The 105,192-nt window shown below is 36.1% G+C and overlaps 1 protein-coding gene and 1 long non-coding RNA gene across 8 annotated transcripts; both read right to left on the bottom strand.

Moving 5' to 3' along the window:
• Positions 1 to 19,966: 19,966 nt before the first annotated feature.
• Positions 19,967 to 22,051, bottom strand: LOC117903997. 2 transcript variants are annotated; one of them, XR_004649557.1, is made up of 2 exons: positions 21,700 to 22,051; positions 19,967 to 21,126 (listed from the first exon to the last, which is right to left on the bottom strand). It is a non-coding gene; the product is annotated as an uncharacterized LOC117903997 (long non-coding RNA). The 2 variants fall into 2 exon arrangements; XR_004649558.1 differs by having other exon boundaries at positions 21,745 to 22,051.
• Positions 22,052 to 34,188: 12,137 nt separating this feature from the next.
• Positions 34,189 to 99,491, bottom strand: LOC117904486 (transcription initiation factor TFIID subunit 2). 6 transcript variants are annotated; one of them, XM_034817106.1, is made up of 25 exons: positions 99,305 to 99,484; positions 98,477 to 98,810; positions 89,631 to 89,776; positions 89,462 to 89,528; positions 80,883 to 81,082; positions 80,602 to 80,755; positions 69,607 to 69,694; positions 69,386 to 69,477; positions 62,939 to 63,064; positions 62,800 to 62,853; positions 62,152 to 62,220; positions 56,435 to 56,532; positions 55,984 to 56,328; positions 55,804 to 55,891; positions 53,847 to 53,972; positions 53,704 to 53,760; positions 53,200 to 53,279; positions 53,063 to 53,105; positions 47,885 to 47,971; positions 44,827 to 44,916; positions 41,903 to 41,961; positions 41,722 to 41,812; positions 41,421 to 41,586; positions 41,100 to 41,283; positions 34,189 to 35,432 (listed from the first exon to the last, which is right to left on the bottom strand). In XM_034817106.1, the coding sequence occupies exons 1-25, from the start codon at positions 99,427 to 99,429 to the stop codon at positions 34,766 to 34,768; spliced, it is 3,636 nt and encodes a 1,211-aa protein (XP_034672997.1). In that variant the 5' UTR covers positions 99,430 to 99,484; the 3' UTR covers positions 34,189 to 34,765. The 6 variants fall into 6 exon arrangements, with proteins under 6 accessions (XP_034672997.1, XP_034672998.1, XP_034672999.1 ...); XM_034817107.1 differs by having other exon boundaries at positions 69,607 to 69,691; positions 99,305 to 99,483; XM_034817110.1 differs by lacking the exon at positions 34,189 to 35,432 and adding an exon at positions 40,874 to 41,026 and having other exon boundaries at positions 99,305 to 99,491.
• Positions 99,492 to 105,192: the final 5,701 nt, after the last annotated feature.

The following is a 105,192-nucleotide window of genomic DNA, read 5'->3' as shown; positions in this document are numbered from 1 at the left end:
TCAACATGTATATTGGAGAGCATGTACACTACTAGAGTATTTTTGTGCGATTCACATCACATAACAATTGCTTTGAGCTATCTTGAAATGTCTAGTTTATTTATATTTTCCATGTGTGAGGTGTTTCCACTCAATTTTGGTAAATTTACAAAGTTCGTGCAAAATGCAATTGTTGGGACTTGAGCACATAAAAAATTAAAGTTGAGAATCAATGTTATCACCCCAGATCTACTATACCCTTAGCTATATAGACTTAGCCTCTTATCCGCTTTTCAAAAAATGAAGTCCCAAGTAGAATCCATACCCTAATCAACATCTATGTAGATATGTAATGACCCGCTCTAGGCTTAATGGGAATCATGGTTTTAAAATGACTCTATATGTTTAAGATAAATACACTACATATATAGTATTATAAACTTTTTCTCCTAATTAATGTGAGATATCATAATCACCTCTCATGTAGGTACAATGCCTTCTTTACGCCCCATGAGACTATGAGATAAAACAATTAGATAGACATTCCTTGTGGGATTGGAAAGACATAATTCCACATTAGGGTCAAAGATTAGTTCTAATACCATTTATAATGATTGTTTCCCTTACTTGTGGACATTGCCCACTCTTGGCTCAATAGGTCTCATGACCCCCACAACTTTACAATGTATCCACCCAATTTGGAAAAATTTGCTATATATACATAGTATTAAGAACTTCTTCTCATATTCGATGTTCTATCAAAATCCACTTGAATATTCCATCACAATCACCTATCTAAGCAAACATATCCTTGTTGTATCCTACAAAATTACAGGGCCACTAAGAACACTTAGAGCACTTACTCAAAATCCCACATCAAGCTCAATGATTGACTATGATGAACCATTTCATCTCATGTAGATATTAATTGTTCTAGGCATAATGAGTTATCGCGATTTTAAAATGCGTTTATATGATTAAAAAAAGTTCACTGCATGTATAAGTGTCATATTCTTTTTCCTATCGTACACAAGATATTATAATCATTCCCTATACAATTACGTACAATATCTTCATCATGTCTCATAGTATTGTAAGGCCAAATGGATAGACACTCAATTGACTTTGATTCTATTTGGAACAATCTAAAATATCATTTGCCCTAGGTCAAATAAACCCTTACAGCTTCAAAACACGTTTACCTAGTTAAGATAATTTCACTACATATATAATGTCAATAACATTTTTTTCCTATCTAATGTAGGATATCACAAAATGTGTTTGTGAAAAACAACATGCATGATAATTGTCTTGAAAAATCAACACCAACAATGAATATTGCTTGACAAATATCCTTTTTACTTTTAGATATTGGATCTATTAAAAGCTCTTAAATTTTGATACTTCAATTTGAATGGTTAGCTTGGGATTATAAAAAAAAACCAAATTTTGAGAAACGGTATATTGTGTAAGAGAAGAAGATGACTGACATAGTCCATTGCTTATGCACCTAAAAGCAATACTTATTAAGGTCTCACTTTGTAGTGAAGATTGATTATGTTGTCACTAACTACTTCCAAACACAAAAGAAATTGAGCCTCAAGAAAGTAAGGTAACAAGACTTCTTAGCCAAGTTCAATTATATACTAGAGTATAAGCCAAAGAGTGCAAATCATGCATGTGGTTAACACTCCTAACTATAAGGTAGAGCTAGCATCCATGACTAGCCAGCCCTAAAAGGAGTTAGTAGATCTTCTGAAAAAAGAGATTCGACATGATTCAATGGCTACGAGTCTTATCACCTTGGCACGTGAGAAAAAAACTAAATGGTTTTTGGTGTAGGATGACCTACTCTACATTAGGGGAAACGACTCCATGTTCCCAAGTAAGGGAACTTAAGGAAGAGTCTTATCAAGGAGAGTCATGATGCTAAGTGGGTTGGGCGCCTTGGATAAAGACACATGAGGGCACTACTAGAGTCAACATGTTACTAACCTCAGATACAAGACATGGTTAAGGCTTATGTGAGGATTTGTTTTTTGTGCCAACAAAACAAGGTAGAACCATAATAGCTTAAAGGCCTATCGGAGCACCCATGGGAGAGTGTCACCATGGACTTCATTATTGGGTTGCCTAAGTCTAAAAATCATGGTTCAATCATTGTAGTAGGTGATATGTTCTCTAAGTATGCCACTTTCATAGCAACCTTTATGAATTGCATCGTAGAAAAGACAATGAGGTTATTCCTAAAGCATGTGGTAAAGTATTAGAGATTGCCTAAACACATCATCAGTGATCGTGACCTGTGTTTCACTAGGAAATTTTGGATAGAGCTCTTCAAATTGATGAGATTGAATTTTCATTTCTCTACTAGCTTTCACTCATAAATGGATGGGCGGATGAAAAGGGTGAATGCTTTGGTAGAGTTACACTTAAGGCACTTTGTGAGTACCAACCAACAAGATTGAGCTAAGTTGATAGATATGGATTAGTTCTCTAACTTACAAAGGAGTAAGACGACTAATATAAAACAATTCGAGTTAGCTACGGGGTAGTAACCATTGACTCCTAGCATTGCGGCGATGGGTTACACAAGAAAAATTATGATGGTTTTCAAGTTTACTAAGGTACGGTGAGACCAAACTAACATACCTTGCTCATACTTGAACAAAGCTGTTAAGAAGATGAAAAGTGAGATGGCAAGAAAAGACAACGCACATAGTACTAAGTGGGAGACTTAATGCTTGTTAAGCTCCTTCTTCAACAGTTCAAATCCCTAAAGTTAGTGTACAAAGGCCTTGTAAGATATGAAAGCCCTTTTCCTATACTAGGATAAGCTGGCAAAGTGTCCTACAAGCTCGAGTTACCTCCAAGGTTAAAGATTCATCTCGTTTTCCATGTGAGCTACTTGAAGCCTTATCATGAAAACAAGGATGATCCATGCTAAGGGTTATAAGAGTGCACCTATAGTCATCGTTACCTCTTATAATATAGAGGCAGATCATATCATCGCAGGCCGAATCATCAAGAGGCTAGGTGTGCCTCCTACTATAATGTAATTAGTCAAATGTAATGGACTATTAGAGAGCGAGGCTAGTTCGAAGCCTGTGGACTCACTGTGGTAATTCTAGTAGCAAATAGAGTGGTTTCAGGTAGAAAGGACGATGAGGACGTTTATGGCATAGGTAAGGGAGAATGTCACAGCTTGCTTAAATGACCCTCCCTTAAGCTTATACAAGAGAGCAAATAGTTTTTGGAACCTCCTAAAGCAATCTATACTTGTCTACTAGTGGAAAAGTGTAGAAGGTTTTAGAAAAGCATAGAGATATCCGCACATCTCTACACAAAGGTGGAAGATGAGAAAAGAGTTTGGAGCTATTTAGAAAGTTCCAAATATCTCTTGTAAATATCTATACAAAGGATTTGTATAGGAGTTTTTAGAGAATTCTGAACATGCAAGGAACCTTTATGAGTTCCAAAGAGTTCCTTGGATGCCTATAAATAGAAGATAACCTTATTTAGCTAAGGCACCAAGAAAATTGAGAGCTTCTTAGTATTATAAAGTTTTCTTGTGGAATGGAAAACATCTTTCCTTAAGTGTTGCCTTCGTTGTGTATCCTATCTACCAAGTTGCATAGCGAGTTAATATCAAGGAGAGGTTGACTTAGTAGCATCAAGTGGTCTGAGTTGTCTAAGTGTTGCACGTGAGCTTAGGAATGACCTAAGTTCATGATAATATGATGTTCAAGTTGCATAAATTCATTAATGGATTAAAGATAACATCTCACTCATGGAACAAACGTTTTGATAAGGAAATTTGACTTTGGTTAAAACAAAAATGAACCTTATGTGTACAGAAAGGTGTAAGGAAGCATGATTGTTTTTATGATCTTATATCTTGATGGCATTCTACTCATTGGTAATGGTATAGGGTTATTGTCATCAATCAAAATCTAGTTGTCTAGTGTTGTCTCAAGCCACCTACATTGACAAACCCTTGGTCAAGTATGTGATGCAAGATTCCAAAAAGGGTTTCCCACCCTTCAAGCATGGAATTCCTTTTTCCCAAGATCAATGTCCTAAGATACTTAAGGATAAAGAGCGCATGCAAACAATACTTTATGCATAAGTAGCCCTATCTATGTGATGTTATGTATTATACCAAATATTTGCTTATAGTAGGTATGGTGAGTAGATATTAGTCAAATCCAGGCCCTAAACATTGAATAGTTATCGAGCATATACTCAAGTATCTTAGGAGATGAGAGATTATATGCTTATGTTCTAGAGTGACAAGAAAGTACCCAAAGGCTACACAAGTTTAGCCTTAACTATTCCCTCACATGTTCTATAGAGAACCTTAACTTCCACCCTTCAAATCCCCACCATATAAATGTCTAGCTTCAAGAAAAAGACATGCGAAAAAAGATCAATAGTTTGTGAGATCACTAAAGACTACCACAACACTTGACAACATTCTTCACGATAAGGATTTGATCTAGGACACATCCATATCTTGGGTAAGCATTTATAATCAATAATACTATATTCTATTTTTGTTTTAAAATCAATTATTTCCATTGCACATACGATCTAGTAACCCTAGGAATAGTAGCATGCGCTTAACAAGATCCAAGGCTTCAGAAAAAAGTACTTTGGGATTAATGATTGTTTCAAGTCATATAAGGATTTTTTCAACTTGTATTTCCTTCCATTATTCTCTACTAAACTAGGTGAAAGGTCCATATAGATCCCTTATTCTAGATTTCCATGCATCTAAGAAGACATTCTTGACATTAAATTATCGTTGTGGCCAATTGTAATTAATTACAAGAAAGTAGATTTATGATGGAGTTCATCTTTTCCACAAGAACAAAATTTTCTTAGTCATCTATACCAAACGTATGTGTGCACCTTTTGGCCACACATCACGCCTTATATTTCTCCACATAACCATTCACCTTGCATTTGACTGAAAAAAACCATTTGCATCTCACTAGTCGTTTTCCTTTTGGTAAATCAACAATATCCCAAGTCTCATTCTTCTTTAGAGCATTCATCTCCTTATCTATAGCTTTCTTCTACTTTGGTGTAAAATAGCATCTTCAAAATTCTTTGAAATTGAATCTAAATTATATTAAAGGTAAATGCCTTATAGGTCCTGATAATCCTATGATAAGAAATAAAATTTGACAAAGGGTGTTTGGTGCAACTTCTAACACCCTTACTAATTACTATAGGAATATCAAGATCAATATCAAAGAGAAGAGTATAAATTGAAGTAGGATTGGAATGATTACTCTTGGATCCAAGGGGTATAGAAACCATACCCTCATCTTAAAGTTGATGATTGGTTTTGCTTTGAAGAATTAGTGTATTCCACCAACCTAGATGGATCCCAAGATTTTTTGGTATACACTTGTATCTTCATTGTCTTTCTATCATTGTGAGTGGTCTCTAAAGAATTCTCCAATTTCTTTCTATTTTATTGAATGCTCCAAATTGGTGTTGGTAATAAGACTAATTGTTTCTATGACTGATCTTCTACTCCCATTTGCTCCCCCCTAAAGGTTAGTCTTTGTATAGTATGGTTGTTAAAAAAAAAAAAAATTACATCTATTGTAACAAATTTTCTTTTTGTTAGTGGATGGTTCATTTTTGGGTTGAAGAATATCCTAAGAAAAATGCACTTAATGGCTTTCGAGTCAAGCTTAGATCTATTTTTGTTAGAGACATAAACAAAGATAATGCTTCCAAGGACTTTCAATGGGAAATAATTGAATACATATTGATAAAGATAACATTCTTCCAATGTTTCAATGGGAGTTTGAAAATTGAGTACCTTTGAAGGCATCCTATCAACAAGGTAGGTTGATGTCAAGATTGTATCTTTTAGGAAATGTTTTGGAACATTTATGGCAAGCATTAAGGCTTAAGCTACCTTAAGAATATGTTTTTTTTTTTTTTTTAATGTTTTTCCACTCCATTTTGTTGGGTAATGTCTACATAACTTGATTAACTAATAACACCCTTTTTCAAGAAAAAAATTTCAAGTATTCCCCATCATTAATCAAATCTAACAATATATATCTTAGTGTTAAATCGTGTTTAGACCATTAAGAAACAAATATCAAGTATGGCAATAGTTTCAAAATTTATTCTTTAGTAAGTAGATCCAAGTAGTCCTACAATAGTCATCAATAAGACAAAGGAACCATCTAGCACTAGAAATAGAAGTTGCCCTTGAGGGCACCCAAGCATTAATATGTATAATCAAGAAAGAAATTTCACTTCTTTTACCACTAATGGGATATGACACCCTTTGATTTTTAGCCAACTCACAAATTTCATATTTGAGTTTGGAAAAATCTAGACTATTACCTAGAATTGGGTATAATTTCCTCATGTAATGGAAATCATGGTGCCCTAATCTTACATGTAATATAACCAATAGTGTTCTAAGGTTCCTTTTTTTTTTTTTTTTTAACTCCCTTGATTTGATAGGGTTGAGGTGTCTCCTTCTTCTTGGTATCTAAGTAGTAAATGACATTTTTCTACTTAGCATTGCCAATCATCTTCCTTGAGATTTGATTATAAAAAACACAGTAGGTAGGATATAAAATTATAGCGTAATTGTTGGTTTTTAATAGTTTATTATTTAACAATAAATTATAGGACAATTTAGGCACATGAAGAATATAAAAAGATTGATATCTAATGATATATAACATTTCCTTTGCTATGAACAATGAGAAATGATTTATTAGCAACCTAAGTTTTTTTACTACTAAAACATAATTCATAAGAAATAAAATAGTTTGAGTCTTTGGTCATGTGATTAGTGGTTTTTGAATCAATGATTCATAAGCTTGAATTTAAAATAATGGTTGAAAGTAGAAAATTACCAAGAATTCCAAATTGAACAAATGAATAGGCAGTAGGATTGAAGGTCCCCTTATTTTTTATGATGATCTTGGATAAAAGATCACAAGCTATTCCTCAGCATTTTGAGGATTTCCTCTTGCCTTGGTAGTAGCATTGGTGGAAGGAAGGGTCTTAGCTTGGAAGACCTTGCTGCCCTTTGAGAATTTGCTAGAGTTGTTTGCAAGATTTTGGGTAGACGATTAGCCATATTTGCTAAATGCAAACAGAGGGGAGTCAAGATAAGAAAAAGAAGACAAAGATGTGTAAGAACAAGATTTTTGTATATGACATAGGAAGAATGAGAGAACTAGCAATGAAGGCTGGTCTAAAAAAATTGAACAAGTTATATTGTAATGAAGGTTGTGTATGATTGAACAATGAATGCTTTGATGCTATATTAGTTTAGAATTCGATTGAAAATTATTACATTATTCACAGTAGAGTATACATAGTTATAAAAAAAATAAAAAAATCTAAGAAAAGAAAAAACATAAACTTCCCAAATACAAATATTTGTCAACCTAATTACAAGGTTGATCACTAAATAAAAGAACTTCCTAAAATCGTCTTAAACAAATCAAAGATATATATAACTAATTAACCCCTTGGAATCAAGGGTGAATAGATGATCTCCAACAATCAATAGTGAGATCAATGGCTGATCATTTCACATACAATCCACACCATCATTTGCACATTCCTTTGACCTAATCTTAAGTCCCTTCAATGCTCTCTTAGGTTCAATATCTAATGATCGATAAGGATTCTACAAATTACCTAAAGTCATGATTGCACTGTAGAGCTTGACAAAGGACAATAAACCACACAATGTAAGCAGTATCTAAGTCTTTTTTTAAAAAAAAAACTTTATTCAGTAATCTTGATTAAGCTACACATGATTTAAAGTTTGGTATACATATATATTCTCCACCACCAGTCATGATCTAGCTACTCAAACTTTGACCGAAACTTTTAGGTGTATTTTCCATAATGTATGGAATGGCAAGTAAGCAACTCACTGTAAGTCATGACAGTTAAACCGATGACCCACTGATTCCATAACAATGGAATTGATGATTAAGGCGAGAGAAAACCAGAAAACGAGTATGTACCTTAAAGTTAGCCTCTTTTGGAGCTGCCAAGCCCGGAACCCATCCAAACTCCCAAGTGTTGTCCTCCTCCCTAAGCCCTATGCATTCCATGCATACCTTTCTTTTACTATCAGTTCGGTACCTGGGTGTTAGAGATTGTCTGAAAATTATAACACGGAAGTACACTGTACTAATTTTTTAATATGAGTGATTAGATTTTAATATCTAATATAAGTCATAGATCAATAAGAAAAGAAGAGATTGGTTGAGGGAAAAGTCAAGTCTCTTTCTCCACCTCATTCCTATTCCTTCACTCCACTTTTTGTCCTAAAAAAAAAAATTCCAAAAGTAATCTACCATAATTATTTTTCTTCCCCATTCTTATTCAAAAATATACCTCAATAATTCATCAAAATCAAAGAAATAGGCTTAAAAATATTAACTAAATAAAACTACTTAAAATAATTAGTTAATATTTAAAACTTAACTAATTTAAAATGTGACATAAAAATTATAATCTAAATACTAATAATATGAAAGGGTGACCGGCAGTAAATATTGATTAATAATGTAACGATAGCTATACAATCCGAATGGGCTACCAGTACCTATGAAGTTCCTAGAGTTCTTGAGAGTTGAGACGGAGGAGGGGCACCCCCAGCGCAGGGCCAGCAGTTTCAGTTGGTAGGAGCTTAAGTAGCAGTTGATCCTGATCCAATTCCCGATGCATGGTTTCTTCATATTGACTTTTTCCATGTTGCTCTCTTCGTAATATAGGTTTGTCTCTTTCCCATCTCTAGTGACAAATTTTCAATAAAGGTCGGATCAAAATATTATGTTAGGAAGAATAATACAAAATATATTAAATATTTAAGAGTTTTAAATAGAATATATTTTGATTATTTTTATTTGTTATGTTGCCTCCTTGGATGTTAAAAGACTACGAACAATCTAATTTTCTGAATTGGAATGACCTTGAGGACGCCTTCATACTGTTTGTAGAAGTAGGCAACTACTTGAGTACGCCCACCATCTGAATAATTTTATGATCTTCAAGTACCTTTATTACTGGTACGTGGCCCCGTCACGTGATATCTCTAAGTGTACGACAAAGGAGAAACATCCACATATGGTTGTGAGTTGCAATAGCAACCTTGATCTCCAGGATCTGAGGTACATTGTTTTCCACTGCAAATTCCCATGAATCTGATCATGCATGTGGAACCCATTAAGATCACGTATCCTACCCAATCAAATTCATTTTTTTTTTTTTTCAATATATTCTCAAAAAAAAAAAGAGAATATATTTTAGAAAATAAAAACAAAAAAAAGGGTTGCGTGATAATAAGAAGCGAGAATTTTCTTCTAAATTTTGTTGATGCCATTTTAGACTTCATTGGTGCAATTTGTCCATTGCCTCTCCAACCTTATCTTTGCTAGATAACTTATTTACTTTCCTCAACATAGGCTAACAGGTAAAAATCAACAAAATCCCCTCAATACAATTCTAGACCAAAAAAAATGAAAGAGAATTTCCGAACCTGGCTTAAGTATATACAACTTTGCAATGAACAATTTGAAAGGAAAAAAATTTAAAAGAAAATAAAATAAACTCACCACCCTTAGACCAATAAGGTTGATCGACACCAGAGAAAAGAAAAGGGTGTGGAGAGAGTTTGATCACATTAACTGATTGTCTATAAACACACTCATTCATGAAAGAGTTGAATATTGACACAGCAGTGTCGAGGACAAAGTCAGTATAGTTACACTAACCTGGAATTCTTCATTGACTCCTTCAACTCCATCTTTGTTTTTTACTTGGAACCTTCTTTTACCCAGAAGAAGACGAAGAAGAACGAATAGAAAAGAAGGTATTTGGAAGAAGAGTCTGGTTAATAAAAAAAAGCTAAAAATGGAAATGAAGTGTAGCTACACTTACTCATGGTGAGTTGAAGGAGTGTCATGATAAAAATAAGAAAGAAATCAACTTGACACGACATAATCTAGAAACGGAAGATACGGTGATGAAGACACAGTGCGTTGGAGAAAGTCACGGAGTAAGAGTAGGAAGTAGGGTTATGTAGAGACATGGATTAGAGAGGTTGAGGTTCATAAATTTGTAGCAATGCGTGTGTCGGCCTATGTATACGGGCTATAAACCATTCCTGACTCAAGTGGTAGTTATGAAGAGGGATGGTGACTGACCAAGCTGTTTGCGTGATAGAGTTGGGTAGTTAGGCAGTAGTGTAGCTATACGGATACAGAGGTTTCCATGTCTGCAGCTGCTGTATACGGATAGCTGTAAATATGAATGGTAAATGCATCAATTCATATATCTCTCTTTCTCCCCCCTAAATGTAACTTTATATAACGAATTTTGAGAAATGTTATGGAAATGTGGTGTTAGTTTTCAAGCAAAAAGATTCTTTAAATAGAGATATATATAATAAGATTTAGAGTGTTGAACACGAATATAAATAAATAATATAAAAATATAAAAAAATAATATTATAATACGGATTAGAGTATAAACAATGAAACCTAAAAATATATATAAGTCAAACATTACTTAATTAATGGTACATTTTTTATAAGTAAGAAAAAAAATTCACTTTTTAATTATAATCCAACCCTTACAACACTATCTGACTAATAATATATTATTGATAAATAATTAAAAATATATATAATATAAGAGCATAATATTGCTATGCCTTTTGAGTAAAAAAAAAAAAAGAAAGATAAAAGGATATTATAGAACATGAGGGACCAAAAAATCACATGTTTTGGCTAGAACAAGGAAGAATATTGTGTCAACTGTCAAGAGAATCCAATCTAGAACACAACAAAATCCATACCTGATATGATAAATTTCTTCTAATTATCATTCATTGTTTCAACTTTCTGCTTTTGAGTATTTCTAAGTTTGCAAGCACAATGCAAGAGCCTCGGATCTGGTCGTGCTAGTGGAAAATGATGAATATGTGAAAGGTGGTGGATAGTGCCAAAGTGTCTAGAAGGCGCCACCCGCGAAAAGCACATTGGTCACTTCAAAAAAGCTTACGAACCGCCAAAGTAGGACCAATTTTCTAGAGACGAGACACGAGATACGCCTTAGGGAAACGCCAAGGAACTTGCTTGGACCAAAATGTCTTCTTTACTAAATTCTCAAACCACTTCCTAAGAAAAGTATATTCCACATGCATGAACAAAAGCTGGAGCACTTCTAAAAGTAAAGGTCCATCAGCAAGTTGGTTGCATTTCCTTTACTACTACTTCTTTGTTGATTTTTATTCTCACTTCAATTAATAAAGGTATGTATAAAATATTAAAATTTGAATGAAACCTTTGCCTTTTCAAATGATAGCATAATGACAAAATTGATCGTCCCTGATTTTCTTTCATTCTTTTACTAATCCATGCACAGTCAAATTCTCATGCTGACTCATGAATTAATACAGAAAACCTAAGCTCACTTCTTCCTCTATGAACCCATGTTGAAATGTCATAGCCATTTCGGGGACATGGTCAGAACCTAATTGAAGGCACGGAGGAAGGGGGGGAGACCCCCACCCCCCTCCCAAATTTAGTGCTTTGTTTGACCATCTTCCACAGCCCCATTGCCAACATAATTCAGTACTAGTACACTGTACAACCCTACTTGTCTCTATGGATATGTCGCTATTGCCAAGATAAACCTAAGAATTAATTACATAAAAGACAGATCCCCGAGTCAAGAATTCCGGCTAGCCAAGCACGCCCTGAATATACATGAGTGTTGCATTCATGGATGTTGTATCTAGTTGATTGACTTGCTTGGGACTTCCAATTGGCTCCAACAAAAACATTCTATTTCAAGGGGTTTTGCTGCAATCGCTTGATGGATCAGTTCATAATATCCTACAATAGTTGGTCCAATCGCTAGGAAATTTTGGTAAGGTTCGATGTGGTCACTAGCATTATCAACATATTGTGGATGGAAGTTTTGAATTTCAAGAAGAAGGATGTTTAGAAGTACATAAGATGTTCAAACATTCTACGGGGCACTCATAGTCGTCTCCTTGTCCTACCACTCCAGCTCTTTGACATTTCAAGTTCATTTGAATGTCCTTTGAACCAAAATATAAATAATTATAATTATGAATTATTATTATTTACTAATCCATCAATATCTATGGTTATAAATTAATTTCTTCTTATTACTTTAATATGCATATTTTCGAAGTTTACAACCACAATCAAAAGCCCCAGACCTGGTCATGCAAGATTAATGACTCAAGAATTAATACAACCAAAGCTCACTTCTGCTCTATAACCCCCCATGTTGAAATGCCATGGCCGTTTCAGGGATATGCTCAGTACTTGTTTGAATTGAAGAACAGATGAAGACGAGAGGGCCCCTACTTTGCTGCCTTGTTTGACCGTCTTCCACTTCCACAACCCCAATCCCCGACATGTAGTCCTTATCTCTTTCACTTCCACAGTACACAGTACACAGTACACCTACTTTTCTCCATGGATGTGCAGTTGGATCAATCCAAGCATTAATTACAGGCCCTGCACCACACCAGAAAAACAAAAATCACAGAAACCCAAAGTCAAGAATTCCGGCTATGGCTAAAAGCATGCGTCCTGCAGGATCTATCATTTTTATATATTCGTATTGTGACCAGTGAATTGACCCACTTCAGACTTTCCTGGAAGCTTAGGAAGTGCATGGAGAAAGCATCCACTTGGAGGTGAGCTATCTGAGACCGCTGGGATCTGGTACATATGCCAATCGATTCATATTTTTCACCTCATTCAAATTAATTGAGGCAAATTTCCTTTTTTCCTTTGTCCATTTTTTTTGTTGATGTTTTTAGATATTAAAAAGTAATTTAAAATTTTTTATTCAAAAAGTCTCTCTAGAAAGTTAAATTTGAAAATTAATGATATAATATAAGATAAAGATAACGGATACTTTTTCAAGGAAGGCATCTCTAAAAACTGGAATTTTGATTTAAATAATATTACTTTAAAAGTTCCTTTATGTAAATAAATATTTAATTCTGAAAATAAGGGAGCGTTTGACCAAAATTAATACCTATTATATAAATTATATTTAAATTATTAATTTAAATTTACATTAGTGCCTATTCTTTAAATTAATACCTATTATTTAATTCTTATTTTTTAATATTAAAATTAACTTAAAATGTATTTTAAATCATCAAATTAATATACTTATCCTTAAATTATAATTAGGTTAAAAGAAATAATAAAAAAGATCGTGAAAATAATTAAAATAAATACAGATAAAAAAATAAAATAAAAAATATAAATTTAAGAATAAATTAATTATTTTTATTTATTATTTAAAATTATTTTTTAATTTAATTCAAATTATTAAGTTATTTTACCAAATATCAAATTAAGTTATTAAGTCAATTTACTCAAACACCGACTAAATCTACACCATATAACTCATTCTATATTAAGATAATATTAATGAAAAATAATAAATATCTTCGTATATTAGAAATAGCTTTTTGCAACAGGGAGATAGTTTGATCAACCATGCTATGATAATCAATTCGAAAAGATTCTTCAAAAGGGCTATTTTTTTCCTACTAATTATATATTTTTCTCATAATACAAGTTCTATTTCCAAATGATCGAACTCATTTTCTCTGTATTTTTTTTTTCTTAAAAAAAGAAGAAGAAATTAAACCTTTTTATTCATGTTTATTCATGCTCTATTAAATCTTTACCCAAATCTTGTTATTTTTACTAACATATTTTTACCCAAATCTCTTCTCGAGTACCTGAAATGGTTCAGTCTACTTTGGTAGTCAAGAGATAAAAGCTTTGCAAAAGAGGAAATAACGTCTCCTCATTCCAAAGTGCTTAACTATTCAACTAGCTTTCCTGTTAATTAATCCAAGTCCATTATATGTGGACAGTTTTGTCGCATTATCAGTGGTAGCCACTCGTTCCTCAGAAAATACCATACAACTAGTGATAATATTGAAAAAAATAAAAATAAAAATTGATCCTCAACTTCAGCTTTAGCTTGATTTGCTGTGCACAGTTCCACTGCTTATGAAAACCCTAATTAACTAATGGACCTCAGATCGTTGAAAATAAGAGGATTGCTTTGTTGTAGGTTAAATGCATATGAACTTCATTGATTAGCAATATTTTTTTTTTTTTTTTGTAGTTCTAAAATGGACTAGAGATTATAAGTAAGAGAAACCTAATAATGAACACAGGTGCAATAGTGTTGGAAGGAGATATTTTAAGGAATTAAAGGGAAGGTCAGAGAAGAGAAAGTTGAGCACACACCAACCTGGAATTCTTCAACTGCTTCATTTCTGTCATTTTCCGTGGACTTTTTCTTCACAACCTCAGCCAGATGAACAAAAAAAAAAAAAAAAACTTGAGACCATTTACAAAGAAGACCCTCCTTGCAGAAGATTAACTGAAATACACAAACCAAATCATGGATAGCATGGTATTCACATGGCCTAGTGCAAAAAGGTAGAAGAACCAGAAGGCAAGAGGAAACAATGTTACATATCAGAAGTGTCAAAAATAGCTAATCAGATTAAATAAATCACCTAAAATGGGGAGGGGGTGAGTGTAAATTCTTCAAATTGATAAATTGTAGTTTTTTCATTCATACTTTCATTCGTTCATGTACAGAGTATATATAGAGGGTAATCACCATTCTAAGAATGAGAAAGAATGATACAAGGAAATAATGATATAAGGAAATAACAACTAATATCCTAATATCTCAACTTTCCTAATATCTCAATATTCCTAATATCTTAATATTCCTAGTATCTCAATATTCCTAATATCTCAATATTCATAATATCTCAACTTTCTTAATATCTAAACATTCCTAATATCTCAACACTAAATGATATAAGGAAATAATGATATAAGGAAAGCATTCCTAATATCTCAACACTCCCCCTCAAGTTGGTGCATAGATGTCACACATGCCCAACTTGTCTAAAAATTTTGAGAACACTTGACTTGAGACAGCTTTGGTAAGGATATCGGCCAATTGATCTTCTGATCGAATCTTAGGCAATTCCACAATCTTATCATCCAACTTTTCCTTAATGAAGAATCTATCCACCTCGACATGCTTTGTACGATCATGTTGTACTGGATTATGAGCAATATCACATGCGGCTTTATTGTCACAAAACAATCGGATTGGTTGCCTAGATAGGTAACCTAAATCTTGTAAGAGGAGTCTTAGCCATAATGCCTCACAAAGTCCAAGAGTCATACCTCTAAATTCCGCTTCTGCACTTGAACGAGCGACGACATTCTGTTTCTTACTTTTCCATGTCACAAGATTACCACCTACAAAGGTAAAGTAACCAGATGTAGATCGCCTATCATCCACTGCACCAGCCCAATCAGCATCAGTATATACTTCTATACTCTGATGATCAACATTTTTTGCGAATAAAATTCCCTTCCTAGGAGCATTCTTCAAATACCTCAAAATACGCATGACTGCATTCATATGTTGTTCTCCAGGATTATGCATGTATTGACTCACTACACTCAATGCATAAGCAAGATCTGGTCTTGTATGAGCTAAGTACATTAATCTCCCCACAAGTCTTTGGTATCTTCCCTTATCGGTTGATACTTGATTAGGCTCAACACACAATTTCAGACCTTCTTCTATTGGTGTATTAATAGGTTGACATCCCGACATTCCAGTCTCCTGTAAAAGATCTAAGGCATACTTTCTTTGAGACAGAAAAATTCCTTCACTTGATCGAGAAACTTCAATCCCAAGAAAGTATTTCAGAGGACCTAGATCTTTCATTTCGAATTCTCTAGATAGATAATTTTGTAGAGCTTTTCTTTCTTCAGGATCATTTCCTGTAACTACCATGTCATCCACATATACGATGAGTGCCGTAATCTTACCATGTTGTTTTTTTAGGAACAAAGTGTGATCTGAATTACTTTGACGATAGCCAAAAACTCTCATTGACTTTGTGAACCTTCCAAACCATGCTCTCGGGGATTGCTTCAACCCATACAATGACTTCTTCAATTTGCACACCTTCTGACATTGTTTTTCTGACACCATGCATCCTGGTGGAAGATCCATATATACTTCTTCAGATAACTCGCCATGCAAAAAGGCATTTTTCACATCAAATTGTTGTAATGGCCAATCTAGGTTTGCAGCTAAAGACAGTAATACTCGAATTGTGTTGATCTTAGCTACAGGTGCAAATGTCTCTGTGTAGTCAATTCCATAAGTTTGAGTGTACCCTTTTGCTACCAGTCTTGCTTTAAATCGTTCAATACTACCATCTGCCTTGTACTTCACAGTATAGATCCAACGACACCCAACTGGCTTCTTTCCTGGTGGACATTCTACGAGTTCCCATGTTTCATTCTTCTGCAATGATTTCATCTCTTCATTCATGGCTGCTTTCCACCTTGGATCAGCTAAGGCTTCCTGCACACTGTTAGGAATAGCTACAGTAGATAATTGATTTACAAATGACTTATTTGATTCAGACAAACGATGGGTAGACACATAGTTGCTCATGGGATATTTGACTTTAGTAGACAATTCAGGTTCATATGTGGGTTTAGGAATACCTCTATTATGACGATGTGGTAACCGTTTCATGAATGGATCAGGCTCCAAATTAAGAACACCCTCAACAGACGACGATTGGTTTGGTATTTCAATGAAGACATCTTCGGACCCAAATTGTTGACCACTCATATCCAACTCACCCACTTCCTGGTTCACTAGTTCAGATTGTCCAGATTCATCTTCCTCAGAAATATGATAATCATAATCGAGAGTCTGAATTTCCTTATGGTACTCCCCCTGAAGTTCAGACTCAGATGAAAAATACATTGAATCTTCATGAAACACCACATCCATTGTAATATACATTTGTCGAGTTGGAGGATGGTAACATCGATATCCCTTTTTGTGCAATGCATATCCAACAAACACACATTGCAATGCATGAGAAGTTAACTTGGTGCGTTGGTGCTTGTGTAGATGCACAAATGCTACGCAACCAAAAACACGAGGAGGTAGATTTGGGATGGTTGGGGCAACAACGGCAGTCGAGGTTTTCTTGGAATCCTTCTTCCGTTGATCACGATTATTATAATTAATAACAAAGTGTTGATAGCCTAAACATGATCTAAAGGTCCATGGTTCAAACCCTCGGTTCCTTATTGTTTTCCTAGTCATACCAAGAGTCGTTGCTTTGAAATTGTGGGATATCCAGACTGGTGGGACCAGTCTTATTGCAGTGAGTGCATTTGAAGGTTGACTTATCAATATTAGGGCTTGTCTTAGGATGGTTGATCGCTGTCGGACCACCATAGCGACAAAATATCCAGGATTTCAGTTCCATGGCTCTGATACCATCTTCAAATTGATAAATTGTAGTTTTTTCATTCATACTTTCATTCGTTCATGTACAGAGTATATATAGAGGGTAATCACCATTCTAAGAATGGGAAAGAATGATACAAGGAAAGAATGATATAAGGAAATAACAACTAATATCCTAATATCTCAACTTTTCTAATATCTCAATATTCCTAATATCTTAATATTCCTAGTATCTCAATATTCCTAATATCTTAATATTCATAATATCTCAACTTTCCTAATATCTAAACATTCCTAATATCTCAACACTAAATGACATAAGGAAATAATGATATAAGGAAAGCATTCCTAATATCTCAAAATAAATAAGTGATAAAGAGAAAGAAATATGTAAACTCTTTTACTATGGTTCAACAATTCGTCTATGTCCACTTTTTTGAATTTCCAGTGAGAGTTTTACCATCAAGACTTTCAATACAAACCTTTAAGCTTTACAATTGGATTCTTAGACTCTAATGGACACTTACAATTCCTTTAAGTATTTCACTTGCTTAAAATCTCATCACTCAAAATTAATAGATATTGAAGATTTTAATGCTTCGATCCTTGGTACAAGTTTGATTCATAATAAAAAGGAAGTTAGGATGGATTTGAAAGGTGTATTGAAAGTTAAAAATCAATATACTCATAAGAAAAGCTTTAAAGGTGAGAAAAGAGAGATTTTTCAATTAAATGTTATTGCTTTTTCTTGTTCATAAATGCAATGAAATTCTTTAATTCATAGATTTTCAACTCAAGAATCAAAAAGCCACAAAAACACTTCCGAGCTTTTATTTGATTGGTTGACTAGCCATTGAATATTAAATGCCCTCTAAGTGACTACTATTGGGCTTCCTAAGCTTAGCTAAAGGTTTGACCTCTCAACCGACCCTTGATTGGTTGAGGCAAATTCTCAACCGATTACATCTCATCTTTTGGAAGAGAGAGAAAAACCTTGGCACTCTTAATTAGCCCTTGACTATCAAGCCCTACCGGTCAAGCCGATTCTTTAAATGGTTTAGTTGGCTTCAGTCTCTCTCAATTGGGTGCACTTAAAAGTGCCTAAAAAAAGACTTCATTTGAGGTTTAAAACTTTTAATATAAGCATTCTTAAAACTTTTTTAGGTTAGTTTAAAAAGAATTTGACTCAAGGTTTTGAATTAAAACAAACATTTATCCGATTTTATGATAAAATACTGTTTTTAAGCTTAAGCGGGGATGAAAATTAGTTAGTTTAGAAAGAATTTGATTATTATCATTGAAAACATGTTGCTTCATAGAACAATGAGGGTTTGAATAGATAGTTTGGTTTTAATATAATTTTTATTAAACCTTAATTATTCAGCTGATTAATTCAATTTAGTGGTACACTGGATATATGTAGAAACTACCAGCTTATAAAATCATAGATCCATTCGATCATAAAACAAATCTACCAATTTTGAAGAGAGAGAGTACACTGATTTACTTGATCAAGAGGCTATTTTCTCCAAAAGGACTTACAACAATCGGTACTTAACTTCTTTTTCATGTCCTCATCACAGCATGAAGAAGCTACCAATTGTCATTAACCTACTATGCCGAGACTAAGGGATTTACATACCACCTTGTCTTTCACCTAAGACGTCTTTTAAAGTTCAATCATGAAAATTTTGGAGAGTTTAAGATCTTAGGACAGAGTAATTAACGACAATATATTCGTTATCAGACTCTCGTATAAAGAATAATTAAAAATATTTATATGAAACCCTAGTTTTTTACGTTGAATCTAATTCCATGCAAACTCTTAAGAAAGCATGAACTCACCGTGTCCCTAATTCCATTATTTGCAACAGCAGTAGCGGAAAGAATAACCTTGTGTATGGATACCAACGTTGGCATAGTTAAGTAAGCAGGCAGAGAGAGAGAGAGAGAGAGAGAGAGCATAAATGGAACTTCCTGGGTAAATCCAAGCCTAGACAAAAGAGCATAATAATAGGGAAATGGCTGCAATTTCATCGACTGTGCTCCAAACTGAAACCTAAGCTTAAATTCTTGACCGGATGCCATATATTTGAGATGGGCTCTAGCCTACAAAGATACATGAAAAAAATCATGAAGTTAAAATGGATACAAGCAACTTCCCTAAAATCTGCAATTTCTTATGCAGAACATAGCATGAGACGAAGGAATGCAGTGAGATTCCACAGCTTTATTTGAAAACTGTTGGGAGGCTGTGGATTTTGCGGAAGTTCTAATTTTTTTTAAGTCTTGGAGGGCTGGCAGAAGTTTCCAGATGATATGGAGTACTCCTATCAAGAACTGAGCCTTGCTTGGAGGTGGACTTCTGAAAGATCTTCTAGAGGGTTACAACATGCTCAACTACTGATAAACTATCTGCTGATCACTCCAAAAGATATTACTATCCTTGACTATCATTGTAATTCATCATATGGGTTCCACACCCTCCTTATATATAATATTTGGCTACTTAATGTGGTATACCACTTTCATTGCTTATGCATCATATGAGGATTCATAGAAAGAGTTCGGAGACAAAGAAAGGGGCTTTTGCCTATTGCAGCTCCATATTAATGAATTCATTATGTTCTGTCCTTTGGTGGTGAACTTAATGTAATTGTCAGGCAACATCGTTAGCGTGCATATTATGTGATCAGTGCAATTACAAGGCAATAATGTTCCTCTCTAGCGGCAATAGCAACAATTCCATTTCTTATTCTGACTAAGCAAATACCCCAGGGCCCTTCAAGTACACTTACATCAGATCGAATTCTCAACAAGCTTTCCATCTCTCTTCATCGGCTATAAAGATGAAGAGATTTTCCTTCAACACAAAAGCCTATTACTGCAACAACAACCCTTCATACCTTGTAACAAAGTAAGCTGAAACTGCAGTTAACATGGTCAATTCAAACAAAAACATTGAGTTTATAGGAGATACCAGTAAGAAAATTCATAGGGCAACCAAGCAGATCCCTAGAATGAAATCTTCCAAGAAGAAATGTCAAAGAAAGATCAATACAGCTCGAGGTATGAGAGACAGGACACTGAGATTGCCACTTGAAATTGGCGATAAGATTTTTAATCTGCTGCCAGACACGGTAGGCTTTGATAAAGCTAATAAAACTGTTGAGTGGTTACTAATAGAGGCAAAAGCTGCAATCGAAGAACTTGATGGAGACCTCCCCCAGAAGAAATAAAAGTACTACCGCAGCATTAGTGCGAAGAGTGTATCTTCTACATGTAATTGTGAAGCATTATCCCAAATCAGTGGGATTAATGGAAAGCAACAAAGAAACGTCTCAAAGGGCAAAAGCTAAAACATGTGTTATCAAAAAGAGAAAGATTAGAAAGTTGCCTAACTGCACTTCAACCTCTTGCAAGCAGGGAGTCGAGGGAAAAGGCAAGACCATGAGCAAGGGAGAGGACAAGAGAAAAGATGTGGAGTAGAAGATGCTGAAGCAATTAATCATAACCTGAACCATTTAGGTTCTAGAAGTTCCTTTGAAACTGGGGAAGAAACCGGTCCTGGAAGCCACAATTTGGCTCCATCCTTGGAGGTCGACCTGTCTTGAGTTCAAGGAACTGAGCTCCAAAGAGCAAAATTATTCAGGAATTCAAGAAGCCAAGGTTGATGATTCTTCCATGACTGTGGGATATTGGGGCCCATCCTCCATTGCCAATTATCTGCACAACATCAGAATTTCACAAGAGGTAAGTTCCCGCAGCAAGTTTCCTAATTTATTTAATGTGCTGTAGCCCGTGGAAACAATAGGCAACAATTATAAGCAGGCACTCTCCAAAGATGTGATATGGATGACACCCAAATTTCTGACCTTGCCAACCTCAATTTGCAGGTTTTCAACTCTATGGAAACCAAGAGGAGCTTACAGCCACCAGATCAAAGTATGCTAACATGGATTATCTCTTAGGCACTTCTTTTATGAGTCAAGTAGTAGAAACATGCTTTGCCTCTTCCATTTCTGTTTGGAAATAAGTAGTAATATACTTGTAGATATTGATTTCCCATTGTGCACATTTAGGAAGGGAAGAACTCCTTCCTGAAGCACCTCATCCTATAAAATAGCCGCTATTCATGTGGACAGGCCCTTGTGAATTGTTTTGTTATTGCTCTCCATGTTCTCAAATTGGTGTTTTTGGAAAATAATCTGAAGTTGTTTTCCTTATTTCTTTATACAGTTAACTAAATTAAAAAAAAAATGGAGAACACAAATAAATAAATACACAGAGATAACAAACCCTCAAACCCTCAATAGATGCATCACACAACAAATCCAACCAAACCTCAAATCCATTTAACCTCAAGCCCTCAAGCCCTCAAGAGATGCCCTTTTCCTTCTCTAATGAGAGAATAAATCAACAGCACTGGTGGTTGTGGAGCATGATGGTGGCGTTGCAATGTAGACTTTAGGCAATGAAGGTGGGTATGGAGGAGGGTATGATTGTGGATGATTTTTAGATATGAAAATTTGAGGGAAAGGGAGGGAGAGAGGACTGGGGAAATGGAGATCGTGTGAAGCTAAAGGGAGAGAGGAGAAGCAGTGGGGGAGACAGAGGTAATGAAAAGAGTAACGGAGAGAGATATCATGATAGAGATCTGATAGGGAAAAAGAAAATGCTCAGAAGAAAAAAAAAATTGGGGGTTAAGTGGTGGGTAGTAAAAAAAGTTAAAAAAAAAAAATTTATAATTAAAATTGGATAGTTTTTTTTAAGATTTTAAATTATGAAAATTATTTTAAAAATTGATATAAAATTTTTAATTAAATATTATTTATATTTACAATAATAAGTTGATCAAAGAAAATGCAAAAAATGTTTTATAAAATTGGTTTTCATTCATTCAATCAAATATGTTTTTTTTGTTTTTAAGAACAAAAAGTTGTTTTTTAGGAATTCAGTTCTCAAATGTAATTTTGTTCTCAAAACATAAAAAATTGTTCTTAAAAAATATTCTCAAAAAATATTTTTTAGAACTACTTTAAAAAACACTTCCCAAATAAACCTTATGTTTTCCTCGTGTAGATCATATGAACACTGCAGTTGTAAGTGATGACTGTTATGGAAACTAAATATGATTTTCCACCGTGCTTTCTATCATTTTCTTTGAGGTTCTCATTAAAACTTGAAAATATAAAAATGTAAGATAATAATTGAAACAAAGTTAAGAGAAGCTAACCTAGTTTGTTGAGGCACATGGTCACATGTTATCTTAAAACTACTATCACCTTCCTATGTGCAGTGTTAATGAACAATAATCACTTCAAGATACAACCTCAATTATTGGCTCACAATAGTGTCTCCTGTATTGGGATGCTTACAAGAAGACTATGAAGAACCTATCCATAATATAGTTATTCAAAAAATATGAAGACTCAAGCGAAGAAGAAGATGATCGATCTTTGTAATATTTTGTTATATTTTTTTCCAAATAAAGGAAAGATATTTTAAAGAATAAATAGATGAACATTGTGTGAATCTCAGTTATCTCCGAACGACCAATTCCATAAAATCACATAAACACCAATAATATCTCATGAAATCCAACCCAACAATTGAGAAGTAAAAATCAATAATTAATGCATTTGGCATTTACAGTAATAAAAAGTACAACACCAAAATGTGCTTTTTTTTTCTTTTCTTTTTTTGTAAAAGGAGGAGGTTTTAAAACTTTATAGTTTATGTATAAAAAATCCTACATTCCCCACAAGATTTAAAACTTCAAAATAATAACAAAATAAGTAAATAAATAAATATAAAATTAGTTGACAACTTTATACTATGCAATAGGTATATGTCTTCTAAACTCGAACCTATATTTAGTGTTAATCGTTTTCATTTAATGATTCATAGTGAACTAGGTATTTGACTCAAATTTTAACATGTCATACACATAGTAATATAGGACTGGGTTCTAAGCGGGTTAATGTTATTAATGGTCATGCACTAGTTTCTTGATTCTCATGAGAGTTACTAGGAAACAACCTTATTTTCATAATCATGACCTTACAACAACTCTCATTTAGGTGAGTCCTCCAAAAGTACAAGTGACTATACCTCATAGAATTTCCTACCTCAAACTCATTCAAGGAAATATCCTTCCTAACATCATATCAAAAACACTATCACCATAGCAATGAGAATGAGACTCTCTTGAAAAGTAATGCTATTATGTCATGGTGTAAACTGTTTCTACCCATTAAACCTTCTTAATGAAATCTCCAATTGCAAAGGTTAGGTAACCCTTGGAGGTGACTCCTTTAAAGGCTTAAGCCCCATCCCCCCAGATAATTCTAGGACAACATTCCTAGAAAGACTATTGGTCAACTAATCAATAACATTCTTTTCAAATCTTACAAAATCCAAGGATATCACATTTTATCCAAAAGGTTTCTTATATTTCACTTGTATGTATCCATTCATCTTCTTTTTTGTATGTGATTGAATCACTGAATCTATCACAACTTTACTATCATAGTGCACAAATATTCTAGGTATGGACTTACTTATTAAAAGAATATCTAATAACAAGTTTTTAATTCATTCAACCTTAATGCACGTTGTATCTAGTAGAATGAACTTAGATTCCACTGTGCTTCTTCACATGATAGTTTGTTTCTTAGATCCCTAAGAAATACTAGTATCTCTTAGAAGGAAAACATATTTTGTAGTGATTTTGACATCTAGATTGTCAATTATCCGATTTACGTCACTATATCCTTCTATTACATTAGGGAATCCTTTGTAACAAAAAAAAATAATATAAAGTTCCTCTAAGATACTTAAAAACTCTTTCTAAAGTAATCTAGTATTCTTTACTAGGATTATGAATATACCTATTTAGTCTCCTAACTGCATATGCTATGTTAGGTCCAATTTTTTGTGTAATATATGATAGAGATCCTATTATTCCAATGCGTATTGGAATCATAGGGTATGGATATTAGTTTACTATTGAAATAGTACAACTTTCTTAACATATTTTTAATGGCACTTGGTTGATCCAAAATTATACCCTCAAATGCTTTTGAAAATCTCATTTGTAATATTTATGTGTCTCTCCTAAATCCTTGATTTCAAATTTTGTAGACAAATAATCTCTCATGTCATTCACTATTTCCATATTACTTCCAAATATTAGAATATGATCCACATAAAGACAAAGCATGATGTGTTCTTTTAGGTCCATTTTATAATACACACATTTATCATGATCATTGATCTTAAACACATAACCTAAGATGATTTTTTCAAACTTTTCATGTCATTGTTTAGGAGCTTGCTCAAGACCATATAATGACTTCACTAGTTTACATACCTTATTGTCACAGGCCTAGAGTTCCAACACGGCGGTACGGCCTGTGCGGCGACCCCATGGGCAAGAATCAAAGAGGCTTAGCCTACACACCATGCATTTCAATGCCACTATGTTGATTGGTTTCGTCATCAGGGGAACGACTCCAGCTCCTAACCAGTTTGTGTAGGAGATGGTCAAACTCCTCTTCATTGTCAAGTCCTTGACTAGCGACAAACTTCTCAAACTTAACTGAGTCGGTCTGCCTAAACTCTGAAGAATCATTCCAACATCACATACATGCCCTTTCCCTGGAGCAATTCTCATTACATTCAGCTCAAACCAGTCAATATACTAGTCTTGATCAGCACCTTCGCTACGATCACGGGCACCAAACAAACAATTTGTGACATTATGCTCTTGTTCTTTTATCTTAAAACCTTCAAATTGTTCCATGTATATTTCTTCCACTAAGTCACCGTTCCAAAAAATGAGGTTTTAACATCCATTTGATGTATTACTAAATTCTTAATCAATGTTAACGCTATCGAAATTCATAGTTGTACTCCTAGAGCCAAGGAATATTTATCAAAGTGGTCAATTCCTTTCTTTTGAGTAAAACTCTTAGTTACTAGCCTAGCTTTATATTTTATCCATTCTTCCATTAAATTTTAGTTTCTTTTTAAATATCCACTTGCACCTAATCTCATGAGGTAAATAAGATAATACCCAAGTGGTTCCTAGCCTCTTCCCAAAAAGGTGCAACTATAGAAGTCATAGCCTCTTAATAAGTTACTGGATCTCCTTCCACTAAGAAAGAATAAAAGTCATCTCCAAAGTTCTTTTCTATTCTCCTCTTTTAGTTCTTCTAGGTTTAACATGAGATTCCACTTCCAAGTTTAAGGAAGTCATTTCGCTAAAAGAATACCTCAAACTTATGGTCTATCATTGACTTGATTAGAAACCTTATAATTCTAAAATGAAATATATCTTCAAACTATGTTGCATCTTTACCTTCAATTATTATCTTATTGGAAATTTCATTAACTTCAGAATTTATAACTAGAAACCTATTTGCATTACTGTAATGAGCATATCTTATGAAGATAGCATCTATAGTTTTATGTCCTATCTTTAGGTTCAAGTATAACTACTTTTGCTAAACACCCCCACATTTTTAGTCTATCTATTCTAGGCATTTTATTTTTTCCACAGTTCAAAAGAAGTCTTTTCATTATCTTTCACAGCAACTCTATTCAATATGTAACATGTTGATGATATTATTTCTCTCCATAAGTTTTCAGGGCACCTGAGCTCAAAAGCATAACATTTACCATATCCATTAAGGTGCAGTTCTTTCTTTCAACCACGCCATTTGATTGAGGTGAGTAAGGCAGTGTGACTCCATGTATTATTCCACATTCCTCACAAAATGCTGTTAAGTTGGTTCCAATATATTCTCCTCCTCTATTGGATCCAAGTATTTTAATCTTCCTTTTTTCCGGTTGATTTTCAACCTCACTCTTATATAACTTAAACTTTTCAAATACTTCATCCTTAGTTTTGAGGCAAACATATAACAATGCTTAGAGTAGTCAGCTATGAAGCTGAGAAAGTATTTATTCCCAGCCCTAGTATATTTTATATATAAAAATCCTAAAATGATTGGCAAAGAAGGTTAAACATATTTGAATGGTAGTTGGATCTCTTAGAAAAATAATTACCAGATTGAATGAATCACATAAGTAAAAAATATTGGTAGATGTATACTCATAACATGAGTGGATTGAAGAATCAAATTTAATAAACGAAGCCCAATTGCTCATTAACCATTAAAAGAGATTCCAATCTGTTGTGACCTTTAGATACAATGGATAAGAAATAGTTTGTATTGTGGTTATCTATCTACATACACAAAGATCGAGTAGAAGCATGGTGGAAGAAAGTAGCCTAGAGGATCAAGAGGGAATACAATAGTACCAGTGGCATTTTCTTAATTGAAATGGTCCGGTTGAAGGGCTTTAGGCAAAGGGAAAAATGTAGCCAAGATGAAAGACGGATACTAGTGGAGATGAGAAACACATTAGATGATTCTCACAGATACTACCCTATGAAGAGCCCATAAATTCTTTCAGAGAAAGACCAATTTAACTACACTGATTATAAGAATGGGTCTGTACGAGGAACATATCTTACAGAAGAGTATGAGAACACACTGAGCAACATGTGATTAATTTGAAGGAATGTGTGTATGCCCTTCGTCCAGACAGGGAAGAAATAAATGAAACAATTGTTAAACCTGGTTCTTTAATACATGTATTCAGCAGGGAAAAGCTTACTTAGTAATTACTGTGACCACTAGATGCATGTATGGTTTGATCTTTTTGATGTTGCTTAGCATTTGCGAAAGTAATCGAGGCACTCAGACTATTATAATTCATAGGGAAAGTAGTTTCTAGCTAGCTTAATCAGAGAGAAAATTAAGGGAAAACAATGAACTTTGTCCACATATATGTCATACTTTTGTGATATAGACTGAAAAGTAGGTACAACTTGGATGAGAAATTGGAGGGATCCATATTGAGTCGAATGTAGATGATAAGATCTAAAATTGATACTCATTGAGATGGAGAGAAAAAAGAGAGGGTTAGCTCAAGTCCATTTTGAAGTCCTCTAAACAGTCCATATCTTTTTGCGTGCATTGCACCTGAGCCACCTTTCTGGTCTTCTCTTTGCATTTTCTCTCTTCACCAGATATAAAGAAAAGACTTTTCCTAGACATGTACCTCAAAGTGGTACAACTTTAAAACCCAGGAGGCAGGGCATGCAGGAGTGGGACTTTTCTTTTCAGAGGGAAAGAGAGAGTGATTAATATGGGGTAATGATTTAAAACAAAAAATAAACAGAGCCCTAGGATACACACTCATTGATTTTGAAAGAGAGGGTGGGGGATTCAGCTAGTCAACAAAAATCAACAGAAAATGAAAGAAAATAATAGACCAATGAAACCCTCATTGATTTTGAGAGGGGGGGGGGGGGGGGGGGGGGGGGGGCGCGGGGGGCGCTTTGTTTGAGAGATTCAGCTAGTCAACAAAAATCAATAGAAAATGAAAGAAAATAATAGACCAATAACATTCCTATCCTACTAACCTTTTGCTCTTCTTTTCCTAATTTTTTGAGGTTGTCCTAGATAAATAACAAGATAATTGCTGGGTGAACTAAAAAAAACATCAAGAATAAGATGAGGAACTGTTAGGCAACAAACTAACAACCAACCAACCTTACAGTAACAAAGGCTCATCCCAACCTCTAGAGAGAATAATTTTTGTAAATGAGGAATGTGAATACATTGCCTTACTCTCTGAGATCTGAAGACAAGGAATCTTTTTACATAGAATTGCTAATGATTGAGGGATCTGAGATACAAAACTTGTATGTAGATTGTAGAAGATTAGGAAGTTGAGATGCATAATCATAGGTAGAATTGCTGAAAATGAAGAGACCTAATCCTAAATTGCTTCATGGTGCATTACTAAGTCAGCTTTTCTTAAAATATCATTTGGCCTCACCAATCATAACTATTATGATGCAATTGACTAAAGTAAATATGCTTCAAGGATACCATATAAAGCTTTCTTAAATGCACTTGACTAAACCAAATATATATTAATGACACAATATTAAAGCTGTTTTGAATGAAATATTATTTGTCCGTGTAGAGAATCAATGAAAACAAGCTTGCATATCTTTGGTTAAAACAAATCTGCCTAGAATCTTATCTCATTTCTGCGGTAAACAGATACTGAAAGATTTTAATGCACAAGTAGGAGATCGATGCTTAATACAATTAGATCGTAGGAGACTTGTCAATAATATTCCTTAGTGTGTGAGAACCAATTTATAGACTTTTGTAACCCCTTAAGTTTTGTTGCATATGCATATCTCCAAAAAGTCTTCCCAATATTTACTTTTGAGTGTATCATCTGGTCATAGCATCTATTCAATTCGGGTTATATATGCCTGATATAATAGGTTCTTATCATTACACCTGTTCAACTAGGGTTGCATTTTTTCATTATAGCACCCATTTAATTCAAGTTGCAACTTCTCATCTTTAACACCTACACAATCAGGTTGTATCCTGTCAGTTGTACCACTGATAGGATCAGCTTCTACTACCTGTTGTGGTAAGAACACATTTATGTGCTTTCCTACCCCTGTCCAAAACCCAACTTTGTTAGGCATCCCCCAAGGTGACACTGAAATCCTACCTCCTTTCATGCACTTCCTCCATGAGGATGATCCATTAGATTCCATTATAACAGCCACAGACAATGGGACATCTAACTAGCCACCAGCTTTGTCAAGCTTTTCTAAGCTAACATGAACCATTTCAGTCATTGTTGGGCAAAAAGGTAAAGGAAGATCGTTTAAGTGATCATGTCATCTGAGGAAGTGGATGGAAAACAGAATAAAAGTTACTATTCCAAAAATGAAAGAGAGAATTGAACTGAAGTAACCAGAAAAGATGGATGACAACCAGTACTTCACGGATGTAATGGTAGGTAGTATGATCTGTTTAAATCTATTGAATATAGTCATCAACAATGACATTAATAGAGAAAAATAAAAAGAGAGAAGAAATCAGAAAGTATGCTTAATAGTAAATAATTGGGCTCATGGTTTCATTTGGAACTATGAGTGATTATGTTAACTCGCTTTTGCTCCTCCTTAAGCCTTTCTCGATATAAGTACGCATTACCAATTCTGTTGTACCAAGTTCATGAAGCTTGGTTTAGCCATACAAGGCCCTTTTTAGCTTCAAAACCTTGTTTTCTAGTCCTTGCACCATGAACCTTTAAGCACCCGTTGCTCCATGTAGATTTCTTCTTCAAGGTAGTGGTTGAGGAATTTTATGTCACATCTACCAGATAGATCTTCCATTTTGTCTAAGCAGCAAGTAGTATTAGCACCCTTATTATGTCTAGACATGAAATAGAAGCTGATGTTTTACTATAGTCTGACTCTAAATTTCGTGAGTATCCTTTCTACTAGCCTTGCTTATAATTTTAGATTGAGACATAAGGTTATGCTATTATCTTATAGACGCATCTAACTGATCCTATGATTTTTTTGTCTTGATGAAGACAGTCTATTACCTCCCACGGCTCATTCTTCTTGATCACTCTTCTTTCATTGCCCATACTTCTTGTTTTGAAGCTTTTTCAAAGCTTTTTGGCTCTAGGATTCTCAAGTTGCATGTCTTGTATATCTCTAACAAGGGCCTAATCCTCCCTGGTGTTGATTCTAGAGAGAAGTCTACAAATTGTAGTAGCACTTGCGTTGTTGCTCAAACTAGTGATCTCGGGTTGATCATTGTCTTCTTCTGTTTGTCGTTAAAGTAATAATGGCATCTTGACATTTTTCTTTCAACTTATTCTATCTCCCAGCTGTATGCAACAGCTTCATCTAACTTTACATCCAGCTGATTTTTAGCATTTTGATTCTTAAGCTATAGACTCAATATCCTTTTCATTTATATATGTAGCTACCACTTTGTTTCTCAATGTAGGTTTCGAATTTCTTGAAAATTAATTTCAAAGACTTGTGATCATTCAACGAAAATAAAGCCATGTTTTTCTAGCATAGTCATCGATAAAGAGAATGAAGTACCTGTTTTGTTCAAATGATGGCTCAGACATCTTCATTGACCACCTCTAGTGGCTCCTTGGCTCTCCATGATTTTCTAAATGAAAAAGGTTATTCATGTCGTTTGCCAAGAAGACATCCTTACAAATGTCATCAATCTCTTTAATCATGAACAAGTCTCTCATAATGCTCTTTTGGTTAAGAAGCTTTAATTGGTACGTAGTAGCTAGTTGAAGTGTCCAAATCTTCTATGCCATAGCCACATTCCTCTACTTGTACCTTCATTTCCACATTGCTCGCATATCTCCATTGAATGGGAAAACATTTATTTTCCTTCATTTTTATTTTTACAATAAGGTTATGTTTGGTCCCGAAGATTCTAAAGAAAGAAAAAAAATGCTAAAAAAAATAATTTTTCTGTGGAACTATGTGTGATTGGGTAATGTACCTGTACTTGGTATGGAGTAGTGTATGTGCGGGTTGAGATGATGGTGAAATAGTGTAGAAGGTTGTAGAAATTTAGATAGTGACGATAGTACGTAGCGTAAGCTAGACTTTGATGGTTAATAGAGTGATAGATTGATGTAGCAAGTGATTAGAATGATGATGAGGAAAGAAATAACTGTTTATGAGGAGAATAAGTAGAAAGGTGGGAAACCTTTCTTGCTAAGTTTTCTTGTTTTTCCCGGAAGCCAATCATCCCTGTGGTAACATTTCTGACCCCTCTAATCTATGATATTCTAGAAATCTGCGGCACTGTCTATCACTAGCAAACAAGTTTTATGTTCAAAGGAGACTACAACTTAACCATAGAAGAGAATACAAATTGATCAGTAATGTACTTGAATATACTTAAGGTGTTAATCACAATCATTGAAAAGGATGATCTTCCTGTCTAGACAAGGCAATACACTTCTGTTGCTCTCACTATGTCTGGTGCTGGAGGGGAAGGAGATTCCAGTACTGGAGGAGCTCTCTTGTAACAATGGGAAGAGGCGAGAGAGCCTCTGATAATTTTGGAATGGAGTCATGAAAACTAGCAAGGGCACATTTACAATTGTAGATGGTAAAGAAAATTGGTAACAGTTAAAAACCTAGCCTCTTCTATGTGGCAATGAAAATATCCAGCAAGATTCAATGACTTGATTCCTCAAATAATTTCAACCAGAAGATTTGAGTAATTCTCTTTCTTTGAACTCCTCTCTATCTTGCACTCCCTTAAATGCATATGAACCTCATCAATCCACCAGAAATCAAGAGAAGTAGAAACTTTACAGTAACTACAGATGCAGTAGATATTTTTGAAGAAAAGGAAGGGGGGAGATAGAGAAAGAGAGAGAAAAAAAAAAGGAGAAAGTTGAGCTCACAGGCTCACAGCAAACATATAGATTATTACAGTTTACAGTCACCTGGGAATTCTGCAACTGGTTCACTTCCAGCGTTTTCCATCGACCTTTCCTTTCCCAAGAAAATATGAGGACAACCCCGGCCAAAAGAGCAAGGAAAAAAACTTGATGATCGGAAGAAGATTCTCAGTACAAAAGAGATACAGGCTGTGATTAACTACAGGGTTTTAGAGGACAATGTAGCTGTCTCTGACAGATACGTATGTATACGTAGTTGGTAAATCATATCATATGTATATTTTGCCCCAAAATAAGCAAGAATCTGTCAGAAAATCCACCCTAATACGTGTAAATTTCTTCCTACCAAGTACATTCAAGAGCACAAGAGCAGGAAAGTATCATAAATTTGCTAAATGCAGTTGATTTTTAAGAAGATATGATAATTTTGGAAAATATTTAAGTTTTTTTTTTATTTAAAAAAAAAAGTACATTATAATAAAATTATGAGATACAAAATATGAATTTTGAGAATATATAATCATAAAAAATTTTTTTAAATTATATGGATGACATGATCGACTGACATCGATCATAATTTGAGCTTAAAAAACTATAAATATTAATATAAAAATAAAATTTTCATTTCATTAATTTTATTATATTAATATAAAAATAGATTTGGAACAAATTTTGAGGTTTACATTATTGTATTTGGATATTTGAAATATATTAAATTTATAAAATGCTTTAAATTTGAATAAAAATAGCTATATTTAAAAAGCTAACTTAAAATGTGTGTAATTAATATTAAAAATATACATAATTTTAAATAATTAAAACTAATTAATTTATATTTATCTAACTTTCTACTAAAATTATTGTAAATTCCTTTCCATCCATTTTTGTTCCTTTATTTGAAAAAAAAATAAAAATAAATTATTAAGTTTATTCAAACATTTTTAAATACAAAAGTAAATTAGTCAAAAAAAATTTAATAATAATTTATATCAAATATTTTATTTGAAAATTTTATTTTATTTTATTCATCCATTAGGATGATTTACTTTATTCCTTAGGAATCATTAAAAGTAAAGGGGTGATTCTCTCTCCTTTGTGTGCTTCCATTTTAATATTATGAGAATAAGAATATAGAATAATCCAGAAATCCAATTCTCATTTCAGCAATGAGATTCTACTCCAAACCCAAAGAATCAAATCAAAATTTCTTCATGATTTAGCATTGCCAAAATGTCCCTCCCATTAATCCTAAACACTTTTAAATAAATATTTAAATATTTAAAACCATTAAAATAAATATTTGTAGCAATTTAAAAAAATAAAAAAATAAAAAAACAAGAATCATGGATTCTTCAAAACATAAAAAATATTTTTAATTTAAAAAAATAATGCCATAATTTAAATTAATAAAAATCCATTTTTAAAAAATGCAAATATTATAAAAATAATTTTGTTTTTATTTTAAATTTTATTTAAATATAAATCTCTATCCATAGTAGTGAAAATGATGTGTATAAGGAAATATGATAAAAGTGTACATTCTTTTTTACAATTAATAAATGATAAGGTAATCAGTTGTATGTTGTTTCTTCGATTTTATTTTGCATTATAAGTAAACACTTCAATGGAATTCCTATTATGATTTTTGCTTCTTACATTTTTTATTATCGAATTCCTATTATGATTTTTTTTTCTTACATTCTTTATTATCAGCTTATCATATTCTCATTATTGTAATTCAATTTTCCATAAAGTTAGTAAATATCTTGTTAATTTTCAAGTATAATGTTGCATTTCAAGTCATTCTCATTTCATTTCAAATTTGAACTATACAACATATAGTATTTAAAGCATGATTGATTCGTTGTTCTTATGATTTGAATTATTATACTGCAATATTAAGAACATAGAGTCAAAACTCTAACCTCCATAAATATTATTTTACGAGCGTTTTTATTTATTTTATTTGTTTATTTACGCACTTACGAATCCATATATTTTTAAATAAATTTGCACAACACAAGTGATATCAAAGTTGGCTTTAACCCCAATTCTTTGGATAATTGTTAAGTACTTGCTTATAATGGTATGCTTGATTTATGATCATTTTTTAATTAATTTGTTAATGGCTTAAAAGTTTTTTCAGATGTAACATAACTTTGATCAAAATGAATAAACAAACTTATGTGAGAAATAAGTCATAAAAATAGCAAGTGCTACCATAATTTTTATTTCACCATTTGAGTCTATTGAAAGAACATCTTAATTGATAAGTTTTTAGAATAATTAAATAATAATAATAATAAATAAATAAACCTTGATTTTAGAATAAATTCTCATAAACTGTTTTTTTTTTTTTTTTTTTTTTTGTGTCAAAAATATTTAAAAGTTGCTTTCTAAATTCACCCACAACAGGCTACAGCATAAGAAAATGGCATTTCCATTGATAACTTCAGTGTCAACACAAGCACTCTCACTGTAGAGCTCTACGTCTACACATTGCCGGAGATGAACAAACAGGAAAACAACTACTCCAAAGGAAAAGGAAGAACTCATTCACTTTGATCGATTTTTAATTTTAATTCGAAATTTTGGAGCAGAACTACCTTCTGATGCCTCCACCTTCGTCGTCACTATTTTCGATACACTGGATTCGCTCGCTTTATATTGTACAGTTGCCAACTTAATTCCAGATTCAACTTTCTTAACCCCAAGCTCGACTGATGATGCCTTTGCATCACCACTCAGCAGCTCTGTCATCTCCTTTTCCTTTCGCTTTGCCTCACCGCTCAGCAGCTCTGACATCTCCTTTTCCTTCTGCTTTGCCTCACCACTCAGTAGTTGAGCCATCTCTTTTTCCTTATGTTTCTTCTCCTTTTTCAACCGCTTCCGTTCCAGATACTCTGGATCTTCCCGCTTCCTTTTTTTCTCTTTCTCCTTCTTCTCTTTTGCTTTCCCATGCGACTGAGGTTTTACTGCTGCCACCGTACCACCTTCAACTTCATGTCTCATGACTGAGAGGGTTTGAAGACTCGCATATTTGTGCATCGACATCTACAATGTTGTCTTGGATGCTGCCTCCTTGGATGTCTTGGATGCCACTGAACAATGGACCCTCGTCTGACTGGGGGAGCACTGAGATTTTGCCTGAATCAGCAGTGCACTGGAGCTCCTTTCCCACTTCATCACCATCACTTGCTAGTTTGGCACTGCCAATGCTAGCAGTCATCCGAGAGCCGCGATCATGACATGAGTTGACTTCCTCAAGATTTTGATTGCTGATGCTCACAGCTTCAGTGAAATTCCTTTGTGGTGCATCGACGGATATGGAACTGCTGCCACCACGATCTGTTTCATTATGGCCACCTTGAGATTTATCAACAGTTGGATTATCAGCCTCCTCTGCTCTACTGGATGCAGCAGATTGTCTAACCCTGATCTTGACTACTGGCATTTTCCGTTCATGGCTGTTGGAAACAGTATCAGCTTCCCTAGAAGCTTCTGGAAGGGCCAAACCATCATGAGAGACATTTGGGGTGTCCACGGGAGGCTCCAGGGACTTAGTCTCCTTAACGATAGTGACAAAACCATTCTTCTGTTCACTACAGATCTCTGCCAGGTCCATTTGCAGGATTTGATCTCTTGGAACTCCATAAAGTGTTGGGAGCCTGAAAATGATATTTCATCAGTTAAGAAATCATTGGAACAAGATTTGTTCTTTGCACAAAAAACACACTAAATCCCTTTGTCAGTTGCAGTAGAGGAGAAAAGAAAAACAGGGATATTACAGCCATTCCAACCCCAAATAGTTGCTAGAATTCAAATTTTCATTTCTATTCCTATTGACCAACCAGAGTGTAACCAGAAATTTTGAGTCTAACACCAACAATCCTCCAATATATAAGCAATGCATGTTAAGCACTTGTATTTTCATACTATATATGGAAGGAGAGTGAGTGATTTTTTTCTTTCTTGGATAAGGAAAAAGGGATATTGAATATACTGAAAACACTCTTCAAAAACAAGACTGAATAACCATTGATACAGAAGCATCAGCATGCAAAACTTTCAGGAACATTGATACAGATAACGGAAAGTTGGTTCTATATAATGCACTATTTCTGTCCAGTACAGTCCATGGACATGAAAATGGAGGAATGCCAAATTTCAAGTTAGTCACAAAATAACCATCATAACAAATCTAAAGGGGGTTAAGATGCAAAAATGACAAGTAAATTCACACTAAGAATTTCAGCTTGCTGTGAGTTGAAGGTGCTAAGTGAAGCAGAACAGCAAAAAGGATCTAAGCTATACTGACTCCAAGCAGTTGGTACTCAGGAGAGTTCTTGATAGGCAAACATAACAGTATAAAGGGTGAGAATAATTAAGAGTTTCACAACTAACCATCTCCTCAAGAACTACCACTCAATTCTGTTATAATTTTAAATAAAATATTACCTAAGTGAGTCTTATGAACTAGATTTGTACAAGCACCGGCAGCTGATGATTCTTTTTTTTTCAATTGGCACCAAAAATATTTTTTTTGATAAATAAATAATTAAATTAAATTAAAGAAAAGAGCCATTAGAAAACAACCCCAAGTATACAAGATAACAAACCTCCCTTCACCACCAAGGCTCAACCACAAGAAAACAGAGAATTTTAACAGATTCAACCAGTACCCAACCGTTCAAAAAATTCAACTAAAGTCAATGGGCACTCATTGACAAACAACTTAGCCTCAGACCACAGAAAACAAACAAACTCCCTTTTCAGCTTTTGAATAGAAAAAATCTCATTACAGAAAGCAATATTGTTCCTGGTCTTCCACACCATCCAAAACAAACACAAAGGGATTGCTTGCCAAACCTCCCTTCACTTCTTACCTATAAAAGAACCATTCCAACCCAACAAAGTATCATTGACTGATGAAGAAAGCACCCAAGACACCCTAAAAAGAACAAAAATCAACTCATATAAAACCCATGTCATTTCACAATGGAGCAACAAATGATCAATAGATTTTTCATGTCGAAGACACAAAAAACATCGATTTGTTAAAGACCAACCTCGTCTTTGCAGTTGATCCAAGATTAAAACTTTACCCCACACTGCCTCCCATGCAAAAAAAACTAACTTTTGGCTAGACCCACTAAATCCGATTAAAAAAATAAAATAAAATAAAAAATGGAAAAGCTCCACCGAAGTTTGGTTCCAAAACATAACAAAGGAACTTAACTGTAAACTTGCCACTTTTTGTCAATGACCATAACAAAAAATCTTCCACATTCTAACAAACTCGTTGCCCCTGCAAACAAGCTAGAAAGCTCGCCACACAATTCACCTCCCAGTCATTAAAAGATCTAGAGAAACAAAGATTTCAGCCCTTACCCCCCTTTCAGCGGAAGAATTCCAAATATCTGTCACCCATGCATCCTTAGAGATCGACAAACCAAAAAGTTAAGGAAACAACACACAAAAAGTTATCCCTGCACCACTTATCCTTCCAAAAAAGTTCCCTCTACCCATTACCCACCACAAAGAGACACCTAGATCACACTAAATCTCAATCCTTCCTTATTACTTTCCACAACCCCATACCCCTCATTGACCTCTTGAGTTGCCCACCCCCCGCTTACTTCCTCATACTTACCACGAATAACCTAGTTCCAAAAGGCCCCTCTCTCAACCACAAAACACCACCTCCACTTGCAAAGAAGTGCCTTATTCACCCTCTAACAGACCACAACAAACACCAGCTTCCATGGAGGTCACAACAGATCTGTTACAAGACCCAGCAGCAACAACCATCTCCCTACCTCAAGTTTCTGCACCAGAACATGATAAATCCTCCACCATTTTCTGCGACTCCAGCGAAGACAGTGAAACACGACCATTGGCGCGTGATCTTTCACCACCACCACCCCTAACCTCCACAGCCTCACCGCCATTGCCTTTGGAAGACGGCACCACCTCAGACACCCATGGCAACACCTCCCACCACAACTGGAGTGCAAAACAAGAATCACCAACAACCATCTGCAAAGAGCCAGGCAGTCCCTACCAACTGATTTCACCAAAACCCTTGCCCACTGCAACTGTGTAAAGCCAGCAGTAGCCTCATCCACAGAGATGAAGCCTCCACATCAATCTCCAATTTTCCGAAGCACCTCCCTGCTCCAAAAATGAAGAGGAAGACCCACCACCCTTACCCATACCACCGCCAAACTGAAAACAGCCCACGTCAGGTCTCTCAATGTTCCCAAAAATAAAAACTTTCCTCTGAAACATCAGACACCTCTGTGCAACACCCGGTCCGCTTCTAACTTGTTCTCAAACTCGAACAGAAGAAAAGCTCCACCTAACTTCGCAATCTGGAGCCCACCCCGCAAATACCATGACTCAATACCCCAAGTCCTCAATGCATCCAAATCAGGGAATGAACCATCACCCTTGCCCCAACGACCAACCAAACACTGCTCCAGCTGCTCCTCTCGATGCCTCAAATCCTGCCCTCCAAGCTGGACCCAAATTGAATCCCCTAACTTACCACTCTTCTCCTTAACAATATCAGCAAAAGTCCTCGAAATTGAATACACTGGCACAGAAGGCCTAGAAGAGAACAAACAGGCAACAGAGGAAGTGATGCCCAGAGAACTGCATCCACTTTCAACGAGGAGGCTCTTTGCCACAAAGGAAAGGGTGCCAGTTGCTATGGAATCTCCTGCTAGCCTTGTCAAAGATTTTTTGTTCAATCAAACTATGTTGGAAAGAAGGGCATAAGATGTACTAGTTGAATCAGCCCTCTGACTGTTCTCCTAACCGGTGTCAAAGTAAGCGCCTTTTTCCTACCCGCTTACTGCTCAAGTAGGAGTTCATTGCAACTTCTCAGCCAAAATGACCCACCCCCCTGCAAACCCTTTACCCTCAGGGAAAACCAGACAAATCCTCTTCCCCACATGATTGAGAACATAACACAAAAGGAACCTACCCACCTCATTAGAATGCTGGTCCAGCTGAAACTTCCTGCCCCCTTCCTCCCAACTTTTACCAAAACTCTGCAAACCAGCGTCCCAACAACAAGCCTCCACTCCTTCCAATAGACAACGAAGACTGAAGCCCCACAACCGAATATATATATAGCTGATGAATTTTTTGATTGGAAAAAGTGATTATATTAATAAAGCACCTTGAAAAGAGGGTAGCCAAGCACATCCGAAGTATTTAGAAAGCACCAGAAGGAAAGGACCAACAGCTGATGATAGAACCTTAATTTACTAAACCTAGTTTTTTCTTTCTTTTTTTTTTTTTTCCTTTTTTCTGGTACTCTCATTCTAAAATATTTTTGAGAAGTGGTATGCCATGTTTGCATAGCACCAGCAATGTCATTCAGACGTCAAACTTATAGCAAAACTTGTGAATATATATTGGGGGCATGCCTAGTTGTGACTGCACATTACCAAACAAATCTAAATCATGCCCATGTAGAAGGCAACCAAAGCTCCCTTTAGATGCGTTACTCTTAGATTGGCATTTACCAAGAGGCATTTCCAATGAGCATCAATTTTATATGCATGTTCATGGACTTAGATTCAGATGTCTCTGCAGATATCAAGTTGAGCTTGTTAATGCTGGATTGGAATTATATTCGTAAATGTTAAGCAGTGAGATTTGTCCTAAGTGGTTTCCACCTCCTATAGTCTCTATAAAGTTCAATTTTGATGGATGTTCCTTAGGTAATCCAGGACAACTTGTGATTGGAGAAAAGTTTTTAAAGATACAGGCAGGAGAGGATATGGCTATTGAGGAAAAAAATTCTTGTTCTTCTAGAACATCAAAGCTTTGAGATTTTCAGATTTATTAGTGAAGGGTGACACCGCTATTCTCATTTCGTGTGTATCCAAGAGGTAAAGAGGTCTAATAAAGTATGATGAGTGGGTCCAGAAAATTATTTGATCTTGTGACTGACTTAAAATCTTCTTCATTGTATTCTCCACATTCCAAATCAAGAAACAGGTCATTTAGTCAAGCAATGGGCTAGACATTTGATATCCTTTCAAGAGACCCTTTACTCCCTTGAGATGTGTAGTTCTCTTTGATTGTACATTATTTTTGTTTCCTTTATAAAATTTATGACCTTTTTTTTTGGAGGAATAGGCATACTTTTCTTTTTTTATCAGGTGTGTTTTTTTTTTTTTTGTAAATCTTGGAAGGATCTCTCATCATTCATTATATTTATGAAGTTCAATGTAATGACATATCTTATTTCTAACTGCCCACCCGGCCACCCACAAAACCCCAAACCCAACCCATTTAAAGAAAAGGTACATTCATTTAAGGTTTGAATATCCTCATGTTCTTATATATATATATACCAACAGAAACTCTATAAACATAAAATCATCTTGCCAAACTTTATGTTGCATGGTAAAATATAAAGCAATTGTTTTCTACAAAACAATTTTTTTTTCTTTTTTTAATTATTATTATTATTATTATTTTGTGCCATGAAAAGCTCATGCCAAAGTGATTTAGATGCTTCTGTGGCATTTCAAGTTGACATGGGCAATAAATTCCATTAAATCATAGCAAACCAAACAGCTCTACCAAATAACTCTTCCCTTCTTAAATATTTGAAACCTAAAAGTTTTGTCACTTGTAAGATTAACTAGACTGTGGATGGGTTAGTTTTCTTTCACCATTGCCAAGCTCAAAAAATATGTTTTCCCATAGTTTTCAAGGTACCCATAGATATCATACCCCTTTAATTTCTATTGAGGTTCAGTAAAGACCAAATTCGCTGAAGTTTAGTTTTGAGATAGAAACATATAAAGACTATCTGTAATTAGATTCAGAAATCTTCTGGTGAATCCACTACAGATTATTTTTATTTTTTAAGAAAAACCATACCAGAATTATAAAAACCATTATGAGTTATATACTAAAGTACTATAAAAAAATATGAATTATATACTAGAACATAGTGAGGTACTTTTGCATATAGAAGTAATGGGTTATATACTAGTTCTATATGAGACACCTTTGACGTATAATTTCCTTTGGTGTATAGGTATAAGTGAGTTCCAAAGCAAATAACAAACAAGTCTTCATAAAGGTGTACATATAAACACATGATGAAGGAATGTTCATGAAAAAACATGCTCATTGAATAGCATAAACTATCACCACAGTAACTGAAAATCGGCCATTGTATAATGAGAGAAGCTCAAGCAAGCAGATGTACCATCACCACATTGATTACCTTACAAAATAGAGCTATTATTTATCGGCTAATCTTTATTTTTCTCTTAATAGAAAACATAAATTGTGCGCACCTTCCAGCAAGGATTCGTAAAATGCAGAACAAGTGGTGCCGAAGGAAGACATTGTTGAATGCTATACGGCTTTCAAGTAGACGAAGCAATGCCACAAGAGTTGAACTCTTTATGTCATTGTCAGATTCAGATCCACCTTTTATCTGACATAACCGCATGGCATGCACTCCGAGCTTTACTTGTCCTGCAAGGATTGTCAAATTGGTGAAATCATACACATGCATATTGTGTGATAAAGACAGCATGAAAAATAAAAGCCCTAAAAAAGAAGGTTCTTCCCCTAAAAGAGAAGGCTCCTCCCCTAAAAAGTAAGTTAAAAACCTCTTATGGATGGTTCTTCCTCTACATATTTAATGAATAAGGATAATGCTGCATCAATGCCCTTGAAATGGAATTCTAGACCTAGGAGTGCTCTGCTTGCTTCAATTCGGACTTGCCATATTGCCTGGAAGTCCCGAAATGGTTTAACAAGTTCAATGACACGATCCTGCCGCAAGTACCAAACACAACTTAAGAATGACAATAAGCCCAAGAACAGTCCATTATTGGACAAGAAATAATAGCAAAAACATTGGAAAATAAATTTTAGAAAAGGGATATGAAAGACCACAAACACACTTACAAGAGGGATAAATCCAGAAAGCTTCAACCCAATCTGTGTCAAGGTTCGGATGCAGCTGATTGTCAATATCCCATTGTAACTTGGCATCAGCCTGACACATGCCATTTCCAGGTACATGCAATCAATTACAAGTATTGTTTAATAAAATTCATCATAACCAGTTCTTAACAAGTGAATGCACCTGTCAAATTGCAAAAGCCGATCGATGCGCTTGAGAAGAGATGATAAAAAGAGAATACTCTGCCACAGGATTAAAGGAAAACCAAAAAAGGTAAGCCTCAAAAATAAGATATAAGAAGATGCAAAAAGATATACCTTGTGTGTACATACCAACTTTCATATGGTTAAAGAACAGAAAAATATAGATACCATGAAGTTTGAACATACTTGGTTATTTTGAAAGCACAACCTTTGGTGTTTAAATAAATAAAACTCCTTGAGTAAACCTAAGACTAGACAAAAACCAAAATTCTAAACCTTTCCAACAATACTTAACTCAAATTTCAGAAAATGGCAACATTTCCTCTTTGACTTATTCTAAAACTGAAACCCAAGCTTAAATTCTTGATCTAATATAATATTAAGATGGGTCCTAATGTACAAATGTGAATTATTTATTTAAAAAAGAAGAAGAAGAAGAAGAAACATCTTGATCAAACAGCAGTTCAATTCAATGCGTTTATCAGACTGTTCCAATATCTTATTTTGAGCAGGCTTAGATCCAGCAAGGCAGTCTACAGCAGAAAATTCTGCACACCACCACCACCTATTGTAATTTTTTCCTGATAGTAGATCACATGCATAAGACCCAGCAGGTCATGATAAAGGAATCGTTATAGTGATATGTAAACCCCAGTCAACAAATGCATGTTGCTTAGGAATTGCACTCTAAAATAGTATATATATTGTATAGTCATAAAAAAGACCTGCATAAGAACCCACCAAACATCATGTGATGCTCAAATGTATTTTGATTTAACTCTAGTTGGTTCCCTCACCATTTTTATACATCACCATATGTGCTCCATGCCCCCTTATTCATATCCAGGTACCAATGATGAGTGGATTCATAAGAGTTCAAGATATCAGGGAATCAAAGGCAAGAAAGAGGAACCATTAAAAGTTACAATAAAATAATAAAAAATAAAAAATCAAGGGTTGAATCTCTTGAGTTGGCTGAGCTTATACTAATGATGTTATGATAACAAGTGATCTTGAGAGTTAGCTGAGCTTATACTAATGCTGTTATGATAACAACTGGTTTTGACTGTTAATCCATCAGTCTATAAAAGAATTTTCTTTTTCTTTTTTTTGATAGGTAAATTTTTGTCCCCATTGAGATGTGAACCTAGAACCTCCCACAAACCCTTCCCATCTTTTTCCCACTTGAGCTAGACCTCAAGGGCAGTCTATAAAAGAATTTTAACACAAACCTGGTCAAAATCAGTGGGTACTATCTGGTTTCCCCAACAAATCCTAGTGAAGTTCAGCTTTCTTCAAATCCTCCTGTTAGGTGGTGGCACACACAACATGGAAAATGCTCACTATCTCATCCTTTGCTTCTCAATACGTTCCTATTCCATATGTTACATGTTCCATTCCTTTTTTTTTCTTTTTCTTTTTTTCTGGTTCAATAGCCACAACATGGAAAGGAAGCTCCCCAATACAGGTCACAATGCAAACCTACATCTTATACAGTTGAACCTGAAGTGTCAGAATGATAACAGCTCGGCAGGAACCCTGTGGAGATCCAAATTTTAAATGTATGTCCTAATATTAATTCCAATTAGATATAAATAATCATCAAACATAAAAACCTAAAGTGTCAGAATGATAACAGCTAAGCAGGAACCCTGTTTGGCTAATTTTGTTCAAAGACCTTATGGTTCAAAATAGAGTTTAATATGAAAGTTGGGAAAATGTTGTTTCTTGCAGAAGTTCTATTTTAACTTATGTAAGAAGTTCTTTCATGTTTAATAAAACTTTTACAACACCAATATGACCCTTTAAAATTCGTGGCTTTGACTTCAGCTTTCAACTAAAGCATGAAATAGGAAACTATTCCAAATGGGCTCTATATATTAAAAATGAAACAATTATTTTAGTTGTTTCATGAATTTTGAAAAATATAATTCAAACACACTTTCAGAAACAAGGTCACTCTATTAGGAGATACAGCATGGTGACACAGGACAACTAGTCCCAAAGAAAATAGCCAAGTCAACTAGTTTTAAAATAATATTTAAATTACCTAGGAAACTTGAGACTTGTAGTACTTGGTTACTTGTGGTAGATAGAGTTTTCATTTCCTAAGAGTTGGAAGTTGTGAAGACATTGAAGGGTTATTGGGATAAATAGGAGGGAAAATGATGGAAAAAAGGGTCTTTTTTCTTTTGTTCTGAATTTTCAGTCAATGGAAATCTCTTCTTGATAGTTTCTCTGGTGGATTCCAGACTTCCTTGGGTTAGACGTGTTCTATCCTCTTTTCTCTCTTGCTTTTTGCTGCGTCACATGGCCAAAGAAATATCCTATAACGAAAATATTGATGATATGTTAATTGTAATGGATCACATGAGTCTGGATGAGGTGCTTGTCTACGCTCAGAATGAGAATAGCAACTATAAATCCAAATTATTCTTCATTCCCTTCTTGAACTTCATTGACAATGAACATGAAAAAGGTTAAGGAGCATCTTTGTATGACTGCCGATAGAAATCCAAATGCTTGTCCATGCTTAGATGGCATCTTTGTAAAATCTCCAACAGTATACCAAAGGTGTCTTTAGAGTATGCCAAACTATCCTTCTTCTGACAGCCTTACCATTGTGGCCTTGTATAACAGGGTGCACTTATGCAACCCAAACACGACAGCCTTTTTTGACAGGCATATAAAAAGGTACACTAATAAAGCACCTAATAAAAATAGGCACAACCCAAACATGACAACCATAGTAAATAAAACATTCAGCCAATAGAATTTAAAACAGGAGGCAGCACAACAGGGAAACAAATGAGCAAGTAATAATTGAGAGAAATCATCACCCAATAAGCAAGACATTGGAGCATGTAGTCATAAAAATCCATGAGACAGATAATATTTTCATACCTGTTGCCCAAATTCAAGTTCCCCAACTGACTGCACTAGTGCAGCAAGCCAGAATACATCAGAGTAAGGATTCCCATTATTATCGTTATACTGTGGGGCAATTCCAAAAAGCAGAAATGAAAACCAAAAAGAAAAAAAAATTCACGTGAGCCACTGATAATGAGAACATAAATGGATAGGAACAAAAGAAAATAAATAAATGAATGGTGGCAGAAAATAAAAATAAACACCCATTCACATGCCAAAAGCAAGAGAGTTACACTTTTTTTTTTTTTTTTTGATTGGATAAGCAAGAGAGTTACACTAGAAATGCATAGTTAGTTATTAACAGGAGGTTGACATCCTCAAATGCTCATATGGATGTCCAAAATAACAAAAAAATCCAACTAGTATATTTCATGGTAACATGGACCTTAGAAACAAATATATAGTAATTGGTACCATGTGAAATAGATGGAAAACAGCAGATTCTCTTGAGTTTTCAGTGCAGAATACCATTTTTTATAAGAAAACTTTATTTTCCCTTTTTTCACGAGGAATAGCACCAGGAATCTCCCCATTTGCAGTCCAATACCTTGCCACCCAAGCCAGGCCACTCTAGGTGTTGTGTTTGCCCAATCACAAAAACCCAGAGCACAGGAACACAGCAGAATAAGAAGCATTTCCGAATTTGTTCCTTTATACTTCCAACAGGAGAGTTTTCAGTTTTTGGATGTGGAGCATCAGATCATTAGTCTTTTGTACTTTGTATTCTTCAATTTAAAATATTCATGATAGGAATTTTAACATCATGATCACACATGTAACAAATCAAGAACAATATGTAACAAGGTTGCTGTGTAAAGAGGAAGCGGAGGAGGAGGAAAGGAGGAAAAGGGAAGGAGGGGGAGTGGAGTTGTGGTTTGGTTCAGGTCAGGATTTTAGAAAGGGAAGGCACCAGTGGGCAAAGATCTCAGTGCATATGCAGTAACATAGGACATGAGCAGAGATCAATGTCTTGGCATAAAATCCTGAAATCTCGCTTTCAAAGGGGTTTTCCTACAGCATCTTTTATGCCAAGACAAATTTTTTTATAAGAAAAAAGAAAAAAAAAATGTCTTGGCATAAAAGATGCTGTAGTAAAACCCCTTTGAAAGCGAGATTTCAGGATTTTTGTTTAGAATTTCTGGAAACAAAGAAGCTGAGGTCACAGAAATGTGCAGATATTAATGACTTGGAAGCATTTGCAGTGCAGCAAGACCCCTCTGAAAGTGAGATATCGAGATTTGTTTAGAATTTCCGGAAATATAGAAGCTAAGGTAACATGGGTTGAGGAGAGAGCAGATAAGAGAAGGTTAAATATGACAAAGACAACTTTTAGTCAAATCATCACCAAGCAAATGATGAATAAGGAGAAAATGGTACTCCATGGCTTCTACAAAATAGGCATTCTCCATCTAGAGATCTAGGTACCAGAAACAAAGGCTCATTAGGGACTTCCAAGACTAGGAGAAAGAAGAAGCACATTTGACGCCATATTAGAGTGGAGGTGAATATAAAAAGAGAAGACATGACAAGGTTGAAGATAACTTGAAAAAAATTTTAGTTGAATCTTCATTATGGTGATGTTGAATAAAGGAGTCTGGGGCTCAATGGCTCCTATTGAAGGAAGTGTTCTATGTCTGGGTGGTGGCCTGGGGAAGGATTTTGACCACTGATCAGTTGAACAGTAAAGATAATCCTCCAGAACTGGTGGCCCATGTTCAGAAGGGATGTGGTAAGTTTCAACCACCTAATACTGCACCATCCTGAGGCTTAGAAGCCATGTTTGATGTTTTGTGCTATTTGAAGATATCGTGAATGGTCCAAGAGGACTTTTCAAGTTGGCATGTAAGTTCTACAAAAAGAACAGGAGGAAACTGCTGAGAATAGTTCCCCCCAATATCTGGCATGCTGTTAATGGAAAGAACAAGAGCATGTTTGTTACACAGAATGGTTATTCCTGATGGAATAGGAATAGGAATAGCTATTTCTAACAATAAATATGTTGGAAAGGAATACCTATTCCTATTCATGTGTTTGGTTATGACACTGGATTAAACTTAGTCTTGATACAGTTTTGTTTCTTTTTTCATTTCTTTGAAATTTATCATCATTAGGAGATTTTTAGAAGAATTCATTTAATAGAAGTCTAGTGAAGCACACCCAACAAAACCTGGTTTATGGTCCATTATAATTTTATATAAATTAAAGATATAAAATTTTAAAAAGATTATCACTACCAACGTTATCAACTTCTTGGTGGGACAATTTAGTTTGTAACTACTATCAAACACATCTTAATTAATCAAATTAATTTAATAAAATAAAGTTAACATTCGGGCTTTAACGGGTCTATAAAACATTATAAAAATAAAAAACTAAAAGGCCAGAATTCTTAGGAATCCCAAAGCTCATAAAACTATGTATAGATGGAATAGCTATTCCTTAAAATTAATGAATAGATATTTCTTAAATTCTAAAAGGGGATAGTTACTCCTTAAAATTGAGGAATAGCTATGCTCTAAAATAGAACAGATACCAAAGAGTGAAATAACTAATCCCATGGAATAGCTATTCTACTTCTTGACCTACATGGCATAAGTGTTTGAAGGGGTAGAACCTCAGACCGAAAGCTGAAGGAGATTGTCTTGTAATTGCTATATGTGTGGATGGTCATATCTAGCATGGACAGGAAAAATTCCTCTTGGGATTTTATTTAGGGTTTGAAGCATCTTAAGGGTCTGTAGTTCCTTCTAGTTTTTCTTTATTCATTTTAGGTTGTTATGTAGGCATGTACTTGGGTTTGTTGCCAATTTGGCAATTTCTTAATGAATTTATTTGCCCATGACAAAAGGCACAACAAGACTTCTCTTTTATTTTCAAGAAGTAAATTAAAAGACTAAATGCTTTGCCAAATTTAGAATTTATTTTATTAAATGGAAAATAAAGGTGAAAAATAAATAAATAATCATGAGTAGAAGAAACATGAGTTTTGGAAATTGTTTAGGCTAGTGGAATCTAAAGTGAAAATGACTACCTTCAGAAGTTGTAAAACAAACTCAACAGCTTCTCTTGGGCTTTTCTTATCTGCGGCTCTAACCATAGCTATTGCATGCGGAATGGCCTGAAAGAAAAACAATAAAACTAAAATGGTTTTAAAAAATGCTATAAGAATAATGAAGTATTTCTTTTAAACTAATCGTGAAAGGAAAAAAGAAAAAAAAAAGTAGGAAGAAACTTAGAAATATATAAGAGAGCAAGTGCATACATTGACATAGTTATTATGCAACTCAAAAATTACTTTTTTAGCTTAACATCAGTTTCCTTTGCTTGCTCACACCAAGTAAAAATCAATTATATTAACAGCCCTCACAAAAAGGTGCACAAAGGCATATGCAGTAGATACAAGGATGCCAAAAGGCCAAAACAAGATAAAGGGATACACAAAAAATGACACCCTCGCCTTACTTAAAGCTTAGTCTCACTCAACAATGTCCATTATGAAGAAAGAGTTGTCTCCTATGTACACTCTAACCAACTCAAAAAAGTTATAAAAGGATTGTTTGATTTCTTGATCCACTTTTTCAGAATTATCAAAGCGCTCTTATTTTTCTCCCCCCATATGGTCCTAAATAAGCACAAATAACCTACGCTTCAAGAGTTCATGCTCTTCTTCCCAACAAAAATCCATGTCAGGTCAAAATGGCATCTCTCAATGAGGAATGCATCACTCAATCTATTCCAAATAAAGCATAAATGACTTTCCACAAGATGACTACTTTTGAGCATATGCAGTAAAGGAATACAGTGAAGGAAGATGTGATCAAATGTTTTTTCTTCTGCTTTCCACAAATAGTTATTTAAGTATTCACTTATTCCTCCCTAGAAATCCTTGCAAATGCAAAGTTAATTCACCACCCTCACTCCCTCTATGAGTATGTGATGATTAAATCATGGAATTCAACATAGTTTTTTTTTTTTTTTCCTTTTTTAATATAGGCAAACATAGCGCTGGATATAGGAAGTATACAAAAAGCTTCTTGCTAAGAATAGAGCAAACAAAGAAGTAACAGAATAGTCCTAGCTGATAACATCAAAAAATTCCAACAAAGAGCAAGACTCCAACCCTGTAGGAGCTTTAGACCACTCTCAATGGCTCGATAAAGAACTCTTTCAATCTCTGATATGGTAGATAATCATCTTTAAACAAACTCCCATTCCTCTCTTTCCACAAGCACCAAAACAAGCAAATCAGAGCCAATCTTCACACCTTTTTCCTTCTTTTTCTCTAAGCTTTTCACCTGCCACTTAGAAGGAGATCTTTAACTTTCCTAGTAAAAGCCCACTGAAACCTAAGGATCATGAATAACAGATCCCATACCAACCTAGTTTTCTCACAATAAATAAAAATGTTATTTGATGACTCTTCTTGGGTGCATTAGAGCCCCACACCTCTTTTTCAAGAAAGGCATTCACTCTTGCAGTGTACAAAAAATTGTAACAAGACTTAATAAAAAATGTCCCTCCTTGACTCCCCTCAAACCATCTTGCCCACTACCATCCCTAGCACTCCCATGGAATGAATGTCAGCCCTTTTCAAGCAAAAAACATGGGTTTGAGCAACCTCTTGCCTATATTTCCTACTAGCAAAGGGGAGGTTGGCCGCAGATCTTAAGCAGGCCGATCACAGATCAAGTTTTTATCCAAGAGGCTAGGAAGAATACGAATCTTGCAAGAGGTGCCATCCCTCCATAAAACAACCCATCATCTCTAGCTCTCAATCTTGAAATGGCCTACAAAAACAGTGGTTCTAATGACCTTTATCGAATCCACTACCCATACATCTGCCACTCTTGCATTCTTGGCCACTGCAATACTATTAAGAGGTAGAAAAGCTTCCTCTAGGGGAGCACTCCCTATCCATGTATCCAATCAAAACCTTGTTCTAAATCCACAATCCATCAAGATAGAACCCTTGTTCTTCAACTCCTGCCATCACCTTCTAATGGCTTTCCATAGACCCAGCCCAAAAGCCCCATTTGCCTCCTGAGCACTCCAACCCCCATCTAACTCCCCAAACATGCCCCTAATGATCCTCCTCCACATTTTATCTATCTCATTCGCAAATCTCCACAATAAATCAGCAACCAATACCCAATTTAAAGTAGAGAGCCTTTCAATTTCCAAATCTGCATCCTTTTTACCCAAACACACGGTTAACCACCTCACAATATGAAGAGCTTTCTCCCCTCTGCTTGATTCCCCTGAAAGTAGTTAGACTAAATCTTCTCCAATCTGCTTATGACCGCCCACAGAATGACCATCAGTGACATGGAAAAACGAAAAACAGAAGGCAAGCTCAAAGGCATACTTTTAATGTGTTAATCTACCTCCCTTGGCAAATATTGACTCTTCCAAGAAGCCAGCCTCTTCTTAAAAGGCTCCTCCACTAGACCCATCCTGAGAAGGATTTAAAGGAAGCGGCCCAAAGGCAGCCCTAGATATGTAGAAGGAAAGTTGCCAACTTAGAACCAAGCAACAAAGTTAATCTTTCCACCCCTTTCACATACCACCACTCAGATAAATTAATTTTCAATTCTGACACTAGCTCAAAGCAAGTCAGAACCCACCTAATATATCTCAGCTGCTCTGCACAAGCCTCACAAAATAGCATGGCATCATCTGTGAAAGAAAATCAGTCACCTCTTCCCCTACCACTAGCCCTGAAGCCACTAATAAGCCCCTCTTAAAACTGCCCTCAAAATGGGTTTAGAAACATAAAAACCCAATGGGTTTCCTTTTTAGCTTTGAAACCTGTGTTCCAAACAAAGGATCCTTCATGTGCACACCAGCCACAGGATCATTCAGTTTTGACCAACACGGAACCTTCACGGCACCTATAGTGGCATAACATGTCCAAATGGATCCAAAAAACCAACCAAAATGATCCCAATATGCATTGGATATTTTTTTGAATACGAGAATGGGTTGTTTAGGCTATGTTTGGAAACTCTTCTTGAAAACAATTTTTTTTTTTTTTTGATAGGAAACGACAAAGGAATATATTAATAGAAAAAAGAAGTACAAGAGAAGGATGAGGAATCCTCCCACCAAAGAAAACTAGTCTACAAGAAACCGAAAACAAGAAAATACACTGTAATAACAAACAACTTCTCAAGGCTAAACCAACCCATCGGAATTACACGCCGCTAACCAATCAAGTTGTAACACAATAAGGAGGGTTCCCTTAAAAACCTTGGAACAAAAAGCCCAAAGAGAAGCAAGGAAAAAAATAGAATCCCAAAGATTGGTAAATTTTCTAACTTAGAAAAAAGCTTGGTAAATTTTTAACAGAAAACAGTTTTTTGAGAATTAATCTTAAAAATAGATAGTTTTTTAAAACAAATCTACAGTCTTTTCAGGTATATTTGTAAAGTATTCTAAGAAACAATTGAAATTTTGGAGAATACTTTGGGAACTTTTATACTGCATATAAATGCACAGTTCCTCCATGAAGAATAAGCCGAGAAAATTGTTTATCTTATTGAAATTCCCAAACCGAATTTTGTTTCTGAAAACAATTGAGAACTACTCTCAAAAAATATTTTTTAAAAAATGTTTTCGAAAATGTTGCCAAACAGGCCATTAATATCCCTTTCTCATCCTCATTCTCATTCAAATTTCACATTATGAACTCATTCTAGGCAAATCAAATGGAAGAGTTGATCTTTAGCAAATATAAATACCCATTTGATCAAGGTACTACCAAGAAACGTCTATCAAAGTTTTAACTTTACCGAACCTACTAGAGGAGGAGACCAACCAGTCACAACTTTCTTCCTCAAACTGTTTGAGAAGCAAGCACTTTTCCAATTCAACATTAAAAGAAACAAAGAAACATCTACAAAAAGGTTTGGTGATTTGAGGCCCAAAGGGAAGAGAAAAATGTAAATCAAATCCCAAATGGCATCCATGGATCTCATATGTCCTTGAAAATCCCTGCATTCCTCTCTAACCTTATAAACCATATCAAGGATAATACAACCACCTGCGAAAGAATCTTCCCTCTTGAAAGGCTTCCAAAGACCTTAAACAATTTACTTAGTGTACTGACATCCAAAGAGAAGTGAGAAAGCAAAAATTTTCCCAAACAATTTTTTTTTGATAAATAAATAATTAAATTAAAGAAAAAGAGCTGCCAAAAGAATGGCCCAAGGTGTACAAGAAAATAAACCTCCCTTCCCCACCAAGGCTCAACCAAAAGAGTACAAAAAGAACCTCAACAATCTCAACAAGTACCCAACCATTCAAAAAAAACCTACTAAAGCTACAAACAACTTAGATTCAGGCCACAAAAAACAAATTCCCTTTTCAGCTTTTGAATAGAAAAAACATCATTACAAAAAGCAATGTTGTTCCTGGCCTTCTACACCATCCAAAACAAACACAAATGGCTTGCTTTTCCAAACCTTTTTTCTCTTTTTGCCTACAAAAGAACCATGCCAATCCAGCAAAGTATCTTTAACTGATGAAGAAAGCACCCAAGACACCCCAAAAAGTACAAAAATCAGCCCCTAAACAATTTAATTGTTGGTTTTCTAATATCCTCAAAGACCCTGCATTTCTTTTTTACCAAATACCACATAAGGCTTCCAAAATAACCCTCCCCACAGAGCCCTCCTTCTGGGGCTTCTACCAAACCCCTGAAAAGAAATGACCATGTTTGGAGCCTGTATTGGGTACTAAACTATTCTCACAAAGTATGCCCAAGAGTTTCTAAATTAATTAGTAGCTAATTATAGGAGTCCAATCATGTAGGTAATAACAGTGCAATTGGATTAAGATTGGGCAAGAGGCACCTAAGCATATTCTAACTGCAGAAAATTCAAGCAGGGCAGGACCTCATGGAGTCAACCCTAATACATCTGTGATCATGTTCATCTCAGGCTTGCCTGAGAACAACTTGGGCAATAACCCATTTATTTTGGGCTTTGCAGGTCTTCGCCAGATATTGTCTACACTAAGTGCAACCTGCATTCAGAAGCATCTACAGTTTAAACTACCAGTAACCCAAATAATGTCTTTGTAACCAAAAATAAAACAAAACAAAGAATTTAAACTCAATCTACAAAACAATCTAAGACATTACAGGAAAAATTGAACATAGAAACTAGATCAATTCTGACTTATTACATATCCTACCTCATTGCATTACCTCAAGAACAAAATACTCAGGAAAGTCATGAAAGTCATTTGGCCTGGCAAGGAAAGAACAGCATAGAACTGAATCTTGTAAATACTACTTTACAATAAACTCACAGAATTCAAATTATTAGAAGCTGGGAAACTCACTTGGGGAGTCCAATGTTTGCATCGAATCTCCGACTTTTATAAAATTTAACCAGATGTAGTAAACCAGCCCAATCAGTTTCCTGCCAAACAATGCCATCATGACCCACACATCAAGATCGAGGACTAGTACAAATCCCAGAAGTAAACAACAGATAAAGCATTTTGAACCAAGCAACCATACAAAGTAAACGAAACTGAAGATGTTTTTGTATTTATTTTTTCCTCCTTTTTGGTGGAAGGTAGCATGACAATGCATTAATTATCATTTTGAATTTCATAAAAGAGATGAACAAACAAATATTATGGATCAAAATACGTACAGATGTGTGTGTATGTGTGTGTGTGTGTGTGTGTGTGAGAGAGAGAGAGAGAGAGCACCCTAACATCTACAAATTACTCTTCCATGTTCCAGTCAATGAGTTCATTAGCGCATAAGGAAAATACTGTAAGTTCAAAAAGTAAAATGTGTGATTAACTTAATGAAAAGGTGAGCGATTATAATACCTCGGATGCTGTATTAGCCAATGCAAATGCTGCCTCAATTCGGACTCTCCAAAAGGCCTTGAAAACATAGAAGAAATTTTAAAATTGCATTTCACTAAACACCAATGCATGGAAAGAAATTGAACCTCTGAAAGTATTAAAACCTTCGAATCGCTGAGGAAATTATTCAGAGCATTAACAACAGAAAATGAAAGCTGAGGCAATGCCTCCAGTGTTGCAATTGCTTGTGCCTGAGCAACAACATCCTTGTCCCTCTCTAATTGATTAATCTGATTAAGAATTCCAATTTTATCAACATCATTAACAAAACTTTCAAATTTGATAGAATGAAGTGAATTATATAAAACAATAGATTCAACAGAATCCAATATAATGGCACAGTGTGAATTAAAAAAAACATATAAAAGGAATTGGTGCAAATCCTACATTTTAGCAAGCATCATATATTATTGCGAGTGCAACAATCAAATATACCCTGAATCCCTAAACATTATAATACATCAATCCATGTTAAAGGTACCTGAAGCATCTATGGTATATGCCAGAATATAGAAATAGAACTGGTTAATATTAATAAAATATAAAACTGGTTAATATTAATAAAATATAAAATAAAGAATCCAAAGGAGTTCCATTTTTAACTGTCTATTTTTGCCATGCTTCATTTATAAATATAATAGAACACATCTCAAAGTTTCAGAGCTTTAAGAAACCTTTTATCTCTTTTGTATTATTTGCTCAAGTTTGAAAAAAGAATACACCTATTTAAATTTTAAAATTCGAATGAGACAAGTAGTTAATGAAATCTGCTATAGTCAATCTAATTTTAATCAGTAGAGGCTGGGCCAAGGCTCATCCAATGGCAGAACACAAAAGTAGTTAATGAACTCTGCTATAGGTAATCTAATTTTAACCTGTAAAGGCTGGGCCAAGGCTCATCCAATGGCCGAACACAAAAGTAGTTAATGAAATCTGCTATAGGTAATCTAATTTTAATCTGTACAGGGTGGGTCAAGGCTCATCCAATGGCAGAACACAACTTACCTCAGACAGCTAGGAGATGAAAGATGACTACCAGTAGAACAAGCAGGTTTTTGTTCTAACATCCTCTGAGACAAAAATCTTTCCTAACAAACACATTCTCAATTTTGAGTATGATATTACATATTCTATTTATATTGATTGAATAGATGATTGAACAGAACCCATATCTTTTTCTACTTTTTTCATTATTTATTTCTGAATCCACACTTTCTTATCTATGTACATTATCTCTATGGGCCAATCAACTTAATCCAACTCAATTTTTTTTCCCTCTTTTTTATTTATATTTTTATAATTCATTAATGAACTAATTGAATTTTTTTATTTTCTGCCATAGTATTTTTTTAATCAAAATTCACATTCATATTGACAGCAAATACATTTTTTATAGGTAAAGATCATTACATAAAAGAAATGCCAAAGAAGGCAGCCCAACCCCAAGTACACCAGAAGTATAATTTCGTTGTAGATAAAAGGATCTATTTATCTTTGTTGCATAGGTTTGCATTTTTTACTTCACCTTCAGATGATGGTTTTCATGCAATTGGATTTACTATGCTACAGGCAGTTTCTTTCATAAGTTCTCAACCCCTTGGTTTCACCATAATAGAATATGTAAGCGGAGAACAGAAATTCTTGATGAAGTTACCAATAGTAGTGAATGCAGGGTCAAAAAAATATTCAGTGTAGTCCATACTATTGAAGTGGAGAGGGATCATTAGCATATAAACTTTGGTAGGTATGACAGTTTAGCCCTTGAGGCCTGCGTCTGGCAAGGGGTTGGGATGGGATGAGTTAGGTTCTCAACTGCAGTTGGAAAAATGTACCATTAAACTTTGCAACCTGCCGCATAAAGTTAGAACTAAACATACATTGTCCAAATTATGACTTTAAGTGCTAGTGCTATCTGTTAAAATAGCAAAACCTGACAATATCATCACAAAAATAAATACAAAGGAGTAATATATAACACAAAAAAAATTATAATGAAATTGAAAAATGAATAACATGCATTTCCATGAAACCACAATAGTTCCCAACTAAATTCATTCTTACCCACATCTGTGCAGGTTGATTAAAATGAATTTCAGCAAGATACTCCAGTTCAGGGTCTACCCTAAGCCATAACAAAGGGGATTCAGTGCTGCAAAAGGAACATATTAACACTCAGAAAAATTGACTGTGTTATCTTTCAACTAGAAAATGTGACAAAAGCCCAAAGAGGTAATGACATACTTGGAGCGCATATCCACAGCAGGTACATCACCATTATCATCGGAGCCATCAGGTTTTGACCCCTTTTTAGGCTTCTGGAAGCGTCTAGCAGCAAGTTTTGAATGGCACTGAATTTCAAGAAGTTGCCAAGTTTCTCCAGCCATTGGCAAAATTGGATGGTCATACATACCATCAAGCTCATGAACCCTGATGCTCATCATTCCTGGCCATCCAATATCAACTTCTCGATTTTCAGAATCAATATTGCCATTAAGAACCATTGTATTTGTATCTGGTGCGGCAGTGCATCCCCGTAATACCGCCAGTTCAACCAAATTTTTTCGCTTGTTATAGGATAAACCCGCCCTTAAAAATTAAGGCCCAAAAAGGACAACATTTGAATAGATTATATCAGTAAATATTCCCCCATGAAGAAAAAGAAAAGACAATTTCTAGGTCACATAAATCAGACCTTAGTACAGGACACCCACAAGATCCTACCCAGCGAGGAAAAAATTCTTTAAGAAATGGGCGCTCAAGATTTCCAACCTTATTGGCAAAATGTCGGAACTGCACATTTATAGGATTAATTAAGGTAAATAAGTGAATAAAATAAACATATTCTTCAAACACAAGAATAAAATCATCATGTATTCAAATTACACCAAAAAAGGAATCCTAGTGATCATGGAATTCATAACAATGATATATTAACATGAACATAGATAATACTATACCAAATGAAATTGTTAGAGCACAATACATTATGAGCCCAAATCCTAACAACTTAAGCCCTTATGTAAATTGGTTCTCTAATATGGTGTCAAAACTCTTATTAACTAGAGGTTCTGAATTCAAGTCCTCCCTTTGTTATTCATCTGTCTAACTATGTGTGATTACAAAAGGAAAATATGATTTTTCTCAAGCCATTACCATCTATAACTCCCACAACGAGTACAAGGCTGCACGTGAGGGGGTTGTAAGAACATAATATATTTCGTGGACCCAAATCCGAACAGTTTTAAGCTCTTAGGTAAATTGGTTGTACAACAGAAATCACTGGCATAAGAGCTAGGAATATGAGTAAATGAAGAACAAAGGAGGCTGGACAATAGCACAGGGTAGGTTCCACAAATATAAGCACCTAACAACAAAAAGGGGCACAACCCATAGACACATGATATATGCAAGAATGCAGAGTTTTCTAATTTGTTTGTTATAGCCCATATATTAGGATGCAGCTAACAACGATTATATGAAATGGACCAAAAGACAGAATTTTCAGCCCTCTTCATGATAGCAAACAAAAAGAAATGACAGGAAGCAGCAATAAGTACTAGCATTTCTTCTCTCTCTTTTTTATTTAGGTGCCTTTTTTCTTTTCTTTATTTTTCCGCTTGTTTGATGGAAAAATAAGACTTTACAGAAGGAAAGCTCGAAAAGACGGTTCCTCAAAATGCAGAAGAAAACAGAAAAGAGATGTACTTAAAAATAAGAAAAATTAAAAAATTAAAACACACATACACACATGCACCTATTTCCTAAAAAATGAGCCCAGGAAAATAAAACATAAACAAAAGAGGAGGGAAGGAGTTTGTAACATACTTCTCTAGGGTTAGTGCTTCTCTCTTAGAAAAAGCATTGGCTTCTGATGTTGCAACTCCTGGACTACAATGCACTGAACGCTTTTCACCTTCCGTTAGAAAGCATCCATAGAGGTGGAAAGCTGGAAGGAAGCTTCAAAAGTTCCCTGCTGAACCTTAGAGTGCTATGATTGGGGTTTGTCCCTATTAAAGGTGTTGCCACAGTTAATCAAAGGAGAAATCCTTTGAAGAGAGCCCAGTTAACCACTCTAATCATTGGCGTTCCACATCCTCACAGGACTATGACAAAGAACCGGAAAATCGAGTGTGGAATTAGATCTTGGGTAGGGATACTTCCTATCCAAGGCCAGGTCTTTCATTGCCCTCGTACCATTCTGTGGGTAATTCTTGAACAGTATACTAGTATTCTTATTCTCTTGACTTGATAAGCGAATAATCAAATGAAAGATTCTAGATCAGGCAGACTGGCCCTGGAAAGAAAGCCTTCACATTCCATCAACAAAGAAGAATATAGTTCCAAGGTCAACAAAGCATAGCATAGAGGCCAACCTTTATTGAAGCATAGGTAATAGAACTTCCTCTCCACCTGAAGAAATATCTGAATCACATCATATTAAGTCGACTGACTCTTGATTGATTAACTATTTAGTAGCTTCGCCTGTGTACCTTCCATATCTAACTAAGCCCAAGGAAGGTGGCATCACTAATGATCCCTCAATACTCCAACCACAGATAGTTGTAGTTGTCAGAAGGAGAAACTTTCAAATCTTAGTTGCTTATATAGAGAACAATATGGTAAGGACGTTGAAGGTCTTTGTGGAAAGGAAGACCTTCTTGGTTAGGTTGGAAGGCGAGCACGGTGGAAATTTTTTGTCTTTGGAAGAAGAAGAAGCTAGGAAGGAGGTAAGAGAGATATATAAAAAGTGGGTTCTTTTAGAAGAAGTGTCATGGAGACAGAAGTCTAGGTAAATTTCGCTGAAAGAGGGGGATAGAAACACAAGGTTTTTTCATCAAATGGCTAATGCTCATAGAAGAAGGAATCAGATGACTAGAGTAAATGGGAATGGGAGGTGGTTCACCGAGGAAAGTGAAATCAGAGAGGAGGTGAGTAGAGCTTTCCAAGGTCTGTTGGCAGATCCAGGTGATTGGAAGCCCAGTATAGATGGTTTGAATTTTGAGAGGCTGGAAGACTTGGATGTGGAGGGGCTGGAGAAGCCTTTCTTGGAGGAGGAGGTTTATGATCCGCTGTCAAGTTTTTATGGAGAAAAAGCGTCAGGCCCTAATGGTTTCTCAATGGCATTTTGGCAGTTTTCTTGGGATTTTGTAAAAGAGGAGGTACTGAACTTCTTCAGATAGTTCCATGAGACACCGAGTTTTGTCAGAAATCTGAATGCAACCTTTCTAGTGTTGATTCCTAAGAAAGGGGGGGCTGAGGACTTGAAGGATTTTAGGTCAATTAGCTTGGTTAGAGGGTTGTGCAAGTGATTAGCTAAGGTGTTGGCTAACAGAATAAAGGGAGTATTAGCTAAGGTGATCTCAACATCTCAAAATGCTTTTGTGGAGGGGCAGCAGATTATGGATGCAGTGTTGATTGCTAATGAAGCAATAAACTCCATTTTGAAAAGCAATAGAGGGCCGATTCTCTGCAAATTAGACATTGAGAAAGCCTATGATCACGTGGACTGGTCATTTCTTTTAGCGGTGTTGGAGAAGATGGGGTTTGAGAAAAGGTGGTGTAGATGGATAAAGTTGTGTTTATCCACTGTTGGTTTTCAGTTATGGTAAATGGAAGCCCTACTGGATTTTTCTAGAGCTCAAGGGGTTTAAGACAAGGAGACCCCCCTTTCGCCTTACTTATTCGTAGTTGTGATGGAGGCTTTTAGTTGTATGCTGAAGAGAGCAGTTTTAGGAGGTTTTTTGTCTCCTTGTTCGATTTAGGGAAGAAGGGGTTTAGGTCTCTCATTTGTTGTTTGCTAATGACACGTTGATTTTTTGTGAGGCAAAGGAGGAGCAGTTGGCGTATTTGTGCTGGTTGTTAATGTGGTTTGAGGCAATCTCAAGGTTAAAAGCGAATATGGAAAAAAATGAACTGATTCCGGTTGGTAGAGTTGAGATGTGGAAGAGTTGGCTGATGAGTTCGGTTATAAGGTGGGAAAATTGCCCTCCACCTATTTAGGAATGTCGTTGGGTGCTCCTTTTAAATCCGTTGCCGCTTGGGATAGAATAAAAGAAAGGTTCCGAAAGAGATTGACTATGTGGAAACGTCAGTACATCTCAAAAAGGGGGAGGGTTACCTTAATTCGAAGTACCTTGTCCAATTTGCCGATCTATTTTATGTCTATTTTCCAGCTGCCTAAGGTGGTTAGAATGAGATTGAAGCAGATTCAAAGGGATTTTCTATGGGGTAGTGGGGCTCTTAAGCAAAAACCGCACTTAGTAAGGTGGCCGATTGTGTGTGTAGACAAAAGAAAAGGCGGGTTGGGGGTCAAGAGTCTTGGGACTTTCAATAGGGCTCTCCTTGGCAAGTGGGCTTGACACTTTGCAAATGAAAGAAAGGCCCTTTGGAATCAAGTGATTAGTAGGAAATACGGGGAGGAAAGAGGAGTGTGGAGATCTTGTGAGGCTAGAGAGGCCTATGGAGTTAGGTTGTGGAAAGCAATAAGTAAGATGGGACAGCTAGTAACCCCTTCTTTTGGCTTTGTGGTGGGTGATGGTAAGAAGGTGAGGTTTTGGAAAGACAAGTGGTGTGGAACCACCCCTTTGTGCGAGGTTTTCCTTTCATTATTTGCTCTAGCAACTTCCAAAGAGGCGTGGGTAAATGAAGTTTGGACAGCCGAGGGGGAAAGGGGGGGAAGACTCCTCATTTCAATAGACCTTTCAATGATTGGGAGTTGGAAGAAGTAGGAAGGTTGCTTTGTTGCTTGGATGGGAAGAAGGTTAGGGTGGATGAGGAGGATAGGGTGAGGTGGATAGACTCAAAGGATGGGATTTTTTCGGTAAAATTTTTGTATAGAGCTTTGCAGCCGGTGTCTCTTACTTTTTTCCCTTCAAAGATTATTTGGAACTCTTGTGTGCAGCCCAAATTAAGCTTCTTTGCGTGGGAGGCTTCGTGGGGAAGAGTTCTAACCTTGGACCATTTGCAAAAGAGGGGTTGTGCATTGGCAAATAGATGCTTTCTGTGCCAAACAAGTGAGGAGTCGATCGACCACCTCCTCCTTCATTGTGAAAAGACAAGGGAAGTGTGGATGTTGTTCCTTTCTTTCTTTGGAGTATCTTGGGTTTTCCCTTTTTCGGTAAAGGAAACCCTTTTAGGATGGAGGGGCTCTTTTGTGGGTAAGAAGAGGAAGGTGGCGTGGCAAGTGGGACCGTTATGCTTGGTTTGGGTCATTTGGAACTAGGAATACAATTGCTTTTGAGGATTGTGTGTTGTCCATTCAAAGGCTGAAGCTTCTTTTGTGTATTTACTTTGGTCGGAAACCAAATTGTGAATAAAAGAAAGTCCTTCAACCTTAATAGATTTTATAGATTGGGTGTGTTTGCAATGAGGGAGAAGGTTTTTTGTTTTTTCCTTGTTGTTTGAGTCCTTTTGTAAGGGGGTGAGTTTCTCTATACTGTATTTTTGTGGATTGCTATTTTAGCGCCTCTTTGCAATACATTTTTCTGCTTATTGATCAAAAAAAAAATTCCCACTGCAAACCATCCCAAGCACACACACAGAGCATCTTATATGTGAGAAGAAAGAAGGAATTGACTAATCATATGTTGTCACTTCTCAGGACATTCCAAAACATCATGAAGCAGTTATACTGCCAGCTTATTCTAAGTCAGTGGGGCTTGGTAATGTGATCTTGCTCTTAGAGAAGGTAATTTCCTGGAATTAGAATAGATCAAACAAGTGGACCCGAACCTTGAGGTACTAACCACACCTGGCACAACCAGTACTAAGTAATCCAGGGCATTCAACCGGGGGGGTAGAGAGAGAGAAGGCAAAGAGGAAAACTCATTTTCATCTCCTTATTTATTTATTTACAAATAAATCTGAATTTTTTATAAATATAATTTGAAGGGTTAATTCTAAGATTTGCTTAAACTCCCATATAATTTCTGGCAACTAAATACTAAACTAGAAATGAAGGTCAACATAACTCCCAATGCCTGATAATAACCAAATATTAGAATATAAACATCATATCATTTTTTACCTTTAATTAGGAACAGAAATTCCATATTCATTCAGAGGGATGCATTTCCTGAGATAAGATTTTTGTTCCCAAGCATAAATGCCAGCAAACCAAATATGCTCTTGGGAACATATTCTCTGAACCTAAACATACCAAAGAGCTATCCGTACACTAAAATGGTTGTTGAAAGGTCGTTCAGTTATTTTATTCATCACAAAATACCCACATGGTACATACAATTAAATATGAAAAGCAACTTCAGAATATATCAATGTAGCAGACAATTTAAAATGAGAATAAAACTAATCGATGATAAAGAAAATAAGACAATTTTTATTAAAAAAAGTTGAAATGACAAAACACACACACACAAATAACATCATACTACAGTAAAGAGTAATCACCTCCTTCGTACTAAGAGTTCTCAAAGAACGAGTTGTATCTTGAGCCCGAAAAACTATAGTCTGCAAAATCTGTTCATCAAACATGATAAAACCATAACAAATGCAAATCAGTATTCCACAGGATGAACAAGTACTAATTAAGGAAACACAACCTGCGATTTGATGTCTGTGGCATACTTCACAACAAAGAGCTCTCAACAAAAATTTTTAATAAAAAAATTCAAAGAATGGAAAAAGGGAATAGAAAAACCTGAAGAACAGAAAGATGTCATCTAAGAAAAAAGATAGGGAAAAAAAAAACCTAAATAACAGGCCACAACTTGCAGGCTGACAGAGAAAACGAAGAGAATAAGCTCATTAAAGACACAAAGTTCCCAACATAGAAATCCAAAGCGGTGGAACCATTTTAGCCAAGAATTTCAAATCAACCAATCTATGAATCTACAGCAAGGAAACAACTCAAACTATACTACTTGATAAAGTGCAAAGCCCCTTAGGTCTTTTGTAAAAGGTTCAAGAAATTAATTAAACAGTACACAACAGAAGAAAACCAGTGCAAACAGAGACCAAACAAAAAATACCTTCATTCCTCACCCATCAGCATAGTGATAAATATAGAAATAATAAATAAATTGCTAAGACCTTTACCTTACGGAAGGACTCGGGGCCCATCTGTTTTTCCAACATTTGAAGGATTGCAACCTTTTAGAGAACACAACAAACAATCAAAAAAGGAATACAATAAGAAACTAACCAAAAACAATTACTAAGTACAGAAAAAACTTACAGACTTCCATGATCTTATTTTTCCATATAAGCCAATGCACTGGGTTCCATATAAATCCTTACAAGAAGCAGAAGAGCTCAAAGCAGTTGCGCCACTATCATCTGCTTTGCAAACAGCACAATTTGCCTGCACTTTGAAGACGTAAAATTGCATGAATTTGCTTTAAATACATGAAAATTCAACTCTTATTATCAGCATTTGCAAGAGAAGACAAAGGATAGTAACTTCTGAATGGATTACAGTGAAAGTAAATAGAACTTAAAAAGCAAGCTCCGAAGTGCAGAACTAAAATACTAGGAAACATCCAGAATTCCAGGTAAAATAAGATGCCACAGGTAAAATAAGAATGTTATAATTTAAAATTGTTAAAATGAGTAAATCAAATTCTACTAGACTTTTCGGCTTATTATGTAAAGTTATAACTCAATTCTACTTTCATAGTGTATTTACCATTCTTTTCTTTTCTTTTCTTTTCTTTTTTATTTTATATAGGCAAATAGATCAACATTGAAAAGCACATCACAGAAAAAGATTGGGCACACACACAAACACGGGGCAGTTCTATTTTCATAGTTATTCAGGTATTTTCAATATTCATGGGTGACAGGCCAAGGAGAGAATTTTGTGGCTATTACCATTTTAAAAAACAAAGATAAAAATAAATAAATAAATAAGATGGCATCATGCACATCAATCCTCACACCATTTGAATCCAAAACTAAAGAACTTGTTTGGCAACATCTGTGAAAACAGTTCTCAAAAAACAATTTTTGTGAACAGTTCTTGATTATTTTCAAGAACAAAATTCTATTTGGGTACTCCAATATGAAAAACTGTTTTCCCAACTTATTCTTCATGAGAGTAGTATGCATTTATGTATAATGCAAAAGTTCCTAAAGTATTCTCAATAGTTTCAAGTGTTACTAAGAATACTCTATAAATAACAGCTGAAAACACCTCAAATTTGTTCTAAAAAACAGTCAATTTTCATAACAAATTCTCAAAAAAAATATTTCTATCAAAAAAATTGTCAAACATGTTTTCCAAGTTAGAACATGGTTTTTTGCTATAAAGAACAAAAAAACTGTTTTTAAGAACAGTTTCCAACAAACCCTAAGGATTCAACCCTCTAAGTATCAATATCACCAATATCAATGCAAATTAATAACAGCATATTCTATTTTTGTCAAATTATTAAAGATGTTAACAAGTATTAGTCTTAGCATCAAACTATTCCAGCAAGGTGTGAATTAAAATGCTCATTCTAAAGTCAGTTTCTTTATTTAGAAAGTTGTGTAGGTGAAGATTCTTATTGTCTGCAATTTATGAGAAGAGGTAGTATCCTTGTGTTGTCTGTGTTGCTTGTGCAAACAAAAGGACAAATTGGCTAACCCATACTCTTACTCATTGTGATTGTGCACATAGCTTATGATCTCCATTGTTTGCCATCTTTGGAGTTGCTTGGGTTTGGCCTTTCTTAGTCAAGAACATGCTCATTACCGGCATAATAAGTTCATGGGCAAGAGGAGGATGGAGAGAATGCCCCTTTGTGCTTATTCTTGCCTCTAAACAGAGCACATCAAAGAAATTTTGGAGTGTCGGGATCAGGTTCTGAAACATTATTTCCTTGAATCCCTATTTCTTTGCTCAAGGAATTCCTAAGGTGTTAGGAAGCTGTCTTTCTTAGACATTGTTTATGAAATGGGGATGGTTTAAAGCCTTCTTAGCAACCATAGTTCCATTTTATTCTTTCCTTTTGTTTCTTAGTGTTCATTGCTTGCTTTTCAACTACCCAAGTTGTCCTAGTTCAACCCAAGTTGCATGCCTACCTCACATGGTTTCAGTCCCCTTGTACTGTTTCTCTTCCTCTGATAATATTCTTTTTCTTATTAAAAAGCATCAAAAAGGATGAGGGAAGGAGGAATAGCCAATGAACCTAATGGCGGAAAGCCTTTTAAAGACTATTCAAGGAAGATGGGAAGACCTAAGTAAACTTTAAGTATGATTAATATTAATTAGAATTGAATTAGGATTACTATTTGTTGGAGTCAAATTAGGATTAGCTAATTAAATCATAATATAATTAGAATTTGAGTCATAATAGGTTATTAGAGTCCTAGTAGACTTTGGATGTTATAATTAGGATTAGATTCATAATAGGTTATTAGAATCCTAAAAGACCTTGGATTGCTTAGAGAAACCTATAAATAGGCTAATTGATGTAAATCAAAGAAATGAATTGATTGATATTAATAATATTATGTTTTTCTTCATTGCAAGTGTTGCAATCCTCAATGGTGAGATTCCATTGATTTTCTTCTAGGTGAGACTCCTAGAAGGTCTTAGTGAGACTCTAAGGTTCTCATTTTTTCTTCATCATTTCTTCTCTCTCTATTTTTATTTTATTTTTTTTCTACCATAAACTTTATTCCTTGTTCCTCTCCTTATACTCTAAAATCAAAACCCTAGCCCACCTACTTTGAGTGTAGGCAACCATCCTAGGGTTGTCCTACATCAGTTCCTTCTCTGATGTTATCACTCCTCTCTTAGCCAAGAAACCCACTTCCATATCAGCAACATTAAACATCTAAGAAACTATGCACTAAGGATTAATAAAAGTCCTTTACATCCTTCAAACTGTAGGCATATCTCCAAGATCCACATGCTCTACTACAAACCCACCTGAAAATGGTGGAAAAATTCTATCTTAACAATGATTTCTATAATGGTAATTTTGGACAAATTGGAGGCATTCATGAAGGCCTTAAAGAAGAGCTATAATTTCCACATCTGAGAAGTCCAACCAATCCGATTTTAAATAGAAAGTCAACTCATTGAAGCTCAAGTTATCTTAAGCAGCTAGAGGGGAATCCACTTAAAGCATATTCAATAGTGAAAGCACAAAGCCTGTTTAGTACCTCTAATCCCAAAAAAAAATTAAAAAAAAAAAAAGCCAAAAAAAAAGCCAAAGAGTATAGAGCCAATCAAAGCCCTAGTCAATGCTAGGATGGCAATTCTATCCCACATATGATTTTTTTTTTTTTTGATATATTTTTTCTTTTTTTAATTTTTTGATAGGCAAAGATCAATTATATCAACATTGCCTAACAAAAGGGTATACAAAGGCATACACTATAAATACAAGGATGCTAAAAGCCAAAATGAATCTCTAGCTTTGCTTAGAGTTTAACCAGTTGACAAAGTCCATCATGGAGAAACAACTATCTCCTGTGTACACTCTAACCCACTCCAAAATGTTATATATAATTATTTGATTGTTTGATCCACTTTTTCAAAATTATCAAATGATCTCATATTTCTCTCCCTCCATATGATTTAAAATAAGCACAAAGAAGCAACTCTCCAAGTTTTCTTCTTCATTCCAAAAAAGGATCCATGTCAATTGAGGAATGTATCACCCAATCTATTCCAAATAAAGCATAAATCAATTGTAATAGGATGACTACATTCTAACGGTGAAGAAGGATGTGATCAACGGTTTGTTCTTCTCCTTTGCAAAGATAGCATTTGTTCAAAATCCTCTAACCCCTCCTTTTGAGTTGATCCAAAGTCAATATCCTTCGTTGAATAGTTTCTCAAGTGACAGTATCCAATAATTCCAATCAATACTGGAAGGGAATGTCTCCATTCTTAAATTTGATAAAGAGGATAAAGAAATTTAACTAAAAAAATGTCATTCCTTGAATTCAACCATATGCTCTTTTTATTAGAGCTATTCTTCCTCTTTTTGATAGGGTATTGTTTCTTCCACATAGATAGTTGCTTCTAAAATTTTTCATCTATCACATCCCAAACCCATGACACACTGAATGGACCTACCTACATTGTAGCACCCTAGGTAGTTCCTCCAAGTTAGCAACTATCCTAACAAGGATCAACTCACCTTTTTTCAGATTCATTTTTTAACTTAAGATTGCCCTAAATTATGTGAACGTTTAGTTCAAATGTTCCATATGCTCCTTAGTAGCATCGTAGAGAATAAGAGTGTCATTAGCAAATAACATATGGGATACTTTCAATCCCTCATCTCCTCTTCCACTAACTAAGAACCCTTCTATGAAACCCCCTTTCTTAACTTTTTTCAGAATGTGAGAGAGGGACTCCATGGCCATGATAAAGCAATATGGGAACAAAGTGTCACTATGTCTCAAGCCTCTTAAACTTAGGAAAAAGCATGTTAGAGTCTCATTAACCAATATGGACAAGTGAGTCATAGAGTTACACCACTTAATCCATCTCATCCATCTAGGACCAATTCTTTTTTTTTCCAAGATCACTAACAAAAAGCCCTAAGTTGGCATGATCATATGCCTTCTAAATGTCTAATTTACATGTGACCCCATTGACAGTGTTTTTCAACCTTAAGTTGATGACTTCATTAGTTATGGGGACCACATCCAAAATTTGTCTCCCCTCCACAAACGCATACTAAAAATCCAAAACCATTTTTTTCACCACCGCCAAATTGATTGGCCGAAATCTTACAAATCTTCTGCACCCCACTTTGTTTAGACAAAGACTATCAAAATGGCCTCTTAGATCATAGAAATTTGCAAAAGAAGAAAGGGAAAAACACAAACAAACAAAACTTATCAACTCACCTCACTTTTCACAAAATCCCAACAAAACTACCAAGGTTATGGAGAAGTTATTCGGCCTAGGGGCTTTATCCCAACATAAATTGAAAAAGGCTAATAAAACCTTCTCCTCAAAACAGTGTCTCCAAGGATCCTAATTCTCTCTACACAAAGTTTCAAAAATTATTCTGCTAATATTCAGTCTTCACTCCCCCAACTTGGAAAGAATCCTATGGAATGCATTTGTCACCCTTAATGTCTACATCCTCAAATAATGTTTCTCTATTTACCCTACTTTTAGCCAAATAATTCCTTTTTCTACGAGCATTGGTCATTTTACAAAAAATCCTCGTGTTTTTATTTCCTTCTTTTAGTCATAATTCTCTTGATTTTTGCCTCTAGGATACCTCTTCCACTGTCGCCTACTTTCTAAACTCCTCCACTACCTCCCTCTTACCCTCATTTTCCTTAGTTACAAGAACTTCTTCCCTTTCCTAGGCATCCTAGAAACCAATCTAATTTAGAGCTGCAATTTTGTCGGTAGTGACATTCCCAAATACCTCTCTATTCCAAATTTTAAGATTATATTTCAAGGCTTTTAGCTTGATTGCTAGGATGAAATTGTACAAACCCCTAACATTGCAACCCTCCCAACAATTTTTAACCAATTCTTTGAACCTTTCCAAACCCTTCCACCAGGGCTCATAAGATCCAACTCTAAAGAATGGATAAAGGGCTCTCTTGTTACAAAAGAGGCCCACATCTGCTACAAATCATCCACTGGGCTAGCTCCATTTAAAATATTAAGGCCACTACTTTTTGGCTTAATGGCTCTCACTACCCAGACCTGCACAAAGCCTACCCTATTATCTTAGGCCTTAATTGGCAAAATAAGGCCTTTTTGGCCTTCTTCACTTTTCTCGACCACCTCCTCATTCTTAAGCCCAATACAACAGCATTTTGTCTTGCCACTCCATACTCAACCTTTTTACTTCTGTCCTATTACACATGAATCGAACCCTCAACCACCCCCATTTCTCATCCCATCCCAACCCATTACTACTTGAGCTAGGCTTCAACGGCACATCATTGACTACTTTCCCCACAAATGTAGAATAGAAAGCTTTCTTAGATCTCCTAGATTAAAACAAGTTTTTCAAGTCCATTTAGCAATAGACTAGCTCGTCTGACTATTTTCCTCACAAAGGACACAAATACAAAATAGAAAGCATTCTTTCTTGGGTCTCCTAGGAAACAAGTTTTTCAATTCCATATAGCAATGGATTAGATGGTTTCAAATGCTCCTCATTCATATCACTATAGTTTTTTTTTTTTTTTTTAATACATACGGACAACTTATTTTTTGTAAGAAGTTTCTTAAGTTGTGTTTGGTTCCTTCTATTGGGCATTCACCAACGTAGCTTTTATTCTTAGATAGTCACTAAGGTATGTTTCATTGGTGACCATTGCCATAAAAAGATTTCAAAAAATATGAACTACACAAGATATGCAAACAGGTACCTATTCAACAAGAATATCCAAACAAACTCAATCTAACCAGGAGCTTGGTTTGAGCAAACCTCAAACCACAGATAGGGTAGGGGTAGGGCTGTCAGCAGCCTATGCAACTCCTAGTGATGGGCTTAGACTGGCCTCTAAACCATCCATCCTGTTTAAGGAGTTGCTCTAAGCAGAGCACCACAAACAGAATAAGCGGGAAAGGTTTGTTTAAGCTACATCCAAAATTGCACTTGGTGATGTGATTAAATTCACTAATGTTATATAAGTCAATCAAAAGACAACTTATATAAGGTAAACCAAATGTGAAAGCCCCCATAAGAAAGCAAACCTTGTATCTCCGGTAGCGTGCCTCATTATTTCCCAGAAATCGCTTAACAAATGAATCAGTCAGAAAACCAGCAAGACCATCCAACAACCACTCTGCCAATAAGCAATAAGCAATAAGCAACCATATGAGAAGCCACTGTCTCTTCAATACAGATGAAACTAATGATCAACAATAATTCAAAACCTAATCAAGCAATACCATGAATATTTCTACATGCTTACCATCATTTGGTGCCTCAGGACTGATAAATACTCCAAACCATTGCCTTGCAAGGGCATAAGCAAGTTTAATCCTCGTATCTATAGTCTGCTAAAACATAAATAAACCCATCAGCGTTATTACCAGAAAAGCAAGGAGAAAATGATAATAAATTTCTAAGACAGCTGATATTAGGAATAAAACATCAATTGATAAGAAGGCATGCATTATCATGCACTTCATGCATGATCCAGATTGATAGATGAGTACATCATATGGCATAATGCTTATTAAAAAAATATAGAACAATAACAGCTACTCTGAATTTCACAGGCTAAGCATATAAAACATTTTGCACCACATAAACACATTTCAGGGAGACCCAAAAGGAAAAACAAAATTTCAAATGTATTCAGACAGATGATGGAGGCCTGCACACTCAATTTTACTTCCACGGCCTATATGTAGAATCTAATCCAAAAAAATGGGGGTTGTGCTGTTTAGAGTTGAGAATATGCAGCTTAATACCTAGAATTTGACTCTGAGAATAAGAGATCATGCTCCTGCATCAGGACTTAAGGGTCCAGTGGAAGGATTTTCGTATATGGGTTAGGAATGTCATAGATTAGGAAACTCAAGGTCATTAAGGGAAACTTAGAGATTGAAAATAGAAGGCTTTCCATAAGTTTTAGCTACCCTCTGGCTGATTTGGCTTGAAAGGAATACCAGGATCTTGAAAGCTAGGAGGCCACAAGTTGACGTCTTGTAGGTAATATCTATTTACTTCTCTTTGGGTGGCTATCACCAAGGAGTTACCTGGTTACTCTCATTAGTATTACTTTGTTGGATGGAAGATCAATTTGTCTCTTGGGAGAGTCATTGACATCATAATTCATGAGTGAGTGAGCTCCCCTATACATTGCCTTGAACTCAATTTTGATTAGTGCTTTTGGTTAACCAAGGCAGATGGGTACTAGGAGGTCTCTTCAGATAACCATCAAAACCTGCTAGGTTGGGTCTGGAATAAAGGTGGACATTTCAACCTTACAAAAAGACATGATAGATGCAACCACGTTTATTGTCGTTAATTGTTTGATGGAAAAGGATTCAATGAACACCATGTCCTCAGTGTCACAAGAAAGGATAGCTCCATCAAGATATAATGTGATTGCATTGTATTGTGGCTCTTTCTATCTTTGCATTAACTATTGGACGGCTAGTCATGAAGTTGATAACTGGACAAAAAGGGAGCCTACTCAATCAAGCTTTTTTTGGAGACCTTCTGCCCTCTAGAGTTTCTTTCTACTCACCTTTGCTTACGTTTGCAAAATTTAGAGAGGCCTTTTATGTTGGGAGCCTATTCTTATCTTTCATTTATTCCTTTTAAAGGAAAAAAAAATAGTAATCACCGTGAAAATAAAGCCTTGGTGCACAATCCTGAGGGTGAACCAAATCCACAAGGAAGAACAAGAAACTTGAGTTTGAGGCTATTTTGGAACAAGAGGAATTGACCCTACGGTGAACATCTAAAGTAAAATGGATTAAGAAAGAGAATATAATTGTAGACTTCTACATAGGATTGCCAATCAGAAACAAAAGAAAAATATTCTTACATCTCTCCTCATTGAAAAAGGAGAGATTAAATTTTTGTTTAACATATCATAAATAAACAATTCTTTTCTTTGAATTGTAATGGGATATAAAGAACAAACTACTCTTCATAAAATCAAAACCTAACCAAGAACTAGAAAAACTAGACAAGGTAGACTCAGAGAAGAAATGTGATCATGCGGATTAGGACTTCCTTGACAATATCATAGAGAAAAGGGCATACGTACAGGTGGTGTATGCCAATGAGAGCATGCATTTTGTCGATCAAAGCAAACAATAACTATACAATTGGGTGTGGGTTGTTACAAAATGATATCAAAGTCGATCCCCGACCCCGGTGTAGGGGATTGTTTGACCCCATAGGGGGTGTTTGTTTGTTTGACCTCGCAATCCCGCGAGACACAACGAAAACATTGTGTCTACATGAGGGGGTGTTTTTTATGTCCCACATCAGATAGGGGAAAAAGTTTCTAGCACTACATATGTGTGGACTCCTCTTAACCATATAGATGCATTTTAAAGTCATGAGAGCCCCTTTGGGCTCAAAGTGAACAATATCTATTGTGGAGAAAGTTCCTAATGCTACATATATATGGACTCTTTTTAACCATGTAGACGCATTTTAAAACCATGAGAGCCCCTTTGGGCTTAAAAAGAACAATATCTACATGGTTGGGTGTGGGTCATTAATCTATACAATTTTTATTTTTTTTATTTTATTTTTTTATTTTTTTATAACCAATGAACCTTTCATAGCCAAACCCTTAGGACTCTCCATGGGGACCCAAACCTCGGGGTGTTGACCACCTCCCAACAACCAACACCAGGTAAATTCAGGATATCATCGGTGGTAAGATTCAAACCCAGGACCATATGCCACTTACTAGGACCAGACTCCCCAATATTCGCCCTGACCAACTAGGCTACCCTAATGAGTCTACACGATTTTGATTAATATGAAAGCTAGATCATGGACTGGGACTTCTAAGGGTCTTAGGAAATGGGTTGACCTTCTCTCTTTTCTCTTTATGATAGTGGTACATGTCCTAAGTAGGATTACTAATAGAGCTAAAATTTAATTCTGTGATAGGATTTAAACTCTTAAAAGAGAGGATTTATATTTTGCACCTTTGATTTGCAAAAGCTAATATTTTTCTCTCCTTGAAGATGAAAATTTTCTAACTAAACATATATCGGAAGATTTGGGATGATTTCTAACCTTAAACTGTTAACTCCATCTTGTACCCTTTCATGATCAAGTACTACACCCTCATAACTTCAATCTTCACAAAATACGCCAACTCAAAAAGGATTAGATATTTTTTTTTAATCAGAAACAAATGCATTCTTAAAATGGATTAAAAGTACAAGTGAAGGATGTAAAATCTTCCCAAATTTATAAAATCCAATCAAAATTAGAGGTAGAGAAACCTTCTCCAATATACATCTAAAGGGTACCGCAAGAAACAAAACAAAGAAAAGGCTTAGATATCCTTAGACCCTGCCTATCTTATCACAAAATGCCATATTGCTCACTATTGCCAGCTTTCAACCTGGGTTTCAGGGTTCACCAATTTTCAATGAAAGATAATTTAAGAAAGCTCTTTTCACTTGCTTCTTCCTGCCTCAAATCCTCCTACCCAGCCTCTCCCTCTCTTCTTCATCCCTGCAAAGATCTTGACTGACTGTTTTAATTTCTTTTACCTGTTGGAAAATCTCCAACTGCAAGAGCCCAGGATTCTCCTTTTTTTTATCAGAAACAATATACATATTGAAATAATTTTTTTTGATAAATATCATGAATATATTAAAGGGCAAAGGCCACCAAGCATACAGGACGTATACAATCTGCCTCAAAACGAGAGCACAAAAAAACAAGCACCCTTACCCTCCCTAAGTGGCCGCTAGCCACTCCAAAAAACCTAAGAGTGAAGAGGACTCCTCTCCAATATACACCCTAGCCCAACTCCACAAGGTACAAACAAAAGAATTTTTGAGTTTCTATATATTTAACACCCCTCCCTTGAAAGCTAACCTATTTCTTTCTTTCCATACCGTCCAAAAAATACACAACGGTATAGAATTCCAAATTTTTTTCCTCTTTTTCCCCACAAAGGGGCCCTTCCAAGTGAATAACGCCTCCTTCACCAACTCTGGGAACACCCACTGAACCCCACTAGGGCAAAAATAATTTCCCATAAGGCCCTTACCACTATACAATGCAAAAGAATGTGATTTACACTCTCCTCTTCACAACCACACAAAAAACATCGGTTAGGAAATTGTCATCCCCGTTTTTGAAGCCTATCCAAGGTAAGAATCTTCCCCCACGCGGCTTCCCAAGCAAAAACGCCACTTTGGTTGGGACCTTATCCACCCAAACGCCTCTATACGGAAAGTCGCAAGCATTGATAACAACCAGCTTGTTGTAGGCATCCTTCACCCCGTACCTCCCATGCCCCCCCCCCCCCCCCCCCCCCCCCTTTCCAAAGCACCACGTCCTCTTCTGAAGATAGTTTGAAGTCCCTGAGCATAATAAGCAATCCTCTAATCAAGTCCAGCTCCCAATCATTAAAGTCTCTATGGAATCTAAGATTCCAACCTCCTGAACCACTGCTATGATCCACATCTCATTAACCGTTGCATTCCTGTTGACGCCATCTCATGCAGTAGGGGAAAGAATGGGACAGCCTCTCATTCCCACACCACTGATCAGACCAGAATTTCACTCTAGTCCCTTTCCATACCTTAAACTTTGTATTTTCCCAACACCACTTGGCTTCCTTCATAATCTCCTTCCAAACCCCCACTCCATAAGTACCCCGGGCTTCTTTGGTTCTCCACCCAAGCTCTTCCTGACCATATTTCACCCCAATCATTAACCTCCAAAGATTATCCTTTTCAACTGCAAATCTCCAAACCCATTTGCCCAACAAAGCTTTGTTCAGGGAGTCAATCTTCCGAATGCCAAGGCCACCCTTCTCCCTTCTAGTGCACACCACCTCCCACTTAATTAAATGGACCTTCCTCTCCAAGCTGCCCCCTCCCAAAGAAAGTCCCTTTGTAGTTTTTCAAGCCTCTTTACAACACTTTTCGGCATACGAAAAAGGGACATATTGTAGATAGGAAGGCTGGCCATAGTGCATTTGATTAAGGTGATACGCCCTCCTTTTGAAATATACTGTTTTTTCCACTGAGCTAATCTCTTTCTCATTCTCTCTTCCACCCCATCCCAAATGGAGGCAGCTTTGTGATGAGCTCCAAGAGGCAGCCCTAAATAAACAGTGGGCAGCACTCCCACTTTACAGACAAGTTCCACAGCCAGCTCCTCAATGTCTTCCACCTCACCAACTGGAATTATGACACTTTTATCAAGATTAATTCTAAGACCGGAAGCCGCCTCAAACCAAGCCAAAATCCAGCTTAGAGCGGACACTTGCTCTTTGCTAGCTTCACAAAAATGATCGTGTCATCAGCAAAGAGTAGGTGGGAAACTATCATCTCCTCTTCCCCTCTCCCCCGCATTCTGCAGCCTAATACGAAGCCCCCTTCAACCGCCCTTCTAATTAGAATACTAAGAACTTCCATTCCCAACACAAAAAGATACGGGGAAAGGGGATCTCCTTGTCTTAGCCCCTTAGAATTTGAAAAGAAACTAGCCGGCACCCCATTGATCATGACTGAAAATTTGGCGGTTGAGATGCACCACCAAATCCACTCCACCCACCGTGACCCAAAACCCATTTTGACCAGAATTTTCATGAGAAAGTTCCAATTAATGCTGTCATAGGCTTTCTCAATGTCCAATTTACAGATCAGCCCTTTCTCGTTTCTCTTTTGCCAAAAATCGATCACCTCATTGGCAATAAGAGACGCATCCAAGATCTGTTTGCCCCTCACAAAGGCGTTTTGGTCCCCAGACACCACCTTATCTAACACTTTCTTTAACCTATTCGCCAACACCTTAGCCAACAGCTTGTACAAGCTCCCTAACAAGCTGATTCGCCTGAAATCACCCAAATCTTCAGCCCTTCCTTTCTTAGGAATGAGGACTATAAAGGTGGAGTTAAGGTTGTTGGCAAAAGAACACTGGACATAGAATTCTCTAAACAGTTCCATAATCTCCTCCTTCACTAACTCCCAGCTTGATTGCCAAAAAGCAATTGTAAACCCATCCGGGCCCGGAGCTTTATCCCCATTCATACTCATTAAGGCTGCGTAAATTTCCTCTTCAGTAAATTGCACCTCCAGAGAATCAGCTTCACTAGAACTAAGACATTTAAAGTGCACCCCCTCAATATCCGCCCTCCAGCCAGGTTCTTCAAAAGCACCTGCTGAAAAGCACTCGCTATTCCCTCCCTCATCTCCTGCTCCTCCGTCATCCAAACTCCATTAACTTTTATTCTATCCATAGAATTGTTCCTTCGATGAGCATTAGCCATCTTATGGAAGAATCCAGTGTTTCTATCTCCCTCCTTAAGCCACAATTCCCTTGACAATTGTCTCCAGTATGTCTCCTCCAGTAAGACCCATTTTTTAAAAGAGTCCTTAGCTTCTTTTTTCAGTTCAGTTTCATCTGTAGACAAGCTCCTTTCCCTTTCCACCCCGTCCCAAAATTCCACTTGTTGCAGGGCTAAGTTCTTATTAATTTCCAGCCTACCAAACACTCTCTATTCCACACTTTAATCTTATGCTTCAGCACCTTCATTTTAGTGGCTAGTCTGACACTGGCCCTCCCTCTAACCTCAATTCCTTACCACCAACCCCTCAGAAGATCCGTGAATCCGTCAGCTTTAAGCCACATATTTTCAAACCTAAACGGGGACGGACCTCTCCTCAACCCTCCCCCCTTCAGCACAATAGGAAAGTGATCTGATATCGGTCTGGGCAGCCTACATTGCACAATCTCATTGAAGTGGTCAAGCCAACTCTGGGTCACTAGGAATCTATCCAATCTGGCCCACGCCTTATTATTCCTCCCCCCACTCCAAGTAAGCATCCCTCCTTGTAGAGGAAGATCAATGAGTTCTAAATCATCCACCACTTGAGCAAACCTCCTCATTGCACTCGTTAATCTCCCCTGATTACTTCTTTCCCTCATTGACAGGGTGACATTGAAGTCACCCCCTATGCACCATGGGTCCTCCCAAATGCCTCGGATTGCTCCTATTTCCTCCCACATCCACTCCCTGTCCTCTTTAGAAAATGGCCCATAAACCCAGTAAACATCCAGACTAGTCCGTCTTCCACATTCCTCATCCTACAAGAAATTGAGAAGCTCCCCACTTCCATTTCCATTAATTCCAAGGTCTTCTTATCCCAGCAGATCAGAATCCCTCCCGCGGTCCCCTGGGCATCCAGAGTACCCCAATTAAGAAACCTGCCAGTGCCTAAGCTTCGCACCAGCCCCTCTGTCATTGCTTGGATCTTGGTCTCCTGGAGACAGAACAAATCCACTCTTTGACTCCTTATCAAAGCCTTGATTACCTTTCTTTTTGAGCTATCGTTAGCTCCCCGAACATTCCTGCTCAAGATTCTAAGCTTCATTTTACTACCATAATCTGACACCCTCCTGCTAACATCCCACTCTTTTGCTTCTTTCCCCCCTCGTAGTTAATGGAGCATTCCAACCTTTTCAATTCCCTTTCAAACTTGGATTTTTCTAAAAGGTTTTTACTATGGACCTTTTCCTTTCTCTTACGGATTTTAACCAGAAACTCCAAAATTTCTTTCTCCATACCTTCTGTAGAAAATCCCAAGAACTTGCTAAATTTGGCCAACTCACTTTCCTCCCAATTTTCCTCCTCCCATCCCTTTCCATCACATGGCATGGCTAGACTCAACTCCTTACCACTGCTCACCTTGCTTGCGCTTGGGCCCTCCCTCAAATCCCATCGGTAAGCATTTTCCTCTTCTGAGGGACCCAAGGGGGGAAGCATACGTAAGGGAGTTTCTTTCAAATAGGTTACCCTATCATCCCCAGAAATGTCGCAAAAATCCCCCAACGGGGTTCGACCAAAAAAGAGAATAGAAGAAGGAGAGGGCGCAGATGCCATTAAGTCACAAGGGATAGGAACACACCCGTACCTCGACGCTTCTTCAATTAGGGCGCAGTCGGTCCTTGACTTTTCCGCTGGACAGGGCTCCATTTCCTCTTGCCTTCGCCTGCCATCATAATCCCAGAACGAGAAGCCTTCAGCATCTGACTCCTTCAGTTGACTTGGGCCAGCCCACACAAGAGGCAAGGCCACTCCAACTGGATCAAGACACTCTTCCCTCCCAGATAGCCCACCCGCCTTAACGGACTCCAATGGCCTAATACCCTCTAAAAACGAAGGCCCTTCTGATGACGACGGCCACTGGAACTCGGCCCAGCCTTAGGCGATTCAGACCCGTCGGGCCTACCACCCAAGTCAAGGCCCTGAAAAGGCCCAGAAAGCCCAAGCCTCCCAAGCACTCCTTCTTGGTCCCCCAGACCTGACCCTTTTGGGCCTTGGGACCAAGCCCAAAGGGAACCCGACCCACCTATCTGCTCCCTTGTCCCATCAGCAGCCTGCAAGTGAGTCTCGAGCCTCGCGCCTTCCACCACTTCCTCCACGCGCTTACCCGCGCGTGTAGCGACATCACCCTTAACCCCACCTGCAGCGTCACCGTTCTTCTTTCTCCTCTTTTCTGCAGGCAGCACTTTCATTACCGGCCTGACCTCCCACCATAGGACAAGCGAGTAGCACACCCCCTCAACCCCAATTTCTAACGTGCTAGGAAGCTCCTCGCCGGATAATTTCACCAGAATTCTTGCCCACTGCAACTCTTCCAGCCTCTCCGTCTGCGAATCCGTCGCTAAAAACCCCCCGCATTTCTCTCCAACTATTCTAAAGACATCCCGATCCCACAGCGAGACGGGAAGCCCCACTATTCTCACCCAGGCTTCACTCTTCTCCTCTCCTTCTAACAGACATCCCGTCCTAGGGTTCCACTTCTCCAGTCGCAGCAGCGTCTTCCCTACCAAAATCCCTCCCATATTGACGGCTTTTTCGGCTTCAGCACTCTTCTCGAACTCTAACAACACCTTACCCCTTTCCAACTTAGCCAAACCTAAGTTGCCCCTCAGCCCCCACGCTCGGGCCATTTGGTTCCCCCAACTCCTTAAATTCTTCCCCTTTACTGTCTTTGGATCCCACACTCCAACAATGCACTGATCCAGCCTTTTTAGGTTTTGGCCAAGGTTCTTGTGGCTTACTTCTACCCTAACCACTGACCTACCATTGCGTTTCTGACCCTTCACCACTTCCGCATAGCTATTTCCCACACATGGTGCCATCAGCGTCTTCTCCTTCTTCTGACCGTCCTTCCTCTCCGTGGTATCAACCAGCGCCTTGAGAATATCCAACATCGCAGTCCAGCCCCCTTTCCCTCCATTTCCTTTGGGGATAAAAATATTATACCTTTTTTTCTCCAGATCCTCTACACCCAGACGGATGAAGCTTCCTCCCTTATTCTCATCCCGCACCAGTGAGAAGATCCTCCCTCTCTCCCTCCAGTTTCTAACCCATCTGCCTGTTTAAGTATCCTTAATACACAAGGCTAACCCTTCCACAACAAACCCTAGGCTCTCCGGCCCCATTTTGATCCACGAGGAAACCCCTCTCTTCCTTTCCTCAATGAAGACTTGTGTTTTGCCTTTTTTCCTCTCAACCTCGATTTCGAACGTCTTCGACTCCACCTCGAAGCTTCTCCTCCATCGACTGGTACGAGCTTCCAAGCCACTGAAATTTGTCTCACCATCGCTCGCGAACAGCTCCGCTAGATCTCCTCCCTTACTCCCTCTCACTCTCTCCACAGCCCTCTCTCTCTCTCTCTCTTCCATCACTCCCAGCACAAAAACAGATGAAAACAGCAATTGGTTGACAACACTAGCATATAGTTGGAAGCAACCAATTGTAAATCACTACCATTACCTCCTTTACATTTCAAATAAATTCCAATTGCTGAAAAACCCCCTCTAATACCATGAAAATAATTTTCAGGACTGATGCAAAACAAAGAAAAAAACCTAAAAAAACAAAACAAAACAAAAAAGGAAAAAAAAAATATACATATTGAAATAATAAAGTTGAAGAGAAGGATAAGAGGTCCTTCCCACAAGGTACAAAACCTGATCAAAGTAAGAGTATACCCTCCACTGTACAAGGAGAAATACTGATAAAAGCATGTACAAAATCTCTCAAAAATCAAACCAAACTCTCTCAAAAGTTATCTACCCCTTTCTAATTACAAACCGAAAGCCAACTAAATAGAATAACATAAAGGAGAATTCCTCTAAAAGTGAGTAGAAATGAATAAGATCTCATAACATCCCTTCTGTTCTACACTTTTCCTCAAAAATCCTAGCATTACTCTCTTACCACACAACCTATAATACAGTGAAACATGCAACATGCCAAAGCATCTTGCCTCTAATTGAATTCCCCAAGCCTCTAAACGAAATAATCATCATATCTCCAATACTCCTTGGTGGAACCCAATCCAAATTAGCTACACTGAAGAAATTATGCCAAAGCCCCAACATTATTGGGCAATGTTGGGGATGATCAATTGATTTTCCACTCTCTTAGCATAAAATGCACCAATGAGGACTAAGAGATTTGTAAGGTCTTCTCACTTGTAGCATATCATTGGTATTAACCTTCTTATGCACCACTAACCACACAAAGGCCTTGATCTTTGATAGGGCTTTTGATTTCCAAACAAAATTAGTCGAAAGGAACAGAATTGGATTAGAGGGCTTGGACAAGATCATGAAAAAAGATTTTACTGAAAATAATCCAGTGGAGGATAAGGACCAAACTCTTAAATCTATGGTAGAAAAAGCCAGTGGAGATTTTACTTTTCTTGCCCAAGATTCTTCTTTTTGGATCAAATGAACTTTGTAACACTGTCCTCAAACATCAATAACAGGGAATACCTTGCCTAAACTGTACCTTCTCAACTCCATCCAGTGTAGGAAATGGCAATATATCATCTCTCTCACAAACTGTTCAATCTCAACTTCTAATTTATAAATAATATTAATAATTAAAAGAAGAAGAATATAATGATGATGATGATGATGAAAACTGAACACAACAAGGGACCACTGTTAACTCTATCCAATCTATTTGACACTATTGAGCAGGCCATAATAATGTATTGAACGCATTTAAGAATATTAAATGTTGTTAGAACATAAAAAATATTAATAATAGGAACCCATTGGCTTGGGAATGCAAAAGAGAGAGTAGATAGCAATCAGTACAAAGAAACCACATCTTTGAAGAAATAAATAAATAGTCATAATGACCATAAGTATATCATTGAATAATCATCACATAACTGACCAACTAAATTAGTTGAGTAAATAAACAAACCTGATCAATAACCTTCTCATCAAATAGAATTTGAGAACTAAAGATGCTCATGGAGGCTCCCAATGTCAATGAGGATATTGCCATTTCAGGAGCAATAAAGACTTGCTTGTATGACCCAAATGGAAATGATGCAGAAAGATAATCCTCATAATGGCTGTGAAAGTAAAACATGGATATTAAAGGATAGAACCATGCAGGTAGCATGAAGAGATAGAATTTAAAATCAAATTCACACAAGAAATACAAAAGTCTCAAATGAAAGTATATGAAAAAATACAAACCTAAATGCACTATGGAAGAAACCCACAGTATTCCAAAGCTTGGGTAAATTAGCTGGCAAACACAGGTATGAAAGAAGACCACTATGGCGGTCAGGAAGTACTTCAAAGGGTGCAACTGCCAATTGTATCCACCTTGCAGTAACTGGAACATTTAACTTATAGACATATGTTTTTCTAGGAGGGTCATCTTTGCTTAACACCTGTAAAAGAAGAACAATTGAGTGATAAAGGTTAGAACATCAACAAATACAAAGCCACTAATCAGTAGAAGAATACAGCATTCCACATGCAATTCTCAATATATACAAAAATTTGTTACCACTTGTAAATGCATTTTTTGCTCGGCTCCATATTAATACACATGTTCTCGTGTGATATAAAAGATTAAGGCACAAAAACTTCTATGAGTCTGAGATGAGATGAACTCTATCTTTGTAATTATTTGTCTCAGTCACGAAAAGCTCTCAGTTTCATTTAAAGGATAGAATAATGTGGATTCATCAGTCACTTTAAGGTGGGGCATAAGGGAGGAGAACTTTTTGTGACACCAATTAAGAGCAGCTAAGGTATCTTAGCTGGGCCCTTATATGCATGTAAAGTCATACATGCGCATGGCAAATATGCATACATGAGCATGGTAAATATGATACATGAGCATAGTAAATATACATATATGCACATAGCAACGTCAATGGGCATTTGCCGATTTTCAAAAATTCCATTAACTAACAAATTATGATAAAGAAGAAGGTTGAGTAAGCGATTGAACTCAAGCAAAAAATTCACTTGTACCCTTGATGACAGACCATAAACCTTGAGGAAGACCTTGGAAGTGTGGTGAGCGAGGTCCGCAAGCATAAGGATTGATTTAACCAGGAAAGGAAGTGGATTAGTATTTATTATTAATAATTTATTATTATCGATGTATCGTGTGTCATAATTCTTTTCCTCAATGGGAGAGAGAGAGCGAGATCGCGATGGTGAGGGGGGTGAAGATAGTGAGGTGCCTCGAAGAAGCAGGAAGGAGAGTAGCTTCGTAGTGGAGTCCAAGGTGTTCGAGCTCGCGTTAGTAGAAAGAAGAGGGAAATCCCAAATCTACATCATAGAGAGAAAGAGGGGGGTCTTGTCTTGGGTTCAAGTGGGAGCGGAGAGTTTAAGGTTTCTCTTGGAAGGTTTAAATCACTGCATAAAGAACAAGAAAGAAGGAAGTTGGGAAAGGGAATGGAAAGAAAAGGGGAGATCTTACTCCCTGCTGCGAAGTGCGACTAAAGCGGGGTGTTTTCTCCGGCTAGGGGTAGTCGATTTGGAGCGGAAGCAATACAGCATTTACATTCCAAAAGGCAAAGGAGAAAAGGGGGGATGGGTTTCTATGGTAGAAAATCTACAACTAATGGGAGGATCAATCGGCAGAAAGGACAACATACAAGAAGAAAGGGTTGTTGGGAAACTTGCTTTGGAGATAACGTACGCAGAAGTGGTGAAGAGGCCAAGATGTAGGGATAAAAATTCAGTCAGAGTGGAGGTACGAAGGGAGGAAATCCATAGAAATTTGCAGAAATTGGAACATTGCATCATTGGGAGTTGGAACCTTAGATCAGATGGAGAAGAGGATTTGAAGAAATTGGGGAGATTATTGGCGAATTCTTAGGGGCTGAAAGAAAAATTAGGGCTGGCAAGACTGGAGAAGAGTAGGATTTTGTTGGAATTTGAATTCTTGGATGAAGCCAAACGCACTTTCTTTTCAGGGGAGCGAATAATGGGAGGGCTTCATTTGAGACTTGAGCAATGGAGCCCTAGGACCGACTGTCGGGATGAGAAGGAACTAAGAAACGAAGCCTGGGTCAAAATTGTTGGGCTACCAGTCTCAATGTGGGACCCGACCATTTTGAGAAGGGTGGGGGATGAGTGTGGTGGCTTCATTGCCATCGACCCTCAAACGGAGAAATTGGAGGAGCTCCAATGGGCTCGGATCTTGGTAAAAACGAACGGAGAATTTATGCTGAGCATGCTGGAGATCGGTGTTGAGGAGGATGTTTACTCCCTTATTCTATGGTGGGAGCTTAGACCGTCTTTAAGGAAGGCCAGGGTAGACAGTTGTGAAACGATCAGTCGATAAAGTGAGGAGGTTAAGGGTGACGAATTCTCACGCGCTGGCTCGCGCGTGGAGGAAGAATTTGATTTTGAACGGCCCGAGGCGCTGTATTTGTCAGCTGAGGGGATGGGCGTACAGAAGAGGGTTTGGGCCTGGAGGTGACCGCAGACCGGGCCCAAGGATCAGCAACCATGGGCTCATTGAAAAGGGCCTATGGGTCGTGTTTGCAAAGTCCATCAATAGGCCTAAAGTTAAAAGGAGTGGTAGCTGAAGTTGCTAGGCCAAAGGCTGGACCGTCCAAGAGATGGGCTATTGATGAGGCTGGCCCAATGCCTGATGGACCAACTAATCTGGATGGGGCTAGACCAGACAAGCCCACAACCCAAGGCACAGTCAAAGGCCCCCAGGAGAAGGCCTGTCTTCTGGAATGTATAATAGCCAGAAGCGGGAGGTTCTCAGAGGCAGGACAGTTAGTTTCCTGGGAGACAGAGGACCTAAGGAAGCAAAAAGCGAAAGCTATTCTCTCAGCAACAGACAAGGCTCTAGAAGGAAGCCATGAGGTATGGTTTTGTTTTAAAAACAAGGGAAAAAATGGTCTATGGGTCTCCTCATCTTATTTCTTATTCTTTTGATCGGGCTCCGGAAGGAGAATATTACGATCGCTCTGGGGTCTTAGGGGAGGTAACTGGGATCAATGATGAAAATATCGGTAATCACGGATACATCGGTACTTCGATTTTACAGATATATCGGATATATCGGTGATATATCGACAGATATTTTGGAAAAAAATATCGATTAACTTAAAATTGATCAAAATTTATAAAAATATAAGAAAAACTTCATAAAAATGTAATTAAAAGTATAATGATATTTTTAAATTGTTTTATTAAATGATTTGATATATGTATAATATGATTTATCATATTTGATAATAATATTGTATGTGCTGATAAAAAAACTATAAATTTCATAAGTATATATTTATTATTAAATTATATCAAATATTATTCATAATAATATTTGTGATATTTGATTATAATATGTCTAATTTTAAAATATATTTAATATTAAAATTATAATTTATTTAATTTAATTGTATTAAATGATATAAAATAAATGATGATATATGTATAATTTTTAATACTTAATTAATATATTAATGATATTAAAAACACTATGAAGAAAATTATCACGATAATTTTTATATTTTTGGTATTCAAATAGATGAAAAAAAATTTATTTAATTATAAAATAATTATAATTAATTTGTTCTTTAAAACATTTTTTTAAAATTATGTTTATATGATAAATTTGACTTTATATATATTTGGTGCACGTTATATATCAAGGAGCAAAGTTGCCCCAGCGGTTGGTTCATTGCCAACCAAACCTTTTAGCTGGGGTTCGAGCCCCCACGACGGAAATCTTAAGGCATTTTTAAAAGTTTGACCGCACAGACCGCATTGACCCTCATTTGACTGCCCAAATTATCGCGATATATTGAAGATAAAATGATAAAATGCTAATAAATCCCGAGAAATAGGTGAAATTCATGATAAATTGGTAAAATATCATGGAACCGATATTTCTCTTCCATACATCGTGTCGAGATGCTCCGATTGGGATTGTTAACTGAAGTTGGGCCCGGAGAGAATGGCAATGGCTGCTGGGACTTGGTAGAAGTCACTAGTGTCAGTAACAAGGTTAGGGGTGCGAAATGGGACTCAGATATGTCCGAGCCTCAAGATATCAGGAGCGAGAAAGAGGACAGATGGGAGGAAAGTAGTTTGGCGAAATTCAGTCACTTCTTGGGTTTTTCGACAGAGAGTCTGGAAAAGGAAATTCTGAACTTTCTGATCAAAATAAGAAAGAGACGGGAGAGGATTCATAGCAAAGAGTTATTGGAGAAGTCAAAGTTCGAAAGGGAGTTAAAGAGGTTGGAGTGTTCAGTTAATTATGAGAAGGTGAATAAGCAGAAAGGCCCATCACAGGGCAAAGGGTGTCAGATTGCAATAGATCAATGAAGCCAAAGTTGTTAAGTTGGAATGTGAGGGGAGCAAATGATAGTTTCAAAAGGAAAATCATTAAGACTTTCATAAGGAATCAAAAGGTTGATTTACTGTGTATTCAAGAGACAAAAATCCAACGAATGTCAGAGGGTGTGGTGAGAAGCTTAGGTTCAAGGAGATTCTTAGATTGGAGGGCTTTGGATGCGGATGGGGTAGCGGGAGGCCTATTGATTTGTTGGGATAAAAGGTCGTTGGAAATATTGGATTGGGAGGAGGGTCAATTCTCTCTATCTTGCAGATTTAGGAATGTGGAAGATGGGTTTGTTTGAGTGTTCACGAGAGTCTATGGTCCTTTCACCAAAGAGGAAATGGAATGCTTGTGGGAAGAGTTTGGGGCTATTAGAGGAATTTGGGAAGATCCTTGGTGCTTAGGGGGTGATTTTAATATTACTCTATTGCAAAGAGAAAGAAGCAAACAAGGGAGAATAACCTCAATGATGAGGAGGTTTGCTCATATTATCGATGAGTTAGGACTGGTGGATCTTCCACTGCAAGGGGAAGTGTTTACTTGGAGTGGGGGTCTTAACAATCAGTCATGGGCTAGACTAGATAGGTTTCTTGTGTCTCCTAGTTGATTAGATCATTTCAGTGGCATGCTCCAAAGAAGACTGCCTCGGCCTCTTTCCGATCATTTCCCTGTCCTCCTAGAGGGTAGAGGGCTAAGAAGAGGTCCCTCTCCTTTTAGATTCGAAAACATGTGGCTTAAGGTTGAGGGCTTTATAGATCTTATCCGAAGTTGGTGGAGGGAGATTGAGGTCAAAGGCACTGCTAGCTTTAAATTGGCTACAAAGATGAAGGGGATCAAACAGAAACTAAAAGCTTGGAATAGAGAGGTTTTTGGGAATCTGGAGTGCAATAAAGTTTCAGCTTTGCAGCAGGTGGAATTCTGGGACCAAATGGAAAGTGAGAGAAGACTGTCATTGGAGAAAACATAATTAAAAAAGGAAGCAAAGAAAATTTATAAAAATGGGTACTCATAGAAGAAACCCATTGGAGACAACTCTCAAGGGAGCTATGGCTAAGGGAAGGGGATAAAAATACGGGCTTTTTTCATCGTATGGCAAACGCCCATCATAGAAATAACTCCCTAGATAGAATTAAAATTAACAAGGTGTGGCTTTCAGAGGAGCAGGAAGTGAGGGAAGGGGTTGCTAATGCCTACCAGCAGATGCTCTCTGAAGATTCGAGTTGGAAGGCGGATATTGAGAGGCTTCAATTAGAACAAATAAGCTAGCAAGAAGCAGAGAATCTGGAGATCCCTTTTTCTGAAACTGAGGTTCATTCGGCTTTGTTGGAGATGAATGGGGACAAAGCCCCTAGGCCGGATGGCTTTACTATGGCGTTTTGGCAAAGCTGTTGGGATTTCGTTAAAGAGGAGATCTTGGAAATGTTTAAGGAGTTCCATGAGCAAAGCTCATTTCTTAAGACCCTTAATAATACTTTCCTGGTTCTGATTCCTAAGAAAGGTGGGGCTGAGGATCTTGGGGATTTTAGACCCATTAGCCTTTTGGGAGGGGCTGTATAAACTGTTGGCTAACAGACTCAAGAGAGTGTTAGGTAAAGTGGTAGCCCCAACCCATAATGCCTTTATGTTGGGAAGACAAATTCTTTATGCTTCTTTAATTGCAAATGAGGTTATAGACTCGTGGCAAAAAAGAAAAGAGAAATGGCTCATATGCAAATTAGATATTGAGAAAGCATATGACAGCATTAACTAGCAGTTCTTGTTGAAGGTCTTACAAAAAATGGGATTTGGATCAAAGTGGTTGGGTTGGATGTGGAGTTGTTTATCCTCAGCCAAGTTCTCAATCCTGGTTAATGGGGTGCCAGCTGGCTTTTTCCCGAGTACTAAGGTGCTACGCCAAGGAGATCCCCTATCTCCTTACCTCTTTGTTTTGGGGATGGAAGTGTTAGATGCTCTTATTAGGAAGGTTGTTGCTTGGGGTTTCCTTTCAGGGTGTAGTATTCGGGGTGGTAGAAGGCCCACCCTGAAAATATCCCATTTATTCTTTGCCGATGACACGGTTGTGTTCTGTGAGGCTAATAAAGAGCACCTAACTCACTTAAGCTGGATATTATTCTGGTTTGAAGCTGCTTCAGGTCTAAGGATTAATTTGGCCAAAAGTGAAATCATCCCAATTGGTGTGGTCGAGGAGATTGATGAGCTAGCAGCAGAGTTAGGGTGTAGGGTGGGTTCTTTGCATGCTCAGTATCTGGGTCTGCCTTTAGGGGCTCCTAACAAGGCTCATTCTATGTGGGATGGGGTGGAAGAGAAAATGAGAAGGAGACTTGCGCTATGGAAACGACAATATATCTCCAAATGTGGGAGAATCACTCTCATAAAGAGCACTTTGGCTAGCATGTCAATTTATCATGTCTCTCTTCCAAATGCCTAAGACCGTTGCTAAAAGGTTAGAAAAAGTACAAAGAGATTTTCTTTAGGGAGGGGGAAACTTGGAAAGGAAAGCTCATCTAGTTAATTGGGAGGTGGTTTGTGCGGACAAGAATAAGAGTGGGCTAGGCTTAAGGAAGCTAGCACTCTTGAACAAAGCATTGCTTAGTAAATGGATTTGGAGGTTTGCTTCTGATAAAGATAATCTTTGGAAACAAGTGATAATGGCGAAATATGGGCAAGAAGGCCATGGGTGGAGGACAAAGAAGGCTAATGGGGCGTTTGGAGTAGGGGTTTGGAAGGAAATTTTGAAGGAAACTGATTGGTGTTAGGATAACATGGTGTTCATAGCTGGGAAGAGTATCAAAATCAGTTTCTAGACTGATGTTTGGTGCACTGGTACAGCGCTGTCCCAAAACTTCCCTCATCTATTTGCTCTGGCTTCCCATAGGAATGCTACGGTGGAGGAGATGTGGGATCAGAATTTTGGTCAAGGGGGTTGGAATCTAAGATTTTTGAGGGATTTTAATGATTGGGAGTTGGATACGGTAGGGGAACTTGCTCTATGTTTTGAGGGGTCACAAGCCCTCTTTGGGGGAAGACTCAGTTTTTTGGAAAGGAGGAAAAAATTGACAGTTTAGGGTCAAAGAAGCGTACAGCTTGTTAGCCAATCCCAATGACATTGTCTTTCCGTCAAATTGTATTTTGGTGGATAAAGTTCCAACCAAGGTTGCGTTCTTTGCCTGGGAGGCTACGTGAGGGAGGGTGTTTACTCTGGATAGGCTTCAGAAAAGAGGATGGCAGCTCCCTAATTGTTGTTTTTTGTGTGAGTGTGAAGAAGAAAGTGTAAATCATATTCTTATACACTGTATAGTGGTCAGTCTCCTGTGGAATATCGTCTTTGGGTTATCGGGTGTACAGTGGGTCTTTCCAGAAACTGTAAAGGAGGTTTTAACTAGTTGGAGGGGGCCGTTTGTGGGGAAGAAAAGGAAAAAGATATGAAAATTCATATCGTTGTGTATTTTTTGGATAGTTTGAAAGGAGAGGAATAAACTAGCTTCTAGGGGGGGGGGGGGGGGGGGGGTGTTAGATATTCAAAAACTTAAAAAAAATTTTGTTTGTAATTTATGGAGCTGAGCTAGATTGTATATTGGGGAGGCGTCTCTATCCCTTATAGGTTTCTTAGAGTGGTTAGCTTCCAATTAAGGTGTGGTGAGGCTCTGTTGGCTTTCTTTTTTGTTTGAGAGGTGTTAGTTGCTTTGTATACCCCGTATACTTTGTGGCTTTTTGCCTCTGTTTTAATGCAATTATGTTTTACTTATCAAAAAAAAATTATTATTATTATTATCGATAGGAAAATAAACTTTTGAACTAAAGAGTTAACTTCAATTTAAATGCAATATTTTATGAAATTTAACTTTCTAAGACCTAATGAACTAGATAAGTTATTAAATCTATACAGATTTAGCTTTAAGTATTTGATCAGATTTAGAATGCTAGTGTTGAAAGCTAAAGATTTAGAAAGTATCACATGAGCAATGAACTTTTGATTGCAGTTCTAGAACGTGTTAAGTAAGACATAATACATCTTTTTGTTTCATTCAGACTTCTGAGGAAGTGCCTATAAAATTTCATAAATCCTGGAGAACAAAATCCTCTTTTCAGGATGTTTCGAAGTCCAGGGCTGTTATCAGCTCATTTTACATGAAACACACCTCAGACTTTGACAAAAATATCACATAATTAAGACCACCATTTTCTTTTCCATTTAAAATGTGTATCTCACGCCTGTTACCTTAACACAGAAACTGATAGATCAGCATCCCGCAAAGTTTAAGTTAACTTTTTTGTATAGACGGTCAGTACTAATTTGAGAATATTACAACCCTAATCTGACCTCTTTGAGCATTAAGATAACAATTTTTCAGTTTTTTAATCTTCAAAAATATGAAACCAATAGCGGAAAAAAAAAAGCTCAATCCAGGCACTCAAATATGAAATATTGCTCTTTCATTTATCTCACCTGATAAAGTAAGCTTCCAGTGCTGACAGCCACAAGATTATGGGCCACTGTAAATTCCAGATCATAGCTGTATGGAGAATGTAATAACTAACATAAATTCATAGTAGATATCATAAATGGTCAAAGTTACGAAGTACAAATCATTAGGGCATAATCAAATAGTTAGTACCAGCAACACTGTGAAGTATCATCCATACAAGGGAACCAACAGCGTGCACGCCTAATCTGGTTATCAGTGTGTAGCACATTATCCTCAAAATGAATCCCTGTCTCTGCCCTCTCCACCCAATAGTCAACACGAACCAATTTCACATTCTGCACCCAACATCAACCTACATGAGAAACCAAAAAGAGAAGTGTAAACCTCATCACAACAATTCACATTGTCCAAATTATATTATTAACCGAATTGTGTTAGTTTAGGAGAGGAGAAAAAATAATAATGGTTCAACCAAAAATACAGCAGATTCAGTGCCCAGGGTAAAATTTTAAGTTTTGAAGAAGAGACAAATGTAATAACAGTACAACCTATAATATCAGCTGTACCCTATTCTGGTTAAATGCTAACTATAAATAAGAATAAGATGAAAGCAAAGCATGTTTGGAACCAAACTTTTTATTATGGAGATGAAATAGAGGACACACAAAGGAGCAGTCATAGAAAATCCTAACAGACACAACAAAGATGCAGCATGAACGCTGGTGTGTATATGGAAGGCAAAACATATTTTTTTATTATTTTTTGCCTCCACAAACTATTCTAAACTCTTTTTCTGGAAAAAGGATAAGACTGCAAGTCACATTTGACAAGGCTGCCGCAATGTTTTGAAGCTGTTCTGCTTTGAATATAAATATGGAGACAGCAAACTAATTTCAATGAGGTTGGTGGAGAAGGTGGGGGTAGTTTGCCTCCAAATTTTTTATGCACAGGAGGACAACTGCTGATCAGATTTGGCTCTTCTTTTGGGTGCCTCTTTTAAAAGCTTGCTTTAGGATTAGTACTGTGCTTTTTTTTCCCCTTTTTTGGATGGGCAATAAGAATTTTATTGAAAAGAACCTAACAAAAAGGGATGACATGCTACAAGTGAGAAGACCCTACAAAGCCCTTAGTCCTAATATTTGTATTCTGTGCATAAAGCATGGGGAATCAGCAGATCATCTTTTTCTTCATTGTACCTTAACGATTGGGTTGTGGCACAGGTTATTTCAGTTAGCTAAGATGGATTGGGTTCCCCCGAGGAGCATATCTGACATGATATCCATCAAATTTGAAGGCTTTGGTACTTCTAAGAGGGGGATAGTTTTGTGGCAAGCTGCGAGCATCGCTCTAATTTGGGTTGTGTGGTGGAAAAGAAACGCGAGGATTTTCGAGGATAAAGCAAGGAATTCAGAGTTCCTTTGGGACTCTATTGTTTTCCTTGCTTCTCTTTGGACTTTCTGTTCCAAGGCATTTAAGGGGACTCCCTTTAATGTGATTCAACTTGATTGGATAGCGGTGTGTACTCCATAAGGATTGGTTCTTAGTGGGAGTTCGTTTGTTTTATGTGTATTTTCCTGTAATTTAGTTATCTTTGGCGGGAGGATTTCTCATCCTTCTTCTTGTACTTCTTTTTCTATCAATATATCTTTGTGTCGTTTCCAATCAAAAAAAAAAAGAAAAGGGATGCATCTTGTGTATGCATGAAGTATACAACGAGTATGTAAGGCACCAATGTCTTAATCCCTGCCTAAAATGATTCAAACACATTAGATCAAAAAAGCAAAAGATATCCAAAAAGAATTTCAGTGTCACTTCCGAGTTCACCACACCCTCAAGATGTCCATGTCAGTCTAAAAACTACCTCCTGATTAAGGGAGGTAACACACATGACACTCAAAAATAAGAGAGCACCAAGGATCATAAGGCCCATGCCACCTTACAATGTATGAAAGTATAGCTAGCTAATTCCTCATCTTGATTGCAAAGGAACGCCAAGTCACAAAAATCTGATCCCATCCTTAAGTTAATCCTAAGTAAGAATTTTCTCACAAGCAATAAAATTGACTCTAGATGGCAACCAAGGAACCTAAACCCCCTTGGCAGGAAAAGAGACTTGCTCCCTCAAATTCAAAAGGCTATAAAGAGGTTGAAACAAACAAAAACAAAAAAAAGAAATGTTGTTTCTACTGATACCCATCCAAGCTATTAGTACAACCACCACAAACTAAATGCTCTAAAAAAAAAAAGGCTTGCAACATTTGCAAAGCCCAATCTAGAAATTGCTCCAAAAATTAGGGGTCAACTACCTTGATCACAGTCCCCCTCTACCAAAAATCATCTACCCAGCTACCTAACCATAAAAAATAATAAAATAATAAAATAGAAAAAAGTAATACCAAATAAATGGAAATGATTCCTCCATTAGGTAAACCTTATATCAAGTGTCAAACTAAAACATCATCTCAAGATCTATATTAACAACAATAACACTTGTACAAGCTTGAAAAGCTTCCCAGCCTTTTCAACTGGCTTTACAGTGACCAACCCCATACCCTCTCTGGCTTCCTTAAGATTTGAATCCTTGCAACTATCCAAATTTGCTTTGGATAACCTTTTTCTATAAAAATATCTTTCCTTGCATTTTTTTGAAACCATTTGCCTAGTAAAGTCATTCAGCAGTTGAGAGGTTTAAAAAATATTAGCTTATAGGAAAATTTTACAACTTTCTAAGGTCTAGTAAAGTCATGTTCTCATTTGTGATTTAAAGGAAACTGCAGGTTAGAACTAATAGCATTCAAAAAGAGTTTTTAAGGGAAAGCAAGTCACATAATAAAGAGGTCCGCTTGATTGGGTGAAGTGTGGTGTGCTCTAAGAAAAGTGGATGAGAGTTAGCCATTAGAAGTCTTTTAAATGTTCAATAAAGAGAATAGTTTGTAGAGGAGAGTCCAGAGAGATTACAGAGAATTGGTGTTCTAGGCTAGTTGAAGTCTTTAGAAAGTCATTATAGCAAAGAATGGGGTGTCTCTACAGAGAGAATTAGCATTTCAATTGGTAATGACTTATGAAGACATGTGATGTATAAAAACACATTTGAAGGAGTGGATGAAGCTTTTTTTTATTAGGAGGCGGAGATGGTTTTTTTTATAGGTAAGCGAAGTATATTGTAGACAGCACCAAAGAAACAAGGAACCAAAGGTACATAACATAAACACAAAGTGAAACAAAAGGAAAGCCAAAAAGAGAGAACACAAAAAACAACTCCCACCCTCAATAGGAACCCAACCGGTGCCCTCATCTATATACAATCTAACCCATACTAAAAGATTACTCAAAAAAAAAAAAATCATTTCATCATTTGATTAGACTACTCATTTTCATGTTATTTTCAATTTCTTCCTTCCAAATCATTCAAAAAATACACAAATAAGCAGCCCTCCAAACCTTCTTACGCTTCTTTCCCCAATAAGAAAAATCAAAACATTAAGCCAACTAAAAGAGTCATTAGCCATAGAAGGCAGCACCCAAACTACACCAAACAAAGAGAAAAACAATTGCCATAAAACCTTTGTTTTTGCACCAAGTAGAATGGGATTAACTGATTCTTCCTCTCCTTTATAGAGAAAAACATTTATTGACCCTCCAAAGTTGATTTAGCCTCAACACCTGTTCCTAACAAGCTTTCCAAGAGAAAAACAATAAAAATAAAATAAAAAAAGCTCACTTTACATGAAACCCATGAATCCAAAAATACTCCAATTAGAAAAGGAACGGGTATCCCCAGCTCCAAATATTATAGTTTTGAACTCAACCACCATCCGAGTCAACTCTATTATGATTAACTGGTACAAAAAGCCTCCACAAAAGGCATTTTCTTTGTAAGACCCTACTACAAGCCTTAATTCTCAAATTTTGCCTTGTTTTTTCCAACCAAGGAGATGTGGGCTTCCTAGATGTCTCCAATGTCAATATCTTCCACTTGGAGCCAACTAGGAGGAAAATTCAAATATTTAATCATCTAATTCAAAGGTGATGGACAATGGTAAATAAGTGGTGGCTCTCCAATCATTAAGAGAAATCCACTATATTTACCATTGTCTCTCCAATCATAATGAGAAATCCACTAATAATATAATCATTCATTGCAAGTTGTTCGATTTATGGTCTTTGAAGTTCTCCTTGTTTGGGTGGCTTGGGTCCTTGCTCAAAAGATCAAACATGTTCTTAATGGGTTAATAACAGATTTGTGGATCAAATTTGAAAGATAACATAGAAAATGATCGTTTTATGCTTATTCTAGAAATAGAAGAAGTTTGTCAGGTTTGAAGCACAAAATGCTAGAATTGAAATAATACAAAAGGATTCTAGAAATGTGTGTGCGTGACATACACAAGTAGTCGATCATAAGGCTAGGGTTGGCTATTCCTCAAGGCTTTGTTTATTTAACCATTTATCTTAGTTACAGACACTTTTCACATATCCTAGATGAGCTTCATTTGGGGGACCTCCCCCTAGCTAGTGGGCTTTTTACATGGAGTGATGGATTGAATAATCAGTCCTCATCTAGGCTGGACGGCTTCCTTATTTTAGAAGAATAGGAGATCATTTCTCTGACCTGACCCAGAATATTTGGCCAAGACTTATATCCAATCATGATCCCATTTTGTTAGATAAAGGAAGGATGAAAAGGGGTAAAATGCCCTTTAGGTTTGAAATATATGGCCGAAAGCAGAAGGGTTCAAAGACTTGGTGAGGAATTGGTGAGTGGGCTACAATGTTAAGGATTCATACGTTCATACCTTAGCAGCCAAGCTAAAAGCTCTAAAACAAGCTCTACAAGCTTAGAATAGATAGGTGTTCGGGAATGTTACCACCAATAAAATTGTTGCTCTAAATCAGATTGGTTTCTAGGATGTAAGGAAAGGGAAGATGTTCTTTCAACTAAAGGAAAATAAGGCTAGAGGGAGGTAGTAGAGGAGTTTAAAAAGTTGCCAGCAATGGAAGAAGTTTTATGGAGACAAAAATCAAGAATTGTGGCCAAAAAGGAAGATAAAAATACTAATCTTTTCATAAAATGGTCAATGCTCGTAAAAAAAAATTACTTGACTATAATAATGAGGAATGGAGAAACATTATCTAATCAAATAGACATTAAGGAGGGGGTGGCAAATGTTTTCCATAAGAACTAAAATAATGATAAATGGTGCCTATCAAAAAAACAAATTAATCATAAATGGAGAAATTTTATCCGATTATATAGACATTAAGGAAAATGTGGCAAATGTTTTCCACGGGATTCTTTCCGAGTTGGAGGTGTGGAGACCAAATATCAATAGAATGACTTTGGAACCTTAGAGCGAAGAAAGAACCAATGCTCCTAGAGATATCATTTTCCAAGAAGAAGGTCATTTCAACCTTTTCCGGTTTGTGTGAGGATAAAGACCCTAGACTAAATGGCTTCTCCATGGCCTTTTGGCAATTTTGTTAGGACTTTTGAAGAGTAAGGCCATGGTTTTTTTGTGGAATTCTACAAACTATGCTTTTTTTAAGGAAGTTTAAATGTCACTTTTATAGTCTTAGTCCCAAAAAAATGTGCAAAAATTTGAAAGACTTTAGACCAATCAATTTGGTGGGCAGGGGATAAACAAGATTTTAGCAAAAGTCTTAACTAACTTGAAAAAGTGGTAGGAAAAATGATTTTTTGATAGGAAACAACTATTATATGTATTGATAGAAAAAGAATTACAAAAGAAGAATAAAGAATCCTCCCTCCAAAGATAAAACTAAACAACGCACTAAAAGAACAAGAAACTACACTATGAAAACTACTAGCAAGCTCTCTTGGCTAGACCATCCCGTTGGAACCACACACTACTAGCCAATCTAGTTGTAAAACGTTAAGGGGAATGCCTTTAAAAACCACATAACAAAAAGCCCAAAGAAAAGCAAGGAAATGAATGGAATATCAAAGATTCTCTGAATTCCTAGCTATGTCCTCAAATATCCTAGCATTTCTTTCCCGCCACACAACCCAAATTAAAGCAATGCACGCATTTTGCCACAGAACTATCCCTCTCTTGGAAGTGCCAAAACCTTTATAATTGATGGACATCATGTCTGAAATACTTCTCGGAGGAACCCAATCCATCTTGACTAGCTAAAATAATCTGTGCCACAACCCCATCGTCAAATAACAATGTAGGAAGAAAAAATGATTTTAGATTCCCAACATACATTCGTGGAAAGTAAACAAATTTTAGATGCGACCCTCATAGCTAATGAAGTCATTGACTAAAAGCCAAGAAAACTGCATCACCGGTAATGGGGTTATATGTAAGTAGGACATTAAGAAGACATATGATCATATTAATTTAGGCTTTTTCCTAACAATCATGGAAAAATGGGATTTGATTCCAAGTGAATAAGATGGATTAAGTGGTGTAGCTCTACAACTTGTTTCTCCATTTGATTAACAGGACTTCCATGGGCTTTTTCTAGAATTCTAGAAGCTTAAGACGAGGGGATCCTCTATCCCTATCTCTCTTTCACGTGACCATAGAGGCACCCTCCCACATAAAAAAGGCCGCTAAGGAAAGGGACTTCATAGCAGGGTTCTCAATTACTAGAAGAGCGGTGGGGATTGGAAATGTCACATCTGTTATTTGCTTGTGACACTTAATGCCACGAAGGAGCTTAGGGAGCATTTGAGTCGAGCATTCATATGGCTTGAGGCAATCCAAGGTTTAAAGATCATTGTGGAAAAAAAAATGAGTTGATCCCAGTAAAGGGGTTGCTAATATGAAGGGACTAGAAAGGGGGGTTAGGATGTAAAGCGGATACCCTCCCCACCAACTATTTAGGCCTTCCACTTCAAATTATCTCAAGTTTGGAATGTTGTGCACTTAGTCTAGCTTGTCAATTTACTTTATAACATTATTTATCATCCTGAAAAAGATGAACTCAACATTGGAAAAGATATAAAAGGGATTTTCTTTAGGGAATTTTCTTTAGCGGGGGAAGGCTCTTGAAAGAAAGCTACATACAGTGAATTAGTGGACAGTTTGCATGGATAAGAAGACCAAGTTTGGGTACTAAAATTTTGCCCAAGCTTAACAAGGCTCTTCTCAGCAAATGGTGCTAGAAATTGCAATTTAAAGGGAATCCCTTTGAAAGTAGATGTTACAAGGAAGTATGGATATGAAGAGGGGGGAAGGTGTTCTAAAGAAGTGAGGGAAAGGTATGCATTGGGTGTGTCAAAGGCAACCACAAATGAGAGGAAGATCTTTAATAGTAGAACTGGTTTTAGGATAGGCAATGGGAGAAAGATGAAATTTTGAAAGAATGGGTGGTGTAGTGACATACACCTAAGAGAGGCATTTACAAAATTATTCACCTTAGCCACCGCTAAAGATTCATGGGTAGCTATTATCATTAATATAATATATATTTTGTTTCTGATCAAACAAAAAAAAAAATGCATGGGTAGATGAAGCATAGAGCAAGATGGAGACGAGGAAGCAGGGTTGTTATAACCCCAAGTTAGGCTCATGATTGAGAGCTAGATGGGGTGGAGGCCTTTTTAGGAGATTGCAAACAAAGACAGTTAGTGATAATATGAAGGATAAAATGGTTTACTTAAACTCAAAGAGTGGCATTTTTTTAGTTTTAATATTTGTATTCCTTTTTATCAAATGGAAGAATGAAGGCATTCCCTTCTAGTACTGTTTATAATTCTTTAGTACTATTAGGGTCGGTTTTTTCACACAGGAAGCTATGTGGGGTAGGATACTAACATTGGATCGATTCAAAGTGAGGAGCTTGAAGATATTGAACAAATGATACAAGTGCAAAGGAGAAGAAGAAATGATATATAGTCTCATCCTCTTTCACTGTCCTATGGCAACTAATTTATACTTTATTTGGGTGGGTTAGGCATTCCTAAATAAAAGATGCCTTTTTTAGCCAACATGGATCTTTTGTCAAGGAAAAAAAGGAAAAAGAAGTAGTTTGGAGAGTTGTTCCTTCATGATTATTTTGAACCATGTGAGGGGAGAAGAATAGAAGAGCATTTACACAAGAAAAAAAAAAGTGGACCAAGCAATCAAACAATCTTTTATGTAAAATTTCTTAGAGTGGGTTAAACCATACATAAGTGATTGTTCTTTATCCATGATGGACTTTGTTGAGTGGTTAAGCACCTAATAAGGTGAGGGAGTTGTTTGTTATGTATCCCTCTGCCTAGTTTTGACCTTTTGGCACCCTTGTATACATCATCTATGCTTTTATGCACCCTTTAGTTAGGCCTTGTTTGTCTATTAAAAAAAAAGGGCTCCTTAAAACAACTAGGCGTTGAGCCTTGAGAAATTGATGAGTAGATTCATATGTAAAGTAGGATATGGACGATTTTTCAAATTTCTTTTAACAATTCATATATCAATGTGCTTATGCAATGACTCAAGGAAAATTTTATAGCACCCACAATGGAAAAATTCAAGCTTACATATATGTTTGTAACTCAATTAATGCAGCCTGAAAAATATATTACCATCATGACACATGCAAGACAAACCAGAAGAGAACTACATCCAGAGATCACATGGAAATCAGAGGATTCTCGGAGCAGCATGGGATGTATCTTGAGTTGATAGTTTAATTGTAAATTCAAAGCGTCTTGGTGCTTTCATGTTTCACCTTCAGAATACTGATTTTCATAAGACCTAATCTTTTAGGGGGATGCATCTTAACACGATAATCAAATTCAACAGAATAGTTTTTCACATTTTAGGCATATCTGATTACCAAGCATTGCTTTTTTTGGGATGCACAAAGTCAATTTCTAAATTTTTGTTTTCCCTTTATCATATTTTGTGCAATGGATCCTTATTTGAGTTTTCAACAGGTTCTCAAGCCTATATTCCTCAGTTTCACGAAAATTTTGTTTGTTTTTGTGCCTCTATATATATGTAGATATACGTGTAATCTCTAGATATGACCCAATTGAATTCATTAAATGCATCACTAATGATAATAACTATAACCTGCTTGGGTTCACCAGAGGAATGCAACCCATTCTCCAAACTCTGTTGACCTTGCTGTTCACTGGCTGACTTTTCAGGTTTACAACACATGATCAGTAAGTTTGGAACCAATTCTCTCTCAAGAGCTGAAACATACATCGAACTTGCAACGTCAGCAGCTGAACTAGCCGATAAGACCGAGCTCCATCTTTTCTCACTTTCAGTATGTTGATGATGTGGGTAAAATTCAAATTCAGTAGGCTCTCCATCAACAGACACACTCTCGATCACTAAATTTTCAGCATGTAACCCAACAATCCCAATATCCGGAACAGCAATTTCCAACTCGGTGTAACTAAAAAACAAAAAATCCAAACAACAATACTCAGAAAAACCTGCCAACAGAAATGCAAATAAATACCAATGAATATGAATTAAAACTTTCAGAAAAAATTGTAGTAATATAACCCAATTAATCAAGCTTTATGAGCTAAATGTAATAAATTCCTTAAGAAGCAAGTCGACAACCACATGCACCTAAAACGCTCAATTATGGACAAATCCAAATCACATACAGGAACACTAAGTAGATGCACTGTGAGTTCATAATCTCCACCTTGCGCTAACTATAAATGGTTTCTGATAGTGAATCAATATGGAAAACAGAAACATCAACTAGTTGAGCTGAATTGCCCAATTCCCGAAGTCAAATCTTCACAGGGATTTGGATCAGTACAAAATCTTAAACCACCAAGCACAAAAGCATAAAAAATAGGAGAAATTTAGAGAGAGGAAAACAAACGAAGCTATGGAAAATGGAGAAGTGCGAGTGAGGAGCTTGAGACGAACCCGTAAATCCGTCGCTTGTCGATATCGATAGAAAGGCAGAGCTTTTGGTGACGAACCACGGCTCGAGAATTGGAATTCTCGGGCTTCGTGTTGTCGTCGGTCTTCGGCTTGCGAGGCTTCGCCATGGCTATGGCTTCTCTTCGAAGAGCTTGTTGTAGCGGGCGACAGGGCTTTATTTATAGGCAGCCCTTGCCCTTCGGGGGGACGCTGGACTCTGCGTTAGGGGCAGCTAGGGCTCGATGTGCCCTAAGTTTGTTATTCCCATCTCAACCGTACATCTTTCTGATACGGTGATCTGAAGGCTGACGTGAGGTTTTGTTCCACGTGTTATGTGGAATCATTTCCACTGAATCCCTCCCTGTGATAATATTCCTGTTTTGCCCTGGTAATATATGCTCAACATGACACGTCACGAATCCGACGTTTATTCTGAGGTCGTCTTTTCCCTCGGTAAATCTCTCCTAATCGGTAGTTCTTTTCTTTTAAAGGCTAAACCACCTTTATTAATAATTATTCCTTCAATACTTCTTCTATCTTTAATTCTACCACGATTAACGGTTTATCTTTAAATTTCTGCACCCTCAAAGTTTTATTTCAAGAATCAATCTACTTATTAATTTTATAGTTTATTTTATAATAATTATTTTTATTTTAAAATTTATTTGACTATTACTTATGAAAAAATTATTTATTATTAATTCATTTAATATAAAGAAAACCAAACACTATAAATTATAAGGAGAGATATGAAATAATTGTTAATTGAGAAAACAAACATGTAAATTGTCAAATCATATGCCAAATTAATCTATCAATTTCTTAAAAGTTTTAATTTATGGATTCGTATATATATCATAATACTTAGCAAATATTATATATCTTTTAGAGTGACTTTCATTGAACATATAGAAAGTTTTAAAACAAAATAGTAACAATGATTAAAATAGCAGCAATTATCAAAATCAAAATAATAAAATTAAAATCAATAGATTAATTAAAATATTTGAATTTTTTTTTTATTTACTTATGAAGACAGGTGAAATATGATAAAAAGAAAATAGAAAATAGAAATATGAATAAAGATTAGGCAATAAAAATAAAATAAAAAATAAATTAAAATAAATAACAAATTTATTTAAACAAGTAGAAGTTGTATTTACTTGTTTTCAAAATATATATATATATATATATATATATATATATATATATATATATATAATTAAATAAAGTAAATTTTTTAAAAAAAAACCCATAAGAAAAACAAATAAAGTAAAAACTTTATTTTTTTCTATATTTTTTTTATAAAATTATTCATTTTAATTCATGGATGATTTACACCCCTTCTTATTTGTGTTCAACATCACAAATTTGAAATTACTTACCACTAAAATCAACTTAAAAATCACTTGATATGTCAAAACCCAAACAACCATTTGAAACCAGCAAAATACAACTCATCATTTTTAAATTTTATCTTTTATAAAAAAAAAATTTGCAATCGAATCATTTTCAATTAAAAATTAACATATTAAAATAATATATATATATATATTTTGTGACGATATTGCTCTAAATCAGTAGCGGCTAGATCTTGCTTGTTAGGAATAGGATATCTTATCCATTGTAATACTTTATTTAAAGGTTTATAATTAATGATTAATCTTGATGCTCCAAAGGTCAATAAAATTTGCTGACAAATTTCCTGATGAAATAAAAGATAAAAAACAATTACAAAGATTTATAGGTTATTTAAATTATGTTTCTGATTACTTCATAGATTTGAGAATCATTTGTGAACCCTTATACAAAAGACTTAGAAAAAATGCACCTGCATGGACTGAGCATCATACTAGTTTGGTCAAAGAAACGAGTTTTCAAATGATCATTTGAATTAAAGTTGACTCATTGAGAAAAGATGTAAGAAAGAATTTTAAGAATTTATTCATAATTGAACTCTGGTTCAATGAAAGCAATTTCTAAGGTTTTAGGTTTTTTAACATATTGACTATAAGAAAAGGAATGAGAAGGAGACTGAGAATGAAGTTTGAATAAAGCTTTTTTAAGGTTGATTTAGAAGCTTGAATAAAGCTTTTTTAAGGTTGAAAATGAGGAAAATCTAGACTCAAAATTTGAAAGGAATTTGATGTTTATAATGGAAAAGTATAAATATATTATTTTATTATTTGCAATCATGATAATACGGATTTAATAGGTCTTTAGTGTCTTTTATTATGATGTCTTTTATTAAGAGTGTGTTAGGTAATGGTTTTAGAAAATGCTTTTAATTTAAAAAATGTATTTGGGAAAAAGTGAAATGTTTGGTAAAATTTAGAAAATTATTTTAAAATTTTAAAAAATCATTTACAATATTGAAAAATCAATTTTAATGTTTTTTGAATGACTATTTGATAAATAATTTAAATATATATTAAGAGAAAATACTTCTACTAACAAGACTTTGTGTATAAAAACTATAAATAATTAAAAAAAAACACACACACACTCTAAAGATGTGTTTAATAGTACTTCTATTCAAAGTGGTGTTTTTAATAAAAATGTTTTGAGGAAAATCATATATCAAGCATTTGTTCGTAAAACAATACAAGTGATTTTGTAACATTCTAAACGATTAAAAGAGTACGTATGACAGTAATTTTATAAAATGTTTTTAATATTTTTAACACTTAAAAGATAAAAAATTTATAATGTTATAAATATTATAAATGCTTCCAAAATTATTGTCAAACATACTTTTATTAAATTTTAAAAAATGTTTTTTAAATTTTACTAAACACTTGTTGTTTTTTTTTGGAGAACATTTTTCAAAATCACTAGAGTGAGTATGGTAGTATTTTTTGATTTGAAATGTTTTTAATAGAAGTGTGGTTATTTATAAATGTTTTTAGAAAAATCACATATAAAGTGTTTCTTCATAAAATAAGTAATTTTTCATATTTTAAAAATATTTTTTAATTTTTTGTCGAATTTTTTTTTTCTAAAAACACTTTTTTAAGTTAAAAACATTTCCTAAAATCACTATAAAAAAAATGCTTTAATTATTAAAGAATCTTATAGAGCATATAAACATAGTACGGATCCACTAATTAAAGGTTTATCTATATGTTTCAAGAGCAATTGTCCTACATCGGATTATTAAAACCCGGGAAATTATTGTATCATATGTATTGTGTATATATTACATACATGTGATGGATCACTTGATGTGTGCACATCCTTTTTATTTAAATGACAACGTGTGAATTTGAGAGATTTTGCGTGCCCTTTATGCCTAGTCATTCCATAGAACACTTGCCCCCATTGCCTCGCCTTTTCTAGCCTCTTCTTCTTGCTTGCTCACTTAGCTCTTCTCTTAGTGATCGAGTGTTTGTGTATGATCATGGAGTAGAAGTGGGAGAATCGTTGGAATTTTTGTGTATGCACTTGCATGATTATGTAACAATTCACTCAACGGTCAAAATTATTTTTATTGGGTGATGCATTGTGGGCCACAAACACTGCATGAAGCTCGTGGGCTCACACTTCTATATATTGAAACCTTACCTAGCCCACTGGGTTAAGGGAAGCCCGGCCCGTTAGTTTATCATGTTGGTTATAATCAATAGACACCAATGGGTGAGTGCTATTGATATGATACAACATTGAATCTTGAAAAAGGAATATTCTCCCTGTTAGCTGGGCATATGGGATTTCTTGTTCCAGAAATTGAGCAAAGTTCTACCATCAAAGTGGATTGTCAGCCTGGCATTTAGTAGTCCAAACATGATGAAGATGAGGGAGATGATGATGATGATGATGATGGTTTTGAATGGGAAGAGGCTCCCAACTGCAGGTGCACATCAATGATATTTGTTAACCTACTTTCATTTTCTCAACTTACATTTTGAAAATCTGAAGAATCTCCCTTAGGTAACTAAATAGTGATAAAATTTAAGTAATTTCTTGAACTCCTCAAATTTCCTCAATAATAAGGAAAAAAATTGCTTGTTTATTAAGTTAGCCAATTGAAATAAGTATTTTGTGGAATTTGACTCTGAAATGTGGTTTCTCACTACATTTCCTTGAATTAAGTAGTTTTCTTGATTTTCAATTGCCTACCATATTGCCTTTATTGGTGGTTAAGCGTGTCATTGCCCAACATTGCATGAAATACAAGTGATAGTTTCTAGGTCACCATTCAAACTTTCAAGCTGATGCTTGAGGAAAAGACGATAGGATGATATATACATAGATCGGGAAGAGAGTTAAGTAGTAAAATATTTCTTAATTCTATGCAATTTATCCTAATAGTTTTTCTCATGATTTGTTAGGATATTGAGTTTTGTTTGTAATTGTTGACAATTTTGTACCTATTCATATTGGCTTATGAAATTTTTTAGATTTTGGTGAAGATTTAAGATTGTTGTTGGTTTAATAAAAAAGTCGTAAGTAAGTTTAAAAAGGTTTGTTAAGTGGTAAGTTAGGTGATTAAAGGGTTAAAGTAAATGGATTAATAATTTTTCTATGAACTTAAATTGCTTAAATCAATGTTTTGAAAAAATAGATAATGCTCAAGCGTTTATCTAACACTTAAGCACTTGAGACACTCGAGTAGTAGTTAAGTGCACTTGAGTAATCGTTTAGAATCAATGAGAATATTATAGAATTCGTTTTTGAAATCATGAGTATTCTTTTTGGTAATTTTTAAATACCGATCTTCTAAGTTTGTAGGCCTATATAAACCATCTTTTAATCCATTTAGAGTTTGACATATTATTCCAAATTCTTTCAAAGATTCAATATTTGAATTTTGGGTTGTTAGAAGACTTGCATTCCTTCAACAAAGCTGAGGATAATTCATTAAAGTAGTTGGATATTGTTGCATTACATTACATACGTGGATCAAGTTGTAAATTCTAAAAAGTAAGTTTTAGAAATAAACTATTAGGTAATTCCATGTAACAAGATTTCACATAGTAAATTTTAGATTAGAAATTTTAAACCCATGGTTTTTTATCTCCACAATTAGCGGGGGATGTTTTTCGCGTAAAAAAAATTATCTGTCCTTTGTGCAATTGTTTCTTGCATTGATTATTCATATTGTCTCCCAGGTTTAAATTAATTTAAAATAGATTAAATTAATCTCATAATTAATTGTTTGAGTACAAGAATTAATTAATATTCTAATTTTTTTTAAAATACACCCATTCACCTCGGTGTCTTTGTTTTTTCCATGATCTTTTATCATTCATGCTGATGTATCATTGGAAGATCTTGAACCCTTAACAAAATACCAATTTTTGTGTTTGTTTTGGTTACATACAGAAAATTTCTGCATTAATGCATTTAGTTGAAGATTGCAGTCTTTTCCCATGATTGAGATTTAAGCCCATGGGCATAAGTTTCTTTAATGTAGTCAGTAAGTAGGCAGGTGATACGACTAGGAGGGTTGATCATGTCGGTGGATTATAGTGTTGAATCCATTGTATTTGGCAGGCTATAGTCAAAAGATGACATCATTCAGCAGGTTAAATCAACCTCATTAGTCGCCATGATAAACACATACTCGAATCAATACCACATATATACCAACTGGGTCTTGGTTAACTTGTATGCAGAAATAGAAAAATAACATAAAATTACCCAATCAGATCCTTCTCATTCTTGTAAGGATGTAAGAAGGAACCCCCACCTCCCCATCTGTGAATGATCCTCAGCTGCGTGTGGGTGCCCATGTGTGCTTGTTCATGCGTGAGAAAAAAGCGCACATTTGACTTTTTTTGGTGAGCATCATTTTCTAAAGGGGCGCCCACCAACTGTCTTGACATTTTTTCCAAAGGGTGGTTAGAGAAATAGGATCCCAGAGTCTGATGGTCAATATGATCCCCATC

This window comes from Vitis riparia, chromosome 17 (assembly GCF_004353265.1).
Source record: "Vitis riparia cultivar Riparia Gloire de Montpellier isolate 1030 chromosome 17, EGFV_Vit.rip_1.0, whole genome shotgun sequence".
In the NCBI taxonomy this organism is placed as follows: domain Eukaryota; kingdom Viridiplantae; phylum Streptophyta; class Magnoliopsida; order Vitales; family Vitaceae; genus Vitis; species Vitis riparia.
The sequence above is the reverse complement of the archived record's forward strand: the minus strand, read 5'-3'. Positions and strand labels throughout refer to the sequence as shown.

Bases quoted from the DNA above. Each gene is read 5' to 3' on its own strand.
- LOC117904486 (XM_034817106.1), bottom strand. From the start codon at position 99,429: ATGGCGAAGCCTCGCAAGCCGAAGACCGACGACAACACGAAGCCCGAG. The intron at 89,529-89,630 runs GTACTAACTATT...TTCTCCATACAG, and splicing joins GATACTTCACAGTGTTGCTG to CTATGATCTGGAATTTACAG. The intron at 63,065-69,385 runs GTTTGCTTTCTT...TTCAAAGTGCAG, and splicing joins CACGCTACCGGAGATACAAG to GCAAATTGTGCTGTTTGCAA.